Below are 132114 nucleotides of genomic sequence, written 5' to 3' on the forward strand. Positions count from 1 at the left end.
TTATAACAGATAGCTAGAATCTCAGCCATAAAGCAGGGCAGGACTGCTGCTTACTGGGGGATCAGATAGGATCTGTGCCACTGTGACAGAATGCTCTGTTATACAGATAGCTAGAATCTCAGCCATAAAGCAGGGCAGGACTGCTGCTTACAATGGGGGGGGGGGGGGGATCAGATAGGATCCTGTGCCACTGTGACAGAATGCTCTGTTATACAGATAGCTAGAATCTCAGCCATAAAGCAGGGCAGGACTGCTGCTTACAATGGGGGGATCAGATAGGATCTGTGCCACTGTGACAGAATGCTCTGTTATACAGATAGCTAGAATCTCAGCCATAAAGCAGGGCAGGACTTACAATGCTGCTTACAATGGGTTTCTAATGGGTTTAGGGGAATCAGACCACCCGCAGTATCTGTTACACCAGTGGTCCTGCTAGTAATTTGGGGGCTAGAAAATTCAGGGATGTCCAGCCTACAGCCCACTGGCTGTTGGTGAACTACAACTCTGAGAATCTCCAGACACCCTTCCTATTGATTGCCTAAATGGATAAGTAACATGGCGGCTATAAGCAATGCAGGTTAATAGATACACAATTAGCAGCTGGTTGGACTCACAGGCTGCCAGCAGGGAGAATACGACTCCCCCCAACAGCAGGGCAAACAGGTACATGCCTCCAATGAACCTCCACTGTAAGTATATGGGGACTTTCTCTTGCTCCGTGCAGGCTCTGGGGAGAAACCATAACAATAACTCACATTCATGGCTTGGTATTCATTAAACAGAGATATTTATGAAGGGGTTCAGAGTGACAGAGAGAGATCAGGGGGATCAGGCCCCAGAATGTACATAACAGGGCAGTGTTGTACAAATGCTCAAACCAAGGTGAGCCCTCAGCTTCCCAGAATGCATTGCAACAATGTCTGTTTATCAAAAAACCAGGAAGCTATAACCAGGGCCTTGAGGCTGCATGAGAAACCAGAGAGAACCCACCTAGAATGCAGCCCTAAGAACCATTATGAACCAACCTAGAACTGGACTGACCAGAGAGAACACATCTAGAACAGACTTCTCACAGAACCAGACTGATCCAACCTAGAATGCCCTCCTCACAGCGCCATTATGAACTGACTGAATGGGCTCCTCACAGAACCAGTTTAGTTTGACCTATACTATACACTCCTCACAGAACCAGACTGAACCAACATAGAATGCACTTCTCACAGAATCAGACTGAACTGACCTAGAATGCCCTCCTCACACACCCAGGCAGCATGGTGGTTGCATTTTTTCCTTCCTGACACACAAAGTGCCTCATTGTTGCACACTCAGCGAGGTCCCAGACAAATGGCCGCACTTTCCTGCTCATGTGATTGGACGGTTTCCAGGCCAAGTGTAACTATAATAGCGCTTCAGCTCTACTTCCTCTCTTGTTGGACAAATGACTTTTATACATTCTGGCTGAGGGAATATTTCACTAGTGATCAGCATAACGTAATGCTGCTACTGCAACCTCCTGTTCTCCCCAACAACTACAAAATGTCACAATGCACTTCCCACTGCTTCCTGCCCCGGCTGGGGTACTGAGAGCCATACCCCCCAACTGTCCCGCTTTTTATGGCGCATCCCGCTGTCCCGGATAGTTCCATTAATGTCCCACATTGCGGGATGCGCTGGCTGGAGCCGGACGTTCAGGCTTTTCCTGCGGCTTTACTCGTTATGCCTCTCCTTATACAGCGCGACAGGCCCTTTTATAAGGTTGTATATATAAGTATTTATATAAACTATAGTAGGGTTTCTGTAGCAAACACCCCAGCTGTACCAGTGCAGGAATGGCTGCCCCCGGGGCTACACAGCGGGGTATTTATATAAACTATAGTAGGGTTTCTGTAGCAAACACCCCAGCTGTACCGGTGCAGGAATGGCTGCCCCCGGGGCTACACAGCGGGGTATTTATATAAACTATAGTAGGGTTTCTGTAGCAAACACCCCAGCTGTACCAGTGCAGGAATGGCTGCCCCCGGGGCTACACAGCGGGGTATTTATATAAACTATAGTAGGGTTTCTGTAGCAAAACACCCCAGCTGTACCAGTGCAGGAACGGCTGCCCCCGGGGCTACACAGCGGGGTATTTATATAAACTATAGTAGGGTTTCTGTAGCAAACACCCCAGCTGTACCGGTGCAGGAACGGCTGCCCCCGGGGCTACACAGCGGGGTATTTATATAAACTATAGTAGGGTTTCTGTAGCAAACACCCCAGCTGTACCAGTGCAGGAATGGCTGCCCCCGGGGCTACACAGCGGGGTATTTATATAAACTATAGTAGGGTTTCTGTAGCAAACACCCCAGCTGTACCAGGGCAGGAATGGCTGCCCCCGGGGCTACACAGCGGGGTATTTATATAAACTATAGTAGGGTTTCTGTAGCAAACACCCCAGCTGTACCAGTGCAGGAATGGCTGCCCCCGGGGCTACACAGCGGGGTATTTATATAAACTATAGTAGGGTTTCTGTAGCAAACACCCCAGCTGTACCAGTGCAGGAATGGCTGCCCCCGGGGCTACACAGCGGGGTATTTATATAAACTATAGTAGGGTTTCTGTAGCAAACACCCCAGCTGTACCAGTGCAGGAATGGCTGCCCCCGGGGCTACACAGCGGGGTATTTATATAAACTATAGTAGGGTTTCTGTAGCAAACACCCCAGCTGTACCGGTGCAGGAATGGCTGCATTTACCTACAGAACATTAATCATCCAGTAATAAAGCCTGACACATAACTTGTAGCATCTGTTGGCTGCTCCTTTGTTTATCCCTACTTCCCTGTTGTGCTTATATATTGTGGGGGTGACTGTATATAGAAGTATCGGCTCCACAAAAGAAGCAATAAGGGACCTACTCTGCCCACTAAATGCTCCATTGTGTTCCCTGTTTAACGTCCATTGGTCCCCACCACATCGACATGGAGGCTGCTCCATGTATTTATTTCTAGGGGTGCACTGAATCCGCCGATGGGATCCGGCCGAACCCCAAATTATTTGTGCTAGATTCAGTCGGAAATGGAACTGAACCCTAATTTGTATATGCAAATTAGGCCATGGAGGGGTTAAAGAGAACCATGCGCCTCAATTTCTGTTTTTATGTAACAAAAAGTCACGTGACTTTAAGGATTCGGATTGGCCAGGCATGTGGATTCGGCTAAATCCTGCTGAAAAAGGTTGAATCCTATTTATTTCTCTTTCTGTAAAATAGTCATTGTTAAAGGTCCAATCACAGTAAAAATGGGCCGATAATAGCTGGTTATAATCGAGTGTATGGGGGCCCCCCAGGCAGGCCTGCCCAACCGATAGCTGGCCGATTGTGGCTGATTGGGCAGGTTTAAAATGCAGTGGGGGCAATGTGATTGGATAAATGCAGAGCTGGGTGGGTAAAGAGGAGCGGAACTGATAGGGATCCCTTTTTATGAGCGTCACCCATAGACTGAAAACGCAAGGCAATGGTTCCAGCAAAGATATAGGAATATATAAAGCTGAGAAGGAAAGGGAGAACAGTTTGACACGGTTTATTTGGACAAATAAGGTTGAATTTGATGGATATGTGTCTGTTTTCAACCTCAACCACTATTTTACTGTGTATATGAAATAAATACATGGGCAACATGCATGTGACTGGGCACAGTCACCCCGCTATAGTTCCAGGGGTACCCAGGGCACAAATAAGCACTCACCCCAAATCCCCCCTAACTGGCCTTCAGGCTGGGCCCCCTTAGCCCATAACAAGGTTACAGATATATAGAAACATTGGGGTAACAGTCACCCTGCTATAGTTCCAGGGGTACCCAGGGCACAAATAAGCACTCACCCCAAATCCCCCCTAACTGGCCTTCAGGCTGGGCCCCCTTAGCCCATAACAAGGTTACAGATATATAGAAACATTGGGGTAACAGTCACCCTGCTATAGTTCCAGGGGTACCCAGGGTACAAATAAGCACTCACCCCAAATCCCCCCCTAACTGGCCTTCAGGCTGGGCCCCCTTAGCCCATAACAAGGTTACAGATATATAGAAACATTGGGGTAACAGTCACCCCGCTATAGTTCCAGGGGTACCCAGGGCACAAATAAGCACTCACCCCAAATCCCCCCTAACTGGCCTTCAGGCTGGGCCCCCTTAGCCCATAACAAGGTTACAGATATATAGAAACATTGGGGTAACAGTCACCCCGCTATAGTTCCAGGGGTACCCAGGGCACAAATAAGCACTCACCCCAAATCCCCCCTAACTGGCCTTCAGGCTGGGCCCCCTTAGCCCATAACAAGGTTACAGATATATAGAAACATTGGGGTAACAGTCACCCTGCTATAGTTCCAGGGGTACCCAGGGCACAAATAAGCACTCACCCCAAATCCCCCCCTAACTGGCCTTCAGGCTGGGCCCCCTTAGCCCATAACAAGGTTACAGATATATAGAAACATTGGGGTAACAGTCACCCTGCTATAGTTCCAGGGGTACCCAGGGCACAAATAAGCACTCACCCCAAATCCCCCCTAACTGGCCTTCAGGCTGGGCCCCCTTAGCCCATAACAAGGTTACAGATATATAGAAACATTGGGGTAACAGTCACCCTGCTATAGTTCCAGGGGTACCCAGGGCACAAATAAGCACTCACCCCAAATCCCTCCCTAACTGGCCTTCAGGCTGGGCCCCCTTAGCCCATAACAAGGTTACAGATATATAGAAACATTGGGGGTAACAGTCACCCTGCTATAGTTCCAGGGGTACCCAGGGCACAAATAAGCACTCACCCCAAATCCCTCCCTAACTGGCCTTCAGGCTGGGCCCCCTTAGCCCATAACAAGGTTACAGATATATAGAAACATTGGGGTAACAGTCACCCCGCTATAGTTCCAGGGGTACCCAGGGCACAAATAAGCACTCACCCCAAATCCCCCCCTAACTGGCCTTCAGGCTGGGCCCCCTTAGCCCATAACAAGGTTACAGATATATAGAAACATTGGGGTAACAGTCACCCTGCTACAGTTCCAGGGGTACCCAGGGCACAAATAAACACTCACCCCAAATTTGCTACAGTAACAAATCCCAATTAGGGTGAGAGTGTCTCATTGGTGAATAAAGAACTAATATTTGACCCATTCCTGATGGTGCTGGGGGGGGGGGGTAACAAGTTGGTGGCCCCGCCCCCCCCCCCCTTTGGGTGACCCAAAGGGTGGGCAAAATTGCAGGGCACCAGAAATAAGAAAGAAATAAAAGGTGGGTTGTGGGTCCCCAACAGAGGAAGCGGGTTCAGGTACCCCCATAGCCATGGGGTCGGATTCCTTTGCCACGACCCTTTTAAGCAGGATAAAATTACAGCCTCTTTTACAATTATGATTGAAATTTAAAATTAGCTAAATTATACCATCCAGTCATTAGAAGCACCGAAAACAAGTAGGATCTATCCTGCATGCACTATATTTTATAATTCCTAGGATTATTCATTTTCCAACTGGAATATAGTTCAGCTATATAAAAAAAAAGTCTATTTCCTTATATGTAAAGGTACACGGGTCCATTACCAACTAGGAACTAGATATGTCTGACCATATTATCTAGTTTCTATTGCTGTTTTTTTTCCCACTAGATGTTAGCAAATCTATACTGAAATATCTATTTCCTAGTCTGTAAAGCTGCTCTGTTCCATTAGCAACTTGGAACTAGACACAACCACCCCCCCATACACCTGCGCGCACATAGGCGCCCCTCCATACACCTGCGCGCACATAGGCCCCCCCCTATACACCTGCGCGCACGTCAATCAAACAGAGCTGGCGCACTGCAGATACCTGAGCAGGAGGAACGGCTGAGCTCTGACCCATGCTGGCTGCTGGTACAGGAAGGAAGAGATGGGGCAATTCCTGGCTGCACAGGTACATATGGTTTTGGGGGCAGAATATGATATTTTTATGTGCAGGTTGGGGATATATTGGGCAATATAAGGGACTGGCTGCTGCAGGTACAGTACAGATGGGGGGGGGGACAATATAAGGGACTGGCTGCTGCTGTGGCCTTCCGGCTCCAGCTAAGCAGCTTGGGGGTCCGGCCCAAACACCCTCTCTGCCCATCACCAGATACCTGCTCAGTGGGCTCAATGGCTGATGTTACTCACAGATTATCATCAGTGACCTCTGGCTCCCGTTGTTGGCTGATAGTGCTGAGTTCGTACGACATCTCTGGGTGCCGTCTGGCCGGCTTCTCTGGGCTCTGTCTGTCCTGGCTGATATATTCAAGGTCCGCATACATGTCAGTGTTCTGCTCCATCTCCTCTGGCCTTTGCCTTTCTCTGCCCCTCTCCCTCCTGCTTCCTATAGAGATACCCTCCCTGGTACCATTACACCCCGCTGTGCCCGCCCAATAAAACAGACCCACACAAGAGAACCATTTTGGAGACATTGTTGCATTTAGCGTTCAGCGCCCCAAGGTCCCAGCCTTCAAACTAAAATGCAACTATTTAATGTGTGGCTCCAAGATTTGGCAGCATCAGATTTGTGCCAGAAGTGGCCCCACTGCCCCAGACCTGCCCAGGATGGGGGGGATCGGTTTCCAGTGCACTCACTTGGGGATGTAGATAATTTAGTACAAACACAGTAGCACTCCTGCCCCCCCCACCTATAAGCCTGAGCGCTGCTGTTATTTTCTGGGACACTGTACTTGCTATGGACTAAATTATATGTTTTACAGATTTTGTAACAATACACCAAAACATTGTGCTTTATTAAATCCCTCCCTTACATACCTTATGTGTCTGTATTAATGATGTGGGGTGCAGAGTGGCTGTAGCATTCATTTCTAGGTGGCCACACATGGGCCGAGTCTAGCTGCCATCGGCCCTTCAGATTCTGCATCTGAGTGCCCCCCATTAATTGTTGTTTTCTGCTTTGCAGCAATGCCACGTGCTGGCCAAAAGGTGGCGCTACTGATCCATAGAGGAGCTCTCCATAATTGCAGTCCTCAAAGAGCCCCAGCAGCCAGATGCCTTACCGGCCCCAACTAAACCTCTTTGTACAACATTATTTTAATAGAATCTGGCACAGGGGGCAACAATATCAGGCAGAAAACAAGGGGAATCATTGCGGGTAAATAGCAGCCACACCAGCCCATCATGGAGGCAACTGGCACTCATTGCATGATCTGCCCAGCAGCCAAACCCCATAGGGGCCACAGCCTGGATACAGCGGCCAAGCCATTTACTATTGATACCCTTTTGCCCTGCAACACTCGGCCATGGATTGCAAACTCCGCTGCTACAGATACGGTTCCACTTGGGCTGAGCGTGACCTGGGCTGGAAGTGCAGATACTGTGTAACCTATAAACTTTCCTCTCTGTCTGTCTACTCCTGTGTGTAATAATACAACTCGACAAATATGTGTTTGCTTACTGAGGTGCCACAATGCCTGGAACTATAGCGGGGTGACTGTTACCCCAATGTTTCTATATATCTGTAACCTTGTTATGGGCTAAGGGGGCCCAGCCTGAAGGCCAGTTAGGGGGGGATTTGGGGTGAGTGCTTATTTGTGCCCTGGGTGCCCCTGGAACTATAGCGGGGTGACTGTTACCCCAATGTTTCTATATATCTGTAACCTTGTTATGGGCTAAGGGGGCCCAGCCTGAAGGCCAGTTAGGGGGGGATTTGGGGTGAGTGCTTATTTGTGCCCTGGGTACCCCTGGAACTATAGCAGGGTGACTGTTACCCCAATGTTTCTATATATCTGTAACCTTGTTATGGGCTAAGGGGGCCCAGCCTGAAGGCCAGTTAGGGGGGGATTTGGGTGAGTGCTTATTTGTGCCCTGGGTACCCCTGGAACTATAGCAGGGTGACTGTTACCCCAATGTTTCTATATATCTGTAACCTTCTTATGGGCTAAAGGGGCCCAGCCTGAAGGCCAGTTGGGGGGGGGGGATTTGGGGTGAGTGCTTATTTGTGCCCTGGGTACCCCTGGAACTATAGCGGGGTGACTGTTACCCCAATGTTTCTATATATCTGTAACCTTGTTATGGGCTAAGGGGGCCCAGCCTGAAGGCCAGTTAGGGGGGGGATTTGGGGTGAGTGCTTATTTGTGCCCTGGGTACCCCTGGAACTATAGCAGGGTGACTGTTACCCCAATGTTTCTATATATCTGTAACCTTGTTATGGGCTAAGGGGGCCCAGCCTGAAGGCCAGTTAGGGGGGGATTTGGGGTGAGTGCTTATTTGTGCCCTGGGTACCCCTGGAACTATAGCAGGGTGACTGTTACCCCAATGTTTCTATATATCTGTAACCTTGTTATGGGCTAAGGGGGCCCAGCCTGAAGGCCAGTTAGGGGGGGATTTGGGGTGAGTGCTTATTTGTGCCCTGGGTACCCCTGGAACTATAGCAGGGTGACTGTTACCCCAATGTTTCTATATATCTGTAACCTTGTTATGGGCTAAGGGGGCCCAGCCTGAAGGCCAGTTAGGGGGGGATTTGGGGTGAGTGCTTATTTGTGCCCTGGGTACCCCTGGAACTATAGCGGGGTGACTGTTACCCCAATGTTTCTATATATCTGTAACCTTGTTATGGGCTAAGGGGGCCCAGCCTGAAGGCCAGTTAGGGGGGGATTTGGGGTGAGTGCTTATTTGTGCCCTGGGTACCCCTGGAACTATAGCGGGGTGACTGTTACCCCAATGTTTCTATATATCTGTAACCTTGTTATGGGCTAAGGGGGCCCAGCCTGAAGGCCAGTTAGGGGGGGATTTGGGGTGAGTGCTTATTTGTGCCCTGGGTACCCCTGGAACTATAGCAGGGTGACTGTTACCCCAATGTTTCTATATATCTGTGCTTACAATTTAATTGCAAATACTGGTGGTAAAACATCAGGCCTTTCCAAATTTCAGTATTTTTTTTTTAATTAACTTAATTAAACGTTAATTAAAAAACAATAACATCTGCAGTGTTATTACACAAATGTGTATATATACAGTACATACAATGAACTGCATTTGTGCATTGATACACACACCATGCACTCTGGTTTGATTCATTGCTGTCAGGGTCAGGATCCCATTGAACAGGTGGCACAGGAGGGTTTCTTGGCTGAGTGCTTTATTGCAACTCTGGTACATGTGGATCGGTGGCTTTACCACCTATAAAAGGCAGGACATGGCAGTGGAACAGCTCTGTTATCACACAACCACATTAGCCAATCAGAGAGCACTATGCAGCAACATTACCCAGGGGTGCTCTGATTGGAAGATGGTGATACGAGTACACAGAAGCCGCACCCATTGGTATATTGATTTCCCACATTTATCATGGTGTCCCTGACTCGAGTAAATGCTCTCAGTGGAACTGCCATACTGATTTCCTGGTTATACCGGGGACGCCTCCCAGTGATGTGCCAAGGCTTCGGATCAGTAATACGGAAACCAGATCATAGAAACTCTCCTCCGTTAGCTGCCCTTGGAAATGAGGCCGAGAGCCCCCCGCAGACTCGGCAGTACCACAAACTGCAAGGAGAATCAGCTGACGCAATGAATGCGAGTTCCAGCGCGGGGGGGGGGCGCTTACACTCAGCTGTCGGCAATGGGGGTGGTCTTCAAAAATCTAAAAAGTTCAAGTAGAGTGTCCAGGAAAATTCTGCAGAAGGTAGAAAAGTCTATAAAATAGGGGGCGATTCTGTTTTCCCCGTAGGGTTACCAGTGCTGATAACAACTTTTTAATTAAAAAAATAACTAATTATAGCAACTTTTTTTTTTCAGCATCCCTGGCAGTGTTTCAAGCCCTTCCCCCAAGTCTCTCTTCCTTAAGCCCCATCCAGCATGGAGTGAGCCGCCCTTAATAAAGAGCAGAGGGGACCAGCGTCTCCACGTGGGCAAGGAGTGGCGTACAATCTGGGGAGAGAGAAAAGGCATCTCAGCAGGGTAGGAGGAAACAAAACCCCCTCAGGCAGGGAGCAAGGAAAGAGATAGTGGGCAATAACATGGGAAAACAGACAGAGGAGAATGTAATCACAGTGGCAAGTACTTCCCAGGTCTAGTAACCCATAGCAACCAATAAGCATACTCTGGGCTACTAAAGTGTATGAATAATTGGTTGCTGCTGATCACTAGGTCTGGGCAAATACGTCTTCTCTGAGCTCTAAGTTCAGGGGACAAAAGAGAGAGTTTGTACCAATGCCATCAGCTCAGGCGACACACACACATTCCCAGGGGGTAAATGGAAGCTGAAAAGGATCTAAAGTTGTGGGCCAGCAGGAGGGTGATCCCTTAGCCAGATCCCACGGAGTGGCACGGAGAAGAAGGCAAATGTAGGGGGAAAGTTAATTAAACAGAGGGCAAGACACTCACCATCATTGAGATTTCTGCTTGTCCTTCCTTGGCACCAGGACTCTGCGCAGATAAGGCAGTGCAAAGAGCAGCAATAAAAAGAATAAATGGCCTACGAAATAGACCGATGAGTACACCTGGACAGAAAGACAAGGAAAAGATGAGAAGTGGGTTTCCGGACTTATACAAACATTTGGAATGGCTCTAAGCAGCCACTAAGGCTATGCCCCTAATGCAGGTATGTAATGGAAGCACCCAGGGTACCTAATGCAGGTATGTAATGGCAGGTATGTAATGTACCTAATGCTAATCCAGGGTACCCTACATAGGGCACCGGAATACCGGTGTATTCATTTTTCAGATAAAATAATAAAGCTATCAAAGCTATGTTGTCTGCGCCTTGCCTGGGAAACTAAGCCTGCCTGATTTACCTTACGACTCTGTTGCCGATCCTTCGCTTGCCTGACTCTGATTTTCAATACTGCAGTAATTATTCTCCACCTAATCATGCATGGAAAAAAAAAATAGCGTGACACCACTGTGGGTCCTACCGCCCAGCTCTACCAGTACAGGCAGCCAATGTTCCTAATACAGCCACATAAGACAACCACCAAACACAGGCACCCAAGGTACCTAATGAGGCCACACAATACAGGCACCCAGGGTACCTACTGAAGCCACACAATACAGGCACCCCCTAATATGTGAAGCCACGCAATACCAGGCACCCCCATAATGGCACAATGGTACCTACTGAAGCCACACAATACAGGCACCCAGGTACCTACTGAAGCCACACAATACAGGCACCCAAGGTACCTACTGAAGCCACACAATACAGGCACCCAATGTACCTACTGAAGCCACACAATACAGGCACCCAAGGTACCTAATGAAGCCACGCAATACAGGCACCTAATATAGGCACCCAAGGTACCTACTGAAGCCACGCAATACAGGCACCTAATACAGGCACCCAAGGTACCTAATGAAGCCACGCAATAAAGGCACCTAATACAGGCACCCAAGGTACCTAATGAAGCCACGCAATAAAGGCACCTAATACAGGCACCCAAGAAGGCATATTTGCACATTGGCACTGAGTTCTGAGAATAGGACACTATTGGGTGTGGGAAGAGGGGTAAGTGCACTATGTTCCCAGCATGGTTCCAAAATAAAATGTTTTGCCTCCAAAGTTCAAGAGGCCCTTATGTGCCTGCTGCAACCTTTATCCCTATTGCACACAGTAGGCACATACGCCCGTATAGTTCAGAAAGCCTGCCCAACGTTCAGATCTGGAACTGACAGAGCCCTGCCAAGTATTTCCCGTACTGCCGGGAGTCATACCATTGTATGAAATGTATCAGCAGCGGAGACAGGAAATACATGATGTGAATTATCTGCCCTTGAACATTGGAATGCGGTCATTAGTGAGCTGGTTAGTAACGGCCCAGGGGACTCACTTTCCCTTCACCCCTTCCTGGCTGCCACCTAACGTCTGTGAATGATTGATCCCCTAATGCACCCTAATGTCGGTCACCCACCCTGCACTTATGGCTTAGTCCTTAAATGAGAACTAAAGGCGACACACTACCGACCATCCCCATTTACACCCCCCCTACCTCAGGGCCCATATATCTGTGCAGAGAAGTAGGCAGCGGCCATGTTTGGTTGCTCTACTGAGCAGAAGTAGGCAGCGGCCATGTTTGGCTGCTCTACTGAGCAGAAGCAGGAGTAGGCAGCGGCCATGTTTGGCTGCTCTGCTGAGCAGAAGCAGGAGTAGGCAGCGGCCATGTTTGGCTGCTCTGCTGAGCAGGAGCAGGAGTAGGCAGCGGCCATGTTTGGCTGCTCTGCTGAGCAGGAGCAGGAGTAGGCAGCGGCCATGTTTGGTTGCTCTGCTGAGCAGGAGCAGGAGTAGGCGTAGGCAGCGGCCATGTTTGGCTGCTCTGCTGAGCAGGAGCAGGAGTAGGCGTAGGCAGCGGCCATGTTTGGCTGCTCTGCTGAGCAGGAGCAGGAGTAGGCGTAGGCAGCGGCCATGTTTGGCTGCTCTGCTGAGCACGAGTAGGCAGCGGCCATGTTTGGCTGCTCTGCTGAGCAGGAGCAGGAGAAGGCAGCGGCCATGTTTGGTTGCTCTGCTGAGCAGGAGCAAGAGCATAAGGAAACAGGCGACCATACTGGCTGCTCAGCCCACTGGGCCCTGGATATGGGTCATGCAGTTAGGGAAGGAAGTGTTCTTGTTTGCGCAGCTTTTAAACTAGTCTTCATTTTTTTGAATGATTTGCTTTCTTCCTCTGACTCTCTCCAGCTTTCAAATGTTTTTCAAACATCCAGAAAAAACCCAAATGCTCTTTTTATTTATTTTTGCTTTTGATTAATCATTTTTATATTAAAGCCCTCTCCTATTTGTATCCCAAATCAGTGCATGGTTGCTATGGTAATTTGGACCCTAGCAACCAAATAGTTGCTGAAACTCCAAACTGGAGATCTGCTGCATAAAAAGCTGAATAACTCAAAAACCACCAATAAAAAATAAAAGACCAACTGCAAATTGTCTCAGAATAGCACTCTCTGCATTATGTTAGAAGTTAAGCTAAATTCTTCTGTAATAACCACCTTTTTAATTCTGCTCTTTCCTCTCCCATTCAGCACTATCTTAAATCTCCTCGGTTTAACCCTCTCTGTGCCCCATGCCAGAAAAACTGTAAAACCTCAAGGACCAACTGCTGTTTCTTCTTCTCTGCGTTGCACAAAACCCACTTCCCCTTCACAGAACACTGACGTGTCTCCTTTAAAGAGACAGCGCGCATGAAATCTAGCATTGAGACCTGATAAAACTGATACCAAGTCTTTTTAAAGTGAACTTTATTATGTTTCTGTGAATGTTCCGTTGAATATTAATGATCTATTTAACCCTTTAACGGCGCAGCCTTTTTCCACTGTGCAAAATGCTGACAGAAAAGGGGTTTCTGGGAAAGCCAGAGGAATTTAGAGCGTCGCCAGTGATTAGTGCAAAGGATACACTTTACCCTTGGACCTGACAGATTTGCTGACCGTCTCAATTAAGGAAGAATCTATTGCAACATCACAAGTATTTACCTACGCTAATCTCTAACCATGGCCCCATCCCCCATAAGCTGCCCTTGTTCTCTATGGTGCAACCACTTATTTATTGCAGCCTATTAGAAGCACAGGCTTATTAGCCCAGAGACAAATCAGGAGCGTCTCTTATGACCTTTGGCTAAGAATGCTGGGAGTTGTAGTTAATGGCCATTTAATAAGTGTTTAAAGCCTAGAAGCAGGTATGTGCCCACATCATGTATTTCCCTTCACCCCACACAACATGGATATCTTTAATGAAGCTATAAATGCAAATGGTTTTAGACTGCTCGCGGTTATTACAAACTTACCTTGAGCCACTTGTCCCAGGTAAAAAGGCAGAACGGCACTAGTGGGTATCCCATGAAGAGCCAATGGATACACTGCTGGACCACATAAATGATGGGGCGCAGTATAGGTATGGAGCTGATCTGCGAGAGCAGGGGGCTATCCCTTATCAGATCCATTGCCTAAGAGAGACCAAGCAAGAGAGTGAGCAGTATGAACTCCCTTGCAATTTGCCCTTCTCAGGGCAAAACACTTTATTAAACCAGAAGGCTGTTGGGCATGGCAATTATCCATCCACCCCTGCACCCCAACACTTAGTGACCTCACCTGTCTCTCCACTATGACGATTAGGAACTCGAGGGAGAAGCAGACGAAGTACCCAGAGTGCAGCCCGTGCCAGATGGCCAGGAAGAACAGAGCCGTAGCTTGGGAAATTGCTTTATTGCCCAGGAAACGGAGGCGCTTAAAGACGTATCTGGGGAGAAGGAGGAATGGAAAATCAGCCAAAAGCTGCAGGTGTATGTGCGGCAGCCAAGCATCCCCCCCATTCTGCCGCACCCTCTGGTACCTTAGCAATTCCTATTTACCAACCCTGCGGTATTTATCCCCCCGCGGTATAATATAAACTAGGGCTAGACACTAAATAAGCATTGCATTAACAAAGGGCGCAATGTCACGAGGAGTCTTTTTTCCAGTCTTAACTGTATTACCCTTGTAATCCTCATCCAATTATAAAGATGAGAAAATCCCTCAAAGAAGCACAGTTAATACTATACACAAATAGGGCCCATTACCTGACTGGTAGAACCTAATGGTGACCATACACGCCAAATGAGCAGATCTTCTCCCGGTATCCCCACCTAGGGGTGGGTGATATCGGGCTAATTCGGTCATTTTAGAATGACAGGTATAGGCCTCAGTCGGTTCTGGGGGCCACATCAACGATCCAATGTGGTCCCTGATCCAACTGATTTTTAAACCTGCCCTATCGATATCTGGCCGATTTCAGGCCAGATATCGGTCAGGCAGGCCCGTCGTTAGTGCCCATACACAGGCCGATAAGCTGCTGAATCGGTCTAAGGGACTGATATCGGCAGCTAGAATCGGCTCGGGTATGGCAGTCTTTACACCGCAGAAGCACGTGCTGCCAGAGCCCACCACTTACCTTGCCACCCAAGCGTTGGTGTTGATGTTGAAGCTGGCAATGGTTCCTGTGAATAGGGGTGTTGTTTCATATTGCCACACCTTCATGTTGGCACAGGCGTCCCAGCGCACTCTGCCCGTATCATCTTTACCATTGTACCCCAGGCCAGACAGAATACACACCCCTTCCTATGACAGGAGAACAATAGAAGGTGTTACTACAGGGAGTGCTTATATAAACCACTGCTGCTGTCCACCAAGGCTGGAAATATGTGCCACACAATTTACACACACACACACACACACACACACACACACACACACACAGGCTTATGGGCCAGATTCAATTTGATGAGAAAAGCTTATCTCCTGATTTCCAGACAGGAGAAAAGCTTTCACGTGATAAACCAAAAAATACTGTTTTCTGTTGGATTTGAACCTGGCGCTATGTTTCCTGGGGCAATTTCACCTGGGGCTCTCTTCGTTGCGGTTGTCCCTTTCATCTATCACCTGTTTCCAAATTTGGCTCCCCCATCCCCACTCCCCTCTTCTATAGTCAAATTATTTTTGCTGCATTCCTTCCGGGTCTGTGCTGAACCTGTGTGTGTGTGTGGATAGGGCGGCGAGCCCTGTGTGTGCTTAGGAGAAATGAGGGGGAGGTAAATTGTGTAACCATACAAATATGGAGGAAGGGATGGTCATGAATCAGAGGTTTTGGATGAAGTTGATAACCCCACCCCTGTACTAATAGTATTAACTGTGGCACAATATGGCAACCCCACCCCTGTACGTATAGTATTAGGTGTGGAACAATTTCGGCAAACCCACCCCCGTACGTATAGTATTAACTGTGGCACCATATGGCAACCCCACCCCTGTACTAATAGTATTAACTGTGGCACAATATGGCAACCCCACCCCTGTACCTTTAGTATTAACTGTGGCACCATATGGCAACCCCACCCCTGTACCTTTAGTATTAACTGTGGCACAATATGGCAACCCCACCCCTGCCTAGATACTTACCGTTACTAGCCAACACGTGACATACTTATACAGCATCACCTTGCCCCAGATGGGCACGTAAGCACAGCGATACCAGAAAGGTTTGTTCTGTAAAAAACACAAAGACAAAATATAAATACAGGCAGAGTTTAGATTCTCCACTTCGTCTTCTGTTAATCCACTTCTTCCGTAGACTATATACACTCTTGCCAAGATACCCCACTTATTACGTGACATAGGTCGGCCCACCATCCACTCCAAGACAATTTGCAATTGGTCTTCATTTTTTATTATTTGTAGCTTTTTAATTATTTAGTTTTCAGTTCAGCAGCTTCAACAGCTATATGGTTGCTAGGGTCCAAATGACCTTAGCAACCAGGGAGTAATTTGAATGAGACACTGACACATGGATAGGAAAGGACATGAATAGAAAAATAAGCAATAAAAAGTAACAATAAAACTGTAGCCTCACATAGCAATAGTTTTGTGGCTGCCGGGGTCAGTGACCCCCCCCATTTAAAGTTGCAAAGAGTCAGCAGAAGAAAGCACATAATTAAAAAAACGATTAAAAATAAATAATGAAGAGCAATTACAAAGTTTCTTGGAACTGGCCATGCTATAACATACCTCAACTCACTGGGCTGGGTAGTTTATATTCTGTAATGGAATTATACCCCTGACCCACTGTAAACACCCCACACACAAACACCAATGCACTGACCACTCATTAAGCGCTACGCCCCCTGCTGGGCCTAACCCCGCCCTTTCCCTCTCACCGCGTACTCGTCGGTTAGGAAGTAGCTATCCGGCAGCATGGGGCCAAAGACTGTGTAGATGACAAGGCAAAAGAGTCCGAGGCTGAGGCGTTTCATGGCAGGCTCGATACTAATTAAAGACAGGAAGAAAAACATTAATTGCCCAGCACAGGGCACAATGAGGGGGGTCTGTAAAGGTTCTTACTCTTACCTGTTGGGTCTCTGCCCGGGGACATCAGTCAGCTCTCCTCTCACCAGCTTAAGGTAGCTGCACATAGAAAACTGAGGCCCCACTAAGAACCCGCCGTAATAATAGGAAAAGCCGCAGACTTCCATGAGCGAGGGGACCCCAGGCACCGCATAGCGCATCTGTTCCTCTGTCATTGACTCCTGGCAGAGAGGAAACAAGAGTCCCGTGTCAGGCACAGTATCCATTACACGGTGAACATAAAAGCGAGTCTGATCTTCAGCAGAATGGCGAGTATGGTTACAGCTTGGACTACTGCACCTGTCTTTAGAGAACTAGCAAACTACTATTGAGTTGGGGGTAGTCCCTATGGTTACAGGCCTGAGGGGCCTACAGGAAATATGATATGATGCCTGATATGGCACATTTGCCCTTCTCCATTGATGATCTAATAGAACTGTTGCAAATAGAAAAGGCTGCTAGTTTGGGGCAAGTGATAATAATGGGGGATTTTAATTACCCTGATATTGACTGGGGCAATAGTACTGCCAGGACAGTAAATGGGAACAAGTTTATAAACTTGCTGCATGACAACTTTATGTCACAGGTTGTTGAGGAGCCAACCAGGAACCATGCTATACTAGATCTAGTGATCTCTAATGACCCAGAACGTATAGCAAATGTGCAAGTGGTTGAACCCCTGGGTAATAGTGACCATAATGTTATTTCATTTAATGTTTGGTGCAGGAAACAAATTTACACGGGGGCAACAAAGACAATGAATTTTAGGAAGGCAAACTTTAGCTCCTTAAGGGCAGCGCTTCAGGGCATAGATTGGGGCATTATGTTTTCTGATAAAAACACAGAGCAGAAATGGTTGTCATTTAAAATGATATTAAATCATTACTGTTCTCAATTCATTCCATTAATAAGAAAAAGTAGAAGTGTTAAGAATCACCCTATGTGGCTTAACTCTGAGGTAAAGAAGTTAATAGGGAGAAAAAGGAAAGCTTTTAAGAAATATAAGTCAGAGGGGACAGTAGCTGCGTTTAATGATTATAAACACTATAACAAGTGTTGTAAAACAGCAATCCGGAAGGCAAAGATAGAAAATGAGGAGCGCATCGCGGCCGAGGCCAAGACTAACCCCAAAAAGTTTTTTAAGTATATTAATAGTAAAAAGATGCAGGTTGAGGGTGTGGCCCCATTGAGTTATAGTAACAATATGGTTACAGCGGATACAGAAAAGGCAGATGTGCTTAACCAGTTCTTTTCTTCTGTTTATACAGTAGAGGAGCCAGTGGGCCAAGTCCCACCCAATAGCTGCACTGTTGCCTCAGCTCCTACACAGTGGTTGGCACAGGATATGGTGCTTAAAGGGTTACACACGATAAATGTAAACAAGGCACCTGGGCCAGATGGAATACACCCTCGGGTACTGAGAGAGCTAGGGGCAGAATTGCAGTGGCCCTTGTTCCTGATATTCTCAGACTCGCTTTCATCAGGTATGGTACCTAGGGATTGGAAGAAGGCGAATGTCATTCCCATATTTAAAAAGGGAGTAAGATCTCAGCCTGGCAATTATAGGCCTGTAAGTTTGACATCCGTGGTGGGCAAGTTATTTGAAGTGGAAGGAAGGACATCGAGCACACTTCGGACACAAGGAATCCGTTAAAATTCTGTACTTTATTTCATCATGTTTAAAAACAAAAGTGTGCCTGACGCGTTTCGTGCGTTAGAGCCTATGAATAAGTGCTCCTAACGCACGAAACGCGTCAGGCACACTTTTGTTTTTAAACATGATGAAATAAAGTACAGAATTTTAACGGATTCCTTGTGTCCGAAGTGTGCTCGATGTCCTTCCTTCCACTTTGAAGTTATTCCTCCTCAGCTGCGGGTTTGGGGCTGTGAGCACCCGGACCATGGCCGGACTTTGGTGAGCATGCTGTTTCTCAGGCTTTAAATTACATGAGAGATAGATTCTAAAACTTGAGCGGCAGGCCCGGGGTTTAAACACCCGGACCTCATCGAACCACGTGGTACTTATAGTTTGTTAGTTTACTATATTGTTTTCATTTTTTCATTTATTTGTTCATTATTTATTTACATTGTTTCTGAGAAATTTTGTTTCGCTTTAGGGTTTCCCTTAGAGCGATTCTTTTTCTTTTTGTTTGGGCAAGTTATTTGAAGGCTTGTTAAGGGATCACATTCAAAATTATGTAGTGGAGAATGCCATTATGAGCAGTAATCAGCATGGCTTTATGAAGGACAGGTCATGTCAGACCAATTTAATTGCTTTTTATGATGAGGTAAGTAAGAAGCTGGACAGTGGGGGGCAGTAGATATCATCTATTTGGATTTTGCCAAAGCATTTGATACCGTTCCCCACAAACGACTGCTTTCTAAGCTAAGGTCTATTGGTCTTAGTGAAGCCGTTTGCACATGGATAGAAAACTGGCTACAGGATCGGGTACAGAGGGTGGTTGTTAATGGCACATTCTCTACTTGGAGTAAGGTTCTCAGTGGGGTCCCTCAGGGTTCTGTACTGGGGCCACTTTTGTTTAATTTGTTCATAAATGACTTAGGGGAGGGTATTATGAGTAATGTATCAGTGTTTGCAGATGACACAAAACTGTGCAGGCCAGTCAGTTCTATCCAGGATGTGACATCCCTGCAGCAGGATCTTGACCAACTGGCAATCTGGGCAGCTAAGTGGCAGATGAGATTTAATGTGGATAAATGTAAGGTCATGCACCTGGGATGTAAAAATATGCAAGCCCCGTATACCCTTAATGGGACTGCACTAGGCAAATCCATAATGGAGAAGGACCTTGGAGTCCTTGTAGATAATAAACTTGGCTGTAGCAAGCAATGCCAGGCAGCAGCTGCAAGGGCAAACCAGGTTTTGAGCTGTATTAAAAGGGGTATAGATTCACGGGAGGAGGGGGTTATTCTTCCCCTTTACAGAGCGCTGGTAAGGCCCCATCTAGAATATGCTGTTCAGTTTTGGTCTCCAGTGCTCAAACGAGACATTATTGAGTTAGAGAGGGTCCAGAGAAGGGCAACTAAGCTGGTAAAGGGTATGGAAAGTCTCAGTTATGAAGAAAGACTGGCCAAGTTGGGTCTGTTTACACTGGGGAAGAGGCGCTTAAGAGGTGACATGATAACTATGTATAAATATATAAAGGGATCATATAATAACCTTTCTAATGTTTTATTTACCAGTAGGTCCTTCCAACGGACACGAGGGCACCCACTTCGTTTAGAAGAAGGGAGGTTCCATTTAAACATTCGGAAAGGATTTTTTTACAGTGAGAGCTGTGAAGTTCTGGAATTCCCTCCCCGAATCAGTCGTGCTGGCTGATACATTATATAACTTTATATAGGGGCTGGATGGATTCTTAGCAAGTGAGGGAATACAGGGTTATGGGAGATAGCTCTTAGTACTAGTTGATCCAGGGACTGGTCCGATTGCCATCTTGGAGTCAGGAAGGAATTTTTTCCCCTCTGTGGCAAATTAGAGAGGCTTCAGATGGGGTTTTTTGCCTTCCTCTGGATCAACTAGTAGTTAGGCAGGTTATATATAGGCATTATGGTTGAACTTGATGGACGTATGTCTTTTTTCAACCCAACTTACTATGTTACTATGTTATGTTTAAACAGTTGGTCTCTAAAAGGTAGTGAGGGGGTTAAGCCGTGCTGAGAACAGGCATCAAATGATCAAATTATCTGTCTGGATAGATTCACTGTGATCTGATGGGACCACAGGACCGTCTGTGCCTAAAGATCACTGATGGGCTCTTTCTGACTGCGGTTGGGGACTGCCATATACTATATTATGTTACAGGACAGGCAATAAAATGGCGGTTGAGTCGCCTGCGATAGATCTCTGCTTTTGCGGGCATCAAACCACTCCGAAAAGGCTTTCCACTGGCAACAATAGGAGTCGCCGGTGGAAAGCCGGTGCAACCACTCCGTGGGTCCTTGCCCTAAGAGACATTATATGGGCCTGTACCAGGGTTTCTAACTACGCGAAGATGGCAACATGCAGCAGTCTTTTAGTTCTCTAGCTGCTGTAAGTTTCAGTCTAAAGGTGGCCATACACCGTAAGATCCGCTGGCTTGGCGAGGTCACCAAGCGAACAAATCTTTTCCCGATATCCCCACCTACGGGTGGATGATATCAGGATAATTCAGTCGTTGGCCCTGGGCCAAATGATCGAATTAGAAAGGCAGGTATAGGCACCGTCTGTTCAGGGACCAATTCGACAGAATTAGTTGTTAGTCCCCATACACGGGCAGATAAGCTGCCGAATCAGTCTAAAGGACCAATATCGGCGGCTAGAATCAGCCTGTGTATGGCCACCTTAAGTGCTCTAGAATCACAGGGGTGTCACCTTGTCGGCCATGTTTTTAGCCTCTGCCAGTAACAGGAGGTTACTCGGTGCAAGAGGAGTTAAAGGAACAAGCGGTGAGCTGGCATCTGTACAAGGATTAGAGCAACGCGAGCTGTAACCGGAGCTGCTCTTTATCAGTGTGTATACAAGCTGCACGGGTTACAGCGCTGGCTCAGGGACAACAAGATACAAGCTCAGGGCCAAACGTCAGCGCTTACAAGTGTAATCAGGGCAGCCCTCCGCATATCGACACAATGAATGGCCATTCCTGGATCCACTTACCTTATCTTTGCTACTATCGTAATAGTCAAAGGTGAGCCCTAGAGGAATGGAAGAGCAGAGAGTCAGAAATGGGTAATTAACGCAACTTACTTCATTCTAACGCCCAACTGCAGCCTCCCTCCCCACCAAAAAAACCAGACCATTTTAGCCACGGGGTCAGATGGGGTGCTTTACATTGCAGTCATAGTAGGAGCAGTGACAGGCAGAGAGGGGCAATTTGACCTGCTCTGTTCCCACTGGGAGGATAGTGGGGGTGCCCACGGGCCGTATATGGCCCTTCAAAGGGTTTTATGGCCCCCCAGTCTGCTCAGAGGCTCTATGGACAGTGGGGGTCATTTATCAACAGTGGGCAAATTTGTCCATGGGCAGTAATTATGGCAACCAATAAAATTGTTGCATTCATTATTCTACACACAGCTGTCTGAAAAAAGCCAATCACTGATTGGCTGCTATGGGTTACTGCCATAAAAGACGGATAGATAGTCTTTAATGTATGTATAAAATGATGTTAAATGCAGAAATGATATCAAATAATGCAACAGTATATACCTACCTATGAGTTTGAGGGTCAGTACGCAGTGAGGCATCGTCCACTTGATGTCATAATTATCCGTTGCTGTGTAGTAATAGCCACAAAGCAGGTAGCCCTGAAAATGCACAGAGAGACATGAGCCATCAGACAGAAATTGTCTGGGGTTAAAGGGGTTAATTGTCTCAAAGGGGTTGTTCACTATTAAATTTTAGTATGATATAGACACTGATATTCAGAGACAATTTAGCTTTGTTTTTATCAGCTCTTCAGTTTGGAATTTCAGCAGTTATCTGGTTGCTATGGTCTTGTTTACCTTAGCAACCAGGCAGTAGTTTAAGAGAGACACTGGAAGATGACTAGGAGAGGAAGCCTGAATAGGCAGAAAAGTAATAAAAAGTAATAAAGAGCAACAATAATAATAAAACTAAGATCACAGAGCAATAGTTTTTGGCAGTGGAGGTCAGTGACCCCCATTTGAAAACTGGAAAGATGTAGAAGTTGAAGGCAATTTTTTTTTTCTATTAAAAAAAAAAAATCATGAAGACCAATTGCAAAGTTGCTAGGTAAAATATATTCTATAACATAACGTAAAAGGTGACCCACCCCATTAGGGCTCAGAGTTGCATAGTGAGAAGCACAAGATGCCTCACCTAGACTGAACAGGGTACGCAAAGATAACAGTCCAGAGACAAAGACAAATCACATCACCGAGTCCCGTTAAACAAGTGGGACAGTTTCTCAGCCTGGGAATTCCTGACTAGTGAGTCTGACATCTGATGATATGCATGCAGTATATAACAAATCCTTCAGGGGGGCATTTCAATGACACAAAGGGGGTTTGAGGTTCAGTTGCAGAGGCCCAAGCCCAGCAAGCAGCCTTTTGCTTCATGTTCCACACTATTCTATCACTTTTAGCCTTTATGAGCCTTTCATTAAAAGCTGAGCCACCCCTTTAGGAATTCTTGGCTTACAGAGACCCCAAGGCTCCACTTTCCCCCCTCCCCAGCCATTATTCTTCTCTGCCGGATTCTAAAAAGCTTAAGGCTCCCAGTCGGCACAATACAAAGCGAGCGACAAAGTTTGCAATCAGTGGTGCGAAGTGAAAGAGATAAGTATTGGGGATTACGTTTGTAATTGATGCTTGTCAGAAGAGGCGGCCATGCTGGAATCAGGCCAGCGCTCTCATTAATTAGGCTTTTTATTAAATGAGCATTAGTAAGCAGAGGGAGTTCCACAACTCGCCCTACTGTACGATTTTAAAGGGGCAGATGGTTAGGGTGCTCTTCTGTTTTCTTTTGCAGCCTGGCATTCAGAACAAACGCCTGATTGGTAAGGGGCAGTGACCCTAGCAACCATTTAGCAGTTGCCATTCCTATCTTGAGAGGCCCAAGGGCAAATATGTTATATTACAACTATGTACAGCATACTAACAGTACAGTTATAAGGTGCACATCCCTTTAACCCTTTCACTGCCAGCTGTTTTGGACCAAAGTGGAACTTCTACTGCCAGACAGTTTTTGAACTGAATTTTGCACTGTTTCACTTTAGGGGCCTTTCCTCGGGGGGACTCTTAGTTTACCCAGGAAAACAATATATTGTTTTTTTCAGGACAAACTAAGCTTTCAAAATATGGTAGGATTTTGGTGTAATTCCAATTCTGTAACAAGATATAGGCCTCTAAATGTCTAAAAAAAAATCATATATTTTTCATAATATAAACACACATACCAGAGAAAAAAATTATTTTATGCACAAAAATACAACTGATTTGGAAAGTCCCATGTCTTCTGAACACGCCAATACCAAATATATATAGTTTTATGGAGATTTCTCACTTGTATAGGTCAAAAACTCCCAGCAGTACACTACCAAATTTCCAAAGCGCTGCTCCAGAAAGCTGCATACTTTAGATTTCAAGGCCAAAACTTCCACTAACAGAAGGTTTATCCCAGAAAATTATATTTCTGGAAAGAACAGATTCTGGGGAATCCAGAATAGGCACAACTGTCTGTCTACTCCAAACTATCAAGTCACAATGTTTTCCTAAAATTCTAGGTTTTTATCAAAATTTGTGAAGTTTTTAAAAAATCGCTTCAAAGCTTCCAGTCTATAGTATCTTATCTCCTACAGGTCATAAAGTAACCAAATAAAACACCCTAAATATTAACGCCAGGGGTCCCCTGAACAGTTTGATGCCCAATATGTATAGGTTTACTTAAGTATGTGGCATATAGGGGCCCCAATGGGAACATACCCCCATATGTACTGTCATTTCTGTCATTTCAGCTCCTGCAAAATCAACACATTTACATCATTATATGTGGGGTAAAGCCAGTAAAAAGTACGCTCACCCCAGAAAGCCATATATTTTTGGAAAGTACACATTCCCCTGAATCTAAAATGGGTACCCGTGTCTTTCTACTCCAAAGTACCAAGCCGCAGAGCTTTCCTAAAGCTGGCAATTTTGATGAAATTTCTAAAAATCCCTTCAAAGCTTCCAGCACCTTCTCTCCCACATAGTATTAGGTACCAAGATAAAACACCCTAAATATGAACTCCAGGGGTCCACTGAACAGTTTGATGCCCAATATGTATAGGTTTACCTAAGTATGTGGCATGTAGGGGCCCCAATGGGAACATATCCCCATATGATCTATCATTTCTGTCATTTCAGCTCCTGCAAAATCAACACATTTACATCATTATATGTGGGATAACGTTAGTAAAAAGTACGCTCACCCCCGAAAGACATATTTTTGGAAAGTACACATTCCCCTGAATCTAAAATGGGTACCTGTGTCTTTCTACTCCAAAGTACCAAGCCGCACAGCATTTCTAAAATAAGCAATTTTGATGACATTTCCAAAAATCCGCTCAAAGCTTCCACTTTGCAGCATCTTATCTCCCACATAGTATTAGGTACCAAGATAAAACACCCTAAATATGAGCGCCAGGGGGCCACTGAACAGTCTGATGCCCAATATGTATAGGTTTACCCAAATATGTGGCATGTAGGGGCCCCAATGGGAACATACCCCCATATGATGTGTCATTTCAAAAAATCAACACATTTACATCCTTTATGTGGGATAATGCTACAAAAAAGTACGCTCACCCCATATATTTTTGGAAAGTACACTTTCCCCCGAATCTAAAATGGGTACCCATGTCTTTCTACTCCAAAATACCAAGCTGCAAAGCTTTCCTAAGTTTGCCGATTTTTATGATATTTCAGAAAATCGCCTAAAAATGTTAAAGTTTGCCGCAATTATCTCACACAATTTCTTGCGTACAAAGGCAAGTCACCCCAAATAGGAACACCTAAGGGCTACTGAACAGTTTGATGCCCAATATTCATAGATATACCCAAGTCTGCGGAATGTACTGACCCCAAAATGAAAATAGCGCATATGGATTTTCGTAACACCCCCTAACTATACAGAGACCCCCAGAAATTGTGCAAATCAGCGAAACAACAAAATAAGACACACGACAGTGTAATTAGTGGTCAGAATATCTGATCCAATAGTCACGCAGTCAAAATAAACAGTTTTCAAGGAAAATAAACTAAAAACAAGCAGTAAAATGGAGAAAAAAAATACAAAAAAAAGTTTGTGTATACACGTGTGTACATGTAATAGTGTGACAGTATGTAAGTGTGTATATGAGTGTATATAAGTGTGTAAAATGAAAAAAAACAAAACAAAAAAAAGTGCTACATTATGTGCTGTATGTAGGTATAAATGTGTGTAAATGAGTGTAAGTGTGTAAATACAAAAAATAAAAACACACTTACCTTCCAGAAGATCCGGATTTTGGAGGGGGGGGGGGACAGGAAGCGGGGGCATAATCTTTATCTGCCAAAAGACGTACGGCGTTGGCAGATAAAGACTTTCCCTGCAACGACGTAAGCCGTACGTCGTTGGCAGGGAAAGGGTTAAGGTAAGCAGACAGCAGACTAAAGGTGGCCATACACGCACCGATATTATTGTACGAAACCTCGTTTCGTACGATAATCGGTGCGTGTATGGCATGTCGGCGAGTCGACTGATATCGCAGGAAGCTGCCGATATCGGACGACTCGCCGATCGGACAAGTTTGAAAATTTTGATCGGGCGCCATAGAAGGCGCCTGACCAAAATTCTCCCTTCAGAGCTGAATCGGCAGAAGGAGGTAGAAATCCTATTGTTTCTACCTCCTTACCTGCCGATTCAGCCCTGAATGGTGTGTGGCGGATCTTACGATGTTTCGTGCGACCGATGGTCGTACGAAACATCGTCGGATCGCCACGTGTATGGCCACCTTAAAGCTACAGCAATTTGGCCACTGATGCACAGGACCCAATCAAGTTGACTGTTGGCCAAAGGGGGCAACAGATGTTATTGGCCTGTGTATTGCCAAGGTCCAGACGAGAGCCTATTGTCATCTCTGCCCCACCCTGGGCAATTCTAACTGCCTCTGGCAACTCTTGGTGCCCTTCCTGAGATCCCTGGATAACCACAGCCCTCTCTCACTCACCATTTGGAGGCAGAAGCTTGTGAAAACAGCAGTCATCGTCCTTCCCATGAGCCTCAGAATGAGGAAATTTAGTACGACACATAGCAGCGAATGGTACAGCTGAGATCCTACATGGGCAAAAGCACAGAAATGCCATTAAATAAAGAACACAGAATGATGTATTATATATGCCTAGACCAGGGTTCGGGTTACTTTAGCCCTGGGCTGAAAATAGCAGACATATTAGACTGCACATCATAATACAATGGGAAAATTCTGCCCCTGATTGGATGCCTGTGAGCAGTTTCAGTGACTTTGCATTACAGATTCTTATGATTAAAGGGCTGCTATGTCATCAGTTTTTACATTCTACTTGGATTTGTCTAATGGAAGTAAAAATAAGATTTATTTCGCTTTTCCCTTCACTTTATAGTGTGGCTTAGTGCGCAGTCTTACATAAAGCTTCCACTGTCATTCTGCTGGCTGGGCACAAGATTTCTTAACTTTTCATAACCCTCCTATTGTGTTACTTTCCCAAAGCAAGAAGTTAGAAGGGCTATAGCCTAGCAGTTCTGGCACATGGGCCACTGAAAGCTTGCAGCCTGTACAGAGAGATACCATAAACTTATGGCAGCATAGGGATTCCTCTGTACTAAGCACAATTCAGCAGGAACAGCCCCCTAAGTTTGCTCATAGCCTGTACAGAGAGATACCATAAAACTATGGCAGCATAGGGATTCCTCTGTACTAAGCACAATTCAGCAGGAACAGCCCCCTAAATTTGCTCATAGCCTGTACAGAGAGATACCATAAAATGATTCCAGTATATTTAGCAAACAATGAAGCAAGCAGCCATTCAATTGTATGATTGAGTTGTTTTCCCGGCAAAAACACAAATATTTATGTGGCGCAACAGAATTCCTCCACAAGTAACCACGTGCTTTGCTTCCTCTGCTGCAAGGAATAACAGGACAAGAAAACCGGTTTTCACAGAAACGACCTTCCCCCCCTAAACACCCCCAGGGCCTGATCTCATTCTCCCGGGCAGCTCCAGCAGGAAGAACAAGACACCAGCAGGCAGACCTAGGTGACCTTGCCTTTTGGTATGGAGGGAGTAGATCAAGAACTGAATTATATCATATATTTAGGCCCCATGAACAGGTTATAGCCTACGTTATACATGTCAGGGAGCTCTGAGCATCACTCATGTATTATAAGGGATAATGTACCCCCTACTGTAAATGATAAGGATATTAGCAGTCACTGAGGGGTTCTGTGCCCCCCATATAAAGGCACAAGGCTGCAGGCTGAGTTATACAGGGAACTCTGAGTATCACTCATGTATTATAAGGGATAATGTACCCCCTACTGTAAATGATAAGGATATTAGCAGTCACTGAGGGGTTCTGTGCCCCCCATATAAAGGCACAAGGCTGCAGGCTGAGTTATACAGGGAACTCTGAGTATCACTCATGTATTATAAGGGATAATGTACCCCCTACTGTAAATGATAAGGATATTAGCAGTCACTGAGGGGATTTGTGCCCATATAAAGGCACAAGGGAACTCTGAGTATCACTCATGTATAAGGGATAATGTACAAGCCAGGCAGGATAATGCAGATAAGAGAGAGCTAGATACAGTGTAACCCATATAAAACAATTATGGTGACATGTTACCCCGCCCCCCCCCCCCCCAACCTACCGAAGTTGAAATAAGCAATGCCAAGTCCAGTGAGTGTGTTAAACAGGTGGATGTGGGACGGCTCCTTCTTAAATTGAAAATATCGCTGGAATAATGCCAAGGGATACCCTAGGAGAAATTGTCAGATCATCAGAAACAGGAGAATAAGAAATCACAAGCTTAGTGCCCCCCCGAACCTGCATTCCCCCCCCTAACGGCCTCTCTCTAGCTTTCCCCTGGGAGCTCTCAGTACCCAACGCTGTCTCTCATTTTCCCCTCTCCTTCCCTCAGCCGTGTCTCTGCCTAACAGACTGCTGCCTCTCTTTGCTTTATCCCCCAAAACATGGATTATTGCTATTACTGCCCCCCCTCCGTATGGCACTGCCCGTCTCCCCATTATACCCCCTGCCCGTCTCCCCATTATACCCCCTGCCCGTCTCTCCCCATTATACCCCCTGCCCGTCTCTCCCCATTATACCCCCTGCCCGTCTCTCCCCATTATACCCCCTGCCCGTCTCTCCCCATTATACCCCCTGCCCGTCTCTCCCCATTATACCCCCTGCCCGTCTCTCCCCATTATACCCCCCATGTCTCTCCCCATTATACCCCCCATGTCTCTCCCCATTATACCCCCTGCCTGTCTCTCCCCATTATACCCCCTGCCCGTCTCTCCCCATTATACCCCCTGCCCGTCTCTCCCCATTATACCCCCTGCCCGTCTCTCCCCATTATACCCCCTGCCCGTCTCTCCCCATTATACCCCCTGCCCGTCTCTCCCCATTATACCCCTGCCCGTCTCTCCCCATTATACCCCCTGCCCGTCTCTCCCCATTATACCCCCTGCCCGTCTCTCCCCATTATACCCCCTGCCCGTCTCTCCCCATTATACCCCCTGCCTGTCTCTCCCCATTATACCCCCTGCCTGTCTCTCCCCATTATACCCCCTGCCTGTCTCTCCCCATTATACCCCCTGCCCGCCTGTCTCTCCCCATTATACCCCCTGCCTGTCTCTCCCCATTATACCCCCTGCCTGTCTCTCCCCATTATACCCCTGCCCGCCTGTCTCTCCCCATTATACCCCCTGCCTGTCTCTCCCCATTATACCCCCTGCCTGTCTCTCCCCATTATACCCCCTGCCCGCCTGTCTCTCCCCATTATACCCCCTGCCTGTCTCTCCCCATTATACCCCCCATGTCTCTCCCCATTATACCCCCTGCCTGTCTCTCCCCATTATACCCCCTGCCTGTCTCTCCCCATTATACCCCCCATGTCTCTCCCCATTATACCCCCTGCCTGTCTCTCCCCATTATACCCCCTGCCCGTCTCTCCCCATTATACCCCCCATGTCTCTCCCCATTATACCCCCTGCCTGTCTTTCCCCATTATACCCCTCATGTCTCTCCCCATTATACCCCCTGCCTGTCTCTCCCCATTATACCCCCATGTCTCTCCCCATTATACCCCCCTATGTCTCTCCCCCAATATAACTTGTGCGCCCCCACCTGTCTCCCAAACTTCCCTCCCAGACTCCTCCCCACGCTGCTCCCTATGCCCCACACTCCGTCCCCCCGTACCGAGGAATATGGACAGAATTAGTCTCAGAGCCGGTTCCGAGGCCCCAAGAGCCTCCGCCACTTGGTACAACACGGAACCCCCGGTCGCCGCCATCTTCCCTCTCCCCGCCAGGCCTGCCTCGAAACCGGAGCCCCCACACACGGACCACGCCCAGCCAGGATGGCTTCCGTGTAACCACGCCCAGCTCCCAGCTGGTTGGCTTGGCGAACATGAGGAGCACGGATGGGCGGGGCCCTGTCTTAAACAGCCTGATCCTGAGAGCCGCTCTGATTGGCTACTGTGCGCTGGGGTTACAAGCGGTCAGTGTGTGAGTGCCAGCCCGGCTCTGTGCAGAATGTGGGTGAGAGGGCAGCACGTTGCCTGGGAATAAGGCTGGCAGTGCCAAGGGCGGTACAGCGGGGTTCTCTATGCGTGGGAAAGTGTAGGCACCAGGGGCAGCCGGCAGCTACTGTTCAGCCCCTAAGCCCTGAATGCTCTAGCTACCAGGGGGTATTCTGGGATTTGTAGTCCGTGCGGAGCCACAGAGAAATCCAAGGACCGGAAATCAAGCGTCTGATCTAGTTTAGGGTGATAAATGTCGGGGTATAGTGTATTGAGAGCCCCCTTTCTCCCACCCCATGGAATTTGCCTGTTGTACCTGTGCCAGAGATGTTTCAGCTGTGGCCTGTAAGGGGCTCTGCATGGGCCTCTGTGGCTAACCAGGCTCCCACTGGCAATCTGTGAGTTCTGGCAAATGCCAGAGGGGCTGCTGTAAGGTGCCATAGATCCCTGCAGAAAATAGGTTAAGAGACCATTGAATTGACCCCAGACATGCCAATATGATCACAGCAGAAAATAGATCCAGAGTATTGAATGGACCCCAGACATGCCAATATGATAACTGGATAAAGGATTAAAGATGTTCGTACATGACTAGGGCCACAGGATTCTGTACTCGGGCTACTCACTGGCTTGGGGGGCTTTAGTGCAGATCATGCTGCCGCCACCTTGCTGCTTTCTCTCGGGTAACCCCTGTACCAATTGTACTGCCAATGCCTGTGCCCAGGGCAGCCCAGGGGAAACTGGAACAAAGCAGCAAAAGTTCTAGAAATAAATGATATCCTTGTTGAAACCCTCTGACCTACAGCAAGAATCTTGTGTAACACGTGCCCTACTTATACATTGTAAGCTCTTTCTTATAGACTGTAAGCTCTTTTGGGCAGGGCCCTCTTCACTTCTTGCATCGGTTATTGGTTGCTTTGTACGTAATTCTGTATGTCATATATAATCCCTCTTATTGTATATGTTGAGGATTTATAAATACAGGTTAATAATAATACTGAGCTATACAGGGGGCCACAATAGCATTCCCACAAGTCACAAGGTAGCCTCAAGCTTTACATAGCTAGTCATTGGTTTAGCTGTAACCTGCGCCATCTGCTGGGCAAAGTGTAGCACTGCACCCTTTATAGGAGCAAAAAACGTTAACATTTTAGTAGCAATAAAGCAAACACATAATGGGAATATACATGGATAGCAGCCACCTCTATTGTGATATCAAAAGGCAAGTCCACTGCAATAGCCCCACTGGTAACCCCCCGGGGTAAGTGAAACCAGCGTACTATCAGAGGGATGCTAAGGGGGTAATATAATAAAGTTGGTACCAGCTTTGGTAAATCTTACCGACCAATCAGATGTTGCTTTTACGTAGGTGATCGGTAAATGTTGCCTGATTGGTTGCAATGGGGTTACTAGATGGGAGTTAACTTTGTGACATTTATTAGCCCCTGTGTTTTCTGTCCCTGAGCTTTTTCCCTTGACAAGGAAGCGGGTCAGGTCTGGACTGAGATTCACAATAGTAGTAGTGAGTTGGGGGTTTCCTTAATGGAGAAGGATCTAGGGGTTTGTGTTGATAACAAGTTGTCTAATTCCAGGCAGTGTCATTCTGTGGCTACTAAAGCAAATAAAGTGCTGTCTTGTATAAAAAGGGCATTGACTCAAGGGATGAGAACATAATTTTGCCCCTTTATAGGTCCCTGGTAAGGCCTCACCTTGAGTATGGGGGGCAGTTTTGGGCTCCAGTCCTTAAGAAGGATATTAATGAGCTGGAGAGAGTGCAGAGACGTGCAACTAAACTGGTAAAGGGGATGGAAGGGTTAAACTATGAGGTGAGACTGTCAGGGTTGGGGTTGTTTTCTTTGGAAAAGAGGCGCTTGCGAGGGGACATGATTACTCTGTACAAGTACATTAGAGGGGATTATAGGCAGATGGGGGATGTTCTTTTTTCCCATAAAAACAATCAGCGCACCAGAGGTCACCCCTTTAGATTAGAGGAACGGAGCTTCCATTTGAAGCAGCGTAGGGGGTTCCTCACGGTGAGGGCAGTGAGGTTGGGGAATGCCCTTCCTAGAGATGGGGTAATGGCAGATTCTGTTAATGCCTATAAGAGGGGCCTGGATGAGTTCTTGAACAATCAGAATATCCAAGGCTATTGTGATACTAATATCTACAGTTAGTACTAGTGGTTGTATATATAGTTTATGTATGTGAGTGTATAGATTGGTAGGTGTGGGTTGTGTGTGCTGGGTTTACTTGGATGGGTTGAAATTGATGGACTCTGGTCTTTTTTCAACCCTCAACATCTAACTATGTAACTATGTAATAGGACCTGTCCTTATAGGGGCACAGAAGCCTGTGGCATCTTATGTGTAGTGATGCACCATATGAATTCAAATGAATGAGCATACACAAATGAGGGAAGGAAGGTTTAAAAGAAAAGAAAATTGGGGTTAACATGTGACCAAAAGTCATGTGATTGTAAGTGTTCGACCCGGCTCAGAATTGGCCAAATCCAGAACCGAAAAAATACCAGCCTCCATATCTATTTATATTTCTTACCTAATAAACAATACGTAAATCTTATGAACACAAATATTTAATGTAAAATCGCTCAGGGAACCTTTTCAAGCAATTTTGCAATTTACATGATTGTGCATTTTTTGCTGAAGGGGTATTGTATGTATGTATAACTTTATTTATAAAGCGCTGTACAGTAGAATACATTAATATAAACGGGTAAAATATAAACAGGGTAAATACAAAGTATTACAATAAGCACAAATAAATACAAATAAATACAAGATACAGTTGCAATAAGTGAAGAGTCAAAGTCACAAGAGGATGGAGGTCCCTGCCCCGTAGAGCTTACAGTTCATCTTTGAATTAACCGTTAGTATGTTATAGAATGGCTAATTCTAAGCAACTTTTCTATTGGTCTTCATTTTTTTCTTTTTTATTGTTTTGTAAAGTTACAAATTTATTGTTATTGATACTTTTTAGCAGACCAGGTTTTCTATACATGAGAGCAAAGAAAATGGCCGTTTTATTGGTCAGGCAAAGAAACGCAGCTTTTTGTTAGAAATCATTATGGATCCAGAGGTTCTGGGGATACGGTACCAGACCCTAGCCAGACAAGACATGCCCGCATTCCTTTTACATGGCATATTCCAAGAAAAGAAGTTTCTTACGTTGGGTTCGTTTTGGGGGGTTGCCCAGAGGCCAATGATCCTTCGGCTCCATCCCTGTTGTTTATTGTGTGCCTAATAAAGTTTTAAGCTTTTTATTAAATATCGAGTGTCCTTTTTTCCTTTGGCATCACAGCTGCCTGGCGCAGGAAGTGCCTGTGTGGGAGCAGTGTCTGTGTTGGGAGCAGGAAGTGCCTGTGTTGGTGCAGTGTCTGTGTTGGGAGCAGGAAGTGCCTGTGTTGGTGCAGAAAGTGCCTGTGTGGGAGCAGGAAGTGCCTGTGTTGGTGCAGAAAGTGCCTGTGTTGGTGCAGAAAGTGCCTGTGTGGGAGCAGGAAGTGCCTGTGTGGGAGCAGGAAGTGCCTGTGTTGGTGCAGGAAGTGCCTGTGTGGGAGCAGGAAGTGCCTGTGTTGGTGCAGAAAGTGCCTGTGTTGGTGCAGAAAGTGCCTGTGTGGGTGCAGGAAGTGCCTGTGTTGGTGCAGAAAGTGCCCGTGTTGGTGCAGGAAGTGCCTGTGTGGGAGCAGGAAGTGTCTGTGTTGGGAGCAGGAAGTGCCTGTGTTGGTGCAGAAAGTGCCTGTGTGGGAGCAGGAAGTGCCTGTGTGGGAGCAGTGTCTGTGTTGGAGCAATAAGTGCCTGTGTGGGACCAGTAAGTGCCTGTGTGGAAGCATTGTCTGTGTGGGAGCAGGAAGTGCCTGTGTGGGAGCAGTGTCTGTGTTGGAGCAATAAGTGCCTGTGTGGGACCAGTAAGTGCCTGTGTGGAAGCATTGTCTGTGTGGGAGCAGGAAGTGCCTGTGTGGGAGCAGTGTCTGTGTTGGAGCAATAAGTGCCTGTGTGGAAGCATTGTCTGTGTGGGAGCAGTAAGCGCCTGTGTGGGAGCAGTAAGTGCCTGTGTGGGAGCAGTGTCTGTGTGGGAGCAGTAAGTGCCTGTGTGGGAGCAGTAAGTGCTTGTGTGGGAGCAGTGTCTGTGTGGGGGCAGTAAATGCCTGTGTGGGAGCAGGAAGTGCCTGTGTGGGAGCAGTGTCTGTGTGGGAGCAGTAAGTGCCTGTGTGGGAGCAGTAAGTGCTTGTGTGGGAGCAGTGTCTGTGTGGGGGCAGTAAATGCCTGTGTGGGAGCAGGAAGTGCCTGTGTGGAAGCAGGAAGTGCCTGTGTGGGAGCAGTAAGTGCCTGTGTGGAAGCAGTGTCTGTGTGGGAGCAGGAAGTGTCTGTGTTGGTGCAGGAAGTGCCTGTGTGGGAGCAGGAAGTGCCTGTGTGGAAGCAGGAAGTGCCTGTGTGGGAGCAGTAAGTGCCTGTGTGGAAGCAGTGTCTGTGTGGGAGCAGGAAGTGTCTGTGTTGGTGCAGGAAGTGCCTGTGTGGGAGCAGGAAGTGCCTGTGTGGGAGCAGTGTCTGTGTTGGAGCAGTAAGTGCCTGTGTGGGAGCAGTAAGTGCCTGTGTGGAAGCATTGTCTGTGTGGGAGCAGGAAGTGCCTGTGTTGGAGCAGTAAATGCCTGTGTGGGAGCAGGAAGTGCCTGTGTGGGAGCAGTAAGTGCCTGTGTGGAAGCATTGTCTGTGTGGGAGCAGTAAGTGCCTGTGTGGAAGCAGGAAGTGCCTGTGTGGAAGCAGTGTCTGTGTGGGAGCAGGAAGTGTCTGTGTTGGTGCAGGAAGTGCCTGTGTTGGTGCAGGAAGTGCCTGTGTTGGTGCAGGAAGTGCCTGTGTGGAAGCAGTGTCTGTGTGGAAGCAGTAAGTGCCTGTGTGGGAGCAGTAAGTGCCTGTGTGGAAGCAGTAAGTGCCTGTGTGGGAGCAGGAAGTGCCTGTGTTGGAGCAGTAAGAACCTGTGTGGGAGCAGGAAGTGCCTGTGTGGAAGGAAGCAGTGCCTGTGTGGGAGCAGGAAGTGTCTGTGTTGGTGCAGTAAGAACCTGTGTGGGAGCAGGAAGTGCCTGTGTGGAAGGAAGCAGTGTCTGTGTGGGAGCAGGAAGTGTCTGTGTTGGTGCAGGAAGTGCCTGTGTGGGAACAGTAAGTGCCTGTGTGGAAGCAGTGTCTTTGTTGGAGCAGTAAGTGCCTGTGTGGGAGCAGTAAGTGCCTGTGTGGGAGCAGTAAGAACCTGTGTGGGAGCAGTAAGTGCCTGTGTGGAAGCAGGAAGTGTCTGTGTGGAAGCAGGAAGTGTCTGTGTTGGTGCAGGAAGTGCCTGTGTTGGTGCAGGAAGTGCCTGTGTGGGAACAGTAAGTGCCTGTGTGTTAATGTAAGTATATTGCATTCAGTTTCTTTGTCCCCCCCTAACCCGCCATATTGTACTCACTATCCTCCCATCTAACCTGCCATATTGTACTCACTATCCTCCCATCTAACCCGCCATATTGTACTCACTGTCCTCCCATCTAACCCGCCATATTGTACTCACTATCCTCCCATCTAACCCGCCATATTGTACTCACTATCCTCCCATCTAACCCGCCATATTGTACTCACTATCCTCCCATCTAACCTGCCATATGAAAAATGAAGCAAGAAGGGGTGGGAACTTTATTATCACGGGGGGGTACGTTGGTTGATGAAAACGGGGGAAAAGATGAAATTTTGAACTCTTATTTTTCATCTGTCTATACATCTGAGGAGCCAGATAATGAAGGCTTCCCTTGTAATATGCCCAGTTCTAGTAATTTAGCTACTGACGCATGGGTCACTCGGGAGGAAATTCAAAAGAGACTTGAACATGTAAAGGTAAACAAAGGTCCAGGGCCGGATGGGATTCATCCCAGGGTATTAAATGAGCTGAGCGCTGTGATTGCCAAACCTCTTCACTTAATTTTTCAGGATTCATTGAGGTCTGGCATGGTGCCGAGAGACTGGCGGATTGCTAATGTGGTGCCGTTATTTAAAAAGGGATCCCGTTCTCAGCCTGAAAACTATAGGCCTGTTAGTCTGACATCAGTAGTAGGAAAACTTTTGGAAGGGGTAATAAGGGATAGGGTACTTGAATACATTGCAGTTCACAATACTATTAGTTTGTGCCAGCATGGTTTTATGCGTAACAGATCTTGCCAGACTAATTTAGTTGCCTTTTATGAGGAGGTGAGCAGGAACCTTGATGCTGGAATGGCAGTTGATGTCATCTACTTGGACTTTGCTAAAGCGTTTGATACAGTACCTCACAGAAGGTTAATGATCAAATTAAGGAATATTGGCCTAGAACATAATATCTGTAATTGGATAGAGAACTGGCTGAAGGATAGAGTACAAAGAGTGGTGGTAAATGGAACATTTTCTAATTGGACCAGTGTGGTTAGTGGGTACCGCAGGGGGTCAGTCCTTGGGCCTTTGCTTTTTAACTTGTTTATTAATGACCTGGAGGTGGGCATAGAGAGTACTGTTTCTATATTTGCTGATGACACTAAATTGTGCAAAACTATAAGTTCCATGCAGGATGCTGCCGCTTTGCAGAGCGATTTGACAAAATTAGATAACTGGGCAGCAAACTGGGAAATGAGGTTCAATGTTGATAAGTGCAAAGTTATGCACTTTGGTAGAAATAATATAAACGCAAACTATCTACTGAATGGTAGTGTGTTGGGGGTATCCTTAATGGAGAAGGATCTAGGGGTTTGTGTTGATAACAAGTTGTCTAATTCCAGGCAGTGTCATTCTGTGGCTACTAAAGCAAATAAAGTGCTGTCTTGTATAAAAAAGGGCATTGACTCAAGGGATGAAACATAATTTTGCCCCTTTATAGGTCCCTGGTAAGGCCTCACCTTGAGTATGCGGTGCAGTTTTGGGCTCCAGTCCTTAAGAAGGATATTAATGAGCTGGAGAGAGTGCAGAGACTGCAACTAAACTGGTTAAGGGGATGGAAGATTTAAACTATGAGGTGAGACTGTCAAGGTTGGGGTTGTTTTCTCTGGAAAAGAGGCGCTTGCGAGGGGACACGATTACTCTGTACAAGTACATTAGAGGGGATTATAGGCAGTTGGGGGATGTTCTTTTTTCCCATAAAAACAATCAGCGCACCAGAGGTCACCCCTTTAGATTAGAGGAAAGGAGTTTCCATTTGAAGCAGCGTAGGGGGTTCCTCACGGTGAGGGCAGTGAGGTTATGGAATGCCCTTCCTAGTGATGGGGTAATGGCAGATTCTGTTAATGCCTTTAAGAGGGGCCTGGATGAGTTCTTGATCAATCAGAATATCCAAGGCTATTGTGATACTAATATCTACAGTTAGTACTAGTGGTTGTATTTATAGTTTATGTATGTGAGTGTATAGATTGGTAGGTGTGGGTTAGGTGTGCTGGGTTTACTTGGATGGGTTGAACTTGATGGACACAGGTCTTTTTTCAACCCTATGTAACTATGTAACTAACTATGTAACTATGTATATTGTACTCACTATCCTCCCATCTAACCTGCCATATTGTACTCACTGTCCTCCCATCTAACCCGCCATATTGTACTCACTATCCTCCCATCTAACCCGCCATATTGTACTCACTGTCCTCCCATCTAACCTGCCATATTGTACTCACTATCCTCCCATCTAACCCGCCATATTGTACTCACTGTCCTCCCATCTAACCCGCCATATTGTACTCACTGTCCTCCCATCTAACCTGCCATATTGTACTCACTATCCTCCCATCTAACCCGCCATATTGTACTCACTATCCTCCCATCTAACCCGCCATATTGTACTCACTATCCTCCCATCTAACCCGCCATATTGTACTCACTATCCTCCCATCTAACCCGCCATATTGTACTCACTATCCTCCCATCTAACCCGCCATATTGTACTCACTATCCTCCCATCTAACCCGCCATATTGTACTCACTATCCTCCCATCTAACCTGCCATATTGTACTCACTGTCCTCCCATCTAACCCGCCATATTGTACTCACTATCCTCCCATCTAACCCGCCATATTGTACTCACTGTCCTCCCATCTAACCTGCCATATTGTACTCACTATCCTCCCATCTAACCCGCCATATTGTACTCACTATCCTCCCATCTAACCCGCCATATTGTACTCACTATCCTCCTATCTAACTCGCCATATTGTACTCACTATCCTCCCATCTAACCCGCCATATTGTACTCCACTATCCTCCTATCTAACCCGCCATATTGTACTCACTATCCTCCCATCTAACCCGCCATATTGTACTCACTATCCTCCCATCTAACCTGCCATATTGTACTCACTATCCTCCCATCTAACCCGCCATATTGTACTCACTATCCTCCCATCTAACCCGCCATATTGTACTCACTATCCTCCCATCTGACCTGCCATATTGTACTCGCTGTCCTCCCATCTAACCCGCCATATTGTACTCACTGTCCTCCCATCTAACCCGCCATATTGTACTCACTGTCCTCCCATCTAACCCCGCCATATTGTACTCACTATCCTCCCATCTGACCTGCCATATTGTACTCACTATCCTCCCATCTAACCCGCCATATTGTACTCACTATCCTCCCATCTAACCCGCCATATTGTACTCACTATCCTCCCATCTAACCTGCCATATGGTACTCACTATCCTCCCATCTAACCCGCCATATTGTACTCACTATCCTCCCATCTAACCCGCCATATTGTACTCACTATCCTCCCATCTAACCCGCCATATTGTACTCACTGTCCTCCCATCTAACCCGCCATATTGTACTCACTGTCCTCCCATCTAACCCGCCATGTTGTACTCACTGTCCTCCCATCTAACCCGCCATATTGTACTCACTATCCTCCCATCTAACCCGCCATATTGTACTCACTATCTTCCTATCTAACCCGCCATATTGTACTCACTATCCTCCCATCTAACCTGCCATATTGTACTCGCTGTCCTCCCATCTGACCTGCCATATTGTACTCGCTGTCCTCCCATCTAACCCGCCATATTGTACTCGCTATCCTCCCATCTAACCCGCCATATTGTACTCACTATCCTCCCATCTAACCCGCCATATTGTACTCACTATCCTCCCATCTAACCCGCCATATTGTACTCACTATCCTCCCATCTAACCTGCCATATGGTACTCACTATCCTCCCATCTAACCCGCCATATTGTACTCACTATCCTCCCATCTAACCCGCCATATTGTACTCACTATCCTCCCATCTAACCTGCCATATTGTACTCACTATCCTCCCATCTAACCCGCCATATTGTACTCACTGTCCTTCCATCTAACCTGCCATATTGTACTCACTATCCTCCCATCTAACCCGCCATATTGTACTCACTATCCTCCCATCTAACCCGCCATATTGTACTCAATATCCTCCCATCTAACCCGCCATATTGTACTCACTGTCCTCCCCCACTAGTTCAGCTGATTTATAAATAAAATACACATGGTTGTTGTTCTGCCGATTATCAAACAAATGCTGTCTGCCTGCTCCTTCAGGTCTCAGGGAGCGAGTCAATCCCAGAGGAAGTCACTGAAGAGAGAGAAGCCCAGACTCCTCCAGGTAGAGTTATTGAGAGATTCCTTTCCCTGATTGAGCCTAGAGGTGCCCATAGCCGTTAATAAAAACATTTCCAATAATGCTACAGGAATTTGATGACCCTGCACTGATCCCGGATAATTAGGCAATGATGCTAAAGCCTACAGTATTGAAACTCTGAGCCGAGTGACAGTGGGGGAATATGTGTCCAGACAACATGGAAGAGACAAGACCTGAGCATCAAGCTACGTAGCCAAGAAGGTCTATGCTGAAGAAGCCCAGTGTGTTCCTACAGTCTCCTCCCCTGCAGGTAAGGCGTTTGCCTTTATAGATATTAAAGTTGCAAAAATAAAATGTTAAACAAATTCACTAACTCTCATTTCTCTGCTTTTCTAGAACTCTCAAGCAACTGATAGGGCAATGTCTCTGCATTCCGTTTGGGGGAGAGAAGGTACAGCCTGGTTTGACTTTCTTCAGGCAGCTCCAACAGATGGACTAAACAGGGGGCCATAAAAGCCCAGTGTGTTCCTACAGTCTCCTCCCCTGCAGGTAAGGCGTTTGCCTTTATAGATATAGAATGAAGGGTTAAACAAGGCCACTATGTAACACTCATCTTTCTATTTACCCAGAACTCCTTTGCAAGCTGACGATGGCTCTGCATTCCGTTTGGGCAGAAGATGTACGAGGCTGATAACCCAGCACTATCCCAGAAGAGACCCCTATTGCACCATCCCACCGCAAGGAGGCAAATTGTCAGCCCCCTGTAATACCCCCGAGTAGCATTTTCTAAAGATAATTAAATGGCAGTTTGTACTGTTGTTTGAAAATGTAACTTTTATAAATAAATAAATAAATAATTATGGAGCTCAATTAGTTCTGGTGCCATTCAGTGTCACTAATCTGTAAGGGGACCCTTTCCAGTCTCCCCAGCACCAACCCCCCCCCCCCACACACCCAGGCGACTAATTCTCAGTACCTGGGCACCTGGGGCACAGTCCCTGGGCAGAGATCAGGATAAAGCCAACCCCATGCTGCAAACCTTTATAGGGAGTCAACCCAGTATAACCTATATAGGAGCTCCCAATCTAAAGGTGGCCATACACCATAAGATTTGTTGTTTGGCAAAGTCACCAAACATGCGGATCTTTCAGTATCCCGTGGGTGGGCAATATTGGGTTACTTTGATCGTTTGGCCCTAACAGTACCAGATCTGCTTCCAGTGGCGACACTATAGAGAAAGCAGACCCCGTGGCCACGGGGGGCTTGGGGGACATGGGAGACTGGACCGTGGGGTCTGCTCCCTCTATAGCTGTAAGTAATCCCCCTTCCCCAGCTGCTCAGGGAGTGGGGGGGGACACAATCGGGCAGATGGGTTGAGGGTGCGCGTCGGGCTCTTCCCAAGATGTTTTTTTGGGGGGGCCCAGCACTGCATTGTTTATCTCTCCATGTATTCATATGACAGGGATTCTGATCTTGTTGCCTGAATAGGACTGTCCTAACAACCATCATTGCAGAGGCTTCAGTATAGCACTTAGGGCTATTAGCAGAGTCAGACTGGGCCGGTATGACACTGGGAAAAAGTCCAATGGGCCCCTACTGTGCTCTGCAGCCCCCACCGACCCAGACTGCTCTGCCCAGCATCCACCACTGGCCCTCCCCCTGTCCAGAACTGAGTGTGCTCCCACCCTGATCGCGGAAAGGGGGTGGTTTGTGGTGGGGGGGCGTGGTAGTGGGGTAGCAGGGCTCATGACTGGGGTGGGGCCCTCAGGTGGCAGCCCCAGTGGGTTACTGAAAGTTTGGGAGGTAACTTTGGCAAAGAGGGGGGCTAGAACTTGAGGTCACAATGAGAAGAATTGTGTTAAAAAACAAAAACCCTAATATTATTTCAGCTCAACTACTGGCACTGCCCAACACTCATATGAATGGTGAAGACCAAGGGCTGCCTTAATAAAAGGGCTATAAAAGTTACTAATTCAGCCATTGATAGGTACATTCATATTAAGTTCATTCATAGAGTCTACTTGACACTGCAGCAAATTTCTAAAATACCAGGGGGCCTCCGACCTATGTCCTAAATGCCCAATGACGGTGGCTCTTTCTTTCATGTGTAAGCCAACATTCTGCTTCTGGAGCAGGGTCAGACTGGGGTGTCTAGGGCCAGCAGAACTGCCCCAGTGACGACATCAAATCCCACCCACTCACCCATACAACACTTTCTCCCTGTGATGGGGGGAGATGCACTGGCACCGAGATGCAGAAGTACCTGCGGTTAGCAGAGGGAGCGGGCCTGGGCCAGTCAGGGTCGGACTAGGGGGTGCGCGTCCCAGGCAGGGGCACACACCCCTACCCCCCCACCGGTCCTCCTCCCATGAATGCGAGTCAGGGGAGGACATCGGTGGCAAGGGAAGTGCCAACAGAGTCTGGTTTTCCCAGTGTCCCAGCGGCCCAGTCCCACCTTGGTACCAGTGGTGGCTACGGGGCCCAGTTGGACACTGCTCTGATGAGTGTAGGAAAATGATGGAAGTCAAACAAACCCCAAGACAGACTTTCCTGTGCCACTTCGGTTGGTCTTGTCTCCGTTTGAACAGAGACTACTTACAAGTCTCACTGACAATATGTCATCATTCCTTTACATTATATTGATTTCCCTAACTGTATTGTATTCCTGATCTGCCTTTTCATAATAAATCACTATATAAGAGTATGGTGTCCTGCTTCTGTTTCTTCATTCATAAGCACTGGGAATTCTACAAAGAACCTTTAAAGCAGATATACATTTGGAACAGAAACGTAACCAGCAGATACTTTTTATCATAATAAGTGACCTTCTTCAACCAACCTATTAAAGCGGCAAATGCATATGAGTAAATATAGCGATTTTAGATCTTTTCACTTTAGCCACCATTTTGTGATGTCCTGTTTGTCACTCACTTGTCATCACCTGACAGGAAATTATGCATCTCTAATGGTGGCCAAACATGTGACCATGACAAATGAGCAGATCTTCTCCCGGTATTCCAACCTAAGGTGGGCCATAGCAGGCTAATTCGATAATTTGGCCCTAGGGCCAAACGATTTGAGATCTGGCCAATTTTAGGCAAGATGTAGGTCACATAGGCCCATACACAGGCACATAAGCTGCCAAATCAGTCTGAAGGACCCAAATCTGCCACCTTTATTGTAACAGGAAGTAGTGTGGGAGTGTAGGCCTCTGTCCAGCCATTGGCTGATGGAACCCAGCAGTGTGAATGCCCTTGGTTTGTGTGTGAGCACAGACAGTAGAATTTAGAACTTTTGAAATTTACTTCCCCCCAGCATCAGACTGTCAAGGGTTCACTGGGGCTGCCGACTTGGGGCCCCCCATGCCCCAGTTACAAGCTCCTGCTATAGGCCCCCCCACATCACATACTGCCCCCACTGGTGCACGCAGTTCTGGACCGCCAGGCTGGGGAAGCGCCGGAGCGGGCTGATGGGGGGCTCAAGGCCCATGGGGTTTTTTCCCGGTGTCCCTCCAACCAAGATGGACCCTTCCCCCCCGATTTTCTTTTGTGTACACTGAATAAATGAAATTATGGTTTACAGTGTAAACAAGAACATAGGCTGATTATTAACATCTCTTCAGTCTGACCACCAGATGGAGCTTTTGGATCAATAACTACGCGGATCAGGAAAATAACGGGAAAAAGTACATTTTTGTACCAGCAATCCCTGCAGTGAACCTACCTTGGTAACCAAAGCGATTACAACATGGATGGTTAATGAAAATAACGATTTTGTATAAATCAAAAGTTTATAACACTGGGATCTGGCTGAATCAGTCCACATTATCCCTGTGGGCTGAAAATTATTCATATAAAATTATTGGTATATTATTTAGCAAGTAAGTAATACACAAGGTGTTATGTTGCACAGAGACTCACACCACATCACCCACAGTCACGGAATTGTGTTTTGTCCGCTATTTGCTCCAATGGATGGGCCAGAAGGCTAATGCTGTATGCACCGCCCAGAGGATGATGGGTAAATGTGCGGCACATTTTCTCCCAAATAAAGGGAAAGCTGATTGGGTCAGAATAGCACAGTAGTCTGGTAAGTTCAGCAGTGGGTTAGTAATGGCAAAAATACAGAAAATAACTTAACTACTTTTAATAGACTAGGGTGCACCCACCCTGCTTCTTTAGACAGCACAGTGTACATAAGAGTTGGAAAGGCTGATGCCCCGGGCTGGATTATCTATCTGACAAACATGGGCAGAAGAGGCCCCAGGACTTTCTGTTCATTTTGCTGAATTACGGGAAACCAGCTGATTTCATGATAATTCCCAGTTATTGTGAAATCATGGACATTCCCTCAGTTTCTACAGATGGGCAGATGGTCCCCCCTCTCTCCTAATGTGCAAACATACAGCGGCTGCTTCTCCCTCCCTTATGCAACTCCAGCCCACCCCCACCAAGCAGCCCACTAGGGATCAGAAATATTAACAGGGATAAAGGCGTGAAGCCCACTCACAATATGATCCCTCCTCCCCTCTGTACAGATCTGCATTCAGCTCCAAAATCCAGGCAATGTTTTATGTGCCAGTTACTGCGCTAACTGCCCCGTCTGTGCTTGCCGCACCCCTTTCCCCTCAGTCTCCTCTCTCAAACAGGATCTCCTGTGCTGAGATACAGAGTGATGGACCTGAGGTGAGTTCTGGGCTATATTTCTACTCCTTTCCTACAAAAGCAGCCAAGAAACCCCAGTCACCCAAAGAGCTTGACATCTACAACTCAAGGTTAACATTCCAAATCCAAAAGATTTTGGAGTAGATTATATAAGTGTAAGGTAAATGGATAGACTTCAAGAAGCCACATTACTGTCTAGGGCAGTGGTCCCCAACCAGTGACTCGGGGGCAACATGTGCACACCACAACCTTTGATGTTGCTCCCAGTGGTGTCAAAGTAGGGGCCATTTTTCAATTACTGGCTTGGAGGCAAGTTTTGGAATCCCAGAGACACAGTTTTCCTCCAAGCAGAGCCTCCTGCAGGCCAGCAGTCCCCATGGGGCCACCAAATAGCCAATCATTTACACACAGACAAGAGAAAGCCAAGTTCTATCAGGAAACAGCACATGATGTATTCAGGGGCTTGAAGCAAGGAGGAGGAATAGGGAGGGTATAGCAAGAGTAAAATATTTTGTGAGTCACATCCAAAAATTGTAGGAAAATCTACCTTGGGAGCTTGGGAAAAGCCAAGAGAGCCAGGGAACCTGCTGCCTCTGAGAATTCCAGGGAACCTGAGAGAGCCAGAGGACCTACTGTTCCTGAGAAAGCCAGGGAAGCGACTGGGCCTGAGAGAGTCAGGGAGCCTGTTGTGCCAGTCATGCAGAATAAAAGACATCCAAAATGTAGGGCATTTCCGGCCACATCCCCTGATCACGCTTGGTTGCCCCAGTCAAGAACTAACCCCTCTCAAACTGCCCATTTTCCACTTATCCACACCCAATTTCTGGGAGACAACTTAAATCATTTCAGACCTACAGGAGCCATACGGTGTCACTTGGATGTGGGACTGAGGTAGGTTTAGTTCTCTTTGGTTGCTCAAGATTTGAATGGGAAATACAATTCATCTATGTTCGACACGAACCTTGATTCTACAAGTCACCTTGTGAGTGCCAACTTCTATGGGTTTCCCGGAAAAGCTTTGCCGCTGTTGCAACCTTTATAGAAATTGCACCACCATCTTTGAACTTCTTAATGAAATCCCTAAGTCTAATAATTTTGTATCTCCAGTTGGTTTCTGATCCTACTCCTCTTGGGATGTGTCCATTCATCCTTCCCCTCCATGTATGGGGAAATCACATCCCCTAATTACCCCCAAGGATATCCCAACAATGTTGAGGAGACATGGGAGATCTCAGTGCCAGAGGGGTTTGGAATCCATCTTTACTTCATTCACCTGGACATTGAGCCTTCTGAGAACTGTGAATATGATAATGTGCAGGTAAAGGACAACCAGGTAGTGAGTTAATGCCAAGGGTGAGATGTAGTGCCCTATGTGCAAAACAGGGCTCTGTGCCTTTTCTCTGCAGGTGATGGTTGGAGATATAGTGGAAAAAAAGCTGTGTGGACGTCAGTCTGGGAGGTCCCATAGAAGACCCCTAGAAGAAAAATATTTCTACTCCAACTATTTGAAGCTCCTGTTCAAATCTGACTTCTCCAACCAGCAACGATATACTGGATTTGCAGCTTACTACAGAGCTGTGGGTGAGTTATGTTGCACATGTGTATAGAATCCATATTATACTGTGGTGCTTGCCACTATTCAAATGCCATTGCATTGTCACTGGGGGGGGGGGGGGGGGAGAATGATGCCCCTGCTTCTGCCTTACATCCAGTTACCTTTGTGGGGTTGATATTTGGCTACAAACCCTTCCTATTGACAAGCCTTGGGGCAGTGGTTGTTTTATTTTTCTAGTTCAAGGCCCCCTTGGTGTTCCTCCTTAAGTCATGCCCAAATCATGGTCAGTAACAAGGCTGCAATATAAGAAAACATCAGCGTATCAGTCATCCAGCCATAATTCCAAAAATATCTAGGACATCAAATAAGTGTCCCAAATCTCTCCCTTCCTGGTGATGAGGTTGGGCCCACCTTTGCACTGATGCAGCCTCTCCCAGCTGGAGCCATTGGGTGCCAAAGAAATTGAAGTAATTACCAGTCTCACCTCAAAAACCTTCACTTCCTGTTTCCTCTCTAGTTGCCTCTTTCTCATCCCAATCTTCTTTTCAACCTCTTTTTTTTATTCCCTGCTCCTCTCCATTTTTCATCCATATTTGTACCCTCCACTATTATTCTCTCACTTGACCTCCAGTCCATCTTTGTTTTCTCATTTTAAGATATCAATGAGTGCCAGGAAAGCACAGAAACTGTCTGCTCTCATTTCTGCAACAATTACATTGGAGGCTATTTCTGCTCCTGCCCTCCAGAATATTTCCTTCACCCAGATAACCACACTTGTGGGGGTGAGTATGCTTCTTTATGTAACACAGCATTGTTGAATTAAGATTGGTAAGTACGTTGCACAAACATACATTGCTTGATTCTTGGCCCTGGTGGCCATTTGTAGGCCATGGAACCCTTATATATCGTTGCATGAAACTGGCCAACCACTGGCCACTGCTATAAATAAGTAGGGGCCCATTGGACGTAAGACAAGCAAAAGCAGCTGGAAAAAAAAGCTATTTTTTTGAATATGTGAAATAATCTTTGGGTTTGCCTGCGCAGGATTATGGGTAATGTACAAGCCATGTTTTGTTTGCAAATCTCTCGTACAGTGAATTGCAGTGGGGGACTGTTTACGGACATACAGGGGATGATCAGCAGCCCTGGATTCCCGTCCCCATACCCTGAGAATACCCGCTGTGAATACAAAGTGCAATTGGAACATGGGTTTGAGGTCGTCATCCATTTCCAAGAAGACTTTGATGTTGAGGAATATGGAGATGGGAGCTGCTCTGACTCGCTAACTGTGAGTACCAAATGCTGGATGGATGGACCCACTCCACTTCAGCTTCTCCGTCACCCTGTATAACTCACCTATAGAAATGTAGGAAGACGGGATGTCTAATTTGGATTCAAATATTCCAGTAAGAATAAGATCATTTGGTTTCAAATTGTCCTTCCTACTACTCCTTCCTTTGTTATCATCTCTTTGCCCACCTGTTCCCCTTATCGATCATTCACAGATAAAAGCTGGGACACGCACATTTGGGCCTTTTTGTGGTAAAAGTCCCCCAAATCCTTCAGTCATTGAGACAGGCAGCAATGAGGCCGACATTATATTTCAAACTGACAGCGGCGGGGAGAATACAGGCTGGAAGGTTCGCTACTATGGGGATGGTGAGTGCATAATAACCATTTTGTTGTAGGACATAAACTGTGGAAATGGAAGGCAACAAAGAGTTTTCTTGGTGTTTTGGATCATTGGTGCCTTGGATCATTGCATGTGTGAGCACAATTAATAAATGGCTTAATGACCTGGAGATATCTTCTGCTGCCTTCCATATGTTGGATGTTCCTTAGACATTGGTAAAGTGGCATGGTTAGATAATTGGTACTAAAGGTAAGCTATGGTGCCCTTGACAGAAGATACAGAAATTGTAATGTGTTTTGACCCTCCCAGAGCCTACTCCCATTGTAGGGTTCACAGAACCACCAAGGACCCTCAATTTAGGAATAAGCTCGGGAGCAAGACTTAAGCCCTTAGCGAGTGTGGCCTGAAACATTTAAGTCACAAGTAACATTAAACTCTTTGAGAGTCTGGGAGAAATTACTTATGGAAAATGGAAGTATCTTCTCATAGCTGAACCCAGGTAGTTGGTCTGGAAGAGTCAACCTTGAGCTCCAAACCACTGGACATTTCTAGCTGGGAAAGTCTACGTATGAGACATACCTAATTCCAACATAGTTTAAGGTTTACTTTGTTTAGGACAGACTCTCAAGGGGCTGAGAGACACCCTCTTTCACTCTCCTGTCCTGGTAACTTGATTTGAAAGTAAGAAATTGATCATGGACTGGACATTCATTGGCAAGTTAGCAATATATATATAAATATATAGCAAATGGTTTCGAGGTTTAGCCTCCCTAAACCTTCATGATTCTCCTATGCTGCAGATAGAGAACTAATAAAACCTGTGCGGCAAGGCTGTATATTGTATATACATTTATTTATATATATACAGTGGGATGAGCCCCTCAATATGGTTACTCTCTTTGTTCTTCCCCAGCCATACAGTGCCCCGTGCAGGTCATCTCAAACTCTATTCTGGATCCTCAGCAAGAGAAATATGTCTTCAGGGATGTGGTGAACGTGACATGCGTGGAGGGTTATGAGATTGTGAAGGACCAGGTGACAATGCGGCACAACAACAGAGAGCGTTACTGCTGTCCCACTAATATTGGCCACGGATCCTACATTTTCTGTACTTCTAGGAGTTACTTTTTCTAGGGGCAGGTCGTGGGGAAAACCAGGCTCATCTATTAAGTAGGGCTTTCCAACCTAGGGTCCTAGGGGTTTTAATTCAGCAGCAATTGACGGGGCAACACTGATATAAAAAGTGGCTGTTGCCATCTTTCTCTACTGTCATCATCTTGCCTTACATCAGTGATCCCCAACCAGTGGCTCAGGGGCAACATGTCGCTCCCCAACCCCTTGGGTGTTGCTCTCAGTGCCCCCAAACCAGGTAGTTATGTTTGAATTCCTGACTTGGGGGCAAGTTTTGGTTGAATAAAAACAAGATTTCCTACCAAATAAAGCCCCTGTAAGCTGATAGGGTGCATAGAGGCCCTAATAGCCAATCACAGCCCTTATTTGGCTCCTCCATGAACTTTTATGGTACTTGTGTTGCTCTCCAAGTCTTTATACATTCGACTGTGGCTCACGAGTAAGAAAGGTTGGGGACCCCTGCCTTACATTATCCACTTACCCAACTCTTTCTTTCTTAAAGGGGCCACACACTGCATGGCAGTCTACCCTATCAGCCTACTTCCCCCCTTTTAGCATCTAACCATTTGATTTGTTATCCTCTATACTAGGCTCTTTCACTATACCTTCTATTTCCTGTTAGACATATCAAACGTGCTTGTCTCTTTCCATCTTCCCCACAGATGTCTCTTTCATATCTTCTCATTTTCTTTCCTTTATCTAATGTTGTTCATGTTTTTTTTCCCCAGAAAACTCTTAGATCTTTTATATCCACCTGCCAAGGAGACGGGACCTGGAAGAATATGCACTTCCAGTGCCAACGTGAGAACCAAACATTTCTGTAACAGAAACACTCCCAGGACACAGATAAGAACTCATAAACATCCTGGTGGTCTTTGCTAACTATGGATGAGCTCATTTAAGAATGTTAGAGAGGTTAAGTCTAGTTGCAACAGCTCTGATTGGCCTAGTGCTGTTAGAATAATACAAGCTAATCCCACATTGGTTGTATAGGTTATTGCTCTGCAAATTTACACCTATATTAACCTATACACCTATATTCTCTCTTTGCAGTGGTGAATTGTGGGGAACCTGATCCTATTGACAATGGTAATGTCTTCTCCAACACTACCACTTATGGCTCAGAAATCACATACAACTGCTCAGATGAATACTACGCCCTAACTCTGCCTGCCGGTGAAGATGGTAAGTTTTAGGGAACAAATATGGTCTTTGTATATCGGTAGAAATTGCCATAGACAATTGTGGCAACACCATGTTTTAAATGGCCACTATGGGCGCTGTTGTTACAATCACTCAACTGATATGCTCGGAGCTCAGATTCACTCATACTAAGGGAAAAGGAAGCTTAGATATGCCCAACTGATATAGTACACAGGGTACAGGGCTGTGCACTCTCCCATGTTTGTAGAGCAGGTCATGGTGTAATGGGTACATGACCATAAATGTACCTAGGAGATTGATTTATTAGACAGTATGTTTTCCATTGAAGCAGTCCCCAGGATGGGCATGTAGTGATGAGCCTTATCTGCCTTTCTGCCCACAGGAACCTACAGCTGCTCATCATATGGATATTGGGTCAATAGTAGAGGAAATAAGGAACTTCCTATATGTACCCCAGGTGATTCTATACTGTCTCTGCTCTGTATAAACATCTCTCTCTTGTGACTAGTCTGTCAATGCTTTTTCTTTTTGCGTTTGTCTCATTCTGTTTTCAGACTCTCGTCTGACTCTCAATTGACTCTCAATAATGGCAGTGAGATTGCTGGTAATGGTGCCCAAGCTTCCATAACACGCCCAACTATTAGGCTTTGCTGGGCTCTGAGCCAAGAATCTGTTGTTAGTGGCCAGTGTCGGACTGGCCCACCAGGATAACTCCCGGTGGGCCCAGGGGTCAGTGGGCCCATAGATGGAAGGATAGATGTTAGCATGTAAATAAAAGAGACTTGGAGAATAAAGTGGTTGAGTGAGTAAAGAAGGAAAAATAGCCTGGAAAGTGGGCCCCATGGTCTAAGGTTTTCTGGTGGGCCCTGGGGTCCCAATCCTGCACTGTTAGTGGATAACCTCTAGGGCCAGGAAAGCATCCAGAAAGTTTTTGGTGAATTTGGGATTATCACTTGCCCTTTCCAGTGTGTCCACAAAATCCCAGTAGCCTTATTGGCTGTTTAGGGCCATCCCTTCTATTTCATCATTTCCTGACCTGGGCGTTGTTGCTTGAGAACTAAGGCATATCTATTGTTCTTTTTCTCCTGCCTCTAGTCCTGCCTGGTTCTGCCTTGGTAATGATTTTGTCCTGTTTCTCTGTCCCTCTTCTGTCTGTCCTTCTTCTCCACCCACTCCATCCTGTCCTGTTTCTCCACCAACTCCATCCTGCTCAAGTCTAAAGCTTCATGTATCTCCCCTCTCCACCTTTCTACCTACCTATATCCCTTTTAACCCAGACATATTCTTTCCAGTTTGTGGGGTCCATCAGTCTGACAAAAGTGGCCGGATATTTGGTGGCACTAGAGCTAAACCTGGGCAGTTTCCATGGATGATCCAGTTCACTGACATAGAATTAGGCGGCGGTTCCCTAATATCTGATCGGTGGGTCCTGACAGCTGCTCATGTGGTGAATAAGAAAATCTTCCCAACGATGTTTGGGGGTGTGATGAAGTTTTTCCCGAACACTAATTTACAATCCCAGGAGAAAAGACTGCAGGCCAAGAAAATTATTATTCATCCTCTTTATCAGGATAATGAAGATACTGAAGGCCAAAGTAACTTTGACAACGACATTGCTCTGGTCCAACTGACTAAGAAAGTCAAACTGGGCTCATGTATCTCTCCCATTTGTCTTCCAAGGAGGGGACTTGCCCCCGTCGTTAATGAGGTTGCCACTATAGCAGGATGGGGTAAAACTGAAAAGAGAGAATCTGCAGTTAATTTGCAGTTTGCGAGTATTTCTCTCAGCTCCATGGATAAATGTAAGAAGGCGACTGGTGGAAAGGGTTATTTCACTCCAAACATGCTGTGTGCAGGATCTGATGTAGGGAAGGACAGTTGCAATGGTGATAGTGGGGGTCCACTCATGTTCACTGACCCACAGGACAGCAGCAAAATGTATATGGCTGGCATTGTGTCCTGGGGCCCACGGGACTGTGGAACCTATGGCCTTTACACCAAGGTGGATAATTACCTTGACTGGATTGAGGAGACAATAGCAGCGGTGGAGAGGGAAGAGCAGGAGGAGGTGGAGACACAGGTGGTGTGTGAGTGAGTGTTGCTCTCCAGAGAGACAGTCATGACATTGAGACAGTCATGACGTCACGTCGGAGCCAGACTGCACCTTGTATACTACAGATATCTCCTTATACCCCAGAGAATACTTCCTGTTGAACTGAAGCAACAGAATGGATAATTAAAGCAAATACAGTTCTTCTGTGCTCAGATACATTGGGAATCGCACTATATACGCCTATAACGCAAACTCATCATGGAGCATCACAGTACCCATCATTCTGTAACTTCATTTCATTCATTCGTTTAAAGGCCAACTTGTGCCATGTTATGTTATATACAATTGTATTTCATATATAATAGTTTTCCTGTTTCTTTCTTTCCTAGACAGCTCCTATAAACTGACCCATGTCTAAGCTGCCAGTGTCTGTGAGGCTTTCTGGCCACAGCCTTCCTTTTTACCCCCCATAGTCCTTCTATTATGTTACAATAGAAAGGGGCTAGAAATGGTTTGCTCCAAAGTAGGTATATGTAAAATTGTAATGTCCTTTTAATACATTTCAGCAAAATGCCCTTATTTCAGATTTATCTATTCTCATGTAATTCTATCACATTCTCTGGAACATTAGTGGTGAGGTGCTGGCCACGGGTTCCGTGGGTTTACCTGTGGGTCAGGTGGGTTTGGGCAGTAAAGCAACATCAAAAGCGGGTTACTGGCGGGTGCGGGTCACGCCCTTCTGCCTCCCCCCCCCAGCCTGCCCTGACCTGGTGCCTGTTTTGGACTGTCTTTTGATTGCTGCCAAGACCAATTGCCAGTTTTCTGCCACACCGACGTGGGCACCTTGGGGGGTGCGGGCCCCTGGGGCGGCATCTCATAAAGGAGTAATTCACCTTTAGATTAATAGTTTTAGTATAATATACAATTTGCAATTGGTCTTCATTTTTTATTATTTGCGTTTTTTGAGTTATTTCGCTTTTTGTTTAGCAGCTCTCCAGTTTGGAATATCAGCAGCTATCTGGTTGCTATAGTCCAATTTCACCTAGCAACCAGAGAGTGGTTTGAAAGAGAGATGGGAATTTGAATGGAGGAGGGCCTAAATAAGTAATACAAATGAGCAATGACAATAAAATTGTAGCCTCACGGGGCAATAGTTTTGTGGCTGCCGGGGTCAGTGACCCCCATTTGAAAGCTGGAAAGACTGCTAAGAATAGGCCATTCTATAACTTACTAAAAGTTAATCTAAAGGTTGAAACCTAGCAACATTTCAATTGGTCTTCTTTTTTTTTATAGTTGGGGAACTATTTGCCCTCTTATTCTTCTACATTTTCAAATGTAACTTTTCCACCAAGATAATATTGCCTATTAGTGACATCAAAACACATCTAGTTATTAGGAACACCCTATGATAACTACGTTTTACAGGTCCTTCCATTCACCAATAATTCAGCTGCAATGCGAGACCTACTTTCCTCCAATCCAGTTGCGCAAAGCTTCGTTAGTGGGAATCGGCGGCCTTACAGTGAGACTGTAGAGTGAGGCAATGAGACTGTAGAGTGAGACAGTGAGACTGTAGAGTGAGACAGTGAGACTGTAGAGTGAGACAGTGAGACTGTAGAGTGAGACAGTGAGACTGTAGAGTGAGACAGTGAGACTGTAGAGTGAGACAGTGAGACTGTAGAGTGAGACAGTGAGACTGTAGAGTGAGACAGTGAGACTGTAGAGTGAGACAGTGAGACTGTAGAGTGAGACAGTGAGACTGTAGAGTGAGACTGTAGAGTGAGACAGTGAGACTGTAGAGTGAGACAGTGAGACTGTAGAGTGAGACAGTGAGACTGTAGAGTGAGACAGTGAGACTGTAGAGTGAGACAGTGAGACTGTAGAGTGAGACAGTGAGACTGTAGAGTGAGACAGTGAGACTGTAGAGTGAGACAGTGAGACTGTAGAGTGAGACAGTGAGACTGTAGAGTGTGACAGTGAGACTGTAGAGTGAGACAGTGAGACTGTAGAGTGAGACTGTAGAGTGAGACAGTGAGACTGTAGAGTGAGACAGTGAGACTGTAGAGTGAGACTGTAGAGTGAGACAGTGAGACTGTAGAGTGAGACAGTGAGACTGTAGAGTGAGACAGTGAGACTGTAGAGTGAGACAGTGAGACTGTAGAGTGAGACAGTGAGACTGTAGAGTGAGAGGGACTTAGAGTGAGACAGTGAGACTGTAGAGTGAGACAGTGAGATGTTAGATGGAGACTGTAGAGTGAGACAGTGAGACTGTAGAGTGAGACAGTGAGACTGTAGATTGAGACAGTGAGACTGTAGAGTGAGACAGTGAGACTGTAGAGTGAGACAGTGAGACTGTAGAGTGAGGACAGTGAGACTGTAGAGTGAGACAGTGAGACTGTAGAGTGAGACAGTGAGACTGTAGAGTGAGGACTGTAGAGTGAGACAGCGAGACTGTTAGAGTGAGGACAGTGAGATTTATGAGTGAGACAGTGAGACTGTAGAGTGAGACTGTAGAATGAGACAGTGAGACTGTAGAGTGAGACAGTGAGACTGTAGAGTGCGACAGTGGACTGTAGAGTGAGACTGTAGAGTGAAGTGAGACTGGTAGAGTGAGACAGTGAGACTGTAGAGTGAGACTGTAGAGTGAGACAGTGAGACTGTAGAGTGAGACAGTGAGACTGTAGAGTGAGACAGTGAGACTGTAGAGTGAGACAGTGAGACTGTAGAATGAGACAGTGAGACTGTAGAGTGAGACAGTGAGAATGTAGAGTCAGACAGTGAGACTGTAGAGTGAGACAGTGAGACTGTAGAGTGAGACTATAGAGTGAGACAGTGAGACTGTAGAGTGAGACAGTGAGACTGTAGAGTGAGACTGTGAGACTGTAGAGTGAGACTGTAGAGTGCGACAGTGAGACTGTAGAGTGAGACAGTGAGACTGTAGAGTGCGACAGTGAGACTGTAGAGTGCGACAGTGAGACTGTAGAGTGAGACTGTAGAGTGCGACAGTGAGACTGTAGAGTGCGACAGTGAAACTGTAGAGTGAGACGGCGAGACTGTAGAGTGAGATGGTGAGACTGTAGAGTGAGACGGCGAGACTGTAGAGTGAGACAGTGAGTGCTCATTTGGGTTTAGCTGCAGAGTTATGGAGAGAGGGCAGTCATTTCCTTGAACTGAATTTGGACTTTATTATCCCGACAAACATTTTGTGCGTAACAGGCTGCAAAATTAACACAATTATAATTATAGATACAAACAAAGAGGGTAAAATCTGCATTTTCTGGTCTGAAAATATCTGGCTGGTTGCTATGGGTTGCTTAGCCCAGGACTAATATTTGTGCCTGTTGTTGTATTACCCTATTTACCCCCAGCGATTATTGCCCGACCCCACACACTTACAGTAGCTTTTACATTAGAGGGGGCTGTTAATGTAATTAAAAGAGCGAATCAAACCCCATGATGAAAGTACATAGAGATGTACCATGTTTATCGCTATAGCGCTCCTATGGAACGTTATATATCTTCACCCACATAGCTCTTTATCCAGTCCACATAATTACTGACCTTAGTGTAGAACCCATAGCCCTGGCCACAGTCAAAGCCCCATGAAACAAGCCCTGTGGCCACCCAGGTGTCCTGCTTGTTTTGGGTAGTATAGGCCCCACCACTGTCCCCCCTACATGAGTCTCCTTTATTAAGTGAGCCCTCGGGGAATCCGGCACAGAACATGTTTCTGGAAAATAGATATCTCTCCTCATGGCTGGGGTTCCTAATGGGCCTCTTCTTATTTAAATAAGCCTTACAGTCCTGCCTGCTGGCCATTGGCACGCTGACGTAGCGGAGCTCATTGGGGATGTCGCGGTTCTCGTTCACCCCATAGCCACTCACATAGCCAATTCTATCTTTCTGGTAAATATCATCTTCATCCTGTGGGCTGGGCAGGCAGATTGGAGACACATTTTGGTTCATGACCACTGGATTTTTCAGTCGTATTAGAGCAATATCATTGTCGTAGTTGTTCCTGTTGAAGTTGGGGTGCATGTAGAATGCCTCGACCGGGTGGGTGCCCAGCTCCTTTAGGTGTTTCATTTCCACACTCCCCATATAGACGTGCACATCAGCCAGGTCTTGCTTCTCTTTATCATCGGGAAGTACTTGGGCTGCTGTGAGCACCCACTGCTCCCCAATCAGCGCCCCGCCGGCCGTTCCATATCTTGAAACATAAACCTGCCAAGGGAAGTTCCCAGGATCTGCCTTCTTACCGTGAAGGATACGCCCAAAGCTTCCCACAGGATCTCCTGGCTTCCCGCACACTGTGGAGAAATAATGAGAAAGTGAGCTCTCATAGCTTCCCCATACATGCTAGGCCCCATCGGCCAATGAATGGGCAGAGTTCTGCCATTTACTCCCACACTACTTCCTGTTATGGTTAGAGCTGCATTATTTCTGGTCATGTGATCTCTGAGGGAGCACACAGCCCTTTACAAAATGGCGGCTCAAGGGAAAGGATGTAAAAGGGCAATATTTACTGATATATATATTCCAGTTTGGGTAGATTCTTTAATAGGTCATTCAATATGATATAAACTATTCGGGGGTATGTTTTTCTTTCAGGAAATGTGTTTAATATGACGCTGGAAAGTGCTTTTGAGGTGATTTTTTTTAGAAACCTTAGAAAAAATAAACACTATTCACAGCAAAGTTTTGCCGTTTGGAATAAAAAGACATATTTACCACCATGTATGTACTAAGAAATCACATTTTATGAATATGACTTGGTCACTATAATCCATGACACAGGAATAGCCAATATAGGAGGTACCTGGCCTGCAGCGTGGGATCCTATTCCCTCCGTGCTCATCCCTCCACTCTCGCTGGGCGGAACATGTGTACGTATCTGTGAATGAAACAGAATGTTATATTTCTCTCTGTGCTATATAATCCAGCCGAAGCCTAGCTGAGCTATGGGGTCATTTACTCTCACCCCAATGCAAGAGCATTAACCCTATATGTAATAAAAGGCACTCATTTTGCCCAAGAGCAGTAACACATAGTAACTAATAAGATATAGATCTATGGGCACCCCAGACAGGCCTCCCCTAAAGTCGGCCAGATGTCGATTGGGCAGGTTTGATTTTCCCATTGAATCAGGGACCACATTAGCTTATTGATTAACTCTGATGGGTCTTATTCCCTTAGGTCAGGGATCCCCAACCTTTCTTACTCGTGAGCCACAGTCAAATGTAAAAAAACTTGGGGAGCAACACAAGCACCATAAAAGTTCATGGAGGTGCCAAATAAGGGCTGTGATTGGCTATTAGGGGCCTCTATGCACCCTATCAGCTTACAGGGGGCTTTATTTGGTACTAAATCTTGTTTTTATTCAGCCAAAACTTGCCCCCAAGTCAGGAATTCAAAAATAACTCCCTGGTTTGGGGGCACTGAGAGCAACATCCAAGGGGTTGGGGAGCAACATGTTGCCCCTGAGCCACTGGTTGGGGATCACTGCCTTAGGTGGACATATCAGTGGAAATGTCCACGACCTTGCCAAATGAGCAGATCTTATGGTATATGGCCACCTTTAGGCTAATGGCACTTGTACCTGTGTCTCTGCCTTTTTTCAACTATGTGTTTTGCACTTTGGTTCCTGCCCTGTACAGGTATCGGATCCCTTATCTGGAAACCCATTATCCAGAAAGTTCCGAATTACAAAAAGGCCATCTCCCATAGACTACATTTTAATAAAATAATTCACATTTTACAAAACAGAACCTTGTACTTGATCCCAACTAAGATATAATTACCCCTTATTGGGGGCAGAACAGCCCTATTGGGTTTATTTCATGGTTAAATGATTCCCTTTTCTCTGTAATAATAAAACAGTACCTGTACTTGATCCCAACTAAGATATAATTACCCCTTATTGGGGGCAGAACAGCCCTATTGGGTTTATTTCATGGTTAAATGATTCCCTTTTCTCTGTAATAATAAAACAGTACCTGTACTTGATCCCAACTAAGATATAATTACCCCTTATTGGGGGCAGAACAGCCCTATTGGGTTTATTTCATGGTTAAATGATTCCCTTTTCTCTGTAATAATAAAACAGTACCTGTACTTGATCCCAACTAACATATAATTACCCCTTATTGGGGCAGAACAGCCCTATTGGGTTTATTTAATGGTTAAATGATTCCCCTTTCTCTGTAATAATAAAACAGTACCTGTACTTGATCCCAACTAAGATATAATTACCCCTTATTGGGGGCAGAACATCCCTATTGGGTTTATTAATGGTTAAATGATTCCCTTTTCTCTGTAATAATAAAACAGTACCTGTACTTGATCCCAACTAAGATATAATTACCCCTTATTGGGGGCAGAACAGCCCTATTGGGTTTATTTAATGGTTAAATGATTCCCTTTTCTCTGTAATAATAAAACAGTACCTGTACTTGATCCCAACTAAGATATAATTACCCCTTATTGGGGGCAGAACAATCCTATTGGGTTTATTCAATATTTAAATTATTTTTAGCAGACGTTAGGTAGTAGATCCAAATTACGGAAATATCCCTTATCTGGAAAACCCCAGGTCCTGAGCATTCTGGATAACAGGTCTCATACCTGTACTGTAAATTTGTATTTTGCAAATTTGTCAAAATTGGGTAATTAAAAAACCACTGGCAACCATCATTGGCTGAAACAGAATCTAGCAGAAAGATAGCAGAATTTTAAACCAAATTTCTCAAACTGCATTTCGTGCATCCCTAGTAATTTTGTGCTGCGCCCTAACCATGTTGCTATGGGTTACATGCCTGGGGCAACTGTACCTGGGTTTATGTATAACTGTTTTTTTGTAAAAGTATTACTGGAGTTTCAGCAGGTACATAATGGAGCTGAGCACTTACCGCTGCCGTTAGGGGTCACCATGTTGTAGTAAGGGGCATTACATTGATACTGAATAGCAGATCTGTATTCCAGTCTGCCTGGTGCCGTCAGGAATGTGTACTGTCCATTGGTCAGAACCGGGGGGTCTTCACAGGTCACAACTGAAAAGAATAACAGAAATATTCCCATTGGTACGTGCAACATAGGGCACATTAATTGCTAGACTGGATCTCCATGCTGTTTAGAGTAGATCACCATGATCCAGTTTAAAGGGCACATATGGGTTAAATGATAATGTCAAATTGCACTTTTATGGGGTTATGTAATAAAAGGCACTATGTTTGCCCAGGAGCAGTAACCCATAGCAACCAACCACCAGGTAGAATTTAGTGGTCACCTGTTTAAAAACAAACATCTTTATGGTTGCTAAGGGTTACTGCTCCTGGGCAAACATAGTGCCTTTTATTACATATGGGGGCCATTAACATTTAGTGCACTGGGCCCAATCGAGCTGATTCAGGGAGTGTTCCCATATGTTAGTATACTTCTACTTCTTTTGTTGGTCTTAAATCACCCCTAGTGTGTATTTTTTGCTTATCTGATCAGGTCTAGTGCTGAACTGCACATCACAGTGTGAGCCTGAGGCCCTAGCCACATGGTCTGCCTGTGGTTCTCAATTGGGCGGAGAGAAGCAGTGACGCTCTAATTCGTGTTGAGAAGAGAAGTGGAGCAAACACTCTGTGTGACCGGGGCCTAAGAAATATCTGTGGGTTTTCTTATTTATGGCACTAAAAAGAAAAGGAAATCCATTTGATTTTAGCACTTCCTGCCATTTCCTGGTTCTGCTGAGCAGAGGAGAAACTGATAAAACTAATTAACAGTCTACTGAGAAGCTGCTCGAAGGCTGGAGCTTAGGGAGATACATAAAAAAAATTTGATTAGTTCTGTATTATGGCAAAAAAAAAAGTAGAATATTTATTGCACTCATTATAATCTACTGTATATTTAGGTGCGTACTGTCCCTTTAAGTCTATATATTTTACGTCCCCCTTTTCTGCAAGGTCAGTCATATTATTTGCCCTGCTAGTGCTTTATTTATCTCATTTAGAGCACTGACCTTTGGCTTTATGTGCTTGTTAGTATATTGCATAACGGATTATTTTGATTTCCCTGCTCGACCCTGACACTTCCTACCTACCTACCAGTCCATCAATGAGAGCTGAGAGTAGGGAAAAACTAATGCTACAACACTGTTACTTCCAATAGCCCCATCTGAAATTACGCTGAGATTTGGGGTGATGTTTATTTGTGCCCTGGGTACCCCTGGAACTATAGCGGGGTGACTGTTACCCCAATGTTTCTATATATCTGTAACCTTGTTATGGGCTAAGGGGGCCCAGCCTGAAGGCCAGTTAGGGGGGGATTTGGGTGAGTGCTTATTTGTGCCCTGGGTACCCCTGGAACTATAGCGGGGTGACTGTTACCCCAATGTTTCTATATATCTGTAACCTTGTTATGGGCTAAGGGGGCCCAGCCTGAAGGCCAGTTAGGGGGGGATTTGGGGTGAGTGCTTATTTGTGCTCTGGGTACCCCTGGAACTATAGCAGGGTGACTGTTACCCCAATGTTTCTATATATCTGTAACCTTGTTATAGGCTAAGGGGGCCCAGCCTGAAGGCCAGTTAGGGGGGGGGATTTGGGGTGAGTGCTTATTTGTGCCCTGGGTACCCCTGGAACTATAGCTGGGTGACTGTTACCCCAATGTTTCTATATATCTGTAACCTTGTTATGGGCTAAGGGGGCCCAGCCTGAAGGCCAGTTAGGGGGGGATTTGGGGTGAGTGCTTATTTGTGCCCTGGGTACCCCTGGAACTATAGCAGGGTGACTGTTACCCCAATGTTTCTATATATCTGTAACCTTGTTATGGGCTAAGGGGGCCCAGCCTGAAGGCCAGTTAGGGGGGGATTGGGGTGAGTGCTTATTTGTGCCCTGGGTACCCCTGGAACTATAGCAGGGTGACTGTTACCCCAATGTTTCTATATATCTGTAACCTTGTTATGGGCTAAGGGGGCCCAGCCTGAAGGCCAGTTAGGGGGAGATTTGGGGTGAGCGCTTATTTGTGCCCTGGGTACCCCTGGAACTATAGCAGGGTGACTGTTACCCCAATGTTTCTATATATCTGTAACCTTGTTATGGGCTAAGGGGGCCCAGTCTGAAGGCCAGTTAGGGGGGGATTTGGGGTGAGTGCTTATTTGTGCCCTGGGTACCCCTGGAACTATAGCAGGGTGACTGTTACCCCAATGTTTCTATATATCTGTAACCTTGTTATGGGCTAAGGGGGCCCAGCCTGAAGGCCAGTTAGGGGGGATTTGGGGTGAGTGCTTATTTGTGCCCTGGGTACCCCTGGAACTATAGCAGGGTGACTGTTACCCAATGTTTCTATATATCTGTAACCTTGTTATGGGCTAAGGGGGCCCAGCCTGAAGGCCAGTTAGGGGGGGATTTGGGGTGAGTGCTTATTTGTGCCCTGGGTACCCCTGGAACTATAGCAGGGTGACTGTTACCCCAATGTTTCTATATATCTGTAACCTTGTTATGGGCTAAGGGGGCCCAGCCTGAAGGCCAGTTAGGGGGAGATTTGGGGTGAGTGCTTATTTAATAAATAAAGTAAGCTCCCCAGCCAAATTGCAGGTGTGTGAGAGCTCTATCTTTTGTTTTGTAGCTACACAAACCTGGGTCACTCAAGGAACCACACTATAACTGACTTTTCCCTCGGGGGAGCTTTTTGGAACCCAGTTTCCAGATCTTAACACTCTGCCTACCTGGGGTACCATCCTCTTACCTCTTTAGAGGGCCCAGAGAGCAAGTAGCTATAAGAAAAACAAAAACCCCTTGATGTGTGGTGAGAACTGATCTCTGCCATCAGTGAAGCAGTAATAATTACCCATAACTCACTGGGCACATGGAGGTTCAGTTGTGTCACACTTGCACCCTTGATCTACAGAACAGTTTGGTTCCTACTTACCAATGGCCTGATAAAAGGCCTGGAACCCTTTGTATTGAATGATGTCCCCATCCATCTCCTTGGAGAAATTAGACTGGAAGTGAATTCTCATTTGGTTTCCTAGTGACACAAACTGGCGGTTGCCAGGGTGGCTGGAGGAGTTCACGGGGCCACAGAATTGGCCCAGCTCCTTCCCATCGGCCATTACCTGATACAGGGACACAGAGTGTGCATTTAATGTTATATTAGAAAGTAAAGGACAATGATTTTGTATTTGAATCATGTTAAAGCTGGTCCCAGTCAGACCAATTTCCGCTGTACCCACCCAGCCTGCAATATCTCCCACACAGTGTCACCCTATCAGGCACAGCGGGTTGTACCACAGCAGTGACCTGTGAAGATCCCCCGGTTCTGACCAATGGACAGTACACATTCCTGATGGAACCAGGCAGACTGGGGTACAGATCTGCTATTCAGTATCGTCACATGACAGACAATACATGGCTAGGGTTGCCACCTGGCCTAGCCAGTAAAATACCAGCCAGGGTGGAAAATTTGCCAGTAATTTGTAATACCTTGTCCTTAGACCCAGCCCACCTCTGATCCACCCCCAGTGCCCCTCTGATCTGCCCCCAGCTTGCCTCCATTCCCCCCCTTTCAACTCCCTTTCTAGCCGCCCTCAAACTATTTCCCCTTGAATGCGGCCCATTGACTTCATGTCCCACCCCATAAACATCATTGCTCCACCCCTGACATTATGGATCCGCCCCCAAATTAACCCACCCAATGCCCTGGCCGTTAAGAAAAAGCCTGAAAGGTGGCAACCCTGTACATGGCATAATTGAAAGTGAAATCTTATGACACAGTGGGAATTATTTATCAACGGTGGGCAAATTTGCCTCTGGGCAGTAACCCATAGCAACCAATCAATAATTGGCTTTTTCAAACCAGCTGCAGGTAGAGCAATGAACGCAACAATTTGATAGGTTGCCATGGGTTACTGCCCCAGGGCAAATTTGCCCAGTGTTGATAAATGACCCCCAGAAGTGACACCATATAACACAGTTAGCGGTACCATTGGTGCTACCATATTATAGGCAGAGAGGGAAGATATAACACAATCAGGGATACAAACCAGTGATACACACAGTCACTGGTACATTTCTACCTTCACAAAGCCGTGGGAGCAGTTTTCGGAGGGTTCAATATCAAACACGGAGAAGTTGAGGGAAACGTAATACCCTTCAGGGACAATAATATCCCAGGTGCTGTCATTGAATCTGGGGTACAGTTTGGGGTAATTGGGGGACGTGATGGTTCCAGACAGTGGGCTGTTATTGCTGGTTTGGGAGCAGGATACAGTTCCCAGGAGCAGGACCACATAGCGCCACCTGCAGGAATAACATGGAAATTATAACTGCTCAGCATTGGCAATTGTACAGCGCTGGGTAAACTCCCACCTCCTGCTTCACCATGAATAACGGAGACCCCCACAAGCAGGAAATGGGGAGCTCTGTGCCTGTGTAAACACTGGGGCTCATTGTAAAATGGACCTTTTTTGTACCATTGAAGTAGCAGCTGGCATGATACACAACTACTAGGGTTGTACCTGTAATGAATAGTCTAATATAGGGTCTCATATAGTCTAATATAGGGTCTAATATAGTCTAATATAGGAACTCAAGCCCCGGGGCCCATTAGTCCCTTTTTACACCACTGACTGCAAGCTGATGTTATTTACTGCAGAGCAAAAATCATACAATTTGTTTCTCAGTTATCCCACTCTGCAGAGCATCGCTACCTGTCAATTACAACCCAATATATTGGCCCCTTCCACTCTGCAGAGCATCGCTACCTGTCAATCACAACCCAATATATTGGCCCCTTCCACCCTGCAGAGCATCGCTACCTGTCAATTACAACCCAATATATTGGCCCCTTCCACTCTGCAGAGCATCGCTACCTGTCAATTACAACCCAATATATTGGCCCCTTCCACCCTGCAGAGCATCGCTACCTGTCAATCACAACCCAATATATTGGCCCCTTCCACCCTGCAGAGCATCGCTACCTGTCAATCACAACCCAATATATTGGCCCCTTCCACCCTGCAGAGCATCGCTACCTGTCAATCACAACCCAATATATTGGCCCCTTCCACCCTGCAGAGCATCGCTACCTGTCAATCACAACCCAATATATTGGCCCCTTCCACCCTGCAGAGCATTAACGCTCATGACTTACTACAGAGCATTGCAGTCGTTCTCTGTACAGCATAACAATTTAACCATTTCTGCAGAGTATTGCGTTAGATGGGCACAAACTCTAGCACTGCCTGGCACCCCCCACCCATACGCACAGAATCAGTCACTTACAGAGTGTGGCGCTACTCACATGGTACTGTAGGGTCTCTGCCTCTGCTGCCAGCCAAATGCCAGAATGGGACAGTTTCAGCTGCACATAGGGAGGGGTAATTGGGTGGGAGAGAATGGCCACAGGTGTATAGACTGTTCCCTGGGGTTAGTTCTGCTGCCCCCTACTGCCCTAACTCAGTAATGGATCATTGTAAAATCTATAAAAAGTGCCATAGTGCCATTCGTTTTTTGTGTATGCCTGTCTGTATTTATATAGCGCTACTATACACACGCAATCAGTGCTGTATTTAGTTCCACTGGCACCCAGCTCTGTTGCCAGATTTCCTAATGAAATCTAAATGTAATTTAGAATTTTTTTCTAAATGTAAATCAGAATTTTTTAGATATAGTGAATAATGTGACTAATAATACACAAGTGAGTCATGTGACAGAAATGACATCACTAAGCTCCATTTATAAGGATATATAGTAATTTTCAGAATATTCATGGCTCTCATGTATTATATAATTATGAATCTAATATTTAGGCACCCAAGCCTCCCCCCCCGCAAAGATGCCTCCGTTGTCACAGGCCCATGCGTGCCTATATATATACAGAGTTGGACTGGGAGGTGCAGGGGCCCGCACCCCCCAAGGTGGCCATGCCAGTTGCATCACTCGCATCCCCTACAGGGGCCCCCGTTGCACCCCCATAACCCCCTGCAGGGGTCCCCTCCACCTGCCCAATGTCCTCCCCTAAGCGCATGTAAGTGAAACATGTCAGGGGAGAACATTAGTGGCCAAGGCAACCCGGTCGGCTACCTCGCCCCTGTACCGCTACATCGCAACCCCCCCCCCCCCGTGTGTTTTAACGCTCATGTGCAGTTCGAGCATGAGGGGGCGTGGCACGGTGTGCGATGTGCGTTACGAAGCAGCGCGACACAAACTTTACTAGGGGTAGGCAGGAGAGGCCCCCCAATCGTTGCACCCTAGGCAGCTGCCTCTTCTGCCTACCCCTAGTTCCGGCCCTGGCAACAGGGATAGGGTCCGACCCTGTATATACTGTATAAATATGGCCCTGTACCCAGCACTTATATTTCCTCTCCCATCCGTGCCACACAGCATGATCAAAGGCAGCCAGTGCTTGATGGGTTAAAGCAACAGTAAACCCTCCAAATGCAGTCAAAAATGTAGCCCTTTGTGTATAAAAAAAGATCTATTCAACCCACCCTAAAGGAGAACTAAAACCTAAAAATGAACATGGCTATAAACACTGTATTTTATAATATTAGGAAGAGGTGACAGAATGGCACTGATTAAAGAACAAAGAAATTAATCATAGGGGGGGTGATTATTTGTTAGGCACCCCTATTGATTATTTATTGATTATTATTGACATATTCTGTCTTGTCTCAGGGTCCCTTGTGGCTGCCCTGGGCTGAGCACGTGCAGTAGAGTAAACTCCAATCTCATAGAGTAAAATGTCAAGTACCTGCCCATAGCACCAAGCTGGTCTTGGTTAGTGATTATAATACCTGGGGGGGTGCCCTTTGTCTTTTAAGTACATTTACTTTTCCAGAGTCCCCTGTAACCAAAATATTTTTCTATTGATATAATGAATAAACTTTTTGTGATTAGTGTTTGTATGTGAAGCAATCAGGTCCTCATTTTGTATTTTTGCTTCTTGTAATTTATTAAGTGCTTTCCTCTGTGTTCCTATGAACGCCCTTGCATCTGAGTTATTATATGTTTTTTTTTATTTAGCTTTTTTTTTTGTCCAACAAGCAAAATGATTATGGTCACTATTCCCATGGGGCACTTACTGTCACGACTAAGCAGGAAACGTCACTGGAAGAAGTCGTTGAGGAAGGACCTCTCCTACACCTCCCACTAAGGAACACAGCCGCTGGGGGTGAAACAGGACTGGAGCCAAGTGAAGGAGTGGCAGGAGTGCCGAACCAGGCGTCTAGGCAAAAACGGAAGGCAATCGGATGGTCAGGCAGGCAATAGGTCGGTACAGGCAGCAGGATTCAGAATCGGAAGTCAGGCCGGGTCAAAATAACAAATATCAATCAGGAAACAATGCTTGGCGTCTTTCACAAGGAAAATGATCACTTCGCAGTGATCCTAGGCCTCTGGCGTCTTTTTAAGCGCAAGGCGCATGCGCGGGCGTCAAGACGCACGCCGGCGTCAGAGCGTGCGCGTGCGTCAAGGCGCGCGCCGGCGTCAGAGCGTGCGCGTGCGTCAAGGCGCGCGCCGGCGTCAAGACGCGCGCTGGCGTCAAGACGCACGCCGGCGTCATAGCGTGCGCCAGCGTCAGAGCGCGCCCCCTTGCGACCAGGTGGACGGCCACGACGAGCAGGTACCTTACATTGCCCCCTCCCAAGGCACGGCCTCCGGACGTGCACCGGAGCGGGCTTTCCAGGACATCTCCTATGGAAAGATCGAATCAGCCGAGGAGCATGGACATTTCTTACGGACTCCCAGGAATTATTCTCCGGCGAGTAACCCTTCCATTGGACCAAGTACTGCAAATGCCCTCTATGGAATCTGGAATCAAGGATAGCCTGGACCTCGAATTCCTCCACACCCTGCACAGTTACCGGCTCCGGAGGCATCTCCACACGACCAGGGAATGGATTTCCTACCACCTTCTTTAGTAGCGAGACGTGAAAGACAGGGTGAACCCGAAGATTAGCAGGTAATCTTAATTTGAAGGTAACGGGATTGATCTGTTCAACAATCGAGAAGGGTCCCATGAACTTTTGGCCCAACTTCTTGGTAGGACACGAGAGCTTAAGGTTGCGAGTGGATAACCAGACAAGGTCACCAACCTTAAATTCGGGATTTGGCTTCCGTCTTTTATCAGCATGTCTCTTATAGCTAAGTTGTGCTTCTCGTACAGCTTGTTGAAGAAAGTCAAAATTGTGATTTAAAAATAAAAGTCTGTCTTGAGCTGCAGGAACCGACACTTCAGATAGACCTGGCAGAGAAGTGAGGTGAAAGCCATAATTGGAGAAAAAGGGAGTCTGTTTGGACGAGGTATGTATAGCATTATTATACGAAAACTCCGCTAGGGGCAAGAGTGTAGACCAATCTTCTTGAGAATAAGAGGAAAAACACCTCAAGTATTGCTCCAAGGTTTGGTTGGTGCGTTCAGTCTGCCCATTCGTTTGAGGGTGGAATGCGGAAGACAGAGCGAGGCGAATATGAAGCCCTTGGCACAAAGATCTCCAAAACCGAGAGGTGAACTGTGATCCCCTGTCCGAAACTACCACCTTGGGTAGGCCGTGGAGCCGGAAGATCTCTCTAATGAACACCTCCGCCGTTGTAGCAGCCGATGGTAAGCCAGACAAGGGTATAAAATGAGCCATCTTAGTCAGCCCGTCAACCACTACCATAATCGTGTTAAACCCAGCAGACTTGGGAAGATCCACAATAAAGTCCATAGAGATCCTTTCCCAAGGTCTTTCAGGAACAGGGAGGGGCTGAAGAAGACCCATTGGGCGTGAATGTGAATTCTTGAACCGGGCACACGTTTGACAGGAAGTAACATACTTAGCACAGTCTCTCATCATCCCAGGCCAAAAAAAATGTCTCTTGGCAAGTTCCTGTGTCTTGTAAACACCCAGATGACCAGACACCGGGTGGTCATGAATAAACTTAAGTACCTCAAGGCGTAAGTCTTCAGGGACAAAAATCTTATTATTTGCTATGAGGTACTTCTCTTGGCGGACAACATCCCCCGGGGGGTTGACGACAGACTCAGAAGCATACTGGATCTTTTGTAGTAGTTCCGCCTGAAGTAGGAGAAAGTTGGAGGCGTGTAGAATCGTGCTGGAAGACGAATTGTTTTCAGGAGCAGGGAACAGGCGAGATAAAGCGTCCGCTTTCCCATTCTTGGAACCAGGTCTGAAGGTTACATGGAAATTAAATCTGGAAAAGAAGAGCGCCCATCTGGCCTGACGAGGCCGAAGTCTCTTTGCGGATCGTAGGTATTCTAAATTCTTATGGTCAGAGAATACTAGGATGGGGTGAGCAGCCCCCTCCAACAGATGGCGCCATTCTTGGAACGCCGATTTAATGGCGAGTAACTCTCTGTCTCCCACATCATAGTTCTGCTCAGAAGAGGATAGTTTCTTGGAGAAAAATGCAATAGGGTGAAGCAGACTCTGTACGTTATTTCTTTGTGACAACACTGCTCCAATGGCATACTCCGAGGCGTCTACCTCTAGAACAAATGGACGAGTGGGGTCAGGATGCTTCAGAATGGGTGCCGAAGTAAAGCGACTCTTGAGATCAGAGAAGGCTTGCTGGGCCTCAGGCGTCCAACAGAATTTCTTTAGCGAGCTGGTAAGGGCGGTAATAGGAGAAATAATCTTAGAAAAGTTCTTGATGAATTTTCGATAAAAATTGGCAAAACCAACAAACCTCTGCACAGCCTTGCGGCTATTTGGTGTGGGCCAATCTAGAACCGCTGAGACCTTACGAGAGTCCATCGACATTCCCTCAGGGGAGATGATAAAACCCAGGAATTCTATAGTTAATCTCTCGAATTCACATTTCTCCAGTTTCGCGAACAGTTTATGGGCTCGCAAACGAGAGAAAACTTGTTTGACATGGCGTCGATGTTCTTCCAAGGAGGACGAAAAGATCAAAATGTCATCTAAGTAGACGATAACAAAAAGATCCAAGAAGTCCCTAAAAATATCATTCACGAAGTGTTGGAAAGTTGCTGGAGCGTTACATAGGCCAAAAGGCATAACCAGATATTCAAAGTGTCCGTAACGTGTGCGAAAGGCCATCTTCCATTCGTCCCCCTGTCGAATACGGACCAGATTATACGCCCCTCGAAGGTCCAGTTTAGTAAATACTCGGGCGGAGCGTAGTCTCAGGAACAATTCCGGTATGAGCGGCAAAGGGTATCGATTCTTAATGGTAATTTTGTTCAAATCTCGATAATCAATACAGGGGCGTAAGGAGTGATCCTTCTTTTCAACAAAGAATATACCTGCTCCGGCAGGTGAGGTGGATGGACGAATGAACCCCTTTTTGAGATTTTCCTCAATATAGTCCTTAAGAACGGTAAGTTCAGGTTCTGATAAAGGGTAGATTCGCCCAAAAGGAATAGCTGCGCCAGGAAGAAGGTCCACAGGGCAGTCGTAAATCCGGTGCGGTGGTAGTACATCCGCTCCTCTCTCATCAAAGACGTCTAGGAACTCGTGATAGGATTCCGGAATGAGCTTAAGCCGAGGATCAGAAGACAGGACCGACAACTCCTTCGAGGCCCAGTCATGACGGGAGCATTGGCCGGAAGGAAATGTTATTTGATTAGAGTCCCAATTGATGAGAGGATTATGTGCCTTCAGCCACGGGAACCCCAAGATGAGGGGATACAATGGGGAGGAAACTACATCAAACGAAAGAGTCTCACTGTGCTTCTGAATCTTTATTAACAAAGGAAAAGTCTCAATCAAAACTGGACCTGAAGAAATATCAGATCCATCTGCCAATTTCACCATCAATGGGCTGGATCTGGGTTTCAAAGGAATACAATGCAATCGGGCGAACTCCCGATCAATAAAGCAACCGCAGGCCCCGGAGTCAATCAGTGCTGGAACCTGGAGCGTCTTTCCGGACCACTGTAAAACAGCAACAACAGACATAAGTGAAAGTCCATTGACCCCTTCTGCACTGAGAAGAACTGGTGCTGAATTCTTACTATTAGGTCGCACAGGACAACTGCGAAGGAGGTGGCCCGAAGCACCACAATAGAGGCATAAGTTCATACGTCGTCTGCGTAGTCTCTCCTCAGGTGTTAATGGAGAGCGGATGAGGCCGATCTGCATGGGTTCAGGCTCCTCAGACAACGGAGAAGCGGCCATGGGAGGTGTTGAGGTAGATTTGGGGAACAGGGGTGCTTTGGGGAGCAACCAGCTTGGTTGCGAGACCCCGGATTTCTCCAGTCTCCTCTCCCTCAAACGCCGATCAATTTGGATCACTGTCCCAACAAGCGATTCTAGTTCGTCAGGAACCCCAACACGAGCTAGCTCATCCTTCAGAACTTCCGACAAGCCAATTCTAAACTGGTGTTTCAGAGCCGCTTGGTTCCATTGGGTGTCCGCAGCGTAGTTGCGGAAATCTGTGATATACTCCTCAACCGGGCGTCTACCCTGGAAGAGGGATCTGAGCGCAGCTTCAGCTGAAGCCTCTCTTTGGGGGTCGTCATACAGTACAGCCATCGCCTGAAAGAAAGCAGTAGAGTCACTGAACAACGGGCTGTCTTGTTCCAGAAGACGGTGGGCCCATGTCTGAGGCTCCCCGGATAGAAGCGAAATGGCAAACCCCACCTTAGACTGTTCAGTCGTATAAGTATAGGGGTTCAAAGTAAATTCCAGCTTGCAGCTATTCATAAAGGCCCGAAACTTCTTGCGGTTCCCAGAAAAGCGCTCTGGCAGAGAAAGCTTGAGCTTGGGCGTCGCTGGCTGAATAGCCCCGGGTGAGGGAGCAGCGGGGACATCAGCGGGATCTCCAGGCAAAGGCTGTAATTGAGCCTGGACAGAATGCAGCCCGGCTTGGAGTTCTTGTACCGCTTGAGTGAGGGCGGTCATTTGCTGAGTCAGCAGTTGCATGGCCGGGATTTCCTCAGCTCCTTCCATACTGGCGAAGTGATACTGTCACGACTAAGCAGGAAACGTCACTGGAAGAAGTCGTTGAGGAAGGACCTCTCCTACACCTCCCACTAAGGAACACAGCCGCTGGGGGTGAAACAGGACTGGAGCCAAGTGAAGGAGTGGCAGGAGTGCCGAACCAGGCGTCTAGGCAAAAACGGAAGGCAATCGGATGGTCAGGCAGGCAATAGGTCGGTACAGGCAGCAGGATTCAGAATCGGAAGTCAGGCCGGGTCAAAATAACAAATATCAATCAGGAAACAATGCTTGGCGTCTTTCACAAGGAAAATGATCACTTCGCAGTGATCCTAGGCCTCTGGCGTCTTTTTAAGCGCAAGGCGCATGCGCGGGCGTCAAGACGCACGCCGGCGTCAGAGCGTGCGCGTGCGTCAAGGCGCGCGCCGGCGTCAGAGCGTGCGCGTGCGTCAAGGCGCGCGCCGGCGTCAAGACGCGCGCTGGCGTCAAGACGCACGCCGGCGTCATAGCGTGCGCCAGCGTCAGAGCGCGCCCCCTTGCGACCAGGTGGACGGCCACGACGAGCAGGTACCTTACACTTACACATTTACTGTGCAGCATGATTTCTGATTGGTTCCTCAACAACCTTTTAACAAAAAAGTATATTATGTAAATAGAATTTCTGGTTGCTTACTGTGCCCAGATCCATATCTAACCTACCTTCCACATTCTTACCGTATATACTCGAGTATAAGCCGATCCGAATATAAGCCGAGGTACCTAATTTTACCTAAGAAAACTGGAAAAACTTATTGACTCGTGTATAAGCCTAGGGTGGGAATTGCAGCAGCTACTGCTAAGTTGCATCAGTGGGGTATATGTTTTTAAGAAAAACAGTAAACTAGCTCTGTAAGTGGAGAAGAGGGTCAACAAAAACAATAGAGTACTACCCCCTTAGCTCAAACAGCAACCAAGCTAAAACACAAAGAGGTAAAATCCTTTAAAACTATATATAGTTTAAATAGAATATAAAGTGCAATGTCTAGTGCAGAATGGGACAGGTGAGGATGGTAAATGAAGATTAATTTGGGAGTGGGCCCGGGCACTGGAGGGTCTGGTTGCGGGCAGCCATGACCTATGGCACCCGACTCGAGTATAAGCCGAGGGCGACTTTTTCAGCACATTTTGGGTGCTGAAAAACTAGGCTTATACTCGAGTATATACAGTACTTTGTTCCCCCCATGCCCAGTTTAACATCTCCAGTCCAGTTCTCTAAAAGCCAAAGCCCTCCTCCCTGCACCAGTCTCTTAGCCACTCATTAATCTCCTTAAAGGAGAACTAAAGCCTAACTTAAGAAGTTGGGCAGAAACCCACTTAAAATATACTATATATATACTGTATATATATATATAATATAAATGATAAATGTTGCAATATTATGCTTATTAATTAATAATAATAATTCATTCTCATTACATGGCGGCACAGAAACCAGTGCAGTTAGCATCAGAATTGAATAATAATCCCTGTAGCATCAGCTTCTATGACAGGCCAGCCTCATTTTCTGCTTGATAATTTGCAATGACCCCCAAGCTCAGCTTCCCAACAGCCGCCCAAAGCCCACTGAGCATGTGCAGTGTCACTGACACTTTCCAAGATGGGGAGCTCCTGTGACAAGTTTGAAGTCCTGGATCATTGCTGCTGTTGAGATGCTGAAACTGGAGGCTGCTGCAGTAAGTACAGTATATAAAATACGGCATTTTTAGCTATTCATTAATTTTAAGGGTTTAGTTCTCCTTTAAGCTCCTTCTGCCCTCCTTACCCAGGAAGCCCTTGCCTTCAACTTTTCACTTAGTTTCCTGATATCATTCTTTGTCATTGGTTCCACTGTGCAGCACTGCTGCGGGGTCCTCCCCAGTCCAAATGACTAGAACCCAATAACTGATGGATCCCCAACTGATTTACCATGTTGCTTTTTCATTCCTGAATGTGTTTAGGGAGACCAAAATGCCTTTCCCAAACCACCGCCATTGAAATAGGAATCCTCTTCGCCAGGTTGGGTGTGACAAGCTAGGCAGTGGGTGTGAGACATTTGGCAGTGAGTAGAGATGTGAAGGTATTATTATATAATCCCCTAAAGGAGACATACTGGATAAATGGGGTAAAACCCTAACCCTGTAGGCAATTATGAATAATATCCGGTGCTGGTTTCCCTTTGGGCTAAACATTAACCCTATCTGGAACAATGGCCCCTTTATTGGAGCTCCATATAGATCCTCTCAGGTCCCTGTCTGTGTTTCAGATAAGGGGTGGGCGTGTCCTAACGGTCCCTGCCCAGAAGCATAGCAGGAGGGGAGTAGCCAATCACACAAGCACAGACAGGCTTCAGTTCCCTTTCCACCTAGCTGCTGATTGGTTCTTGTCCTTCAGTGGAACAGATGGGCGGGGCTAGAGGAGTTTTCAATAAATCAGTCGGAAACACAACTATTTAAAGCGCATTACTTCTATATTTAGATGAGTAAAATTCATTGGCACAATATTGTTGTACATTTATTGAAAATGGAACTGAATCTGAACTTTATTATTTCTGCAAAAATGTTCTGCAAAACAGGTGACAACAACAACACAGATAAAGGCAGAACCAGGAAGTAATGGCAGATGCAAAGTTTGAGCCAGTTCTAGTAACCCATAGCAACCAATCAGCAAGTGGCATTTTCTGGTCTGCTGCTTGGGACAACTGATTGGTTGTTATAGGTACTAGACCAGCAGCACATTTTGTGCTTCTTATTACATTACTCCATACACTGATACATTTTCCATTGATTATTTCCTGTTGCCCAGAGGGAGGGGGAACATGTTATTATCAGTTGCCCCCATAACAGTGTACGGAAAACTATTCATCTTTTTCAATGTAACTTTTTATCCATTCCACATAATTACTGACCTTAGTGTAGAACCCATAGCCCCGGCCACAGTCAAAGCCCCATGAAACAAGCCCTGTGGCCACCCAGGTGTCCTGCTTGTTTTGGGTAGTATAGGCCCCACCACTGTCCCCGCTACATGAGTCTCCTTTATTAAGTGAGCCCTCAGGGAATCCGGCACAGAACATGTTTCTGGATAATGGATATTTCTCCCTATATTTGGGGTTCTCCTGCTTTTTCCTATCAAGGTAAGTCTCACAGTCCTGCCTGCTGGCCACTGGCACACTGACGTAGCGGAGTTCTTTGGCAATATTGCGCTTCTCTGTCACTCCATAGCCACTCACATAGCCAATTCTGTCTTTCTGGTAAATATCATCTTCATCCTGTGGGCTGGGCAGGCAGATTGGAGACACATTTTGGTTCATAACCACTGGATTTTTCAGTCGTATTAGAGCAATATCATTGTCGTAGCTGCGGAAATTAGGGTGCACGTAGAATGCCTCGACTGGGTGGGGGCCCATTTCTAACAGGTGTTTCACTTGCACACTTCCCATAAACACATGCACATAGGTTGGGTTAGTGTCTTCATTGTCATTATGCAAAACTTGGGCTGCTGTGAGCACCCAGCGCTCCCCAATCAGCGCCCCTCCTGCACGCCCATTTATTGAGATATAAACCTGCCAAGGGAAGTTTCCAGGAGCAGCATTTTTACCATGAAGGATACGTTCGTAACTTGCCACAGGGTTATCTGGCTTCCCGCACACTGTGGAGAAATATAAGAGAAAGTGAGGTCAAACAGTGTCAGAGGAATGTCCTGGGCATTGGCTTTAGAATAAACAATTCTTTGATTTGTGACATGAAGGCATAATAGCATGTATTATCCTTGGGTAACGAGAGCTGCAACATCTATTACTTTCTGTCCGGGCATGGGTGGCACTGCTGGATAGGGAGAGGGGTCAAACAGAAAATCCAGTGATCTTATTGACTCCCAGCTCATATGTTCAAACTGAAAATCTTTTCTGCTTCTTTAGTTTGCTGAGAAGCATCAGCAGAAGCGTAACTGGGGGTTTCCTTCACCAGGGCCGTCATCAGAAGCTTTGGGGCCCCGTACAAGTTATTTATATGGGGCCCCCATGAACACAAACATGCAGCAGTAAACTGTTGGCCCTTGTGACTCTATAATAACCAGTCATTCCCCTGCTGGAAAGTTCATGTAGGAGCCGCTCATATCAGTCAGTAAATAGATCCCAATACAAACAGCTGGTGTGACTCTATAATAACCAGTCATTCCCCTGCTGGAAAGTTCATGTAGGAGCCGCTCATATCATTCAGTAAATAGATCCCAATACAAACAGCTGATGTGACTCTATAATAACCAGTCATTCCCCTGCTGGAAAGTTCATGTAGGAGCCGCTCATATCAGTCAGTAAATAGATCCCAATACAAACAGCCGATGTGACTCTATAATAACCAGTCATTCCCCTGCTGGAAAGTTCATGTAGGAGCCGCTCATATCATTCAGTAAATAGATCCCAATACAAACAGCCGATGTGACTCTATAATAACCAGTCATTCCCCTGCTGGAAAGTTCATGTAGGAGCCGCTCATATCATTCAGTAAATAGATCCCAATACAAACAGCTGATGTGACTCTATAATAACCAGTCATTCCCCTGCTGGAAAGTTCATGTAGGAGCCGCTCATATCATTCAGTAAATAGATCCCAATACAAACAGCTGATGTGACTCTATAATAACCAGTCATTCCCCTGCTGGAAAGTTCATGTAGGAGCCGCTCATATCATTCAGTAAATAGATCCCAATACAAACAGCTGATGTGACTCTATAATAACCAGTCATTCCCCTGCTGGAAAGTTCATGTAGGAGCCGCTCATATCATTCAGTAAATAGATCCCAATACAAACAGCCGATGTGACTCTATAATAACCGGTCATTCCCCTGCTGGAAAGTTCATGTAGGAGCCGCTCATATCATTCAGTAAATAGATCCCAATACAAACAGCCGATGTGACTCTATAATAAGCAGTCATTCCCCTGCTGGAAAGTTCATGTAGGAGCCGCTCATATCATTCAGTAAATAGATCCCAATACAAACAGCTGATGTGACTCTATAATAACCAGTCATTCCCCTGCTGGAAAGTTCATGTAGGAGCCGCTCATGTCAGTCAGTAAATAGATCCCAATACAAACAGCTGATGTGACTCTATAATAACCAGTCATTCCCCTGCTGGAAAGTTCATGTAGGAGCCGCTCATATCATTCAGTAAATAGATCCCAATACAAACAGCCGATGTTACGCTATAATACGCAGGTCATATAAAGAGTTAAAATGAATCATTAATGCGCTAATAAGTCAGTCAGTTCATTGGGGGCAGTGGGATTTACCTTACATTTTGATGGGGCAGTTTTTAGTAAGAAAGAGACAGTGGCATTTTCTACTGGTCTTTATTTTTCATTCTTGTGGTTTTTGAATAATGTTGTAGCTTTTTGTTGTGCAGCTTTCCAGTTTGGAATTTCAATAACCTGTTAGCTAGGCAGTGGGTTGAATAGATAAATAGGAGACGGTCTGAACCAAAAATAAGATCTCTCCCCAGCAATCCTGCAGACCCCCAGCATGTTCTGCCCTCTAACTTACATAGGGTTGCCACCTGGCCACTGTTTTACTGGACTAGCCGAGCCAAGGCCGGGACCAGTATTACAAACTTACTGGCAATGTATTTGTTGTTCTGCCCCAGTTCCTACTAACAGGTCAATAGGTTGCCATCTGTCCGGTTTTGACCCAGACAGCCCAGGTTTCGTTAGGGCTGTCCGGATCAAAAATGCCTGCAGAATATAGAAAACCAAAGAGGGTTCTCGAAGACTGACAAAGTGACCGGCCAATCGCTGAACGCTGTGTCATAGCCCTGCCCCCATGACGCCAGCGGCCTGCCCCATGATGTCACTGCCCAGCCCAGTGACTTCAAGTTAGCCCTCTACTGTCTACAGAAGCCCAGTCTGTCCCATGTCGCCCCTCACAATACAAACACCAAACAATAACATGGGGAATGCCAATCAATAAGTTACCTGGCCTGCACCGTGGGATTTTAACCCCTCCGTACTCATCCCTCCACTCTCCCTGGGCGGAACATGTGTACGTGTCTGTGAATAAAAAAGAGAATTTTATTTTTGTTATATAATAAGGCTGAATGACAGTGGAGCTGACACGTCTCATAGGCCCTTAGACTGAAAACTCTACTGAGCAGGGTCCTTTGACTCTTTAGATCAGTCATTGTTCCATCTGATGTTACCCAGGAACCTCAGTATAAATACAGTGCCAGTTCAATGTACAATACCCCAGAACAAAGAATGAGACAACAATGTGTACTACCAAACAGAACCTCCTGTTGTCTGCCAGTCCCCATAGGGGCTACCAAATAGCTAAACACAACCCACCTTTGGCAGCCCCAGGAACCTTGCTCTCCAACTCTTTTCACATTTGAATGCGGCTCACAGGTGAAAAAGGTTGGGGACCCCTGTAGTAGTAGTAACCTAGAACATATGGCAGGATAAATTCCATGTGGGGGGGGTGGCGCAAATAGTGCATAGTATATAATTTAATTATTACATATATAATGTATATGTAATTATTACATTTTATATTATGCACTTTATTTTTATTACTATTACATTATAAAATATGATACACCTCATCATAATACAAAATCAGTAGGAGACCTCAGCTTGTTTCCCTGAAACTAGACACGCCCAGCAGAAGCGGAAAAGCAGTGTATCTGAGCACTTACCACTGCCTGTGGGGGTCACCATGTAGTAGTAAGGGGCATTACATTGATATTTAATAGAAGCTCTGTATCCCAGTCTCCCTGGTGCCGTCAGGAATGTGTACTGTCCATTGGTCAGAACCGGGGGGTCTTCACAGGTCACAACTGCGGAGAATGAGAGAAATAGTAAACAAACAAAATAAGACAAATAAGCAAGGGAGGTCTTTCAATGCTAGACTGGATGGGTTGCCATACGGTTAAGAGTAGGTTACTATGATCCACAGGCAAACACTTGCCCAGGAGACACTTACTCTCACAGCGAGGGATGGGGAGGTTCCAACCGCCCTTCAGGCAAATTGTGCTGAAGCTGCTAAGTACTTTCCCATCCTACAAGCAAAAGGAAGAGTCAGGATAACAGAAATGCAAGATATAACAAAATGCCAAGTGAATCTGTTCCATGCAGAAAATATAGCATTAGGGTGAGTAATGTGAGGCTTCTTATGCAGAGCAGTGTTTTGCTGAGATGCCCAATCTCCTTTGAATCTTACTCCACCACCACCATTTCAAAAAGTGCAGCTGCAGGGTAAAGCCAGGGTCGGACCCTTTATTTATCTCATCTAGGGTACAGACCTTGTTTCTCATTGCACTTTGCTCTTGTTAACACTGCACAATGGCTTAGTTTGATTCCCCTAAAGGTCCCACACAGCTCCTACCTACCAGTTGCAAGTCTGTCCATCACAGGACAGGGAGTAGGTAAAAACACACTCTCAAATGTTACTTCAAGGAACAAAAACGTGAATGAGGTTAGTAACAATATCTGCATTGTATAGACTACCTGTAGACTGTAGAACTGAGGCTTTCGGGCTGTGGGGCTAATCCAGTGATCCCTCCGATTACTCACAGAATAATTGGGCAAATGTGATTTTTTTGTTTGCGTTATTTATGTTTGGCCACATGAGGACACAGCTTGGGAATGTTACTGGTCCTGGTATAGCCCAAATCACTGGCTGGGATGGCCCCTTCTGGGCTCCCTAAACTTGAGCTCTACTGCACATGTGCACAGCCCAGGGCCACAGCAAAGGTCCAAGGACAGCCCTTTAACAAGTGACAGAAATATCAATCTGTATGAGGGACAGATATATTCAGATAAAATTTCTAAATAGTCAAGCAAGACAATTTTTCCAAGGACCGGGGATGGGGGGTGTGGCACAACTAGTGCTAGTTAAATTTTATATTATGCACTTTACTATTAATATTATTATTACATACAGCTTAATAAAGTATTTTGGTCCTTGTCGTAATCAGTAGAAATCGTCCTGGGCTTCGCATAGCTATTGTCATGGCTGTGTAATGCATCAGGGAGTTGGGATCACAAGTAATTGGGACCAGAGGTGGCCCGGTTCAGCACAGCCCACGGCCCGGCACCGGTCCCTGGACCGGTGGTTGGGGACCCCTGGCGTATAGGGCCTATAAAGTATGGATAAATATACTATTAATTCTGTATAACCAGAAACGCTACCTTGGCCTCACCTCCCGCTCTTCTTTCTCTTCCTTCCTTCTACTTTAGTTAGGCAAAATAAGATATTTAAAAAAAAGCTCCAAGGACAGGTGAGAAGATGGAGGTGCAGCGGTCACTAGAAATAAGCCCCGTTCTCTGGAATGGATATCTTAATATAGTGACAGTCTAAGCCAGGGATCCCCAACCTTTTTACCCATGACTCACACAGAGGTAAACGTGTTGGGGAGCCACACAAGCAAAAAGTTTATTGGGGATGCCAAGCAAGGGCTGTGATTGGCTATTTGGTAGCTCCATGGGGCCTGCTGGCCTGTTGGAGGCTCTGCTTGTGTCTCTGGGCTTCCAAAACTTGTCTCTAAGCCAGAAATGTAAAAATGGCTCCTACTTTGAGGCCCCTGGGGGCAACAGCAAAGGCAACATGTTCCCCACGAGTCACTGGTTGGGGATCACTGGTCTCAGCATTTAATAAAAGAACGGACCTTTATAAGTTTGTATCCAGTCTGACAGGTTACATCAATGTAGTCTCTCATTCTGTATATATTCTGCTTGGGGCTGATAATGGTGTAAGTGTCCCGGGGCTCGGGGCTCGGACAAGAGTTTCCTGTTAGAAATGAAAGAAGCAATAAGATATAATGAAAGCACTGCTTAAAGGACAACTAAAGTCTAAAAATAGACTATAGCTAGAAATGTTTAGCTATGCGTTTTGAGCTCTTGTACCAGCCCAAAGTCACCAAAGCTCTATAGAAATAAAGCCCCATGCCCCTGAAGATGCCCACAGTGGCTCCATCTTTTGTCTTGCCCAACTACTGCACATGCTCAGTCTGCTCTTGGCTGATCTCAGTGATCTGAGCTTAGGGATTGACTGACAATAGTCTTTCCCCTCTCTGCTTGCTCTAGTCACTGCCTGGTCACTATTAAACATGCATATAGGCCAACCAATCAGAGTCCTGTCTGGCTACTCCCTAAAAAACTCAAGTCCTGCTCTGGCACTTTGAGCTTGGGGCGAGACTTTGGCCTAATCCTTATTGTGGGACTTTTCTTTCCACCTTGCAATGATTCCAAATACTGAGCTGTGTTACAAATATAAGTTACAAAGGTTGGAAACAGAGGCAGAAGCTGCGACAAAAGTTTTAGTTGCTTTGCTATTACAAAACAGCCCCTCTGGGAATAAACTTTCCCATTGTAAAGGCTTTTCTGTATGTGATACAGTGACTGTATATGCCCCTTACACTCCCCCCATGGCTAAGGTACAGAGCATTATTAGCTTTAGTGCTGGGGCTTGTTTTGTTTTGTTTTGTATATACAACTACACACCAGACCAATAACTTCTCAAAAAGTGTTTATAAAGCCAGTTGCACGGGGGTTTGTGTGCATTACACACGGGGAGAGGCCAAACTGTTCCTTCCCAGACATGCTGATTTGCATGAATGATATGCACAAGAGAAATGACCAATGAGAATGCGAATTAGGTTCCCAGCACTATATCAGCCATTTTGATATTATCTTACATAAAGAGATAATTACATCATATTTAGCTTTATTATGTTACACAGGAATCAGACATGGGGATAAAGGGACAGACTTGTTCAGTGCTGGGAAACTCTGCTTATTGCTCCCAACTCCAATTGCAGGAACAGAGAACAGGGAACGTTTACACAGATCAGCTGGGATTCTCATTGGAGGATTATGTTGCATATTTATGCAGCCACTGGCTCTGGAGAGCTGGGAAATGTTTCATTAAACAAAGCAAAAGCTCTAAAACCCACATTACATTACATGGCAACACAGGAACCAGTGCAGCCTGCATATTATCATTCTAATTATTAATCAGCTTCTATGGCAGATATTACCTGATGTGATAACTTACTACGTTCCCTAAGCTCCACCTCCCAACAGCAGCCCAGAGCAAACTGAGCATGTGCAAGCCCTAAATCTTAAAAAGATGATCTAACAAAGTAACAAGATGGCGGCCCCCTCGGGACAACTTTGAAAACATAAATCATTACTTTAATTAGGCTTCTTTAATTAGGCAGTGAGTTCATAACGGTTATATTTATGTTCACTATACAAAATATAGCATTTCTAATGATTTTCAGTTTTAGACTTTAGTTCTCCCTTAAAGCAAGTCCAATACCTGCAGTCAGACTGTTCTGTGAGCAAAGCGCCAGATTTAGTTATCCATTAAGTAATGTGCAGGGGGAGTGTGGGGGCCATGGCGGGGGCACCTGGTGCAGCAGCTCCAGTGGACCCTGCACCCCCCAGTCCAACTACAGTTGGCAGAGCACAACCAGAGCAGCAAGAGATGAGACACAATAGAATAAATGCTTCCTCACCCTCCGACGTGTAGTGCAGGCTCCAACCTTTACTGTTTCCAGCATTGCCTGTTTCAAATACGATATCTACAGTATGGCTCCGAGTCACCACCGTCCCCGGGGAGCGACTTCCACAGAAACTGTTCAACATTGTGTCCCCTGCAAACACCTGGTCCAAAGACAGGGGGCAGTGTTACACAAGGGGCTTTAATACCAGTTATGTTAGTTATATGGGTCTGTTTTTGTAGACGTGCACCCGTGTATCTGCAATCTGACCTGGACCCGCGCTCCCACATAGACTATGGGGCTGATTTACTAAGACACGATTTCGAATCCGAATTGGAAAAATTCCGATTGGAAACGAACATTTTGCGACTTTTTCGTATTTTTTGCGATTTTTTTCGCCGTCTTTACGATTTTTGCGAAAAAACGTGAGTTTTTCGTAGCCATTACGAAAGTTGCGCAAAGTCGCGATTTTTTCGTAGCGTTAACACGTTTCGCGCAAGTTTTAACGCTACGAAAAAATCGCGACTTTGCACAACTTTCATAATGGCTACGAAAAACTCGCGTTTTTACGCAAAAATCGTAAAGACGCCGAAAAAATCGCAAAAAAATATGAAAAAATCGCAAAATTACCGATCATTACGAAAAAAACGCAATCGGACGCATTCGGCCCGTTCGTGGGTTAGTAAATGTGCCCCTTAGTCTTTCTGTACCCAAACCCACCTGAAGAAGTGCCTTCCAGAACCTGCCCCGCATTGCAAACTGGAAGTGACGCCATTATTTAGCGGCAGGACTGACCCACTGCAGGACACATTGGCCTAGGGCTTAAATAGATGGCTGCAAACTGACTGGCTCATTACACCTGACGGATTCCCGCACCAACCAATACCCATTGATATCAGTCGGGATTGGCAGGCCACTATAGGAGGATTTTTATAGAGCAGAGTATAGGGCAACGTTCCAGTTGGCTTTGCTCCATTTTGCTTGGTTACTCCCAGGAAGTTATTTGTTAAATATATAAAAAAAACTCCCCTAAAATTAAGCTAAACACGGGGTTAAATGGCACAAAGACTACCCGTATGTGGTGACATGGTTACCCGCTCCAGGAATTGAAGAAAATGTGCCAGGAAAGAAGAATAGGGGCCAGCAAAGAAACCTCACAACCAATATGTTTCCGAGTCACTTACCCTAGCAACCATGTACCCTTAATGTGTTTCAATATCAATAGAAAGACAAGTACATTTAAAGGGGACCTGTCACCCAGACATAAAGAGCTGTGTAATAAAAGTGATTTTTAAATGAAACATGTTCATACCCATTATAAAGGCATTTAAAAATCACAGCTGTCAATCATATATCGCCTGCCCCGCCTCTGTGCTTTAGACAGACAATTACTTTCACTTTCCATTCAGCACTCACTTCCCGCTTTACCTTCAATATGTCATACGGGCAATGGGCCTTTGGGTGATGGTCAATCTCAAAGGGTTCCTGGAAGCGGAGAGATATCTGTAGGCCTTCCTCTAAGCGGATGCTGTAGTTGCACTTGAGGTCGGGGGGATAAGGCTCGGGGTAACCCGGACTGGAGATAAACCCAGACTCCTCTGTGAGCATCTCGCTGCTGCACTCCACTGGAACAACACGAGACAGCAGGTCACAGTACGAGAATGTGAGGGGCATTACAGGCATTGCAGTTTATTGGCCCTACTTCTAGGGAAATATATTGTCCAGTGATCCCCAACCAGTGGCTCGGGGGCAACATGTTGGCACCAACCCCTTGGGTGTTGCTCTCAGTGCCCCCCAAAACCAGGTACAGGTACTGTTTTATTATTACAGAGACAAGGGAATCATTTAACCATTAAATAAACCCAATAGGGCTGTTCTGCCCCAATAAGGGGTAATTATATCTTAGTTGGGATCAAGTACAGGTACTGTTTTATTATTACAGAGAAAAGGGAATCATTTAACCATTAAATAAACCCAATAGGGCTGTTCTGCCCCCAATAAGGGGTAATTATATCTTAGTTGGGATCAAGTACAGGTACTGTTTTATTATTACAGAGAAAAGGGAATCATTTAACCATTAAATAAACCCAATAGGGCTGTTCTGCCCCAATAAGGGGTAATTATATCTTAGTTGGGATCAAGTACAGGTACTGTTTTATTATTACAGAGAAAAGGGAATCATTTAACCATTAAATAAACCCAATAGGGCTGTTCTGCCCCAATAAGGGGTAATTATATCTTAGTTGGGATCAAGTACAGGTACTGTTTTATTATTACAGAGAAAAGGGAATCATTTAACCATTAAATAAACCCAATAGGGCTGTTCTGCCCCCAATAAGGGGTAATTATATCTTAGTTGGGATCAAGTACAGGTACTGTTTTATTATTACAGAGACAAGGGAATCATTTAACCATGAAATAAACCCAATAGGGCTGTTCTGCCCCCAATAAGGGGTAATTATATCTTAGTTGGGATCAAGTGCAGGTACTGTTTTATTATTACAGAGACAAGGGAATCATTTAACCATTAAATAAACCCAATAGGACTGTTCTGCCCCAATAAGGGGTAATTATATCTTAGTTGGGATCAAGTACAGGTACTGTTTTATTATTACAGAGAAAAGGGAATCATTTAACCATTAAATAAACCCAATAGGGCTGTTCTGCCCCAATAAGGGGTAATTATATCTTAGTTGGGATCAAGTACAGGTACTGTTTTATTATTACAGAGAAAAGGGAATCATTTAACCATTAAATAAACCCAATAGGGCTGTTCTGCCCCAATAAGGGGTAATTATATCTTAGTTGGGATCAAGTACAGGTACTGTTTTATTATTACAGAGAAAAGGGAATCATTTAACCTTGAAATAAACCCAATAGGACTGTTCTGCCCCCAATAAGGGGTAATTATATCTTAGTTGGGATCAAGTACAGGTACTGTTTTATTATTACAGAGACAAGGGAATCATTTAACCATTAAATAAACCCAATAGGACTGTTCTGCCCCAATAAGGGGTAATTATATCTTAGTTGGGATCAAGTACAGGTACTGTTTTATTATTACAGAGAAAAGGGAATCATTTAACCATTAAATAAACCCAATAGGGCTGTTCTGCCCCAATAAGGGGTAATTATATCTTAGTTGGGATCAAGTACAGGTACTGTTTTATTATTACAGAGAAAAATGGAATATGTTTTAAGATTTTGAATTATTTGATTAAATTTGAGTCTATAGATTCTGGAATGGGATTTGTGGTGCCTGTATCTATAGGTGCTGGGTCACAAATGGGACAATGATTTACATGGCTTTGTATTCCCAGCCATGGCATAAATACTTCACCTTTACAGGATCTCTTATCACGCTGCAGGTTGTACCCCGGAAAGCAGGAGCACAAATATCCCCCCACATAATTCTGGCAGTTGTGTTCACAAGGAGGGGTCCAAGTGGCACTGTTATCCGTGGGAGATGCACATTCATCTTTGTCTGGGAGAGAGAAGAAAAGGCTAGAGATAGGGATTCACATCCATATATATATATACACATATATGCTCCTAGCTTCTAATGAGCACTGTATGGCCAGTGACCAAATTATGACCCTTCCATAGACAGATTTGCACATACAAATTCAGATTTGGTTCCATCTTCTGCTGAATCTTTTACGGAGGATTCAGACAAATCCGGGTGACCCCAGGCTCAGCTGTGTCACACCTGCACCCTTGATCTACAGAACAGTTTGGTTCCTACTTACCAATGGCCTGATAAAAGGCCTGGAACCCTTTGTATTGGATGACGTCCCCATCCATCTCCTTGGAGAAATTAGACTGGAAGTGAAGTCTCATTTGGTTTCCTAGTGACACAAACTGGCGGTTGCCAGGGTGGCTGGAGGAGTTCACGGGGCTACAGAATTGGCCCAGCTCCTTCCCATCGGCCATTACCTGATACAGGGACACCGAGGCAGAGGCAAAAGTTAAATTACCGTATCGCACACAGTCAGCGGTACCATATCACACACAGTTAGCGGTACCATATCACACACAGTCAGCGGTACCGTATCGCACACAGTCAGCGGTACCATATCACACACAGTCAGCGGTACCGTATCACACACAGTTAGCGGTACCGTATCGCACACAGTCAGCGGTACCATATCACACACAGTCAGCGGTACCGTATCACACACAGTCAGCGGTACCGTATCACACACAGTCAGCGGTACCGTATCACACACAGTTAGCGGTACCATATCGCACACAGTCAGCGGTACCGTATCACACACAGTTAGTGGTACCGTATCACACACAGTTAGTGGTACCGTATCACACACAGTCAGCGGTACCATATCACACACAGTTAGCGGTACCATATCACACACAGTCAGCGGTACCATATCACACACAGTTAGCGGTACCATATCACACACAGTCAGCGGTACCATATCACACACAGTTAGCGGTACCATATCAGACACAGTCAGCGGTACCGTATCACACACAGTCAGCGGTACCGTATCACACACAGTTAGCGGTACCGTATCACACACAGTCAGCGGTACCGTATCACACACAGTTAGTGGTACCATATCACACACAGTCAGCGGTACCATATCACACACAGTCAGCGGTACCGTATCACACACAGTTAGCGGTACCGTATCACACACAGTTAGCGGTACCGTATCACACACAGTCAGCGGTACCATATCACACACAGTTAGCGGTACCGTATCACACACAGTCAGCGGTACCGTATCACACACAGCGGTACCATATCACACACAGCGGTACCGTATCACACACAGTCACTGGTACATTTCTACCTTCACAAAGCCATAGGAACAGTTTTCGGAGGGTTCAATATCAAACTCAGAGAAGCTGAGGGAAACGTGGTACCCTTCAGGCACTGTAATATCCCAGGTGCTCTCATTGGATCTTGGGTACAGTTTGGGGTAATTGGGGGATGTGACGTTTCCAAATAGTGGTCTGTCATCATTGCTTTGGGAGGAGGCTAAAGATCCCAGCAGCAGAACCACCCAGCGCCACCTGTAGGAAGAACAAGGAAATAATATCCGCTCTGCAACCTCACAGTGACATCCGTACAGCGCCAGCAATAGCTGCATATAGAATTCAGCAAATAGAAGGGCACATTGTTTGGGGTAAATAAGTGGATTGTAACCAAATAATGTCAACATCCAAAGCAAACTTAGCATTATCTGAAATTAAAAGTAAAGTCACATTCTACTTCCGGATCATTGGAGAGCAATCAGATCAAATCAGAACAAATCAGCAGTTCCCTGAGAATCTGCAGGGCCATATTTATATATATATATATATATATATAGGAACCTGAGGGCCTGTGCCTATGGGGAGTGGTGCAGAGGGCGTGCACGTGATGTCACTTCCACAACCTGGGGGTGCTGTTAGGCCCGATGCCTAGGGTGGCCCCGGAGCTAAATACAGGCCTGAGAATCCGTCTCTATAAACAAGCCCCTCTCTTTGTGATAAGGTTCAGCTCATTATACAGAAACAGATATGATTGTCTCCTAGGATTTTGATTGCGTTCCTAGGAACAGGAAGTAGAATGGCCTCTGGACACAATGAAAATAAATCCGGCTCTGACTGGCCTGGAGTATCAGGTAAGTGATCACTGAGCCGATGCCCACAGGGAGATTAGCTGCGGTTAAGTCGCACAAAGTTTCCCCCTGCAGGCATATTCACGTAGGCCAGCTGTCCCCAAACTACGGCCCGCGGGCCGGATCCAGCCCCCCAGAGCAATTTACCAGGCCCCCGCTGCATCCTCCCACCTGGCAGTGGAGAGAGAGGACTCAGCGGGGACAGGGTGGCTGAGATGAAGGATGGACCGGGGGAACTGGTACAGGTAGGACACGCTGGGTGGGGAGGAGTTGTGAACCGGTTTGATGGTTTGATGGCGGCGGCGGGTGGGATATGACAGGGGATGTGGGCTAATTCACCAGCACCCCCCACCCCCCCCACCTGGCAGCAGGGGGGTGCTGGTGATGGTGGTCCGGCCCCCCAACAGTCTGAGGGGCCCTTGATCCGGCCCCTTGAGTCAGAAGTTTGGGGACTCCTGACGTAGGCCTTTCCACCGGCCATAGCCCCTCCCACCCTGCAGAGGATTAAAGTAAAACTTTACCCCCCAAACAATGTAGGTCTCTATAAAAAATATATTACATTAACAGCTCATTTGTAAAACCCTGTTTCATCTAAATAAACCATTTTCATGAAAATATACTTTTTTTTAGTAGCACAGGAATGGGATCCCTTATCCGGAAACCCATTATCCAGAAAGGTACAAATTACGGTATATTATAAGAAAATAATTCTAATTTTAAAAAATTATTTCCTTTTTGTCTGTATAATAAGACAGTACCTGTACTTGATCCCAACTAAGATATAATTACCCCTTATTGGGGGCAGAACAGCCCTATTGGGTTTATTTCATGGTTAAATGATTCCCTTTTCTCTGTAATAATAAAACAGTACCTGTACTTGATCCCAACTAAGATATAATTACCCCTTATTGGGGCAGAACAGCCCTATTGGGTTTATTTAATGGTTAAATGATTCCCTTTTCTCTGTAATAATAAAACAGTACCTGTACTTGATCCCAACTAAGATATAATTACCCCTTATTGGGGGCAGAACAGCCCTATTGGGTTTATTTCATGGTTAAATGATTCCCTTTTCTCTGTAATAATAAAACAGTACCTGTACTTGATCCCAACTAAGATATAATTACCCCTTATTGGGGGCAGAACAGCTCTGTTGGGTTTATTTCATGGTTAAGTGATTCCCTTTTCTCTGTAATAATAAAACAGTACCTGTACTTGATCCCAACTAAGATATAATTACCCCTTATTGGGGGCAGAACAGCCCTATTGGGTTTACTCAATATTTAAATGATTTTTAGGAGATTTAAGTTATTCAAATTACAGAAAGATCCCTTATCCAGAAACCCCAGGTCCCGAGCATTCTGTATAATAGGTCCCATACTTGTATGTGCCATTGATTAAACCTAAATAGGAAACTGCCATTTTAAGTACTAAGGGCCGCCCCCTGGGATCATAGGAGTCACAGTGCACACAAACAAGCCAAGGCACACATACATGCTAGGCCCCATCAGCCAATGAATGGGCAGAGTTCTGCCTTTTGCTCCCACACTACTTCCTGTTACAGTTAGAGCTGCATCACTTCCTGTCAGCTGATCTCTGAGGGAGCACACAGCCCTTCACAAAATGGCGGCTCAAGGGAAAGGATGTAAAAGGGCAATATATACTGATATATATATTCCAGTTTGGGGAGATTCTTTAATAGGTCACAACATAATATAAACCTGTTGCTTAAGTATTCATTCTGGGGGTATAGTTTCCCTTTAACATTTATTTATCACTGCAGAGCATTTCAGACCCTCCCTGTACATCACCACATTTAAGCACATTTGCAGAGCACTGCAGCTCGCCCTCCTAGCAGATATCAGAGCACAAGGTAGCAGCCCCCCCATAGGCACAGAATCACAGTCAGTTACTCACATGGTACTGTAGGGTCTCTGCCTCTGCTGCTAAATGCCAGTTTGAGCTGCACTAAAGGAGGGGTAACTGGGTGGGAGAAGGTCGAGACTGAGGGGAGGGGGAATGGCCGCAGGTGTAATGACTGTTATCTCATGTTAGTTCTGCTTCCCCCTGTTGACCTAATACTGTAATGGAGAATACAGAATTTGACGTCACTTACCAAATGCAGCCTGTTTGCAGGAAAGCCTGTGTATTATTAACATTTATTTATAAAGCGCCAACATATTCCGCAGCGCTGTACAATAAGTGGGTTACATACATGGGACATACAGAGTAACATATAAAACAATCAATAACCGATACAGGAGGGGAAGGGAGCCCTGCCCAAAAGAGCTTACACTCTACAAGGAGAAAGGGTTGAGGCACAAGGTGTGGGAATGGGCAGAGTTGTGAGAGGTGGGGCACAGGGTATGGCTTTTAGCAGCAAACTGAGGGTATGTTAAACTAAATGAGGGGAAGCTTCTCTAAATAAATGTGTTTTTAGAGATCGCTTGAAGGCAGAGAGATTGGGAGAAAGTCTGACAGTTTGTGGGAGCGAATTCCAGAGAAGGGGGGCAGCCCTTGCAAAGTCTTGAATGCGAGCGTGTGAGGAGGGAATGAGAGAGGAGTTGGGGAGCAGGTCAGTAGGGGGGTAACAAGCGGGTTGGATGGTACCTAGAGATGAGTTTAGAGATGTAGGGTGGGGCAGAGTTATGAACTGCATTGAATGTGAGAGTCATTAGTTTGAATTTTATCCTGGATGGTAGGGGAAGCCAGTGCAGGGATTGGCAGAGTGGCACAGCAGTGGGATTGGCAGAGTGGCACGGCAGGGGGATTGGAAGAGTGGCACGGCAGGGGGATTGGCAGAGTGGCACGGCAGGGGGATTGGCAGAGTGGCACGGCAGGGGGATTGGCAGAGTGGCACAACAGAGGGATTGGCAGAGTGGCACGGCAGGGGGATTGGCAGAGTGGCACGGCAGGGGGATTGGCAGAGTGGCACGGCAGGGGGATTGGCAGAGCGGCACGGCAGGGGGATTGGCAGATCGGCACGGCAGGGGGATTGGCAGAGTGGCACGGCAGGGGGATTGGCAGAGTGGCATGGCAGAGGGATTGGCAGAGTGGCACGGCAGAGGGACTGGCAGAGTGGCACGGCAGAGGGATTGGCAGAGTGGCACGGCAGGGGGATTGGCAGAGTGGCACGGCAGAGAGACTGGCAGAGCGGCACGGCAGGGGGATTGGCAGAGTGGCACGGCAGAGAGACTGGCAGAGCGGCACGGCAGGGGGATTGGCAGAGTGGCACGGCAGAGAGACTGGCAGAGGGACTGGCAGAGTGGCATGGCAGAGAGACTGGCGGAGGGACTGGCAGAGTGGCACGGCAGGGGGATTGGCAGAGTGGCATGGCAGAGGGATTGGCAGAGTGGCACGGCAGAGAGACTGGCAGAGGGACTGGCAGAGTGGTACGGCAGAGGGATTGGCAGAGTGGCACGGCAGGGGGATTGGCAGAGTGGCACGGCAGGGGGATTGGCAGAGTGGCACGGCAGGGGGATTGGCAGAGTGGCACGGCAGGGGGATTGGCAGAGTGGCACGGCAGAGAGACTGGCAGATGGACTGGCAGAGTGGCACGGCAGAGAGACTGGCAGAGGGACTGGCAGAGTGGCACGGCAGGGGGATTGGCAGAGTGGCACGGCAGGGGGATTGGCAGAGTGGCACGGCAGGGGGATTGGCAGAGTGGCACGGCAGAGAGACTGGCAGATGGACTGGCAGAGTGGCACGGCAGAGAGACTGGCAGAGGGACTGGCAGAGTGGCACGGCAGGGGATTGGCAGAGTGCCGGCAGGGGATTGGCAGAGTGGCACGGCAGGGGGATTGGCAGAGTGGCACGGCAGAGAGACTGGCAGAGGGACTGGCAGAGTGGTACGGCAGGGGAGGAGCGGTTGGAGAAGTGTATGAGCCTGGCAGCAGTATTCATTATGGACTGGAGAGGGGACAGTCTTTGGAGGGGAAGGCCAATTAATAGGGAGTTACAGTAGTCCAGGCGAGATATTATAAGAGAGTGAATAAGAATTCATTTTGGGTGATAAATGATCGTATTTTGGAGATATTTCTTAGGTGAAAGTGACATGATTTGATAAGCGACTGGATATGAGGGGTGAAGGACAGGGCAGAATCAAGGATAACCCCAAGGCACCGGGCCTGGGGAGATGGGGTGATGGTAGAATTGTTAACCGTTATAGATACCTCGGGAACAATGTGGGTCGTTGGATGGGGGAAAGAGAACTAATTCAGTCTTAGAGAGGGTTAATTTAAGGGAACGTTGGGACATCCAAGTGAAGATAGCGGACAGGCAGGGAGAGACGTGAGTTAGAAGCTCTGGGTTGAGATCAGGAGAGGAAAGATAGATCTGAGTATCCCCAGCATAGAGGTGGTACTGACAGCCTAAAGAACTGATTAGTTTGATTAGTATAGAATAACTAGGTTCTAAGTTACAGCATGTGGTGTAAAATCTGCAAAAAAGAGGAGGGGGGGCTACTGGGGGCATTTTCCTGCTAAAGGGCTGTGGGGCTGGTACAGAAGCCCAAAACATAATGTACAGTATTTCTGCCCTACTCTTTGATGAGTAAGAAAACAATAATAAGTGATTATTATCAACCATTACAAGGTAACAGAAGGTCTTTAAATATGACTTTGATCTCCCCAGTCCGTGCCCAGTCAGCCATACATAGAGTGAATTTAGCCCCATGTCTTTAACATGGTAGAATTTGGGACTGTATTAGAAAGCATTATTGGCAGTCTGGATATTCTTTATTATTATCTCTTTGCCTACCTGTTTTCCTATTTTCTCAAATGATTTCACATATACAGGACACATCATGCAACATATGGACTTTGTTAAAGGAGAAGGAAAGGCATTTTGGCATTTTATTAACCACAATTTTGCAAGCTAGAATTTTCTATTTATTCTGCAGAAAGCTTTACCATACCAGAGGGCTCTAGAAGCTCCCTCTGTTTGTTTAAGATAGCAGCAGCCATTTTAACTTGGTCTCAGGAACTTCTGTTCTGCAGCTCGAGCTGCTGGTAGCTCAGATTACAGCACAGTTGGGAGGGGGAGAGAGAAGAGATGGGAGGAGAAGAAGGGAGGGGGAGAGAGAAGAGATGGGAGGAGAAGAAGGGAGGGGGAGAGAGAAGAGATGGGAGGAGAAGAAGGGAGGGGGAGAGAGGGCCAAACTGAGCAGTCTTCACTAAAAGAAGCAATTCTGATACCAAAGGAAATGTGTACACTAAGACAAGAAATCCAGTGTTTCATTTGATAGAGGACTCAGTGCAGCGTTTCTGTGAGTGCTTATACCTGTATTTACATAGACCTTTCTCATAGAGCTTACTTACCTTTCCTTCTCCTTTAACACCCCCTAAGACATCTGGTTAGCACAATACTCCGTTGACTCAAGAGCAAGCCTTAAACATTGTTCAAGTAGAGCAGTGATCCCCAACCAGTGACTCGGGGGCAACATGTCGCTCCCCAACCCCTTGGATGTTGCTCTCAGTGCCCCCAAACCAGGGAGTTATGTTTGAATTCCTGACTTGGGGGCAAGGTTAGGTTGAATAAAAGCCAAACAGAACCTCCTGTAGGCTGCCAGTTCATGTAGGAGCTTCCAAATAGCCAATCACAGCCCTTATTTGGCACCTCCAGGTACTTTTTTTATGCTTTTGTTGCTCCCCAACTCTTTTACATTTGAATGTGGCTCATGGGTAAAATAAGGTTGGGGGCCCCGGCAGTAGTGCCTGTGAGAGTCTATTCATGTGAGCCCTAGGAGCTGCTGGGGTTTAGCGCTGTGCTTTTGTACTCATAAGAGAACACCAAATCCTGAGGCAGTTGGTCTGGTAGAGTCTACTCAGAAGCCACTTGGGCTCACGGACCCTGGTGAGAACAGAATGGAGCATAGTTTCAGCTGGCTAGCTCTCAGGAACTGCCTTGATCCTCAGAACTTTTACTTTTACATTCTTTTTGTAGCTTAATGTCAATGCATATGACATTATGAAAATACTATATATTCCAGGACAATAAAAGGGGGTTTATGAGATTGTGAAGGAACATGAAGATGAAGGAACTGCTGGTATGCTATTGTAGGGACCAGTAAATTGGCTAGCCCTTTTCTCAGGCAGCTCAGGGGATCCATAGTTTAGAAGGGAAGCAAGCTCCCTTGTCTGGGTCAAAGTGTGACCTTTTTTGCCTTTCTCTAGTTTGACCACTAGGTGGTGTTCTGTTGAATTATACAGTAAGAAGCATAATCTGAGCCTGGGACTTTTGTGAAGACCGCTACAGACTACAGTGAGTGTTTGTAAGAGGGTGTTATGATATTATCCCCGAGAGTTATTGGATATAAAGACAGAGCTTCGAGTCCCGTTAACTGACTGGATTTTATTAACTCTTGTGCAAAACACATACAATAGTAACACAAATGTAGATTAAAGCAAAGGGGTAAAGTAACAGCAAATGCAAAGACTGAGCCGGTTCTAATATCTAACGCTATCTGTTCTGCTCTTTGTCTGAGGACCAACATCTTATTGGCCTGATTAGCCCATAGGTTATTTTACCCCAGAGGGAGGAGAAAAGAGGTCACATATAGGTATCTGCAATGTTTTTCTTGATAGTGTATAAACACTACCCTATTCCTCCTCTTCTGTGTAACTTTTTATCCAGTCCACATAATTACTGACCTTGGTGTAGATTCCATAGCCCTGGCCACAGTTAAAGCCCCATGAAACAAGCCCTGTGGCCACCCAGGTGTCCTGCTTATTTGGGGTAGTATAGGCCCCACCACTGTCCCCTTGACATGAATCGCCTTTATTAAGAGAGCCCTCAGGGAATCCAGCACAGAACATGTTTTTAGATAAAAAATACTTCTGCCTATTGGTGTGGTCCTTAATGCTCTTCTTCTTCCCATCAACATAAGTCTCACAGTCCTGCCAGCTGGCCACTGGCACATAGACGTAGCGGAGCTCATTGGCAATAGTGTGTTTCTCCGTCACTCCATATCCGCTCGCATAGCCTTTCCTACCATTCTGGTAAATATCATCTTCATCTTCTGGGCTGGGCAGGCAGATTGGAGATACCCCTTGACTCATGACCACTGGATTTTTCAGTTGTATAAGCGCAATATCATTGTCGTAGCTTCCCTTGCGGAAGGCAGGGTGCACGTAGAATGCCTCAACCGGGTGGTTGCCCATTTCTAACAGATGTTTCACTTCCAAGCTCCCCATAAACACATGCACTTTGGTAAGGTTTTTCTCTTCATTGTCTTCAGTATCAGGAAGCAATACATGGGCTGCTGTGAGCACCCAGCGCTCCCCAATCAGCGCCCCTCCTGCACGCCCATTTATTGAGATAAAAACCTGCCAGGGGAAGTTTCCAGGAGCAGCTTTTTTACCATTAAGGATACGTTCGTAACTTTCCACAGAGTTATCTGGCTTCCCGCACACTGTGGAGAATTACAGGAGAAAGGTCAAAACAGATCCAAAGTTACCCAACTTCAGGGTATGCCTGGAAGCTGGGATGCTACAGACCATGAATTAAACTAACAATATGACTTATTAGCCAAGGGCAGTGGTTCTGGGTCTGTGAGTCTAGCCCCACTAGTGTGGCTTGGTCTTAATCTGAAGTCCAGTTTGGGTGTAAATTGGACTGAATGGTTATTGGCTCTCCTAGAAGGCCCAGCTTGGGTGAGATATGTATTTGCTGTCACAGATATGACTGAACTACTGTAACACTGATATTTTCTTACCTTTCCAAATGTTAGACCTTCAAGGGGCACCTTGGCCAAAGGTTGCCCCTCGATTTGGGGCTTGAACTGAAAAAAGGATGGGCAACCACCGTCCTTGGGTAATAAAGGGTAAAACCAAGAGTAAAAAAACTAGTTGTTTGCTCTTGTGGCTTAACTTGTGTCTAAGCAGTGCTGCAAACCAAGCTGGGCAAACCAACTTTCTGCCATCCATCAACTAGGTCTTCTACCCCGTCCAACTAGTTAGAAACCACAAGGAATATACAGTAAGGTTGTAAGGTGGCTGTACCTGTCCAGATTTGGTTTAACACGGCCCGATTGCAGCGATTCAGCAGTTTATCGGCCCGTGTAGGGGCAGGAACAAGTGCCAGTGAAGGAGACATCTGAAGTGTTGAGTGTTTCCTTTGGCCAAATTAACTGCTTATTGCTACATGGCCAAGTGAGCTGCTGTGTGACCCAACTATGTGACCAAATCACACAATATCCACCTGTAAACTGATTATAAGGCCTGGCTTTGGGCCCTGTATAGCCACATACCTTGGTAATCCTATGCACATTACAAATTCTATTAAGAAGACCCCTAATTCTATTCAGAAGAACCCTGGCATTCACATTCATATGTATCTGGGGTCAACTTACTGTTTGTGGCATTTCCATTGTTCATTTAGTGGGGGGATGACCTTAAATGTTAATGGTTATTATTATACAGCTATAAGTACTGAGAAAAGATCAAACAATATCACAATATCAGTATAGGAGGTACCTGGTAGGCACAATGGGATCTTAACCCCTCCGTTATCATCTTTCCACTGTCGCTGGGCTGAACATGTGTACGTGTCTGTAAAGAAGCAAAGAGCTGATTGGTGTCCTCAGTTTATCTGATTCGGTATAAGTCCATCATGTGGAATTCATTACAATTATAATACATAAACTGCAAAACATTCAGGGCATAAATATATCATGCAGTGGGTTTATTTACTAATATATCTCCTGCATCAGTGCAGTTGCCTATAGCAACCAATCAGATGTTTCCTTTTCTAAGTAGCCTGAGTAAAACTAAACCCATGTTTGTTTTTCAATCTAGAAGTATTACGAGCAACAGAGGCAAAGAAACTATTGTACATACGGGAGAGAAGCAGATAAGTAATGGAGCTGAGCACTTACCGCTGCCGTTAGGGGTCACCATGTTGTAGTAAGGGGCGTTACAGCGATACTGAATAGCAGATCTGTATTCCAGTCTCCCTGGTGCCGTCAGGAATGTGTACTGTCCATTGGTCAGAACCGGGGGGTCTTCACAGGTAACAACTACGGAGAATGAGAAAATTCATAAGCCGGTAAGGTATTACACAGAGTGGGGTAAATAGAACATTTTCTAATTGGACCAGTGTGGTTAGTGGGTACCGCAGGGGTCAGTCCTTGGGCCTTTGCTTTTTAACTTGTTTATTAATGGAGGGGGGCATAGACAGTACTGTTTCTATTTTTGCTGATGACACAAAATTGTGCAAAACTATAAGTTCCATGCAGGATGTGCCGCTTTGCAGAGCGATTTGACAAAATTGGAAAACTGGGCAGCAAACTGGGAAATGAGGTTCAGTGTGGATACATGCAAGGTTATGCACTTTGTAGATTTACTAAATGGTAGTGAGTTGGGGGGATCCTTAACTGAGAAGGATCTGGGGGTTTTTGTGGACAACAAGCTGTGTAACTTTAGGCAGTGTCATTCTGTGGCTACTAAAGTCAATAATGGACTGTCAGGGTTGTTTTTTTTGAGAAAAAGGCAGATAGGGGATGTTCTTTTTTCCCTTAAAAACGTTCAGCGCACCAGAGGGTTCCTCACAGGGAGGGCAGTGAGGGGGTTGGGGAATGCCCTGCCGGGGGATGTTGGGTAGGGGGTTCCTCACGGGGAGGGCAGTGAGGTTGGGGAATGCCCTGCCGGGGGATGTTGGGTAGGGGGTTCCTCACGGTGAGGGCAGTGAGGAGGTGAGGGAATGCCCTGCCGGGATGTTGGGAGGGGGTTCCTCACGGTGAGGGCAGTGAGGGGGTTGGGGAATGCCCTGCCGGGGATGTTGGGTAGGGGGTTTCCCACGGTGAGGGCAGTGAGGGGGTTGGGGAATGCCCTGCCGGGGGATGTTGGGTAGGGGGTTCCTCACGGTGAGGGCAGTGAGGGGTTGGGAATGCCCTGCCGGGGGATGTTGGGTAGGGGGGTGAGGGCAGTGAGGGGGGTTGGGGAATGCCCTGCCGGGGGATGTTGGGTAGGGGGTTCCTCACGGTGAGGGCAGTGAGGGGGTTGGGGAATGCCCTGCCGGGGGATGTTGGGTAGGGGGTTCCTCATGGTGAGGGCAGTGAGGGGGTTGGGGAATGCCCTGCCGGGGATGTTGGGTAGGGGTTCCTCATGGTGAGGGCAGTGAGGGGGTTGGGGAATGCCCTGCCGGGGGATGTTGGGTAGGGGGTTCCTCACGGTGAGGGCAGTGAGGGGGTTGGGGAATGCCCTGCTGGGGGATGTTGGGTAGGGGGTTCCTCACGGTGAGGGCAGTGAGGGGGTTGGGGAATGCCCTTCCTAGAGATGGGGTAATGGCAGATTCTGTTAATGCCTATAAGAGGGGCCTGGATGATTTCTTGAACAAGCAGAATATCCAAGGCTATTGTGATACTAATATCTACAGTTAGTATTGATATTCTTATATATAGTTATATGTGTTAATGTATATATAGGTTGGTATGAGTGTGTGTGTATATGTGCACTGGGGTTTGTTTAGAGGGGTTGATCCACTTTGGTCTTTTTCCAACCCACCTTAACTATGTAACTATGTAATATGTTTGAGTCAAAGTAGGGCTTTGGTGCACACTAATTTCACCACTGAGTCCCCCCTTATGTTGTTCAATACAGCAAACGCTATCACATACATATATATGTACACAAAATACACAGTATATTTTTAGCCCTATAGTAAGAGCAGGACAATGTGCAGATATAGTAGATATGTAACATGCAACTCTCCAGCCTTTGTAAAGCCACTCCCAGCCACAGTATCAGTTGATAGGGGAGACTACATTTACCCATATTACTTGGATTAGGGTGCAGCCACTGGCCAGTTCAGTACAGAGCAGCTATAAAGCTCCATCTGTTGGTTGGAACTGCTCTACCAGTATACACTCTTCACTCAAGTTTCTGAATTTGGAAAGATCCCAGGCCCCCCCATACCAAAGCTAAACCCAACATTTTGCAATAATAAACTACTGCTCCTCCCTTTATATCCACCCCATCACCCCAAATAGTCAGATTCCAGCAGAATGTGTGTGTGGCCCATATCCCTGAGGTGCCACCCAAGGGCACCCATTTGTCTATTAGACACTTACTGTCACAGCGAGGGATTGGGCGATGCCAGGTACCATCTTTCTGGCAAGTTGTGCTGAAACTGCTCAGCTCCTTTCTGTCCTACAGTGAAAATATATTACAAACTGACAAAATATTGAAGAAAATATGAATTCTGGGAATTTTCAGACAACTGTAGCAGAAGCCTAAGAACAGGGAGGAAATGGTGTCATGAAGTTCTCCCTTTACCTACAGACTTTGTCCTCATCAAAGACTTGATATGAGGGACTGAGGAATGGACGTATGTCCATTAGATCCAATATATGTGGGGCCCCACTTTGTGTGGCAGTTGCACCTATTCTGTCTCTATATTGCACCCCCCCCCAGTCAGCAATATTACCAAGGTCAATCCGAGCGCCCTGCTTGTGCTTAATGGGCCCCATTCCGGATAATGACCTTTCGTCTCTTTACACTTTGTATTGCACAATGATTTACTTTGTGCTCCTGATAAGTCTAAATAAACCAAAAAACATGAAGGATCAAACTGCAGGGCCCCAGAACCATCAGCCGTGTACTTTCTGTATGCAGCAGGGACATTGTGGATATGAGATTTTGGGAAATGGACTACTGACCTCCATGAGTTTGTATCCAGTCTGGCAGGTTACGACAATGTAGTCTCTCATTCTGTATATATTCTGCTCGGGGCTGATAATGGTGTAAGTGTCCCGGGGCTCGGGGTACGGGCACGGAATTGCTGTTGGAGAGATGATCACAGGTGAGTGTTGCTATGGGAAAGGCAGGGGGATAAAGCTAGGGCTCTGTACAGTAATTAACAAGTGGTAGAACATGATATTACCTGCAGTAAGAATGTTCTATGAGAAAATGGGTCAGATTTAGTTTATCCAGGCTAATCGGAGCCCACAATACCATTTCACTCACATCTCTCTCTCTGCTATAATATTTACCTACCAATATCTACCTAGTGACATCTTGCACTCTCTCTTTTCCCTTTTATCCCATCTCTTCTATTTCCACCCCCCTTCCCACCATATTTTATCCTTCCTGCTACCCCCTCAGTTTTACAGCCATTAGATGCTACAAGGACTTCACTACCTGACAAAGTCCCATCACTCCTCATGGGATCCCATCACTCTTCATGGGATCTAGGGATCTGACTAGGGATCAATGATACCTGTGTATCACTAGGTACCATTGGGTTCTTCATATGCCCAGCCATCTTGCCTTCTTCCCTGCCTTCTTAGTGAAACAAGAACTAAAGGCCTTTTGTACCTCATGCATTACATTGTCCCAAATAGAGCCATCCCCATACAGGGACATTGTGGATTAAAATGGAGGAAAATGGGGGGGAGGTACCGTAACAGTAATGGAAGCACAGATGACATGGGTACAAAAAATAGTAAGAATAAGAGAAGATGAAAGAAGAATGATAACATAGAAGGTGGGACAGATGAAAACCTGGTCTACTGGTGGCCATACAATGGGCAAATGAATGTAGGATATTGGAATGATCAGAACTGTTGATGCTATACTGAGAAGGGGCATCTGCAGAATTCAGTAGGATGGTCTGTTTAACTATCTAACCAAATCTGCAGGCTTCCTGGAGGAGCCTCAAAATCCCAATAACACTGAAACACTAAAAACTCTCAACAAATACAGTCCTAGTAAATTCAGGAGCCAAGTCCCTCAGAGAAAGGACAAAAGAGAGACAGTACAATGGGCGTAGCGTTTCCTCACCCTCCGACGTGTAGTGCAGGCTCCAACCTTTGCTGTCTCCAGAGTCATCAGTTTCAAATACGATATCTACAGTATGGCTCCGAGTCGTTACCATCCCCGGGGAGTGACTTCCACAGAAACTGTTCAACATTGTGTCGCCTGCAAACACCTGGTCCAAAGACAGGGGGCAGTGTTAGACAAGGGGATACATTGATACTGGTTATAGTTACAGCCAAGAAAGGCTGCTCCTTACAATACAGGGTGACTTATTGCACAAAGAGGGCACCACTCCGACTATAAGGCTATGGTAGAACACTGACACAGGCTCCCTGCCTTCCTCAGTGTCAGACCACCAATAGTCCTCTTGTAAGCCATTAGAGCCAATTCCAATTTGCCACAGAGCAGGCAATGAATGGGCATTACCTTCAGTATATCATATGGGCAGCGGGCTTTGGGATGATGGTCAATCTCAAAGGGTTCCTGGAAGCTGAGAGATATCTGTAGGCCTTCCTCTAAGCGGATGCTGTAGTTGCACTTGAGGTCGGGGGGATAAGGCTCGGGGTAACCCGGACTGGAGATAAACCCAGACTCCTCTGTGAACATCTCGCTGCTGCACTCCACTGGAACAACATGAGACACCAGAGAAAGGAGCATCAGTTTGCTGGTCCTACTCTTATGGGATTATAAAGTCACATTGGCAGTGACTGCCCTGGTGGTATCTATAAGTGCTAGGTCTCAGTTCAGTACTTCACCTTTACAGGATCTGTTGTCGCTCTGCAGGTTGTACCCTGGAAAGCAGGAGCAGAAATATCCCCCCACATAGTTGTGGCAGACGTGTTCACAAGGAGGGGTCCACGTGCCACTGGCATCACTGGGAGGTGCACACTCATCTTTGTCTGGGTGAGAGAATGAAGGTTTTGGGGGTTGAGGGATGAGAAGAAGAGCAGTTAATTTGGGATAAGGTTGTATTCACCCCCCGTATAGCCCTTGGTGGGGCATTACCTGCAGTCATCTACAGTCATTGGAGTTTTTTGTGTGACATTTCACTTGCTGTGGTTGCACATTCATGCTGCTTCTGATATCTGTGGACCCTTTTCCTCTGCAAGGTGAAATGCCCTTGCTCTTATCCCTCCCATGTTGTCCCTACCTGCTTGAACCGCCCTCTTACCTCTGTAGAGCTTCCAGATGGACCTTGGGTTGGAAGGGGCAGCCTATTACACCACAGAAAAATGTGAATTGCACAGTCCTACAGCCATAAGACAAACTATCTGTATACAAGAGGAACCTTGTGTCCCAATGTTGCATCTCAACAAGGTGCTCACTTTATTTCATGGCAGAAAATGGTGTGGTGAGCACCCAAGGGAGATAAACATTGGCAACAAGAAGAGGCTGGAGCACTGGAAATGATACTGGGCTAGGGCAATGCAGCAGTAGTAAGAATAAATGATTAGACAGTCCCAGACAAGAGCAGGACCACCAAGGAAAAGACAAAAGTAGTCAGCATGAAGGCTATGCCATGTATAGATAGAAGTAAACTAAAGGTGGCCATACACCTTCAGATCCGCTCGCTTGGTGATGTCGCCAAGTGAGCGGATCTTCTCCCGATATCCCCCACCTACGGGTGGGCGATATCGGGAGAATCCAGGCTAATTCCAATTATAACGACGGGTATAGGCAAAGTCGGTTTGGGGACCACATCAACGAGCCGATGTGGTCCCCGATCCAACTAGATTTTTTTAACCTGCCCAATCGATATCTGGCCAATTTCAGGCCAGATATCGGTTGGGCAGGCCCTTCGGGAGTGCCCATACACGGGCCGATAAGCTGCCGAATCAGTCTAAGGGACCCATATCAGCAGCTAGAATCAGCCCGTGTATGGGGACCTTAAGTCAACTAGGCCAACGGTCAAATACACAAGATGAGATCTAGATGATAAAGGGAATAATTCTGCACTGGGTTTTGTAAATGGGGATTTTATTGGGAAGACTACTCCCCTAGCCTGGCAGTAAGTGTGAGCCACTAAGCATCGGGTCATATAGGGACAGCCACCAGAAATCCAACTCACACTTGCACCCTTGATCTGAAGAACATTATGACTCCTACATACCAACAGCATGGTAAAAAGCCTGGAACCCTTTGTATGGGATGACGTCCCCATCCAGCTCATTGGAGAAATCGGATTGGAAGTGAATTCTCATTTGGTTTCCTAGTGACACCAATTGGCGGTGCCCAGGGTGGGTTAGCGAGTTCACAGGACCACAGAATTGGCCCAGCTCCTTCCCATCGGCCATTACCTGATACAGGAACATGCAAAGGCAAACGCTTTATAAGTTTTTGTTAGGATGGTCCACAAAAAGGCAAATTCCCATATTACCTGCAATATCATAGTGGTAGCCCGTGCCACAGTCTATAACATACAACTAGTGGCGCCATATTGCAAGTAGACCGTTAATATCACCATAGCATGCAGTTAGTTGTACAACATCTCAAGCAGGCGATGTTACCGCACCCCAAACAGTTGTTGGCTACATATCACCCACATATAGAATCACACACAGTGAGTGGTACATTTCTACCTTCACAAAGTCATAGTAACAGTTTTCAGAGGGTTCAATATCAAACACCAAGAAGCTGAGGGAAACGTGGTACCCTGCAGGGACTGTAATATCCCAGGTGCTCTTATTGCTGTTGGGGTACGGTATTGGGTAGTTGGGAGACGTGACAGTTCCAAACAGTGGTCTCTTGTTATTCTGGCAGAAGGCTACGGTTCCCAGCAGAAGGACCACCCAGCGCAACCTGAAGGAATAACAGGGAAATATATAATGGCTCAGTCATCAGGGAAGTAGCAGGATCAGCTAAATTCAAAATTAATCAACATGTCTATATAGGCCGATATTTTTGTTCTTTAGAACAGTTTAATTCTACTCAAAACCCAAATAACCACAGGTATTATTCACGGGGGGCCTCCCCTAAACTGTCTACCAGGTTGGGTTGCCCAATGGCCCTTATTTTAGTAGCCCAGCTGTAAAAAAAAAACAAGCTTGATGCCATTGTTATGCATTAGGTGCCACCAAATCAATTTCTAGTGGCCATAGGGACAGTGTGTCCTGCCGTCTGTGTGTGTCTACACATTCCCCAATGGCTGCTTCATAGATCTTGGGTTTGAGTTTATCCTTCCTCTGCCGGGTCGCCCTCCTCCCCTTTTCCCTTCTGTCTATACCAGTGAAGTGGGCCTTCTACTAGAACCATAATCACCTTCCTTCTGGCTATTGGGGATTCATATGGAGGGTCAGGCTTCATCAAGAGCTAGGATCCCCACCAAGTGGGACGTGGGGGTAACATTAATGGAGCACCACATGACATTTAATAGAACTCAAGATGGCGGATTCCTTGGGAAAGTCCATCAATCATTTGGGGACACTGAGTACCAATTTGCTTCTCTGCTTGGTTTGTGAAGGAACTGGCTGAAGTGTGTTGGGTGAATATAATAGGGAATTAGATTGTGAGCTCCTTTGGGCCATGGACTGCTGTATTGGCTCTATATAAAGGATACCAAAGATAATATAGGAAGGCAGGTTGCTAGTCACCGCTGCAGTTTCATTCGTTTCCCAGTCAGCCCGCTCTGCAGAGCATCACTATTAATCTATCACATTATACTGAATTCCCCCCACTCTCCAAAGCATTATCAATAATTACAGAGCATTCAAACCCCCTCCCTGTACAGCATCACTGTTCTACAGAACATTAAAGCTCAGCCCTCCCAGGAGTTCAGCCCAAGCTAGCAGGCAACATGGCAGCTCCCCCATAGGCACAGAATCCCAGCCAGTGTGTGGCGCTACTCACATGGTACTGTAGGGTCTCTGCCTCTGCTACCAGCTAAATAACAGAATGGGAAAGTTTCAGCTGCACATAGGGAGGGGTAATTGGGTGGGAGAACTGGGGGGGGGGGGAGGAAGGGTTACAGCTGGGTGCAATATTCTTGGCTGTTAGCTGTTGCTGCCCCCTGCTGCCCTAATTCAGTAATGCAGAGCCTAAAACCCTGTAATATTGACATTTCCATTCTTTTTTTTATTAGACTGGGGGCTTCAGATTGTCACACTTGCCCTTGGGACCCAAAGCCCCTTTCCCCAGTTCTGAGGGAGAGACAGTTTATAGAGAATTCTATGACAATGAATATTTAAGAGCAAAAGTTTTGTTTCTTCCCCGAGCTCAAGCGTCTTTTGCTTAGAATAAACCAGTGGCATGGCAGTTAGATATTGTCAGTAGGGGGCGCTCCTGCTCTATCCTTTAGATAAAGGTCTGCAGGTACATAGCAAATCCTGACTCCTTAGGCCCAGACAGACTATGAGGGAACCCTGCGGCCAGTTTGCAGTTACCTAACCATAGAATTAATTCAAAGAGGCTAAAGTGTATAATCCAGAGTATGCTGAGCTCGTAGCCAACCTGCTGGGATTCCCGGGCACCCTCGGCCACTTACAGAGGTCACTGACAGTTTAGTGGTACAACATGGCTGCCCAGCTGGGAACCCACGGGATACAATGGGATTTGTACCATATGTGTTCAACCCAGCTCAATGGCAAACTCGACACTGGTGTTGAGCATTCTGTGAGAGCCTCTGGCCCATGTCTTTATATAAACTGTCTGACTCGGAAGCACCAATACAAAGGGAGAGCTGTAACCCCTACCTGCCCAGAACAGCATAAAGGGACACTGCCATGATATTTATGGGGTACTTTTTATCTCTAAATGACACTGTTACACAGCAAATAATTCCCTCTGCCATTTAACCTTTTATTCTTGTACCAACAAATGTATTTGTAGCTGTAATATTGGTGTGTAGGCGCCATCTCAGTGCCTTGTGCCTGAGTCTGAGCTTTCAGCCAGCGCTACACATTAGAACTGCTTTCAGCTAACCTATTGTTTCTCCTACTCCCATGTAACTGGAGGAGTCCCAAGCCGGACTTGGATTTCTTACTATTGAGTGCTATTCTGATACCTACTGGGAGCTGCTATCTTGCTCCCTTCCCATTGTTCTGCTGATCGGCTGCTGGGGGGGAGGGGGGGGATATCACTCAAACTTGCAGCGTGGCAGTAAAGTGACACTGAAGTTTATCAGAGCACAGGTCACATGGCTGTGGCACCCTGGGAAATGAAGAATATGGCTAGCCCCATGGGAAAAACAGATTACAATGCAGGATTCTGCTGGAGAAGCTCTATTAACTGATGGATCCCCAGGCTGGGGAGTAGTTGTAGAACGGACCATGCAGAGTGGCTTTCACTTGAGTACAAATCATAAGACACGTTCATTGGTTCTGAAGGACTTTATAGAGTTGACATGACAATATGTGACATGGCAATGGTGGTGACGTGAGAGATGGAGGATGAGAGGCTGATACCAAGGTGAGCGGGACCGGGTATTGGCTCAGGAGACTTTACGGAAGGTTTGTTTGCTGACCGCATCCTTGGCTGTCAGCTCCTGAGGGAAGGAAAGAAAAGTCAAAGGAATGAGAAGAACATGGGATGGGGATGTAGAGAGACACCGGGTTGGGCCAGGTACTAACTGGATTATCCAGGCCAGGAGTGCTCTGTAGCTCTTTAGCTCCACCCCCCCCCCATGGGATGCTGGGAGGAACCCAGTCCTAGACACGCCACCATAAACAATTCATAGTTACTAACATATAAATATATAATGGGCCATTCCAGTTACTGCTGGGCAGGATGCAGGGAGCACTGTATTCATGGGGGAAACACCTCCATGAACAAGGGAGGCACAGTGGTTTGGGCACTGAATGTGAGATTAGAAGAAGGTGATTTGGGGAGAAGTTATGGGGGGTTGTAGGGGGGTCCTCCTCTCACCACGTGCAGCAGATCCCCCTCCAGCCATTGCTTCCAGCCCCGGTTTGGCACGTCGCCTTTCTGAACACAAACCAGTTTGCCATTCTCCCATGTCACCGTTGTCTGCGGAAAACAAGGAGAAATAAAATATTATAGAGACTGTATTAACGGCAAATGGGAACCCAACACAGTATGAATGGGCCAGCCCACCGGTGTCTCCTCTGTACAACCTGGGGCAGCCAGACTGGCAATCTGTGGGTACTGGGAATGCCAGGGGGCTGTAAGGTGCCACAGACAGTCACTATTTATTGGGCTGGGGGGGCTGTTTGTGCCTCTGGGTACTGGGAATGCCAGGGGGGCTGTAAGGTGCCACAGACAGTCACTATTTATTGGGCTGGGGGGGGGGCTGTTTGTGCCTCTGGGTACTGGGAATGCCAGGGGGGCTGTAAGGTGCCACAGACAGTCACTATTTATTGGGCTGGGGGGGCTGTTTGTGCCTCTGGGTACTGGGAATGCCAGGGGGCTGTAAGGTGCCACAGACAGTCACTATTTATTGGGCTGGGGGGGCTGTTTGTGCCTCTGGGTACTGGGAATGCCAGGGGGGCTGTAAGGTGCCACAGACAGTCACTAATTATTGGGTGGGGGGGGCTGTTTGTGCCTCTGGGTACTGGGAATGCCAGGGGGGCTGTAAGGTGCCACAGACAGTCACTATTTATTGGGCTGGGGGGCTGTTTGTGCCTCTGGGTACTGGGAATGCCAGGGGGGCTGTAAGGTGCCACAGACAGTCACTATTTATTGGGCTGGGGGGGCTGTTTGTGCCTCTGGGTACTGGGAATGCCAGGGGGGCTGTAAGGTGCCACAGACAGTCACTATTTATTGGGCTGGGGGGGGGCTGTTTGTGCCTCTGGGTACTGGGAATGCCAGGGGGGCTGTAAGGTGCCACAGACACTCACTATTTATTGGGCTGGGGGGGGGGCTGTTTGTGCCTCTGGGTACTGGGAATGCCAGGGGGGCTGTAAGGTGCCACAGACAGTCACTATTTATTGGGCTGGGGGGGCTGTTTGTGCCTCTGGGTACTGGGAATGCCAGGGGGGCTGTAAGGTGCCACAGACAGTTACTATTTATTGGGCTGGGGGGGGGCTGTTTGTGCCTCTGGGTACTGGGAATGCCAGGGGGACTGTAAGGTGCCACAGACAGTCACTATTTATTGGGCTGGGGGGGGGCTGTTTGTGCCTCTGGGTACTGGGAATGCCAGGGGGGCTGTAAGGTGCCACAGACAGTTACTATTTATTGGGCTGGGGGGGGGGCTGTTTGTGCCTCTGGGTACTGGGAATGCCAGGGGGGCTGTAAGGTGCCACAGACAGTCACTATTTATTGGGCTGGGGGGGGCTGTTTGTGCCTCTGTGTGCTTGAAATGCCGGAGCCTGATTTGTATCCCATTCCAGACCTGACCTGTGCCTGGGGTGCCAGTGTAAAACTGCTAATATCATGAAAACTAAAAAAAAGTAGAATGTACATTTAAAAAGTTCTCAGAAGAGCTAATTCATTACACAGCTGTTTGGGTGGGTATAAGTACCATTTACAGTACGACTCCCATTCTTTGGCTGTAAGGGAATGCTGGGTATCTGGCTGCTCTGGTTTAGATGTAGTGCCCGGCCTATGCCCCAGCTGTGCCAGGAAAGGGCTTAGAGCAGCTCAGCTCCCTTTATCAGCAGGAACATCTGTTGTCGGCCATGTTGTTCCCTGCAGCAGCCAAGCAAACTTTCTCCAGCCCCCGAGCCACTGGTTTGATTAATAATCCCAGAGAGGATTTTCAGACTGGATTAAAGGGCCCTGAGCTTCAGGATATCAGGAGTTTCTTACATCAGTCTCAGGGCCTGTAACATGGCGGGACCCCCAGACATTTCCCCCCGCGCTTCTGCTCTGTCACCTCCTAATCACCGGCACCGCACTCACAGTTTAACTATGAAGGGTTACACTACTGTGCAGGGGCGATAGACCAGGGTTCTGCCTGCCCCAGGGGGCTCAGTATACCCCATACGGCCAACAGGCCTCCTGGGGCTTCTGACAGTTACTGCTGTTTCTATTAATAATGTGGCCCCCAATGTGTTGCCCCAGGGCCCAGGCACAGACAGAGCAGCCAGGAGCCAGTTTAATTGCAGTGGATTTTAATATGGGCACCTCCAAACCACCCACTGCCCGGCTGCCAAGGAATGATTTTGTTGGTACAGGTTGCAGACCCGGTATCCAGAAATCCATTATCCAGAAAGCTCTTAATTAGGTGAAGGCCATCTCCCATAGACTCCATTATAATCAAATAATTCAAATGTTTAAAAATTATTCCCTTTTCTCTGTAATAATAAAACAGTACCTGTACTTGATCCCAACTAAGATATAATTACCCCTTATTGGGGGCAGAACAGCCCTATTGGGTTTATTTAATGGTTAAATGATTCCCTTTTCTCTGTAATAATAAAACAGTACCTGTACTTGATCCCAACTAAGATATAATTACCCCTTATTGGGGCAGAACAGCCCTATTGGGTTTATTTAATGGTTAAATGATTCCCTTTTCTCTGTAATAATAAAACAGTACCTGTACTTGATCCCAACTAAGATATAATTACCCCTTATTGGGGGCAGAACAGCCCTATTGGGTTTATTTCATGGTTAAATGATTCCCTTTCTCTGTAATAATAAAACAGTACCTGTACTTGATCCCAACTAAGATATAATTACCCCTTATTGGGGCAGAACAGCCCTATTGGGTTTATTTCATGGTTAAATGATTTCCTTTTCTCTGTAATAATAAAACAGGGCCTGTACTTGATCCCAACTAAGATATAATTACCCCTTATTGGGGGCAGAACAGCCCTATTGGGTTTTATTTAATGGTTAAATGATTCCCTTTCTCTGTAATAATAAAACAGTACCTGTACTTGATCCCAACTAAGATATAATTACCCCTTATTGGGGCAGAACAGCCCTATTGGGTTTATTCATGGTTAAATGATTTCCTTTTCTCTGTAATAATAAAACAGTACCTGTACTTGATCCCAACTAAGATATAATTACCCCTTATTGGGGCAGAACAGCCCTATTGGGTTTATTTCATGGTTAAATGATTCCCTTTTCTCTGTAATAATAAACAGTACCTGTACTTGATCCCAACTAAGATATAATTACCCCTTATTGGGGGCAGAACAGTCCTATTGGGTTTATTTAATGGTTAAATGATTCCCTTTTCTCTGTAATAATAAAACAGTACCTGTACTTGATCCCAACTAAGATATAATTACCCCTTATTGGGGGCAGAACAGCCCTATTGGGTTTATTTCATGGTTAAATGATTCCCTTTTCTCTGTAATAATAAAACAGTACCTGTACTTGATCCCAACTAAGATATAATTACCCCTTATTGGGGCAGAACAGCCCTATTGGGTTTATTTAATGGTTAAATGATTCCCTTTTCTCTATAGTAATAAACAGTACCTGTACTTGATCCCAACTAAGATATAATTACCCCTTATTGGGGGCAGAACAGCCCTATTGGGTTTATTTCATGGTTTAAATGATTTCCTTTTCTCTGTAATAATAAAAACAGTACCTGTACTTGATCCCAACTAAAATATAATTACCCCTTATTGGGGCAGAACAGCCCTATTGGGTTTATTTCATGGTTAAATGATTCCCTTTTCTCTGTAATAATAAAACAGTACCTGTACTTGATCCCAACTAAGATATAATTACCCCTTATTGGGGCAGAACAGCCTATTGGGTTTATTTCATGGTTAAATGATTTCCTTTTCTCTGTAATAATAAAACAGTACCTGTACTTGATCCCAACTAAGATATAATTACCCCTTATTGGGGGCAGAACAGCCCTATTGGGTTTATTTCATGGTTAAATGATTCCCTTTTCTCTGTAATAATAAAACAGTACCTGTACTTGATCCCAACTAAGATATAATTACCCCTTATTGGGGGCAGAACAGCCCTATTGGGTTTATTTAATGGTTAAATGATTCCCTTTTCTCTGTAATAATAAAACAGTACCTGTACTTGATCCCAACTAAGATATAATTACCCCTCATTAGAGTCAAAACAATCCTATTGGGTTTAATTAATGTTTAAATTACTTTTTAATAGACTTAAGGCATAGTGATTCAAATTACAGAAAGATCCCATATCTGGAATACCCTTGGTCCCAAGCATTCTGGATAACAGGTTCTATACCTGTATATACAGCTTTAAGCCCCCAGCGCTTGGCACAGGGCATTGGATGCTGCAGTGCAGAGAGAGCAGGAGGGGCACAGGTTGGCTAACTGCGAGAGGATCAATAAAGTATAATTAATGGCTAGTCTACATGGGCAACTGTTGCTATGGGCAACCGCTAATTACTCCTACACAGGCACTTGCTCAGCAAGGAGCTCTCATCAGACAGCAGTGTTGCTGCAAGTCCTGCAGGTGGGGGCAGGCAGTTGGGGCAGACGTAACAGGGTCAGTTCTTATGTTTATATAGACATAAAAGGTTGAACTCAATGGAAAATATAGTTTACAGCACTGCTGCCTGGAGAATCCAGCAAAATTGTCCGAATAGCCAAGGTCTACATTACTCCTTATGTACCTTGCAGATCCGCCCATCGATGGCGCGTAGGTCCTCGCTGAACTCCTCGCCCAGCTGGAAATCCATGACGTAGTTACGGAAAGTGCTGAGAGTGCGAACGATCATGTGATTGCCATTAACCTCAAACTCCCTCTCCGGGCGCAGCAGCAACACAATCTTACGGAAAGCCATGTTTAAGCCTAAGAGTAAAAGATGGTTACTCCTGGGAGTGTAACCACTGCTACTATAGCACCAGTCATCCCCCACTGCACTATATCTCTCCTACTATACCTGCCCACAGCCCAGTCCCTTCCAGAGGATCCACTTCTACTATAGGCACATCTCTCCCTACAGTAACCTGCTATGCCCCAGTTACAGATATACAGAGGCTATTATCCCCCCGCTGCTACTAGGCACCATCTTCCTACTATACCTGCTATCCCAAGCCCAGTCCTTCCAGAGGACGCTACTATAGGCTCCATCTCCCCTACTAAATCCTGCTATCCACAGCCCCAGTCCCTTCCAGAGGCTATTATCCCACTGCTACTATGGCACATCTCTCCTACTATACCTGCTATCCCAGCCCAGTCCCTTCCCAGAGGCTATTATCCCCACTGCCTATGGGCACCACTCTCGCCTACTAATACCTGCTTTCCCACAGCCCAGTCCCTTCCAGAGGCTATTATCCCCCCACTGCTACTTAGGCACCATCTCTCCCTCTATACCTGCTATCCCACAGCCAGTCCCTTCCCCAGAGGCTATTATCCCCCACTGCTACTATAGGCACCATCTCTCCCTACTATACCTGCTATCCACAGCCCCAGTCCTTCCAGAGGCTATTATCCCCCACTGCTACTATAGGCACCATCTCTCCCTACTATACCTGCTATCCCACAGCCCCAGTCCCTTCCCAGAGGCTATTATCCCCCCATGCTACTATAGGCACCATCTCTCCTACTATACCTGCTATCCCACAGCCCCAGTCCCTTCCCCAGAGGCTATTATCCCCCACTGCTACTATAGGCACCATCTCTCCTACTATACCTGCTATCCCACAGCCCCAGTCCCTTCCCAGAGGCTATTATCCCCCACTGCTACTATAGGCACCCATCTCTTCCTACTATACTGCTAATCCACAGCCCCAGTCCCTTCCCAGAGGCTATTATCCCCCCACTGCTACTATAGGCACCATCTCTCCCTACTATACCTGCTATCCCACAGCCCCAGTCCTTCCAGAGGCTATTATCCCCCACTGCTACTATAGGCACCATCTCTCCCTACTATACCTGCTATCCCACAGCCCCAGTCCCTCCCAGAGGCTATTATCCCCCCACTGCTACTATAGGCACCATCTCTCCCTACTATACCTGCTATCCCCAGCCCCAGTCCCTTCCCAGAGGCTATTATCCCCCACTGCTACTATAGGCACCATCTCTCCGCTACTATAACCTGCTATCCCCACAGCCCCCAGTCCCTTTCCCAGAGGCTCTTATCCCCCCCACCGCTACTATAGGCACCATCTCTCCCTACTATAGCCTGCTATCCCACAGCCCCAGTCCCTTCCCAGAGCTATTATCCCCCCCACTGCTACTATAGGCACCATCTTCTCCCTACTATACCTGCTATCCCACAGCCCCAGTCCCTTCCCAGAGGCTATTATCCCCCCACTGCTACTATAGGCACCATCTCTCCCTACTATACCTGCTATCCACAGCCCCAGTCCCTTCCCAGAGGCCTATTATCCCCCCTGCTACTATAGGCACCATCTTCCCTACTATACCTGCTATCCCACAGCCCCAGTCCCTTCCCAGAGGCTATTATCCCCCCGCTGCTACTATAGCACCATCTCTCCTACTATACCTGCTATCGCCACAGCCCCAGTCCCTTCCAGAGACTATTATCCTCCCACTGCTACTATAGGCACCATCTCTCCCTACTATACCTGCTAGCCCACAGCCCCAGTCCCTCCAGAGCTATTATCCCCCCACTGCCTACTATAGGCACCATCTCTCCCTACTATAGCCTGCTATCCCCACAGCCCCAGTCCCCTTACCAGAGGCTATTATCCCCCCACTGCTACTATAGCCACCATCTCTCCCTACTATACCTGCTATCCCACAGCCCCAGTCCCTTCCAGAGGCTATATCCCCCCACTGCTACTATAGGCACCATCTCTCCCTACTTACCTGCTATCCCACAGCCCCAGTCCTTCCCAGAGGCTATTATCCCCCACTGCTACTATAGGCACCATCTCTCCTACTATACTGCTATCCCACAGCCCAGTCCCTTCCAGAGGCTAATAGACCATTTCCCTACTATACTGCTATCCCCAGCCCCAGTCCCTTCAGAGGCTATTATCCCCCCACTGCTACTATGGCAACCATCTCTCCCTACTATACCTGCTATCCCACAGCCCCAGTCCCTTCCCAGAGGCTATTAATTCCCCCATGCTACTATAGGCACCATCTCTCCCTACTATACCTGCTATCCCACAGCCCCAGTCCTTCCAGAGGCTATTATCCCACTGTACTATAGGCACCATCTCTCCCTCTATACTGCTATCCACAGCCCCAGTCTTCCCAGAGGCTATTATCCCCCCAACTGCTACTATAGGACATCTCTCCCTACTATACTGCTATCCACAGCCCCAGTCCTTCCCAGAGGCTATTATCCCCCCCACTGCTACTATAGGCACCATCTCTCCTACTATACCTGCTATCCCACAGCCCCAGTCCTTCCCAGAGCTATTATCCCCACTGCTACTATAGGCACATTTCTCCTACTATACCTGCTATCCCACAGCCCAGTCCCTTCCCAGAGGCTATTATCCCCCATGCTACTATAGGCAACCATCTCTCCTAGCTATACCTGCTATCCCACAGCCCAGTCCCTTCCAGAGGCTATTATCCCCCGCTGCTACTATGGGCACCATCTCTCCCTACTATACCTGCTATCCCACAGCCAGTCCCTTCCCAGAGGTCCCCCCTGCTACTATAGGCACATCTCTCCCTATATACTGCTATCACAGCCCCAGTCCTTCCCAGAGGCTATTATCCCCCTGCTACTATAGGCACCATCTCCCCTACTATACCTGCTATCCACAGCCCAGTCCCTTCCCAGAGGCTATTATCCCCCCTGCTATATAGGCACATCTCTCCCTACTATACTGCTATCCACAGCCCAGTCCCTTCCAGAGGCTATCCCCCCACGCTACTATAGGCACCATCTCTCCTACTTAACCTGCAGCCCCAGTCCCTTCCCAGAGGCTATTATCCCCCACCGCTACTATAGGCACCATCTCCTACTATACCTGCTATCCCACAGCCCCAGTCCCTTCCCAGAGGCTATTATCCCCCCACTGCTACTATAGGCACCATCTCTCCCTACTATACCTGCTATCCCACAGCCCAGTCCCTTCCCAGAGGCTATTATCCCCCACTGCTACTATAGGCACCATCTCTCCCTACTATACCTGCTATCCCACAGCCCCCAGTCCCTTCCCAGAGGCCTATTATCCCCCCACTGCTACTATAGGCACCATTTCTCCCTACTATACCTGCTATCCCACAGCCCCAGTCCCTTCCCAGAGGCTATTATCCCCCCACTGCCTCTATAGGCACCATCTCTCCCTACTATACCTGCTATCCCACAGGCCCCAGTCCCCTTCCCAGAGGCTATTATCCCCCACTGCTACTATAGGGCACCATCTCTTCCCTACTATACCTGCTATCCCACAGCCCCAGTCCCTTCCCAGAGGCTATTATCCCCCCACTGCTACTATAGGTACCATCTCTTCCCTACTATACCTGCTATCCCACAGCCCCAGTCCCCTTCCCAGAGGCTATTATCCCCCCACTGCTACTATAGGCACCATCTCTCCCTACTATACCTGCTATCCCACAGCCCCAGTCCCTTCCCAGAGGATATTATCCCCCCGCTGCTACTATAGGCACCATCTCTCCTACTATACCTGCCTATCCCACAGCCCCAGTCCCTTCCCAGAGGCTATTATCCCCCCCGCTGCTACTATAGGCACCATCTCTCCCTACTATACCTGCTATCCCACAGCCCCAGTCCCTTCCCAGAGGCTATTATCCCCCCACTGCTACTATAGGCACCATCTCTCCCTACTATACCTGCTATCCCACAGCCCCAGTCCCTTCCCAGAGGCTATTATCCCCCCACTGCTACTATAGGTACCATCTCTCCCTACTATACCTGCTATCCCACAGCCCCAGTCCCTTCCCAGAGGCTATTATCCCCCCCACTGCTACTATAGGCACCATCTCTCCCTACTATACCTGCTATCCCACAGCCCCAGTCCCTTCCCAGAGGCTATATCCCCCCACCGCTACTATAGGCACCATCTCTCCCTACTATACCTGTTTATCCCACAGCCCCAGTCCCTTCCCAGAGGCTATTATCCCCCCACCGCTACTATAGGCACCATCTCTCCCTACTCTACCTGCTATCCAACAGCCCCAGTCCCTTCCCAGAGGCTATTATCCCCCCACTGCTACTATAGGCACCATCTCTCCCTACTATACCTGCTATCCCACAGCCCCAGTCCCTTCCCAGAGGCTATTATCCCCCCACTGCTACTATAGGCACCATCTCTCCCTACTATACCTGCTATCCCACAGCCCCAGTCCCTTCCCAGAGGCTATTATCCCCCCACTGCTACTATAGGCACCATCTCTCCCTACTATACCTGCTATCCCACAGCCCCAGTCCCTTCCCAGAGGCTATTATCCCCCCACTGCTACTCTAGGCACCATCTCTCCCTACTATACCTGCTATCCCACAGCCCCAGTCCCTTCCCAGAGGCTATTATCCCCCCACTGCTACTATAGGCACCATCTCTCCCTACTATACCTGCTATCCCACAGCCCCAGTCCCTTCCAGAGGCTATATGCCCCCACTTGCTACTATAGGCACCATCTCTCCCTACTTATACCTGCTATCCACAAGCCCCCCCAGTCCCTTCCCAGAGGCTATTATCCCCACTGCTACTATAGGCACCATCTCTCCCCTGCTATTACTGCTATCCCCACAGCCCCAGTCCCTCCCAGAGGCTATTATCCCCCCACTGCTACTACAGGCACCATCTCTCCCTACTATACCTGCTATCCCACAGCCCCAGTCCCTTCCCAGAGGCTATTATTCCACTGCTACTATAGGCACCATCTCTCCCCCCCTACTATACCTGCTATCCCACAGCCCCAGTCCCTTCCCAGAGGCTATTATCCGCCACTGCTTACTATAGGCACCATCTCTCCCTGCTATACCTGCTATCCCACAGCCCCAGTCCCTTCCCAGAGGCTATTATCCCCCCACTGCTACTACAGGCACCATCTCTCCCTACTATACCTGCTATCCCACAGCCCCAGTCCCTTCCCAGAGGCTATTATCCCACTGCTACTATAGGCACCATCTCTCCCTACTATACCTGCTATCCCACAGCCACAGTCCCCCCAGATCACATTTCTGCTTCCACCACCTACTGCTCCCAAGCCTTTTTTCAGTCTATATTATGAACTGTTCCCCAAATCCAGTTTCTATTTTCACTTCTAATGGGGTTATGTAATAAATGGCACTAAGTTTGCCCAGGAGCAGTAACCCATAGCAACCAATCAGCAGGTAGCATTTACTGGTCACCTGTATAAAAGGAAACATCTCATTGGTTGCTATGAGTTACTGCTCCTGGGCAAACTCAGTGCCATTTATTACATATGGGGGTAAGAGTGGTTCTGTCTGTGATTAGTGCCATCGGTTACATTGCCACCTCTGTCAGTGAGTGATGACCCAGAAAACATAATCTCCCATCATCCTCTTGTAATATTATAGTAATGCGGTGATAAATATTTCCGTATTTATTCCAGTATTTATACCGTAGCTGTTATACCCTGGACTCCCCATTACCGGTACCCAATGGCTCTCCCTAATACCCAGGTTAGAAATCCTCCATTCAGATAGTTGGGGAAATTAACCCCTACAATTCCCAGGCATCTTTCAGATCTTTTGCCCCATTTATCACTTAGTGTTTCCCCCAAGAAATATTTCAGAATCTGTTGCTTACTTAGAGCCTTGAAATATGCATCCATGTTGTCCTGAGATACAAACACGTAGCGTCCAGTCAGCTGTTCAGTCATGGCCGGGCCGTATGGAGACGCTCTCTCTACCCGCAAAACAGATTATTGTTTCTCTTTCTTCCTCCTTCTTTAGGTCTTTTCTGTTTAACAGAAATCTGCTCCTGGTTTTGCCTCTGTCTGTCTGTCTGTCTGTTTGTCTGTCTGTCTGTCTGTCTGTCTCTCTGTCTGTCTCTTCCTTGCCCTTACCCTTAGCCTGTGTGTGGCTTTCTGTGCACCTTCATATAACCATGGTCGCTCTGCCTGCCCTTAGCCTACTTTTGGTTGCTCCTCATTGTATTGGCTATTGCTCTACTCTGGATGCTTGGCTCAGCTCCCCTCAGGGTCCAGTTTAATCCCCATTATGTCTCTGTCAGGCACTGAAATATAATCTCAGATTATACCAACAGCAATAACAGCATTAACTCCGTACCTGCTGAAGAGACAAGTGAGGAATGGTATAGATAGAAGGTAGGGAGATGGTGGGGGCTGAATGAGAGATACTGGGGGAAGGAGAAGCAGAGATGGTGAGACTGACGGGGAATGAGAACACAAAGAGGGAGAAGCAGGGCCGGATTTCAAAACCGGCCGCCCCCCGAGGCCGCCCCCGGTTGCACGCCCACTCCCCCCCCCCCCGCCCCGAGTGCGCATGCGTGCGTGAACAGCGGGAATGCGCATGCGCGAACGGGGGAAATAGGGGTTGTGTGCGCATGCGCAAACAGCGGGGGTGGGGGGTAGGGGTTGGGGGTGCAAGTGGGCATGCGCCGTAGGCCAAACTTGCATACGGAGCAGTGGGGAGAAGTCCCCATTGCTCCGTATGGGAACACAAATTTTAAGATTTTGGTGCGGCGGGGCGGCATGCCGTCCCCAGGTTTCTGCCGCCTTAGGCCCAGGCCTTTGTGGCCTCTCCACAAATCCGGGCCTGGGGAGAACTAGAAGAGAAGAGACTGAAGGAGAGAGAAAATGGGGTGAGAGAGTAAATGACAGTAGTTGAGACAGAGGGGTAGAGGGGTACAGACATTGGGCCAAAAGGTAGAGACAGTGGATGGGAGAGATTTAGGGATATTGGTGAGAGAACTAGTGGGTGGATGTTGAGTGACATTTGAATTAGAGAGTCAGCGAGACCCATTAGGGTGAAAGAGAGGTAGGTAATAGTAGTAGAGAAGACATGACTGAGCTGGGGCTGACAGAGATACAGGGGGGCTGACAGGCTGAAGAAGTGGAGATGAAAGAAGAGAGAGAGAATGAAGTGAGAGAGACTGGGGTTTGTGGGGTCAGTTTTTGGGGAGGAGAAGGAATTTGTAATTGGGGAAGGGATGAAATTACAGTGGGGTGAGAGAGGTATTGTGGTGTCATAGTTGGGGGGAGAGATTGTGGGGTGTCACTAAAAAAGGGGAGATATTGCAGGAGTGAGGGGGGTATGGGATGACATAGTGGGGAATGAAGGGGCAGAGATATATAAGATATAATGGGGGGAGTTATTGGGGTGATAGAAAGAGAAACAGAGAAAAAGGGAGACATTGGGGTGAAGCAAAGAGATTGGGGTAAGAGAAGGAGGGAGAAATATTGGGGTATGGGGGAGAGATACTGAGGTTAGAGAGAGACATACAGGTAAGTAAGTAAGTAAGAGGGAGACATACTGGGGTGAGAGGACTGAGAGAGTGTAAGAGACAGGAGTGACAGATATGGGTGGTTATTGAGAGAGACACCAAGAATAAAGATAAGGAAAATGAAGCAGCTCAGTGACAGACATCTCTATAAAGAGCATAAATATATATATATACACAGTACAGACAGAGGGAGATATATATATATATATACACAGTACAGACAGAGGGAGAGGCATATATATAAATGTAACAATTATGGAAGTGGATTAGCAGTATATCACCCTGTTTATGTAATGAAATAATCAATCAACCTCCTTTCCCAGATATTCCCCCAGTGCTGCATTTACTGTAATTTCTCCTTTCTGTGGCTGATGTGTATTCTATCACTGTCACACTGACCGGCTGGAGTGCCCACAAACACCGCACACAACCCTGCACCCCCCTCTAAACACACAAACACATATATATAGTTTAATATAGTTTATCCACAGCAGACACACAGGTTAGTGAAACACATGGCGGGGGGGGGGGGGCAATCAGAAATATAACTCCTGTCTCTGGGCGCTCCCCCACACATTTGCAGTGTTCCCTCTGTGCCCCTCATGGACTCCCTGCAAGACAAGAAGAAATCTTGGGGTCACCCCTATACTCACAAAAGGTTCTTTGGGCAGTTTAAGTTTTAAGATTCCCATACACGAGCAGAGTTCAGCTCCCAATTTGAGAGATTCGGCAGCCTATCTGCCCGTGTATGGGCCCCCTCAATGATCGGGCAGGTATGATTTTCCATTGGATTAGGGGCCTCGTCGGTCTTGTTGATGCAGCCCAAGGCGCCCATGGCCACTGTTGCAGTTTGATTGTTTGGCTCGCCTTAGGTGGGCATTTAGGTATAAGATCTGCTTCCTTGGTGACCTTGCCAAACTAGCGGATCTTACTGTGTATGGCCACCTTTAGTCTCTCAGCCAATCTCTTTCCTCTAATCCCTGCACCCAGCCCCCTGGGAGTTGTGCCAACAGACAGGCAGCCTTCCGGATCTGTCCCTTACTATGGAGGAATTAAAGGCAACATTTGCCCACATACACAGACTCACACATACACAAACCTATATACTCACACCATAGCTGCACAGACACACTGTATAAGCCTCGGGTACCTTGCCTTCCCTGGGCTGCAGTCAGTTACCTATAACCCAATTATCCGCAGTTTTTTGACTTGTTTACATAAATGTTACATTACATTGTATTGGTGCAAAGGTCTGTCCCGTGTCAATAGCGTAACATACACAAAGGGCAGCCATTTCATGTAAGGGCATATACTGATACATACCAGCAGGCAGATACAGAGTCTGTGCCCATATTATGTATGATGCTGCCATTACTATGTTCATTCTGATGCCAGTTTCCCTGTGGTAAAATCTGCCGAGTTTAGGCTCCTATTACATTCACACACATAAGAGGCAGTGGTGCTATTTAAAGGGTTTTATCACCTCCAAATTAACATTTAGTATGATGTAGAAAGCCCTATTTTGAGAAAATTTGCAATTGGTCTTCTTTTTTTTTTAATTATATGTGGTTTATGAATTATTTAGCTTAAGTAGCAGCTCTCCAGTTTGGAATTTCAGCAGCTATCTAGTTGCCAGGGTCCAAATTACCCTAGCAACCAGGTTTTGATTTGACTGAGAGACTGGAATAATTATAGGAGAGGGCCTGAATCGAAAGGTAAATAATAAAAAGTAACGGTAACAATAAAACTGGAGCCTCACAGAGAAATAGTTTATTGGCTGCCGGGGTCAGTGACCCCCATTTGAATGCTGGAAAGAGGCAGAAGAGGAAGGCAAATAATTCAAACACTATAAAAAAATAAAAAATAAATGAAGACTAATTGAAAAACTGTTTAGAATGAGCCATAATGGGGGCCTATGGAGATCCATCGAAATCCTGCCCAACTCATTGGCAAGATAAATGCTGGACAGGGGAGGTGTGGCAGAGCCGACTGGGTCAGCCAATGTATGGCCAGCCAGCCCACTTCTGGCATAAATAATGGAGCAGATTACCTAATAAGCAGTTATTGGGTAATGAGGAGGAGCTCCACCTACTGGAGGGAGAAGAACATTCACTATCAGGGGAAAATGTCTGCTTTTCCAATGAGACATGAGGGGTCATTCGTTACCCCTGGGGGTGCAACTGCCAGAGTACTGGGGGTGCTATAGTGTGCTCCTTAATGCTCTTCATCTTTAGGTTAACTTTTAGTATGTTATAGAATGACCAATTCTAAGCAACTTTTCAATTGGTCTTCATTATTTATTTGTTATGGTTTTTTTTTAAATATTTGCCTTCTTCTGCTGACTCTTTCCAGCTTTCAAATGGGGGTCACTGACCCCTGCAGCTAAAAAACGATTGCTCTGTGAAGCTCCAGTTTTATTATTGTTACTTTTTATAATTTGTTTTTCTATTAAGGTCCCTCTCCTATTCATTTACTAGCCTTTTATTCAAACTGCTCCCCGGTTGCTAAAGTAATTTGAACCCTAGCAACCAGATAACTACTGAAATTAGTTATGGGCCTATTTTCACAATGCCCCACACTGTGGCCAAAAAAAGGGCTTTTCTTGCATTTAGCGCAGTGCGTGGGGCATGGTGTTGTGCTCCCTTAGTGTTGGGGTGCAGATATAGCTGTCCCTGCCGCCGTACACACCTAATGGGCTATACACACAGGCCTGGGGCCTGCCCAGCGCCCCCTATAAATGCATATAATTCAGCAAGCAAACAACGACTCTGGGGGGGCTGACAATTTCAAAGGAGTTAGGTAGGCAGCGAATTTCCTGAAGTTTCTAGGGATTAGTCTCGCACGGAGCGCCGGCGCCGGCTACAATGCAAACATCACGTCAGCCATTTCCAAAATAGAAAGTCTGTGAAGCGCAGAGGTGGGGGGGAAAGGCGAGTTTCTCATTTGTAGGGAAATTTGGTCTCACAAAGAAATGACTGTATCTGTGCAAATCAACATTTCAACGCTCTGTGCATTTTAGGCTTGGGTGTTAAAGGGGAAGTACACCCTAATCACTTATGTTTTACCTTACATATGTCGTTTGGCTTTCTAAGGGTTAAGTACTAGGGGTGTTTGTCTGCTGCAGGAGATATTACACTTTATATGGCCCCCTCATATGAGCAGAGGGGGTCGGGGAACAGTCAAGAAGGTGGAAAACCCCTAGGAGCCCTGTGTTGGGTCTATACCAGTTATTGGGAACCTGGGGCCCCCTAACCCCCCCAGGGGCCCCCTAACCCTCCCAACGTCCAGCAGGGGGAGCGGCGGCAAGGGTCGGGTCGGGGCCCACCAGGTTTTTCCCGGTCTCCCGGCGGCCCAGTCCAACCCTGCGGCGTAACTATAGGAAGCAGACCCCGTGGTTGTGGAAGGGACAGGGGGAGGGGCAGACAGAGAGTTGGAATGGGAGGGGTGGGTGGAGAGGGGGTGTAAGGGGTTGGAGGGTGCAGAACAGGGGGGGTTGGGTAGGTATTCCTTGCATTGCTTGCTGGGCCCCTCCAAAGATTTTTTTGCTGGGGGGGCCCAGGGTGGTCTAGAAACTAAGGCTGTCACTAGTACCAACCTTTTAGGGCAGGGCTATGATGTAAGGGGCGGGGAAATGGGCGGGCTGAGCAGGGGAGAGGTGGGTGGGGCCAGGACATGGGCAGGGAACTGGGCAGGGTTATAGGTAAAGCAGAGGCAGGCCCATGGATATAAAGGGTGATGGGGAATGGAGAGGGCCGGGAAGGGAGGGATTTATTGGCTGGGGCGGTCAAATATAAACCAGGAGGCAACCCTAGCCAGTTGTAGTGATAGCTGGGGGTCTGTAGGTGGCACATCCCATGTGTATATCATAAACCTAATGATAAACATAATAAGTTCTTTGGATATTTTACCTTTGACTCCAAAGGTCCCTTTGATTCTGGGCCCTACAGTAGCCCCGGAACCTTACCCTAAAATTGGTCTTGGGAATAGGGGAGCCCCTGAATATGAGATTTATACTATCCCTAACATAGCCTGACAGTCAGTTCAATTCCTAGTTGTTTAGTTTCCTAGCAACCAGACAGCAGTTCGTATTCTAGGGACAACAAGAAAAGCCATTGATTTGTAAAACCCAATAAATACATAAAGGGTAGATAAGCAAATACAATTCCAGAGTTGGCCTGCGGTCTACAAATTCCTAATAGTATTCTTCCACTTTGTCCAGAGCAGCAGGCCCATAGCAACCAATCAGTAATGGGTCAAGTGCTGTTAGAGTTATGCAACTGTCACTCTGGTTGCTATGGGTTACTGCACTGAGACACATTTCTTAATTATTACCCCTGTGCCCCTACTTAGCTACAGTATATGGGCATTACATAGGGATTCAGCCAGAACTTTTGCTTCTGGATTCAGACTTGGCTAAATCCTAAATTAAATTCTAGAGGTAAATAGTTGCCTTTATGTTTTAAAGCATTTGATGGTTCCCTGGCCCCGGGCACAGTATTATTAATGTTATAATTCTTAGCTACAAAGAGTGGTGATGGTGGTTGGGCCCTCCACCGGGCAGATTAACCTGGGGAAAGCCTCTATCTCTTTATAGTGAGCCTCTATTTCTTTATAGTGAGCCTCTATCTCTTTATAGTGAGCCTCTATGTCTTTATAGTGAGCCTCTATATCTTTATAGTGAGCCTCTATCTCTTTATAGTGAGCCTCTATATCTTTATAGTGAGCCTCTATCTCTTTATAGTGAGCCTCTATCTCTTTATAGTGAGCCTCTATTTCTTTATAGTGAGCCTCTATCTCTTTATAGTGAGCCTCTATATCTTTATAGTGAGCCTCTATCTCTTTATAGTGAGCCTCTATCTCTTTATAGTGAGCCTCTATATCTTTATAGTGAGCCTCTATCTCTTTATAGTGAGCCTCTATATCTTTATAGTGAGCCTCTATCTCTTTATAGTGAGCCTCTATCTCTTTATAGTGAGCCTCTATATCTTTATAGTGAGCCTCTATCTCTTTATAGTGAGCCTCTATCTCTTTATAGTGAGCCTCTATATCTTTATAGTGAGCCTCTATCTGTTTATAGTGAGCCTATATCTGTTTATAGTGAGCCTCTATCTCTTTATAGTGAGTCTCTATCTCTTTATAGTGAGCCTCTATCTCTTTATAGTGAGCCTCTATCTCTTTATAGTGAGTCTCTATCTCTTTATAGTGAGCCTCTATCTCTTTATAGTGAGCCTCTATCTCTTTATAGTGAGCAATTTAATAAACATATCTGTACAAAGACACAGCGCCATGTAACCAGCTGCCTCCTCCCTCTGCTCTGTATCTGTATCTCTGCCCTGACCTTGAGATGAAAACAACAAAAATCAATCATTTCCCTGGCGCCGCAGAGAGACCAGTGTTCTGATCCCCCGTGGTACCTACTGATACCAACCTCACCGAGATCATCCTGCTCAGTAATGCAGAATTTCCTCTATCAGTGAGAGCTAGCCATAACAGTGTTTAGATCAGTGATGTAACCGAATCCATCCACAATAGCCCTAATGCTACTATAGGCACCATCTCTCCCTACTATACCTGCTATCCCACAGCCCCAGTCCCTTCCCAGAGGCTATTATCCCCCCACTGCTACTATAGGCACCATCTCTCCCTACTATACCTGCTATCCCACAGCCCCAGTCCCTTCCCAGAGGCTATTATCCCCCCACTGCTACTATAGGCACCATCTCTCCCTACTATACCTGCTATCCCACAGCCCCAGTCCCTTCCCAGAGGCTATTATCCCCCCACTGCTACTATAGGCACCATCTCTCCCTACTATACCTGCTATCCTACAGCCCCAGTCCCTTCCCAGAGGCTATTATCCCCCACTGCTACTATAGGCACCATCTCTCCCTACTATACCTGCTATCCCACAGCCCCAGTCCCTTCCCAGAGGCTATTATCCCCCCACTGCTACTATAGGCACCATCTCTCCCTACTATACCTGCTATCCCACAGCCCCAGTCCCTTCCCAGAGGCTATTATCCCCCCACTGCTACTATAGGCACCATCTCTCCCTACTATACCTGCTATCCCACAGCCCCAGTCCCTTCCCAGAGGCTATTATCCCCCCACTGCTACTATAGGCACCATCTCTCCCTACTATACCTGCTATCCCACAGCCCCAGTCCCTTCCCAGAGGCTATTATCCCCCCACTGCTACTATAGGCACCATCTCTCCCTACTATACCTGCTATCCCCCAGCCCCAGTCCCTTCCCAGAGGCTATTATCCCACTGCTACTATAGGCACCATCTCTCCCTACTATACCTGCTATCCCCCAGCCCCAGTCCCTTCCCAGAGGCTATTATCCCCCCACTGCTACTATAGGCACCATCTCTCCCTACTATACCTGCTATCCCACAGCCCCAGTCCCTTCCCAGAGGCTATTATCCCCCCACTGCTACTATAGGCACCATCTCTCCCTACTATACCTGCTATCCCACAGCCCCAGTCCCTTCCCAGAGGCTATTATCCCCCCACTGCTACTATAGGCACCATCTCTACCTACTATACCTGCTATCCCCCAGCCCCAGTCCCTTCCCAGAGGCTATTATCCCCCCACTGCTACTATAGGCACCATCTCTACCTACTATACTGCTATCCCCAGCCCCAGTCCCTTCCCAGAGGCTATTATCCCACTGCTACTATAGGCACCATCTCTCCCTACTATACCTGCTATCCCCCAGCCCCAGTCCCTTCCCAGAGGCTATTATCCCACTGCTACTATAGGCACCATCTCTCCCTACTATACCTGCTATCCCCCAGCCCCAGTCCCTTCCCAGAGGCTATTATCCCACTGCTACTATAGGCACCATCTCTCCCTACTATACCTGCTATCCCACAGCCCCAGTCCCTTCCCAGAGGCTATTATCCCCCCACTGCTACTATAGGCACCATCTCTCCCTACTATACCTGCTATCCCACAGCCCCAGTCCCTTCCCAGAGGCTATTATCCCACTGCTACTATAGGCACCATCTCTCCCTACTATACCTGCTATCCCACAGCCCCAGTCCCTTCCCAGAGGCTATTATCCCACTGCTACTATAGGCACCATCTCTCCCTACTATACCTGTTATCCCACAGCCCCAGTCCCTTCCCACGTGGTGTTGCCACCTTGAAATGCACCCCACTCCTAGAAGGAGAAGAATAGAGTTCCATCTAATGTACCCATCAGTGACAGGGATTGTATACTGTGTGCTTCAGAGAGCTGCTATTTATGGCATGGCTGCCATTCAGAAGCCACTTGTAACCAAGGCCATTAACACATAATCAATTGCAATGAGCTGGAAACCTTGTTTGTGAGCACTCAAGGTATGGCATGATCAGCAGTTATATATTCTATACTGAAAAGTAATAATGAATTGATGAATATGTTTGGGCAAAACCAAAGATGGCCCCCAGCCCCCACACTTCCTGTAGTGATCTGTTAAAGATGGTGGCATAGGCAGTCATCTACTGCCAGTTACTGGCTCTGGTTATCAGTGTCCATCATGGCGCCCAATAGTAATATTTGACTGGACACTTATTCAACAGTATCTACTAAGGTTTCTCCCCCTGTGATATAAAAGTTCTACTCAAATGGTAGATAGGGTATAGTTAAGGTTGCCCTTGGCTAGTAATAGTACTGCCTGGCCAGTAAAAAGGAGACTTTGAGTCATTGTTATTAATAGGAAAGAGAGATAACAGGGATGGAAGGTGTCAAACCTAAACATTTTAGGGCCTAATATCCCATGTAACTTTAATACTACTGCAAAGGTTCTGCCAAGCCCACAGCATGTCTGGTCCCTCCATAGGGGAAGGCTGTGGGTTATATGCTGAGACTTGCACGTGACAACACCCGGAGGGCTACAGGATGACCATTCCTGCTTTACACACAAAAAATATTTATTACACAATATAATATATCATTTTTCCTTAAGTTTTCCAACCCGATGGGCCCTGATCCCTGGATCTGAGAAAGATTATTCTGAGAAAGTTCTGTAACAGAACGAAGAATCGCATTTCACTTTGATCAAAGAACTGAAGGGTTTCTTGCGAGACGAATGATGCAACATTCCACCTGGAACGGCTTGTGAGTTGTATCCCAGTTACATAAGAACGTATACAATAAGGTGTGCTAATGTAGAACAATTACCCACATGTACCCACAGAATGTGCTTAGTAATGGGAATCTTATACTGGGCTTGTACTGCATGTAACCCCAATGTTTCTATATATCTTATTTGTGCCCTGGGTACCCCTGGAACTATAGCAGGGTGACTGTTACCCCAATGTTTCTATATATCTGTAACCTTGTTATGGGCTAAGGGGGCCCAGCCTGAAGGCCAGTTAGGGGGGATTTGGGGTGAGTGCTTATTTGTGCCCTGGGTACCCCTGGAACTATAGCGAGGTGACTGTTACCCCAATGTTTCTATATATCTGTAACCTTGTTATGGGCTAAGGGGGCCCAGCCTGAAGGCCAGTTAGGGGGGGATTTGGGGTGAGTGCTTATTTGTGCCCTGGGTACCCCTGGAACTATAGCGAGGTGACTGTTACCCCAATGTTTCTATATATCTGTAACCTTGTTATGGGCTAAGGGGGCCCAGCCTGAAGGCTAGTTAGGGGGGGATTTGGGGTGAGTGCTTATTTGTGCCCTGGGTACCCCTGGAACTATAGCGGGGTGACTGTTACCCCAATGTTTCTATATATCTGTAACCTTGTTATGGGCTAAGGGGGCCCAGCCTGAAGGCCAGTTAGGGGGGATTTGGGGTGAGTGCTTATTTGTACCCTGGGTACCCCTGGAACTATAGCAGGGTGACTGTTACCCCAATGTTTCTATATATTTATAACCTTGTTATGGGCTAAGGGGGCCCAGCCTGAAGGCCAGTTAGGGGGGGATTTGGGGTGAGTGCTTATTTGTGCCCTGGGTACCCCTGGAACTATAGCGGGGTGACTGTTACCCCAATGTTTCTATATATTTATAACCTTGTTATGGGCTAAGGGGGCCCAGCCTGAAGGCCAGTTAGGGGGGGATTTGGGGTGAGTGCTTATTTGTGCCCTGGGTACCCCTGGAACTATAGCAGGGTGACTGTTACCCCAATGTTTCTATATATTTATAACCTTGTTATGGGCTAAGGGGGCCCAGCCTGAAGGCCAGTTAGGGGGGGATTTGGGGTGAGTGCTTATTTGTGCCCTGGGTACCCCTGGAACTATAGCGGGGTGACTGTTACCCCAATGTTTCTATATATCTGTAACCTTGTTATGGGCTAAGGGGGCCCAGCCTGAAGGCCAGTTAGGGGGGATTTGGGGTGAGTGCTTATTTGTGCCCTGGGTACCCCTGGAACTATAGCAGGGTGACTGTTACCCCAATGTTTCTATATATCTGTAACCTTGTTATGGGCTAAGGGGGCCCAGCCTGAAGGCCAGTTAGGGGGGGATTTGGGGTGAGGGCTTATTTGTGCCCTGGGTACCCCTGGAACTATAGCAGGGTGACTGTTACCCCAATGTTTCTATATATCTGTAACCTTGTTATGGGCTAAGGGGGCCCAGCCTGAAGGCCAGTTAGGGGGGGATTTGGGGTGAGTGCTTATTTGTGCCCTGGGTACCCCCAGAACTATAGCGGGGTGACTGTTACCCCAATGTTTCTATATATCTGTAACCTTGTTATGGGCTAAGGGGGCCCAGCCTGAAGGCCAGTTAGGGTATTTACCCTATAGATATTTACCAGGATTGGACAGGGTACCATACACGCACCAATATTTTGTTTCATTCAGTATTATTGCCATGTTTGACTTGACTACCCCCTGAAAACCCCTACTCTTTGCTCAAACACTCACTAATCACTGGGTTTCACCTCTTAAGCTGGCCATACACGCACTGATAATATCGTACGAAACCTCATTTCGTATGATATTCGGTGCGTGTATGGCATGTCGGTGAGTCGGTATCGCAGGAAGCTGCTGAAATCGGACGACTCGCCGATCGGCCAGGTTAGAAAATTTTGATCGGGCGCCATAGAAGGCGCCTGAGCAAAATCTGCCGTCAGGGCTGAATCGGCAGAAGGAGGTAGAAATCCTATTGTTTCTACCTCCTTACCTGCTGTTTCAGCCCTGAACGATGGTGGCACGAAACATTGTCAGATCGCCACGTGTATGGCCAGCTTTACTCTGCACCATCTCACTGGTTACCCAGACCTCACGTCTCACCCGCCCTCCCTCTTAGAATGTAAGCTCTTGCGAGCAGGGCCCTCCCCCTATTGTCTCCACTCTATATCCAAATGTAACTGTAAACCATTTTTCGGGAATTGTTTATATGTAAATGTTAACTGTTTGGCCTTGTTGTTCCCTTTAATCTGTAAAGTGCTGCGTGAAATGACTGCGCTATATAAATAATAATAATAATAATTATGTGTATGTCCAGTTTAACTCTTTGTTTGTATAGGTCCGTCTCTGGATACAAACCAAAAAATAAAATATAACCTATAGGATTTGCAGTTCTAAGCAACTTTCCAGTATAACAGCTCTATATTTGACTGATAGCTTTTGGCTAAAGAGTTATTTGTAAATATAATTGCTACTGAAAGCATCACCAAGGCCGATTTCTGCTACATTATTGTAAGAGACAGAACCAGCAGTGCAGAAACGGACAGACAAATAGTGTTCCATTGTAATTACATTTACTGATAACTTTATGTTCATGAAACATTTAAATGCATTTATATTAGAAAATTGTTTAGAATCTTTCAATAGGCAAAATCTGTATTTTCGGATTTGCATTTTTACTTGGCTAATTAACCCAAATTGTGCCCAACATTAATAATGGTGCAGCATAAACATGGTGATTGGTTTATGAGGGAGAGACATAAATAGGAGGCTTTGTAATATAGATTGTAAGCTCTACGGGGCAGGGACCTCCATCCTCTTGTGCCTTTGACTCTTAACTTATTGCAACGGTATCTTGTATTTATTTGTATTTATTGTTATACTTTGTATTTATCTATCATCTTAATAACCCCCTGTTTGTGTTAATGTATTCTACTGTACAGCGCTGCGTGCATAAGTAGTGCTTTATAAATACAGATATACATACATACATACATATATGTCAGGAATCTAAACCAACATTCAGTGATTATATTTTCCTATAACCGCACCTTCCCTATAAGCACTGATTATAAGGATTATTGTGATGGTGTTGAAAGGCCTAAACTGACAGGCCCAGTCCTGCACCAGCGATCTGAGCCGCTAATTAACCAGATGAATATTGAACCCATAAGGGGCTGCCGCGAGCTTCCTGATCTGTTCATATCAATCAGCAGAACTGGATTAGAGTTTCCCCAGGAGAAGGGACTTTGTCTATCCTGTACTGTATGTCAGGGGGGGCACATCTGCTGCTAGTGACAGCTGGAGAGCATCCAGACCCAAGCAACACAACAGAACCCATGGGGGCTGTCATGGTCTCCATCTACGTAAGGGTATTTCTTACTATATGCTCTTCGGTGGTCTGCTAACCAGTTCTCCTAGCTGTAATAAATAACAAGTGCCCTCAGACATAAAAAGGAAGGTTCTGGGGAATATAATGAGGGGGGTACCTCGGGGACAGGGAGTGCTGATGGGCTAGAGTAGGAAAGTGTGCCTGTAAAATAGAAATATATAGGGAAATGTGTGGGGTGGGGAGATTGGAAGGAAACAGACATAGGAGAGAAGGGGAAAGGGGACAGTAATGGTCTGTGATTCCTCCAATCCCTCTGGGGTCCGGTTCTGACCCAAACAGTTCACTTATTGTTAGTCCTGGTCGGGTCTAAACTGTTCACTTTTCAGCTTTGCGGAACCCAAAGAATAATCTGAGCAATAAATGGGAAACATCTAAAGATAAAGACAATCACGGTGAGTTTTTCCTATCAATATGGCTTAGTCATTATCATCCAGTCCAGTTATTTCTTATTATTACAGAAATAAAAAGCAAAGCAGTTTGTGTTTCTACAACAGCAACTAGTTTCTGTATAATAGATCCAATATCTTTAATTAAAGGACTGGACTTACTCATCGGGCAGGGTATAGACCAGTGGTTCCCAGCCTTCCTAATGCCGCGACCCTTTAATACAGTTCCTCGTGTTGTGGTGACCCCCAACCATAAAATTATTCCTAAGACCATTGGCAATATGTGTTTTCCGATGGTCTTAGGCGACCCCTGTGACAGGGCCGTTCCACCCCCAAAGGGGTCCCGACCCACAGGCTGAGAACCGCTGGTATAGAATTAGTGTTGCCACCCATAAGGTTTTGAACCGGACATCCCAGTATTTTAAAGAGAAATTTCTGTCCAGTATAAAACATTGAGAAAACTGGACAGAATTACAGCCTGTTTCATATAAGTGATGCAATAAACCAGCCCCGGCATCATAACCCCCGCCCAAAATCATTGTGCCCTCCCCTAATGCCCTTAGTCCCACCCCTTTGTTTGGGTTTAGCCACAGGCAAAGGCAGCAACCTTATAGGAGTGTTTCAACTTTTAGTAAATGTTTAGTGTGTTATAGAAAGGCCAATTCTAAGCAACTTTGCAATTGGTCTTCAGTATTTTTTTTTTATAGTTTTTGAATTATTTGCCTTCTTCGCAGGTTTCAAATGGGGGTCACTGACCCCGGCAGCCAATAAACGATTGCTCTGTGAGGCTCCAGCTTTATTGTTATTGTTACTTTTTATTACTTCTTTTTCTATTCAGCCCCTCCCCTATTGGTCTCTCGTCCAAACCTCTCCCTGGTTGCATAGGTAACTTGGACCCTAGCAACCAAATAACTGCTGAAACTTCAAACTGGAGAGCTGCTGAGCAAAAAGTGAAATAACTAAAAAAATTCCAATTAATAAAAAAAGAAGACCAATTGCATACTGAAAATAAACGCATAGGTGAACAACCTGGAGGCTCAGGAGTCAGTGGATCCCACAAACAAATATGGCTGCGGTGCCTGTAAATGGCAGTTGAGTTACTAATTGTCCTATAATTCACGTTGGTAGAAATGTTTCTCAGAATTTGATCCCAAAGAGGCTCCAGGGAGTTGCTGAGAGGCTCCAGGGAGTTGCTGAGAGGTGAGGGGAGTTGCTGAGAGGTGAGGGGAGTTGCTGAGAGGTGAGGGGAGTTGCTGAGGGGAGTTGCTGAGAGGTGAGGGGAGTTGCTGAGAGGTGAGGGGAGTTGCTGAGAGGCTGAGGGAGTTGCTGAGAGGTGAGGGGAGTTGCTGAGAGGCTGAGTTGCTGAGAGGTGAGGGGAGTTGCTGAGAGGTGAGGGGAGTTTGCTGAGAGGTGAGGGGAGTTGCTGAGAGGTGAGGGGAGTTGCTGAGAGGCTCCAGGGAGTTGCTGAGAGGTGAGGGGAGTTGCTGAGAGTTGAGGGGAGTTGCTGAGAGGTGAGGGGAGTTGCTGAGAGGTGAGGGGAGTTGCTGAGAGGTGAGGGGAGTTGCTGAGAGGTGAGGGGAGTTGCTGAGAGGCTCCAGGGAGTTGCTGAGAGGTGAGGGAGTTGCTGAGAGGTGAGGGAGTTGCTGAGAGTGAGGGGAGTTGCTGAGAGGGGGGTGGAGGGGAGGGAGGTTGGCTGAGAGGGGGGTGGAGGGGGGGAGTTGCTGAGAGGTGACGGGAGTTGCTGAGAGGTGAGGGGAGTTGCTGAGAGGCTCCAGGGAGGTTGCTGAGAGGTGAGGGGAGTTGCTGAGAGGTGAGGGGAGTTGCTGAGAGGCTCCAGGGGTGTCTGGAGGCTCCAGGGAGTTGCTGAGAGGCTCCAGGGAGTTGCTGAGAGGCTCCAGGGAGTTGCTGAGAGGTGAGGGGAGTTGCTGAGAGGTGAGGGGAGTTGCTGAGAGGTGAGGGAGTTGCTGAGAGGTGAGGGGAGTTGCTGAGAGGTGAGGGGAGTTGCTGAGAGAGAGGAGCCGTCTGGCACCGCCATCCATTCCCAGTGCCAAAGAGTGTAATTTTGAGGATTTGGCGCTTCTCTCTGTTACACACTAATCCTCCATCTTGCCCCTCCTCCTCCCCAGCTCCCAGGATCCTGTTACTGAGAAACACTTACATAAATCTTTATATAATCAAACATGGGACATGGAGATCTCTCCCACAGCTCTGCCTAGGGTGGGGGCTTTACTGCCTGGGGGGGGGGGTACTTACACCTGTTTGTACCCGGACACAGTTTATTGCTTAATAAATCACATTTTATTACTTTTAAATGTAACCAATGTGGGGGGGGGGGGCACTGGGGTT

At 46.7% G+C, this 132114-nt stretch overlaps 6 protein-coding genes and 1 long non-coding RNA gene across 12 annotated transcripts in view; 2 read left to right on the top strand and 5 right to left on the bottom strand.

Annotated features, from left to right (window-relative positions):
- LOC116412330 (CD209 antigen-like protein E) overlaps positions 1–7486 on the bottom strand; it is a 14159-nt gene extending 6673 nt beyond the window's left edge. The window contains exons 1-2 of one of the 3 annotated variants that reach the window (XM_031906446.1): positions 6161–7485; positions 615–727 (exon numbers count right to left, since the gene is read on the bottom strand). In XM_031906446.1, coding sequence (XP_031762306.1) covers positions 615–727; positions 6161–6444 — 397 coding nt within the window. In that variant the 5' untranslated portion in view covers positions 6445–7485. Of the gene's footprint in view, positions 1–614; positions 728–1240; positions 1635–6160 lie in introns of those variants that run through there. The other 2 variants (XM_031906448.1, XM_031906447.1) reach the window with 2 other exon arrangements.
- A 1413-nt stretch (positions 7487–8899) lies between these two features.
- Positions 8900–29939, bottom strand: lpcat3 (lysophosphatidylcholine acyltransferase 3). Its single transcript, XM_002941208.5, has 13 exons — positions 29775–29939; positions 28222–28329; positions 26539–26645; positions 22042–22135; positions 21489–21526; positions 16835–17013; positions 16645–16753; positions 15890–15976; positions 14886–15052; positions 14048–14195; positions 13744–13902; positions 10358–10473; positions 8900–9901 (listed from the first exon to the last, which is right to left on the bottom strand). Exons 1-12 carry the CDS (start codon positions 29866–29868, stop codon positions 10360–10362), a joined length of 1404 nt encoding a protein of 467 aa, XP_002941254.1. The 5' UTR covers positions 29869–29939; the 3' UTR covers positions 8900–9901; positions 10358–10359.
- A 9588-nt stretch (positions 29940–39527) lies between these two features.
- On the top strand, positions 39528–40566 carry LOC105947870. Its single transcript, XR_001924876.2, has 4 exons — positions 39528–39726; positions 39812–40012; positions 40099–40251; positions 40332–40566. It is a non-coding gene; the product is annotated as an uncharacterized LOC105947870 (long non-coding RNA).
- Positions 40567–44194: 3628 nt separating this feature from the next.
- c1s (complement component 1, s subcomponent) lies at positions 44195–52475 on the top strand. The gene is made up of 11 exons (XM_002941207.5): positions 44195–44387; positions 45474–45684; positions 45773–45947; positions 46578–46703; positions 47016–47209; positions 47427–47580; positions 48468–48589; positions 49414–49486; positions 49739–49870; positions 50232–50306; positions 51142–52475. Exons 1-11 carry the CDS (start codon positions 44377–44379, stop codon positions 51942–51944), a joined length of 2076 nt encoding a protein of 691 aa, XP_002941253.2. The 5' UTR covers positions 44195–44376; the 3' UTR covers positions 51945–52475.
- Positions 52476–55062: 2587 nt separating this feature from the next.
- LOC116406517 (complement C1r-A subcomponent-like) lies at positions 55063–64283 on the bottom strand. The gene is made up of 6 exons (XM_031906390.1): positions 64188–64283; positions 62962–63184; positions 61815–62001; positions 58811–58951; positions 56722–56796; positions 55063–56212 (listed from the first exon to the last, which is right to left on the bottom strand). Coding segments are annotated over exons 1-6 (1428 nt in total). The 5' UTR covers positions 64190–64283; the 3' UTR covers positions 55063–55412.
- An 8977-nt stretch (positions 64284–73260) lies between these two features.
- c1r (complement component 1, r subcomponent) lies at positions 73261–103621 on the bottom strand. Of its 3 annotated transcripts, none has more exons than XM_002941214.5 (11): positions 88852–88948; positions 86122–86344; positions 85054–85240; positions 84645–84788; positions 82733–82929; positions 81320–81467; positions 79466–79587; positions 77782–77857; positions 77495–77635; positions 76776–76850; positions 73261–74457 (listed from the first exon to the last, which is right to left on the bottom strand). In XM_002941214.5, coding segments are annotated over exons 1-11 (2106 nt in total). In that variant the 5' UTR covers positions 88854–88948; the 3' UTR covers positions 73261–73666. The 3 variants fall into 3 exon arrangements, with proteins under 3 accessions (XP_002941260.2, XP_031761948.1, XP_002941255.1); XM_031906088.1 differs by lacking the exons at positions 76776–76850; positions 77495–77635; positions 77782–77857; ... (5 more) ...; positions 86122–86344; positions 88852–88948 and adding exons at positions 95409–95483; positions 95810–95950; positions 98003–98081; ... (5 more) ...; positions 102269–102488; positions 103536–103621 and having other exon boundaries at positions 73311–74457; XM_002941209.3 differs by lacking the exons at positions 73261–74457; positions 76776–76850; positions 77495–77635; ... (6 more) ...; positions 86122–86344; positions 88852–88948 and adding exons at positions 93266–94345; positions 95409–95483; positions 95810–95950; ... (6 more) ...; positions 102269–102488; positions 103536–103621.
- A 1377-nt stretch (positions 103622–104998) lies between these two features.
- rbp5 (retinol binding protein 5) lies at positions 104999–119052 on the bottom strand. Of its 2 annotated transcripts, XM_002941215.4 has the most exons (5): positions 118983–119052; positions 116213–116311; positions 110155–110333; positions 105549–105650; positions 104999–105168 (listed from the first exon to the last, which is right to left on the bottom strand). In XM_002941215.4, the coding sequence occupies exons 2-5, from the start codon at positions 116283–116285 to the stop codon at positions 105115–105117; spliced, it is 408 nt and encodes a 135-aa protein (XP_002941261.1). In that variant the 5' UTR covers positions 116286–116311; positions 118983–119052; the 3' UTR covers positions 104999–105114. The 2 variants fall into 2 exon arrangements, with proteins under 2 accessions (XP_002941261.1, XP_004915841.1); XM_004915784.4 differs by lacking the exon at positions 118983–119052 and having other exon boundaries at positions 116213–116820.
- Positions 119053–132114: the final 13062 nt, after the last annotated feature.

This window comes from Xenopus tropicalis, chromosome 7, assembly GCF_000004195.4.
Source record: "Xenopus tropicalis strain Nigerian chromosome 7, UCB_Xtro_10.0, whole genome shotgun sequence".
NCBI lineage: Eukaryota > Metazoa > Chordata > Amphibia > Anura > Pipidae > Xenopus > Xenopus tropicalis.

Coding starts and splice junctions, on each gene's coding strand:
- rbp5 (XM_002941215.4), bottom strand. CDS start 116,285: ATGACTGAACAGCTGACTGGACGCTACGTGTTTGTATCTCAGGACAAC. Junction 105,651..110,154: donor TCGATGGGCGGATCTGCAAG/GTACATAAGGAG, acceptor TGTTTTCCGCAG/ACAACGGTGACATGGGAGAA. Junction 105,169..105,548: donor AGGGGGATCTGCTGCACGTG/GTGAGAGGAGGA, acceptor TCCTTCCCTCAG/GAGCTGACAGCCAAGGATGC.
- lpcat3 (XM_002941208.5), bottom strand. CDS start 29,868: ATGGCGGCGACCGGGGGTTCCGTGTTGTACCAAGTGGCGGAGGCTCTT. Junction 22,136..26,538: donor CAAGCTTCTGCCTCCAAATG/GTGAGTGAGAGA, acceptor GTGCATTTTCAG/GGCTACCTGCTTTGTGGCTA. Junction 15,977..16,644: donor TCCTAACCGACGAGTACGCG/GTGAGAGGGAAA, acceptor TGTTTTTTACAG/AACAAACCTTTCTGGTATCG.
- LOC116406517 (XM_031906390.1), bottom strand. Junction 62,002..62,961: donor GCTCCCACGGCTTTGTGAAG/GTAGAAATGTAC, acceptor TCCCTGTATCAG/GTAATGGCCGATGGGAAGGA. Junction 58,952..61,814: donor GGCCTTTTATCAGGCCATTG/GTAAGTAGGAAC, acceptor TATTCTTTTCAG/TTGTGACCTGTGAAGACCCC.
- c1r (XM_002941209.3), bottom strand. Junction 100,313..100,444: donor CGACAACAGATCCTGTAAAG/GTGAAGTACTGA, acceptor ATGTTGTTCCAG/TGGAGTGCAGCAGCGAGATG. Junction 99,862..100,115: donor GCCCATATGATATACTGAAG/GTAATGCCCATT, acceptor TCTTTGGACCAG/GTGTTTGCAGGCGACACAAT.
- c1s (XM_002941207.5), top strand. Junction 45,948..46,577: donor AGCTTACTACAGAGCTGTGG/GTGAGTTATGTT, acceptor TCTCATTTTAAG/ATATCAATGAGTGCCAGGAA. Junction 49,487..49,738: donor TATGCACTTCCAGTGCCAAC/GTGAGAACCAAA, acceptor CTCTCTTTGCAG/TGGTGAATTGTGGGGAACCT.